Source organism: Gossypium hirsutum, chromosome D05, assembly GCF_007990345.1.
Source record: "Gossypium hirsutum isolate 1008001.06 chromosome D05, Gossypium_hirsutum_v2.1, whole genome shotgun sequence".
Taxonomy (NCBI): Eukaryota; Viridiplantae; Streptophyta; class Magnoliopsida; order Malvales; family Malvaceae; genus Gossypium; species Gossypium hirsutum.
In genome coordinates this window covers 8,195,801-8,339,979 of record NC_053441.1, presented here as the reverse complement: position 1 = coordinate 8,339,979, position 144,179 = coordinate 8,195,801, and the positions used below count along the sequence as shown (strand labels likewise).

The 144,179-nt window shown below is 34.0% G+C and overlaps 10 protein-coding genes, 1 long non-coding RNA gene, 1 other non-coding gene and 3 pseudogenes across 43 annotated transcripts; 9 read left to right on the top strand and 6 right to left on the bottom strand.

The window, feature by feature from the left end:
* The window catches only part of LOC107902733 (phototropin-1-like), a 5,985-nt pseudogene extending 4,329 nt beyond the window's left edge, over positions 1-1,656 (top strand).
* Positions 1,657-1,664: 8 nt separating this feature from the next.
* LOC121217671 (uncharacterized) lies at positions 1,665-2,403 on the top strand. The gene is made up of 2 exons (XR_005913832.1): positions 1,665-1,898; positions 2,011-2,403. It is a non-coding gene; the product is annotated as an uncharacterized lncRNA (long non-coding RNA).
* Positions 2,404-13,161: 10,758 nt separating this feature from the next.
* Positions 13,162-28,873, bottom strand: LOC107902732 (laccase-17-like; annotated as a pseudogene).
* Positions 28,874-55,700: 26,827 nt separating this feature from the next.
* LOC107903222 (WUSCHEL-related homeobox 3) lies at positions 55,701-57,627 on the top strand. The gene is made up of 2 exons (XM_016829263.2): positions 55,701-56,333; positions 56,979-57,627. The coding sequence occupies exons 1-2, from the start codon at positions 55,701-55,703 to the stop codon at positions 57,309-57,311; spliced, it is 966 nt and encodes a 321-aa protein (XP_016684752.2). The 3' UTR covers positions 57,312-57,627.
* Positions 57,628-58,775: 1,148 nt separating this feature from the next.
* On the top strand, positions 58,776-64,087 carry LOC107906182 (uncharacterized). Of its 10 annotated transcripts, none has more exons than XM_041093514.1 (4): positions 58,776-59,219; positions 59,378-60,322; positions 60,410-63,470; positions 63,762-64,087. In XM_041093514.1, the coding sequence occupies exons 2-4, from the start codon at positions 59,419-59,421 to the stop codon at positions 63,832-63,834; spliced, it is 4,038 nt and encodes a 1,345-aa protein (XP_040949448.1). In that variant the 5' UTR covers positions 58,776-59,219; positions 59,378-59,418; the 3' UTR covers positions 63,835-64,087. The 10 variants fall into 10 exon arrangements, with proteins under 10 accessions (XP_040949448.1, XP_016688580.2, XP_016688579.2 ...); XM_016833091.2 differs by having other exon boundaries at positions 59,312-60,307; XM_016833090.2 differs by having other exon boundaries at positions 59,312-60,322.
* Positions 64,088-64,641: 554 nt separating this feature from the next.
* LOC107906183 (kinesin-like protein KIN-5D) lies at positions 64,642-71,061 on the bottom strand. 4 transcript variants are annotated; one of them, XM_041093520.1, is made up of 24 exons: positions 70,660-71,041; positions 70,459-70,531; positions 70,173-70,388; positions 69,956-70,085; positions 69,696-69,851; positions 69,104-69,580; positions 68,882-68,979; positions 68,639-68,795; positions 68,388-68,457; positions 68,209-68,285; positions 68,052-68,105; positions 67,893-67,973; positions 67,688-67,799; positions 67,350-67,436; positions 67,090-67,265; positions 66,845-67,006; positions 66,655-66,762; positions 66,410-66,568; positions 66,241-66,324; positions 65,946-66,151; positions 65,725-65,826; positions 65,382-65,491; positions 65,145-65,296; positions 64,642-65,054 (listed from the first exon to the last, which is right to left on the bottom strand). In XM_041093520.1, the coding sequence occupies exons 3-24, from the start codon at positions 70,343-70,345 to the stop codon at positions 64,830-64,832; spliced, it is 3,156 nt and encodes a 1,051-aa protein (XP_040949454.1). In that variant the 5' UTR covers positions 70,346-70,388; positions 70,459-70,531; positions 70,660-71,041; the 3' UTR covers positions 64,642-64,829. The 4 variants fall into 4 exon arrangements, with proteins under 4 accessions (XP_040949454.1, XP_040949452.1, XP_040949453.1 ...); XM_041093518.1 differs by lacking the exon at positions 70,459-70,531 and having other exon boundaries at positions 70,814-71,061; XM_041093519.1 differs by lacking the exon at positions 70,459-70,531.
* A 6,374-nt stretch (positions 71,062-77,435) lies between these two features.
* LOC107906181 (laccase-17) lies at positions 77,436-79,971 on the top strand. The gene is made up of 6 exons (XM_016833085.2): positions 77,436-77,604; positions 77,689-77,840; positions 77,954-78,198; positions 78,286-78,414; positions 78,509-79,480; positions 79,574-79,971. Exons 1-6 carry the CDS (start codon positions 77,494-77,496, stop codon positions 79,702-79,704), a joined length of 1,740 nt encoding a protein of 579 aa, XP_016688574.2. The 5' UTR covers positions 77,436-77,493; the 3' UTR covers positions 79,705-79,971.
* Positions 79,972-96,263: 16,292 nt separating this feature from the next.
* Positions 96,264-98,220, top strand: LOC107906179 (zinc finger protein CONSTANS-LIKE 1). Of its 2 annotated transcripts, none has more exons than XM_016833083.2 (3): positions 96,264-96,747; positions 96,841-97,014; positions 97,829-98,220. In XM_016833083.2, exons 1-3 carry the CDS (start codon positions 96,373-96,375, stop codon positions 98,024-98,026), a joined length of 747 nt encoding a protein of 248 aa, XP_016688572.2. In that variant the 5' UTR covers positions 96,264-96,372; the 3' UTR covers positions 98,027-98,220. The 2 variants fall into 2 exon arrangements, with proteins under 2 accessions (XP_016688572.2, XP_016688573.2); XM_016833084.2 differs by having other exon boundaries at positions 96,298-96,747; positions 96,850-97,014.
* Positions 98,221-105,274: 7,054 nt separating this feature from the next.
* On the bottom strand, positions 105,275-108,386 carry LOC107906177 (protein GAMETOPHYTE DEFECTIVE 1). The gene is made up of 6 exons (XM_016833081.2): positions 107,952-108,386; positions 107,795-107,872; positions 107,628-107,708; positions 107,166-107,320; positions 105,716-107,076; positions 105,275-105,593 (listed from the first exon to the last, which is right to left on the bottom strand). Exons 1-6 carry the CDS (start codon positions 108,384-108,386, stop codon positions 105,460-105,462), a joined length of 2,244 nt encoding a protein of 747 aa, XP_016688570.2. The 3' UTR covers positions 105,275-105,459.
* A 385-nt stretch (positions 108,387-108,771) lies between these two features.
* LOC107906178 (histone H4) lies at positions 108,772-109,437 on the top strand. The gene has a single exon (XM_016833082.2). It carries the CDS (start codon positions 108,906-108,908, stop codon positions 109,215-109,217), a length of 312 nt encoding a protein of 103 aa, XP_016688571.2. The 5' UTR covers positions 108,772-108,905; the 3' UTR covers positions 109,218-109,437.
* A 3,595-nt stretch (positions 109,438-113,032) lies between these two features.
* On the top strand, positions 113,033-118,784 carry LOC107902729 (probable LRR receptor-like serine/threonine-protein kinase At1g05700; annotated as a pseudogene).
* A 2,863-nt stretch (positions 118,785-121,647) lies between these two features.
* LOC107906175 (probable NOT transcription complex subunit VIP2) lies at positions 121,648-127,374 on the top strand. Of its 17 annotated transcripts, none has more exons than XR_005913830.1 (15): positions 121,648-121,735; positions 122,801-122,904; positions 123,377-123,455; positions 123,560-123,738; positions 123,929-123,977; positions 124,092-124,310; positions 124,592-124,804; positions 124,896-124,991; positions 125,266-125,354; positions 125,548-125,655; positions 126,112-126,534; positions 126,636-126,688; positions 126,769-126,809; positions 126,893-127,037; positions 127,135-127,374. XR_005913830.1 is itself a non-coding variant. In XM_041093512.1 (14 exons), the coding sequence occupies exons 1-14, from the start codon at positions 122,887-122,889 to the stop codon at positions 127,192-127,194; spliced, it is 1,881 nt and encodes a 626-aa protein (XP_040949446.1). In that variant the 5' UTR covers positions 121,732-122,886; the 3' UTR covers positions 127,195-127,374. The 17 variants fall into 17 exon arrangements, 2 of the variants coding, with proteins under 2 accessions (XP_040949446.1, XP_040949445.1); XR_005913825.1 differs by having other exon boundaries at positions 125,548-125,730; XR_005913829.1 differs by having other exon boundaries at positions 123,377-123,485.
* On the bottom strand, positions 123,405-123,485 carry LOC121218063 (small nucleolar RNA snoR35). The gene has a single exon (XR_005914329.1). It is a non-coding gene; the product is annotated as a small nucleolar RNA snoR35 (small nucleolar RNA).
* Positions 127,375-131,460: 4,086 nt separating the features above from the next.
* Positions 131,461-138,730, bottom strand: LOC107906174 (E3 UFM1-protein ligase 1 homolog). Of its 2 annotated transcripts, XM_016833073.2 has the most exons (20): positions 138,446-138,729; positions 137,854-138,165; positions 137,502-137,768; positions 137,003-137,050; positions 136,447-136,512; positions 136,236-136,339; positions 135,943-136,036; positions 135,799-135,855; positions 134,675-135,113; positions 134,411-134,565; positions 134,187-134,252; positions 134,041-134,109; positions 133,849-133,941; positions 133,698-133,763; positions 133,443-133,489; positions 133,263-133,326; positions 132,766-132,843; positions 132,622-132,684; positions 132,053-132,145; positions 131,461-131,836 (listed from the first exon to the last, which is right to left on the bottom strand). In XM_016833073.2, exons 1-20 carry the CDS (start codon positions 138,617-138,619, stop codon positions 131,729-131,731), a joined length of 2,463 nt encoding a protein of 820 aa, XP_016688562.2. In that variant the 5' UTR covers positions 138,620-138,729; the 3' UTR covers positions 131,461-131,728. The 2 variants fall into 2 exon arrangements, with proteins under 2 accessions (XP_016688562.2, XP_016688563.2); XM_016833074.2 differs by lacking the exons at positions 131,461-131,836; positions 132,053-132,145 and adding an exon at positions 132,167-132,509 and having other exon boundaries at positions 138,446-138,730.
* A 943-nt stretch (positions 138,731-139,673) lies between these two features.
* On the bottom strand, positions 139,674-143,385 carry LOC107906173 (nudix hydrolase 9). 2 transcript variants are annotated; one of them, XM_041093508.1, is made up of 9 exons: positions 142,526-143,385; positions 142,353-142,427; positions 142,210-142,266; positions 141,893-141,975; positions 141,575-141,633; positions 141,143-141,291; positions 140,865-141,008; positions 140,214-140,372; positions 139,674-139,973 (listed from the first exon to the last, which is right to left on the bottom strand). In XM_041093508.1, the coding sequence occupies exons 1-9, from the start codon at positions 142,607-142,609 to the stop codon at positions 139,878-139,880; spliced, it is 906 nt and encodes a 301-aa protein (XP_040949442.1). In that variant the 5' UTR covers positions 142,610-143,385; the 3' UTR covers positions 139,674-139,877. The 2 variants fall into 2 exon arrangements, with proteins under 2 accessions (XP_040949442.1, XP_040949444.1); XM_041093510.1 differs by lacking the exon at positions 139,674-139,973 and having other exon boundaries at positions 140,288-140,340; positions 142,526-143,344.
* Positions 143,386-144,179: the final 794 nt, after the last annotated feature.

Below are 144,179 nucleotides of genomic sequence, written 5' to 3'. Positions count from 1 at the left end.
AAGGTTTAAGAGAAGAATTGGAAGAAACTGATATTTCAGTATCATTCTTTGTTTTAAACCTTTCTCTATGCTGAGTATTTAACTAAATATATATGTGATTTTTACATCTCATATATCTCTTGTAATCTGTAGATTCTTGACAGTGGAGAAAGGATAGGCCTAAAACATTTCAGGCCAGTAAAACCACTGGGATCAGGTGACACTGGCAGGTTGGGCTAATTATTCTCTCCTATTTTTACACTCATTTTTCCAGGGTAATAAATCTATGTTTTGTCATACAAATTTCTATATCCGCCATTGTTTTTTTTTATATTGGCAGTGTACATTTGGTGGAACTATGTGGGACTGGCCTGTACTTTGCAATGAAAGCTATGGATAAAAGCATTATGCTCAACCGGAACAAGGTATTTGATATTTTGCATCAATTATGAGTATTAAGCTTCAAAACCCAAAAAAAGATACTCAGATATTTACTTGTATGCTTATTAATGATAAGAACCTGCAGGAGAGGAGTTTCCTTTTGGCTCAAAAGTTTGATTTTTAGCTTGTCCGAATTTCCTATAATTTCATTTCCCTCCATGTTCCATGAACAATGCACAATCTTCATTTTTTGCTTAGCTGATGCCTTCCATTGCTGTAGGTGCATAGAGCTTGTGCAGAAAGAGAAATTCTTGACATGTTGGACCATCCTTTTCTTCCAGCACTGTATGCATCATTTCAGGTCAGTAAACTGACATGAGTTAGAATGCAGATTTGTTTTAACAGGATTAGCTAAATATTAGTTTGAAATGCTTTAATGTTTAATGAGAATTCAGAAGAAACTTACTTGCATGGCCTTTCTTCTTATAGTGAAGGTCATTGCAGATTCAATCCTCATTCTTTGACTTGCTTTCTTAATGTGAAGACATCAAAATTCTAACTGTCATGGTGCTTTGCTGACCAAAACACATATTTGTCTGATTACGGATTACTGTCCTGGCGGAGAACTTTTCATGTTTTTGGACAGACAACCGATGAAGGTCATGAATGAAGATGCTGTAAGGTAATTGATTATCTTCTAACCATAATTGAACTCTACCTTAACTTTGTTCGGAAAAATCTCTAATCATCTAATAACTCTTCAGACAAAATTTGTGGGGTTTTCAGATAAAATGTGGATTTTATGCTGCGGAGGTTGTTGTTGCATTGGAGTACCTTCACTGTCAAGGTAGGTTAAAGTCGATAACCAAAACTTGTTAATCAGTATGTAATTTAAGTGATGAATAAGTTATTGAGTTAATCTATTGATCTTCTCACAGGAATTATATACAGAGATTTAAAGCCTGAAAATGTTCTTCTCCAGGACAATGGACATGTTGCCTTGACCGATTTTGACTTATCTTGCCTGACATCTTGCAAACCCCAGGTAATCTAAAGCTTTATTTATAAATTGCTATTTTCTGACTTTGTTTAAGGAAGTTGTTCTTACTGTTCACCAGATTATTTGAAGTTTGGAAAATTGTTCTGATAAATTCTAGTGTTGTTTTATAGCTGTTGATTCCAGCAGCAGATGAAAAGATAAAACGCCAGAAAGGCTAGCCAAAACCAGTATTTATGGCAGAACCTATGCGTGCATCGAATTCTTTTGTGGGAACAGAAGAGTATATTGCCCCGGTTAGCTTTTTTATTAATTTTTAAATTGTTAAACAAGTTACTAAACCAGAATTTGGCTCGTAAATATTGAATAATAAAAATTTATGAGTTTATTTGCCAGATTTGGTGGTTTCAAATCACTGTTTCCAACATCACTAAAAATCGGGTTATTACAACTCTCCCCCCTTAAACAATTTTCGTCCTCGAAAATCTTACCAGTAAAGAGGTTTGGATATTGCTTCCTCATTGTTTCCTTCAGTTCCCAGGTAGCTTCTTCTATCCCGTGTCGTTGCCAGAGAACTTTCACTAGAGCTACATTTTTTATTTCTTAACTATTTCTTCTCTCGTGTTAGAATTCTAATTGGTTCCTCACTGTAGGTCATGTTAGGCTGGATCTCAACCTCTGTCGGGGAGATAACATGTGAAGGATTTGACCGATATCTTCGTAAAATAGACACGTGAAAGACATTGTGAATCCGATCAAGTTCTAGTGGTAGTGCCAATCGGTACGCAACAAGTTCAATTTTCTTAGTGATCTCATATGGCCCAATAAACCGTGGAGTCAATTTGCCTTTACGGCCGAACCGAAGAACTTTCTTCCAATGTGAAACTTTCAAGAATGCATTGTCACCCACTTGAAATTCTATTTCTTTTCTTTTAAGATTTATATAGGATTTCTGTCGATCAAAAGCTGCTTTTAAGCTATCTCGGATCACTTTCACCTTTTTTTCAGTTTCACAGATCAAATCAATTTCATGTATTTTTTTCCCACTGAGTTCGGTCTAATACAACGAAGTTCTACATTTACGACCTTACAGAGCTTCATAGGGTGCCATTTTAATACTTGACTGATAGCTATTATTATATACGAATTCAACTAATGGCAAATATTTTTTCCAATTGCTTTCAAATTCTAATATACAGCACCGAAGCATATATTCAAGAATCTGAATTGCACGTCTAGATTAACCATCTGTCTGAGGATAGAATGCAATATTGAAATGTAACTATGTACCCAGAGCTTCTTATAACTTTTCCCAGAATCAGGATGTAAATCGCGGATCTCTATCATAAATAATGGAGAATGACACTCCATGTAATCTGGCAAACTCAAAAATATACAACTCCGCTAATTTATCCAAATGACAATTACCCAAATGACATCTTTCTTTTTTGGAGATAGAGGTAATCCCGATACAAAGTCTACAGTAACTCTTTCCCATTTCCATTCTGGTATCGTCTCTGGCTGTAGCAAACCTGAAGTGTAATAGCCCGATTTTAGGCATAGTCGGAACAGTGGTTTCGGGACCACAAATCCGACGAAAAAAAAATGTAATGGCTTGAATTTTCAGAGGTGTCGGAACGGTGATTCGAGATCACTAAATTCGACAAATGGGTAGAAAATATTATTAATTTAGTAAGTATAAGTTAAATATGAAGTTAGGAAAATTTTTGAAATAGTGAATAGTGCACTAGAAATAAATATTAAAATAATTAGAATCGAAATGAGGTATCAAGACCTCGGGGATTTTAAACTGAGCCATAAATATTTTTATAAATATTTATGGAGTGTTAAAAAGTTAGTATTAAAGTTTCGTTAAGAAATTTTAAAGTTCCGATAATTAATTGAACAAAAAGGACTAAATTGTAACAAATGCAAAATTTTGGGAAATGATTAAATAGCTTAAATGATAAAAGGAAGAGGGCTTAAAAGGCAAATAGACCCAAGGTCTATTTGGGCTGGACGGCAGAGGCATGAAATCAGCAAGAAAGTAAGGAGAATTAAGGGCAAAATTGCAAAATTGCAAAATTTGCTTAATAAAGTTAGGACCCAAGTGGAATTATCTAGATTTCTCTTCATTTTTCTGAATTCTCATCAGCTAAAACACCATGGAAGGGCTTCTTCAAGCTGGTTCTTCATATTTTTATTACAAGTAAGTTCAATTCTTGACTATTTCTTGAAATTTTTGTATTTTTATGACTTTTACAACTAGGCCCACTTGTTAAATCCATTAGTTTTTGATTTTATGAAAGAATTTGAAAGTTGATATGAATATGTGCTGGAAGTATATGATGATTTAGCATGAAATTAGAGCTTTAAATTGTTCATATGCTGATTTTATTGAAAGAATTGAATAGAAAGTGAATGTTTGGGACCTAATAGTAAAAGAGTTTGAAGATAGAGTTATATGTGGAAATTCTGAATTTCAATAGTTGTGTAACAACTTATAATGTCTAGTAAAGTACTAATTGAGAAAATTAGATTAATTGAGGGGTTAATTGAGAAAGGACCGAATTGTATAAACTGTGAAATTTGGGGCAAAATGGAAATCAACATTTTGCACTAAAGCAGTTTTGGACAGCAGCAGTAGTGTAACTTTGAAAAATCACCAAAAATTGTAGAGATTGAATTAGAGGATGAATAAAATATGAAACTAAAGCTGATTGAGTCTAGTTTCTTATAAAAGAAATGATGTGAGCAATGGAATTGTAAATCATGAGATATAATAGATTTTGTGAGATAAGGTCAGAATGAATTCGGGTTCCCCTGTTCTGACTTTGGAAAATCATTAAAAATTGTAAAAAAATGATTATGAGTTATAGTTTATATGGTTAGAATCCTTAATGAGTCTATTTTTAGAAGAAACAAGCTAAAACATCATCCGAATTCTGTAAAATGAGATAATTAATTTTTAGTGAAGAGTGGTCGGAACTGTCAGACAGCGAAACAGGGGAAACTTTAAAGAATAAACTGTACTATTTGGCTGAACCAAAAATTATGAAAATTTTATGGTATGAAGATATGTGAGTCTAGTTTCAGGGAAAATTAACGGATCTTAATTTGGAGCTCTTTAGCTCCGGATAAAAATAATTTAGTGACTCTGACTCGGATAAACAGCTTTGAATATACATGTTAGTGAATATTGAAATTATGGTTAATGTTGTTTAAGTGTGTTATACACATTAAGGATGTGGAATGGAGAGGAGGAGGAGGAAAATTGGGAAATATATGAATGATTCGTGTATAAATGGTCATATGTTTGATTATAACTCATAAACGATGAAATATGAATGATGCTTATTTTTGTGCATTATTGGTCATGGTTTAAGCTCATGTGTGAAAATAAAGTTTCATAGTATGTGTGTATGGTATATTCAATATATGATTTGGCATGAAATAATACCATGAATGGTTTATGAATTAACACATGTTGGTAAGCCTGATATATGAATAAATGATCAAATTGAGCGGAACGCCGGATTTGAGTACTTCTGATCAAGTGACAAAGTGATAAGTGGTAGCTTTAGCTACACTTATCTGATCAAGTGACAAGTGGAAAGTGATAAGTAATAGCTTCGGCTATACTTATCTGATCAAGTGACAAAGTGATAAGTGATAGCTTCGGCTACACTTATCTGATCAAGTGACAAGTGAAAAGTGATAAGTGATAGCTTCGGCTATACTTATCTGATCAAGAGACAAAGTGATAAGTGATAGCTTTAGCTACACTTATCTGATCAAGAGACAAAGTGATAAGTGGCTACACTTATCTGATCAAGAAACAAAGTGATAAGTGGCTACACTTATCTGATCAAGAAACAAAGTGATAGGTGGCTACACTTATCTGATCAGGGACAAGTGATAAATGATCATACGTAAGACCATAGTTATACTATGGCAAAGTGAAAGTGAAGTACTCAATTTTCCGTGACCGTTCCGTAATTTGATTAAGGATGGTAAGTGACAAATGGGCCCAAAAGAATTAAAGTAAATGGATAAGTGGTAGTGTATTTATATCAGGACGATGTTATTCAAACTAAAGTGATATTTTCATTGCTAAATTGAGAATTTCATAAATGTGTTATTGAATGGTATAATCAATAAACATTGAGTTAAATGGTAAATACGTATTAGTTTTGAATTTGATGTCATTGAATTGTACGTGAATTAAATGGAAATTGCTAGTGATATGATTTAAATTATGAGCATGAGAAATTGCGAATTGAATGAAATGGAAATGAAGCATTAAATTGCATGAGTATGTATCGGGTCTCGCAGGCCCTAATTATTATGATTATAATATTTTGAGGATATATTGTGAAAAGTTATAGAAACATGTTAATTATTTTGAAAGTTTTAATTTTGATGAAATTTTATAACTCGGTTAAATACGTTTACAAGTGTATGTGTTTTGGTAATGCCTCGTACCCTATTCCGGTGTTGGATAAGGGTAAGGGGTGTTACATTTAGTGGTAACAGAGCTACGGTTTAGTCGGTTCTCGGACCAAACGTAGCATATGTGAGCCTAGCTATACATGCCACGTTATTACTCTTGATGATGTGATATCTCCGGGCTCTAACGAAATTGCTTTGTTAAGACAGAGATGATTTTCAATCGAGCTATTTTCGATAATGCTAAAAATGATATTGAGATAAATGAAATATGCTCACGTTATGTTGGAATTTGGAAAGGTAAGTATAAAAATTTGTGATATGGATGTGTTCATGTATGAAAAGAGATGACTATAAGTTAAAAAAAAAAGTTTATGTTGTGACAAGCTCATCTAAGTATGTTGGTGATTATATAATGCTATGTGCTCAACATATTTGATTAAGTGAATATGATAAGCAAATTTACTTAAATAGATGGAACGTGTGTATGTACATCTGCTTGAATAAGTGAAATTAGTATGTTCATATGATAGAATCTTATGTTTAATTGTTAAATTAAAGATAATAAGATATTTTGTTTTATGTCTAAACCATGAATATTATAATAGTATGAAAAATTGAATTCGAAGTCAAATTGAGTAGAACGCAGGAATGAGTACTTTCGTTCAGTGATATGTGATGAATTGACGGAAAAGACCATGGTTTGACCATGGCAACATGTGAACATGTGATTATGTGATTCCGTGTAAGACCATAGCTGGGCTATGGCATCGGTAAGTGATATGTGTGATATGTGATTCCGTGTAAGACCATAGCTGGGCTATGGCATCGGTAAGTGATATGTGATTTCGTGTAAGACCATAGTTGGGCTATGGCATCGGTATGTGATTTGTGATTACGTGTAAGACCATAGTTGGACTATGGCATCGAGAAAACGAAGTACTCAATTCCGTAAGACGTTCTCTAATTTGGCAAATGTCGGTAAGTAAAATAGAAGCCAAGTATTGGAATTTAATTAGATATTAACGTTGAGCTTGAGTAAGTAAATTCGTTGTGTGAAATTGTGAGTGACAGAAAACATTTGTAATAAATAGATGTGTTAATTTGCTTGGAATGAATTACGTGGTTATGATGGTATTACATTGATGATGAATACAAAATCATATATATATGTATCTATGAGAGCAAGTTGAAAGATTTATGACTTCACCATCACCCCCTTATCAGTATTGTTCTATGACGAAAATTATCTTGATGAGACAGATATGTTTTTCAACTGAGTTAATTCTAATAGTATAGAAATAAATACTAAAATGTTTGAGTGAAAATGTATTGATTATGAGTTGAAACTCATAAAGGTATGGATCAAAGAATAAAACATTTTTTTTATTGATGAATGTTATAATTATACAAGCATATGAGTTATGATATTTGGATTATGATGCTATATAGAAATTTTGATTGTGAATTAGTGATTTGAGTTAGAATTTTGTGTTGAGAACAAAAGTGATTAAAAGCAAATGTTTATTAAATGCTTTGAGAATGTGAACTTAGTAATGAATTGGCTATTTGTGATGGTATGTGTTATGCGCATTTATGTGTAAGATAAATTTGAGGCTTTACTACACTCACCCCCATATTAGTAAAATGTTACAATGAAATTTGTGAGATTTTGGTTGAATAAGCTTACGAGTGTAGTGTTACAGAAGTTCGTGTACGGGAGAATAATAATATGGTCGGAAAAGTGAATGAATTAGAAAATGAGGACAATATAAAAAGAGAGAAATATTTGATAGTTCTGAAAACTACTCAGGTTATCAAAATGGATATCATTCTATATGGATTGTAATTTTTCGATACTTTGTGTAGCTTCAGATGCTGAAATATCGCTATCCTGATTTTCTTATGAATCTATGTGATTATCTGTAAAAGATATGAAAATCCAAAATCATGTGTGAATTTGAAATATACTGTGGAAGTAAATCATTAACCTACCATCTGGTAAGATTTTCGGGGACGAAAATCCCTAAAGGGGGGAGAGTTGTAATAGCCCGATTTTAGGCATAGTCGGAACAGTGGTTTCGGGACCACAAATCCGACGAAAAAAAAATGTAATGGCTTGAATTTTCAGAGGTGTCGGAACGGTGATTCGAGATCACTAAATTCGACAAATGGGTAGAAAATATTATTAATTTAGTAAGTATAAGTTAAATATGAAGTTAGGAAAATTTTTGAAATAGTGAATAGTGCACTAGAAATAAATATTAAAATAATTAGAATCGAAATGAGGTATCAAGACCTCGGGGATTTTAAACTGAGCCATAAATATTTTTATAAATATTTATGGAGTGTTAAAAAGTTAGTATTAAAGTTTCGTTAAGAAATTTTAAAGTTCCGATAATTAATTGAACAAAAAGGACTAAATTGTAACAAATGCAAAATTTTGGGAAATGATTAAATAGCTTAAATGATAAAAGGAAGAGGGCTTAAAAGGCAAATAGACCCAAGGTCTATTTGGGCTGGACGGCAGAGGCATGAAATCAGCAAGAAAGTAAGGAGAATTAAGGGCAAAATTGCAAAATTGCAAAATTTGCTTAATAAAGTTAGGACCCAAGTGGAATTATCTAGATTTCTCTTCATTTTTCTGAATTCTCATCAGCTAAAACACCATGGAAGGGCTTCTTCAAGCTGGTTCTTCATATTTTTATTACAAGTAAGTTCAATTCTTGACTATTTCTTGAAATTTTTGTATTTTTATGACTTTTACAACTAGGCCCACTTGTTAAATCCATTAGTTTTTGATTTTATGAAAGAAGTTGAAAGTTGATATGAATATGTGCTGGAAGTATATGATGATTTAGCATGAAATTAGAGCTTTAAATTGTTCATATGCTGATTTTATTGAAAGAATTGAATAGAAAGTGAATGTTTGGGACCTAATAGTAAAAGAGTTTGAAGATAGAGTTATATGTGGAAATTCTGAATTTCAATAGTTGTGTAACAACTTATAATGTCTAGTAAAGTACTAATTGAGAAAATTAGATTAATTGAGGGGTTAATTGAGAAAGGACCGAATTGTATAAACTGTGAAATTTGGGGCAAAATGGAAATCAACATTTTGCACTAAAGCAGTTTTGGACAGCAGCAGTAGTGTAACTTTGAAAAATCACCAAAAATTGTAGAGATTGAATTAGAGGATGAATAAAATATGAAACTAAAGCTGATTGAGTCTAGTTTCTTATAAAAGAAATGATGTGAGCAATGGAATTGTAAATCATGAGATATAATAGATTTTGTGAGATAAGGTCAGAATGAATTCGGGTTCCCCTGTTCTGACTTTGGAAAATCATTAAAAATTGTAAAAAAATGATTATGAGTTATAGTTTATATGGTTAGAATCCTTAATGAGTCTATTTTTAGAAGAAACAAGCTAAAACATCATCCGAATTCTGTAAAATGAGATAATTAATTTTTAGTGAAGAGTGGTCGGAACTGTCAGACAGCGAAACAGGGGAAACTTTAAAGAATAAACTGTACTATTTGGCTGAACCAAAAATTATGAAAATTTTATGGTATGAAGATATGTGAGTCTAGTTTCAGGGAAAATTAACGGATCTTAATTTGGAGCTCTTTAGCTCCGGATAAAAATAATTTAGTGACTCTGACTCGGATAAACAGCTTTGAATATACATGTTAGTGAATATTGAAATTATGGTTAATGTTGTTTAAGTGTGTTATACACATTAAGGATGTGGAATGGAGAGGAGGAGGAGGAAAATTGGGAAATATATGAATGATTCGTGTATAAATGGTCATATGTTTGATTATAACTCATAAACGATGAAATATGAATGATGCTTATTTTTGTGCATTATTGGTCATGGTTTAAGCTCATGTGTGAAAATAAAGTTTCATAGTATGTGTGTATGGTATATTCAATATATGATTTGGCATGAAATAATACCATGAATGGTTTATGAATTAACACATGTTGGTAAGCCTGATATATGAATAAATGATCAAATTGAGCGGAACGCCGGATTTGAGTACTTCTGATCAAGTGACAAAGTGATAAGTGGTAGCTTTAGCTACACTTATCTGATCAAGTGACAAGTGGAAAGTGATAAGTAATAGCTTCGGCTATACTTATCTGATCAAGTGACAAAGTGATAAGTGATAGCTTCGGCTACACTTATCTGATCAAGTGACAAGTGAAAAGTGATAAGTGATAGCTTCGGCTATACTTATCTGATCAAGAGACAAAGTGATAAGTGATAGCTTTAGCTACACTTATCTGATCAAGAGACAAAGTGATAAGTGGCTACACTTATCTGATCAAGAAACAAAGTGATAAGTGGCTACACTTATCTGATCAAGAAACAAAGTGATAGGTGGCTACACTTATCTGATCAGGGACAAGTGATAAATGATCATACGTAAGACCATAGTTATACTATGGCAAAGTGAAAGTGAAGTACTCAATTTTCCGTGACCGTTCCGTAATTTGATTAAGGATGGTAAGTGACAAATGGGCCCAAAAGAATTAAAGTAAATGGATAAGTGGTAGTGTATTTATATCAGGACGATGTTATTCAAACTAAAGTGATATTTTCATTGCTAAATTGAGAATTTCATAAATGTGTTATTGAATGGTATAATCAATAAACATTGAGTTAAATGGTAAATACGTATTAGTTTTGAATTTGATGTCATTGAATTGTACGTGAATTAAATGGAAATTGCTAGTGATATGATTTAAATTATGAGCATGAGAAATTGCGAATTGAATGAAATGGAAATGAAGCATTAAATTGCATGAGTATGTATCGGGTCTCGCAGGCCCTAATTATTATGATTATAATATTTTGAGGATATATTGTGAAAAGTTATATAAACATGTTAATTATTTTGAAAGTTTTAATTTTGATGAAATTTTATAACTCGGTTAAATACGTTTACAAGTGTATGTGTTTTGGTAATGCCTCGTACCCTATTCCGGTGTTGGATACGGGTAAGGGGTGTTACATGAAGGTACTTGATACCCAGCTTTAACTTGTTGACATTAAATATCTGGATACGAATTCAAAATTATCACGTTTCATTCTCGGCCACCAGTATATCTTTTTCAGATTATTATACCTTTTGTTACTTCCCGGATGAATTGACATAGTACTATTATGAGCTTCATGCAAAATCTTCTGTATAAGCTCTGAATTCTTCGAGACACAGACTCTATCTCGGAATAACAGACAATCATCAGGTCCAATATGAAATTCTGAATCAGAAATTGATTCACACTGTACCCGTTTAGCTTGTAACTCATTATTATTTTTCTAAGCGTCGTAGATTTATTGTAGAAACATCTGTTTAACTTTTAACTCAGCTATGATTGAGCCATCATCAGACAATGACAATCGGGTATTCATTGCTTGCAAAGCAAACAGAGACTTCCTACTCAGAGCATCTACAACCACATTTGCCTTTCCCGGATGATAATCAATAACCAAATCATAGTCTTTCAACAATTCAAGCCACCTGAGCTGTCTCAGATTTAAATATTTCTGTAACATTAAATACTTTAAGTTTTTATGATTGATAAATATGTGACATTTTTCACCAAATAAGTAATGGCGCCAAATTTTTAGTGCAAACACAATAGCTGCTAATTCAAGATCATGTATCGGGTAATTTCTTTCATGTGGTTTAAGCTGTCTAGAGATATAGGCTATTACTTTACCTTCTTGCATCAAAATACAGCATAAACCATTCAATAATGCATCATTATAAATTACAAATTCCTTACCTGATTCAGGCTGAACTAGAATTGGTGCTTTAATCAACAAGACTTTCAATCGGTCAAAATTTTGCTGGCATTTATCAGTCCATTCAAATTTCACGTCTTTTTGGAACAACCGTGTCACCGGAGAAGCTATCATCGAGAATCTTTGTACAAATCTCCGATAATAACCGGCTAATCCCAGAAAACTTATGACTTCAGACACATTTTTCGGAGGTTTCCAGTTAACAATTGTTGAAATATTATTCGGATCCACTGTAATGCCTTCAGCCGACACTATATGTCCCAAAAAACCAACTTCTCGAAGCCAAAATTCACATTTACTGAATTTAGCATACATTTGTTTTTCATGTAGGGTTTGCAGTATAATTCTCAAATGATCAGCACGTTCATTTTCATCTCAAGAATATACCAAAATATCATCAATCAATACCACCACAAATCTATCCATATACGGTTTGAAAATTCTATTCATAAAATCCATGAACACTGCAAGTGCATTTGTCAAGCCAAACGGCATTACAAGAAATTCATAATGCTTGTACCTGGTTCTGAAGGCTATTTTCTGTACATCTAAGTCTTTCACTCGTAACTGATAGTAACCAGAACGAATATCAATCTTCGAAAACACTATAGCACATTTCAGCTGATCGAACAAGTCATCAATACGAGGCAGTGGATATTTATTCTTGATTGTAACCTTGTTCAACTGTCGATAATCTATACACAATCTCAACGATCCATCTTTCTTCTTTACAAACAGAATTGGTGCACCCCAAAGTAAAGAACTAGGTCGTGCAAAACTTCTGTCAGTTAATTCTTGCAACTATGCTTTGAACTCTTTCAATTCCGTTGGAACCATTCTATAGAAAATTCCAGGAACAAGATCTATAGAAAATTCCACTTCTCTATCCGGTGGTAACCCGGGTAATTCTTCCGGAAACATATCAGGATATTCACATACCACTGGCACTGATTTAATCTTCGATTCAGATACTTTAGTGTCCAACATATAAGCAAGGTAAACATTACACTCTTTCCTGACATATTTCAGTGCTGACATGACTAATATCACCTTAGTCAAACCATCCAATTTATCAAATTCAATACAGAGTAATTCATCGTCCTGACATTTCAATACAATATACTTTTGTTTACAATTTACCACGGTATCATGCTGAGTCAACCAATCTATACCCAGAATTACATCAAATCCATCAAATGACAATAACATTAAATCAACCAGAAAACAGTAACCCCGTATCATTAACAGACAATTCTTACAGATTTTATCCACCATTACATACTGACCCAGGGGGTTCGAGACTTTAACCACGAATTTAGTGGACTCAATAGATAAATTTTTATTATTCACTAAATTCGTGCAGATATATGAATGAGTTGAACCAGGATCAATTAAAGCAATTATATCAGTATTAAAAAGAGAAAAAGTACCAGTAATCACATCAAGCGCAGAGGCATCCTCACGTGCACGAATAGCATATGTTATTGTCGGTGCTTGTACTTCAGATTTGACAGTTGAATCTTTTACCGTACCTCAGCTACTATTCATAATACCGGGATCACAAGACGGTCTCTCTTTTGTAGCAGGATTACTTGGCTTCGACATTTGAATAATATCATTTTCAGGCTTTTTTAGGAAATTTCTGAGATGGTAGTCATAAGATTCACATCTAAAGCAGGCTCCGCTCTTTATATGACACTTACCAAAATAAAATTTATTACAGTGTTTACACCTGGGTTTGGGATTTCCAACACTGCCTACATTTGCTACAGTTGTATCCCGAGATCTCGGATTAGAACGTTGAATTCTTCTGTCTCTCCTAGAATATCCTGCAGAAGTAAAAGAACGATCATGATCTTTCTTTGACTTCTTTGAAGTTGACTGATATGACTTTTCAGTAAATCTTTTACTTAAAGTTCGGGCTTCAATCTCAGCTTGTCTTTTCTCTTTACTCAACTCTTCAACTTTATGAGCTCGATCGACCAGTATAACAAATTCTTTTAATTCTAGAATCCCAACTAATAACTTGATATCTTCATTTAAACCCTCTTCAAATCGCTTGCACATGACAATTTCAGTCGGAATACATTCTCTGACATATTTGCTTAATCGAACAAATTCTTTTTCATACTTAGATACAGTCATACGACCATGTTTAAGCTCTAGAAATTCCTTCTGTTTCTGATCAAGAAACCTCTGGTTGATATACTTTTTTCGGAATTCAGTTTGGAAGAATTCTCATTTAACCTGTTCTTTTGGTACAATAGAAATTAAGGTGTTCCACCACTGGTAGGCTGAATCTTTTAATAGAGACACAAAACATTTCAGACATTCGGCTGGTGTGCAAGATAATTTATCTAAGACTCTAATAGTGTTTTCTAACCAAAACTTAGCCCTTTCAGAATTATCTTCGGCTATTGCTCTGAATTCTTCTACTCCATATTTACGAATTTTATCTACAGAAGGCTTACCAGTTCTAACAAATTATGTACCTTGTGGTATGTCAGGAACCGGTTGAGAAGCAGGAAGGGGAGGTTGTTGTACAGCTGGATTTGTTCGTTTGTATTCTGTATACTACTCATTCATGATTTAAAAGAAGGCTTCTTTTTTTCTCCTCCTCGGCCCTCAGATATGGGCCTTCTACTACTGAATGCTTCTCTTTGAACTGAAGCTTGAGATTGGCTCTCAGCTTCATCGGATTCAACTCGGTTGGATGACATTACTATATGAAAAACATATTTGAAATGGTCAGAAGATATCACACTATCACAAGTTATATAATGGCATGTATAGCTAGACTCGTACATGCTACGTTAGTCCGAGAATCGGCTAAACTGTAGCTCTGGTACCAATAAATATAACACCCTTAACCCGTATCTGTCGCCGTAATAGAGTTATGGAGTATTACCAGAATAAACAGATTAAATACAGACATTTCATCTTATTATTTAACATTCATGTCGGATATTATTCATAAAGTCCCTTATGAGAGCCCTCGAGGCTCAAATTTCACTTTAGAATTTAATCGGGACTAAATTAGAAATTTAGATAATTTTTCCTGAAATTTCAAAATTTTCCAAGCTATATGGGACACACGCCCGTGTGGCCGTGTGGCTCACACGGCCAAGTGACACACCCGTGTCTTAGGCTGTGTGGTATTTGAAGTAAGGTCATTTCCAAGCCTTATTCTTCACCCAATTTCACCTTCCACCTATATAAACATTTAAACATATTCAAGAGTCAATTCAAGACATTTAAACCTAGCCAAATTAAAGTCTTATGCATGACATATTAATACCTATGATCAAATGTCCAACTTACCAAGATAGCCTAATACATATAAACATGTTTTACCAAATACACTATCATAAACTAATATCCAATATACTTATATGAGTTTCCTCATTCAACCCTTTAAACATACTTATCAAGCATATTAAGACTATTTACATATCAAAACATATCACTTAATAGTCATTCCAATGGCTAATTTCAACTAACATTACATTGCCATCAATGGTAACATTTAACCTATACATGTCATTATTACCAAAATTAGTTTACTATTTATATATATACCGAAAAGTCTGGGGATAGTATGATGTAGCTCCGACTAGCTTCCAACCTTTACGAGCCTCCGAGTACTATAAAATAGAGGAAATAAGACACAGTAAGCACTTAATGCTTAGTAAGTTCGTATAACGAGAAATTAACTTACCATTCATTTACTTATATAATAAACATGCATAATACATCCAAAGTAATTTGACAATTAGCCTAACACATATAACCTCAACAAATATGTTAGTCATGTATTTCATGTGAATAGCAAGAACAAGGATGAGCTCATCAGGTATCGAGTTTCCAAGTATTCATGCATATACAGATAATAGTTTCATTTTGATTTCATATGTTATCATGTCAGAATTTCACCCGTTGAATCATTTGAAATCTCGATGGGTACTTGGGTAGTACACCTGAAGTGTACAATACTATAAATCCGTCAATTCATATTCGGAAGTGCTTTTATGAGCACTTAAACAGAAAACCCTCTCTTAAGCACTATAATGGGAAGCTCATTGAGCCTTGTAATGGGAAGCTTATCCGGGAAATATAACGGGAAGCTCACAAAGAGCCTATAACGGGTAGCTCCGTAGAGCAATTAACGGGTAGCACCGGATAGCCATATAATGGGAAGTTCAAGCAAACACTAACAGGAAGCTCACAAAGAGCCTTTAATTGGGAAGCTCACGAAGAGTCATATAACGGGACGCTCATAAAACCTGCGGTGTGCCCACAACACATGTAAGGTCACAACCGATCGGGATGCTCCGAAGAGCATTTAACGAGAAGCTCGCAAGAACACTATAACGGGAATCTTGAGAGGGCTTGTAATGGGACGCTCTTTCGAGCTACGGTACGTCCGCAACATATGCAGGAACGCTACCATTTCAGGAAACAGAACCCTGTATCCATCGAATCTCATTATTCAAACGAGACTTATTTATTAGAGATTTTCAGTTATGAGATCAATTACATACACATATATGACATTTACACAATTTATATATTCAACACTCAATATAAATATATAAATATACACAATTAAGTTACACGAACTTACCTCGACAATTGTTTGTAACTTATAAACTACTAATTTGATACTTTTTCTTTTCCACGATCTAACTCCGTTTTTGATCTATTCGGATCTATATGAGTAAATTTAACATCAATTTAATACAATTTACATTCAATTCAATCCAAGTCACATCTTAGGCAAAATTATCGTTTTACCCCTATACTTTTAATTAATGATGATTTTGTTCCTAGTCTCGAAAAATGAAATTTATGCAATTTAATCCTTATCCCAAGCCTAGATATTTTCATATATATCAATAGCAGCCCATGAATTCCATGAAATTTTAAAATTTTCCATGAATTCAACAACTTTTCAATTTAATCCCTAAATCATGATTTCATCCAAAATCCTTTAATAGAATACCTTTAAGTATCCATCAACATCTCAATTTCATTATCTAATAACTAAAATCATATAAACTTATCAATAGTATCTTTCAAAACTTTCAATAAAATCAAAAACTAATGAAATGGTTAGTTGGACCTAATTGTAAAAGTCTCAAAACATAAAAAATTTAAGGAAAGTGCAATAATTAAACTTACATGAAGAAAATATTGAAAACCAGCTTAAACCCTCTTCAATGGCTGTTTTAAAACTGAAAAATGATGATGAAAATGTCTAGAATTTTACTTTCCTATTTATTTCACTTAAATTTGGCAAATTTTACAATTTTACCCTTATTTCAGATCAATTCCTTGAATTTTCTATGCTTATGCCGCCTCAACCATCCCATATGGGTCCAATTTCTCTTTTAGTCCTCCTTTATTTACTATTTATGCTATTTAATCACTATTTCTTTAATTAGCAAATTTTGTACATTTTTCAATTTAGTTCTTTTTAATTAATTAACTACCAAAACGTTAAATTTTTTTAACGAAACTTTACTACTACCTTAATGACACTCCTTAAATATTTATAAAAATATTTATGGCTCGGTTTATAGGACCGAGATCTCGATACCTCTTTTCTAAATCACTTGATCTAATAAAGCCTTATAAAACACAAATTACTAATTTAAAAATCTTTTAAAAACCAGATTTGGCTCGTAAATATTAAATGATAAAAATTTACGAGCTTAATTGCTAGATTTGGTGGTCTCGAACCACTGTTTTCGACATCACTAAAATTCAAGCTGTTACATAAACATTCCTTATTTGATATGTTATGGAACCTGCCTCTTGAATCTGAAATGAGCAAAAATATTCCCTCACCAATGTTTCTCTGCCTAGTGAATAAAGTCCAAGAGATTGATGATTGTTAACACATGGGAAGATCATTGGGGGTGGATTCAACTTCTGATTGGGTAGATCTCCATCCGACACAATCCAAGCCATCTTCAGGCCCCAACTTTGGTGGGCGTCAATGTGGCAATGCATGAACCATACCCCTGTCGTCAGTTATCACCAATAAGCAATTTAGGGTACAATATACATACACTAAAAATGAAGCTATTGCACTAAGGTGTTATTTCTCCTCACCTGGGTTGTCAGCTACGAAAAGAATAACTACCCAACCTCCTGCTGGCACACCAACAGTGTTCCTTTCAACAGTGTCAATGAGATTAAAGTTATTAGGGTCCTTTTGTGGATCAAAATTCCCAAAACCTTGGCCAACAACAAAGAAATTGTAGCCATGCAAATGAAGAGGGTGGCTTTCAGCTCCTAGTATGCTGGTGTCTTGCATGATTAGCTCCACATTTGTGTTAAAAGGAAGGACTAGTAGTTCTGTTCCATTATTTACCATAGTGTTATTGGGTGGAGTGCCCATATAATCAAACCGGATTTTAAGTTCTCTTGGAAAATCAGTTTTGTAAACCCCATGTGATTTTCCGAAGAAGTGTGCCTGGAGTAATGCTGTGGTTGGCATTGGGAAAGATACGTTATTGACTGCAGCTGCAAACTTGGTTCCATTAGGTCCCTGGCAGGTTCGGTTTTGCCAACATTGGCTAGTTCCAAGGCCAACTGTGAACAAAAACTGCTTATCTACGTTTTGAGGTACGCTGGCCGGGGAATGTACAGTAGCTAAGCCGTGCAACTTGTTCGCGAAATTTGCTATGAAGGAAGTGTTACTTAGAGCAGGTAAATTTGGTTTAAACGGGGAAAGGTTCTTAACTGAGATGCTTGAAGATAAGCTATTGGGTGATAATTCATATTCTAAAATGCCAGCAACTGTTGAATTATTAAATGTGGCTGACCCTGTCACATACGGTCGAGCGGCCATGAAGAATGAGGCATTTGGATATGTTGTTTGGTCTTAAGAAGCACATTCGTGGTCTGGCCAGAGGCGAGGAGGATTGCTTCGGTCTCAAATGGTTTAACGTAAACGGCATCAGCTTCAACCACTGTAAGGGTTGAAGAAGAGTTGATCGTTGAGAGCCGCATTGATAAGGTGGAGAAGGTATGTCTTGCCAGGCTTCACCTTCAGCTTGAAAGTATCTGTCATGAATGATAATAAGTTCTCCAGCTGAGTTAAATGACTCAATTAGCTCATCATATTGTAGTACTAGCCTTTTTGTACCTTTGGCAGAACAGTTGTAGAATGGTCCTGGATGTCCATTGATGGTGTAAGCATCAGAGACATTTGGTCCTGCACCTGTTTGAAGAGCTTGGCTAATAATTGCTTCTGTATCTGCATTGAACCATTCACCTGCAGTTTAATCATCATCCATGATGATTTATGTCAGCAAAAGTAAGGTCACTCGAAGAAACAAATAGATGGAACTTTATGTCCCTTGATTTAGAATTTATTACCAAAAATGATGGGAACTTCTTTGTAAGGCTTGGGAAATGGGTAAGGAACACCAAGCCCAGGAAGAATGATCAAGGGACCATAAACAGTTGCTCTTAACCATGATATATGGGCATGCCAGAAGAGAGTTCCCCTTTGGCCTACAATTCTGAATTTGTACACATAACTTTGGCCGTTTTGTATGGGACACTGAGTCACATATGCCGGTCCGTTCGCCCATCCAGTTCGAAGCTGTCGAACATCATGCCTAAAAGGGTAGTAACTTACAGTTGAGGGAACTTCCTAGACTACATAAACAATGTGTTTAAGTGAAGAACTTCCATACCAGTGAATGGTGATGTTGTTGGGCACATGGTTAACCACTTTTACTGAAAGCTGGTTGCCTTCCCTTACCATGACACAAGGACCAGGAAACTGCCCATTTACCGTTACGATGCTCTTGGCATGGCACAAACGAGCTACGTTTTGCAGCTTGATCTACAAAAATGAAAGTGACTTCTCTTTTATACTGTTCAATGACTTTAAAGTGGTCGATGGGAATGGGATACATACATCAAACTTGTAATGCCTGGTGATCCCAGCTACAGGCAGTGGAAAAAGACATAAAGTGACAAATGTGAAGACAAAGACACCCATAAATGCTGTTGATTTATAAACAGCAGCCATACTATTTATGTCTAAGAGACTTTAAAGCTTAAACTACAGCTTGAATACACGTATATGGATCAGAGATCAGGCGGCTTAGACTTGGACTTGGGGAAGTGCCGTCAAAGGTAAACAATTTATTCGGTCTCCTTTCTTTTTCAACTCACAACTTCGGCTTTGTGTAGAAACTAATAATCCTAACTTTCTGAGAGCAACTACTAAATATAGCAAACATCGCTACTTTTGGGCTTGAAACTAGCCGCCAAGCAGGCATACCTGGCCTTTGTTCCTTAAATAATACAATTCAAATCATTAACTTGCTTAAATTCCATGATCCTTTCTTTTCCGTTTTCTTTTTAACAGTTTCCAATATTTATGTCAATACATATTTAGAGTTTTAACCTTTCGAATAATACTTGGATCTTTAAGAAATTAAATATCTTTCTGTCAAACACATGTTTTTAGCCGACACTTATACTCCAATTCAAGTAGAATAAAATGGTATCATTAATTAGTACCAACTGAACAAGAAATTTCTATTATTTATCTTTGCGGCTGCTTCTCATCTTTAAACCCCATTCATAACCACAACCTCATGTAGAAAGTGTCAATTGATATATCAAAGTTAACAATGGTCGAAAGCTAAATTTTGATATAATTATGAGATATACACTCCAAGTATATGCTTTTGTGAATATTTCAAACATCAACGATTGTACTAAAGGCAACAAGTGTGAGATGCATAGTTTATACAAATATTTTTTAAAAATTATGGAACATGATACTTAGAGAAACCTCAATGGACGCAACATGCCTGAAGCAAAGATATCAGCATCAACAGACAAAGCTTGATTACAATACAGGAAATCAAACTTCCTTCTTGTACCAAGTTGCTAATTGATGGGTTCCAAATTTTGAAGAATATATCCTTTTTTAATATTTAAAATTGTTAGATTAAATCTCATCTCCAAAGGTCAAAAGAGTTGGTTTTTTTTTATTAGACTAATATTTATATTTATATAATTAATAAATAAATTCAACCCATTTTTAATTTAAAGTAAGAGCTAGAAAAGCCAAGAAGGATATGGGCCAACAACTCCTCAAACAAGTTGCTAAAAGAAGTTTAGAAGGCCCAAAACCCCTGTCTAAACCGCATTCAAATGGTCCTTTTGAACACATTCTGGCTGTATTAATTATATCTATCTATATCTCACCATATATGAAAGTTGACGTAGTAATATTAAATGGTATTTTACTTTTTTTATCTTTTATATAAAATTAGAAAAACACACAATATAATCTGACCTTAGAATATTAAAGTTTTTAACATATTTACTTCAGCATTTCAACTAATCACATTTAATTTTCATATAAATATTTTTATTACTCATTTTTTTAAATTAAATCAATGGTCGCCCCAATCAGGTCACCAGTTCGATTAATCTAACCAGTCCAATTAAAATATTATTAAATTTTTTTAATAAAATATTGTTTTAAAAAAAAATTGGTTCAATCAATTTGTACCAATTCTCGATCTAACCAGTTCAAAACTACTTTTCAAACTGGTCTCTCGGCTGGCCCGATTCAAACAACATTGTTTATTACATGATTATGTTTTTTTTATTCATAATCTAGTATCTAGTATTATATTTAAGAGTTTGACTGAGTTAGGGTCACCCATCAATCGGGTCTCAATTCAATTGCGAAATTACTAAAGATCCAATATTATTATAAAGTAACTAATATTATTTTGAGGGTATTTTTTGTTTTTTATATAAACTCTAGAAAATTATGTACATATATATAATAGAATTTAAACTCAATATATCAACCCTCATTTACCATTTCAACCAAGACTATACTTGTTTTGTATGTTAATATTTTTAAAAAAATTATTACATAAGAATTTTCATTTAAATAAATTATTACAATTACTAAACTAAAATACTAACTCACTATAACTAGAAAAAATCTAAAAGGAAACCCACACATCTTCAATCAAAATCTCAAAATTCTCAATACTTCAACCTTATTAAAAAATAGTTTATTCCACATTAAACATAAAAATACTTAAAACTAGCTAAAAAGACCAACATTCAGCACAAGATACTAAGATCCTAAAACCAATATAAATATTGATAATTTTACCTCGAAACAAACTAAGATGAAATGTGAAATGGATTCAAATAACAACTAACCCCTTATCACTTGACACTTAAATAATCCATTTCACTATTTATTTTAATTTTAATTTAATTATAAAATACATAAATATAATTTTCCTTATATTTAACCACGTCAACAGCATTAGCTTCAACTGTCGTAAGGGTATGCAGAAGAAAAGTTCATCGCTGGAAGCTGCATTGATTAAACTGCACAAGTATGTCCTGTCAGACTAATATATAAGTTAAGAGGCATTAAATTACATGTAATTCATGGTGACGACATCATATCATATCATTTCAAAACACCTTTTGGCAGAGCAGTTATATTTGAGGGTCCATTTATTGTGTAAGGCATCGCAGACATTTGGGCCTCCACTTGTCGGTACTTGAATCTCTCCTGCAATTTAATGTATCAATGTCTTATGTTTACCAAAGTATCCGCATTAACTAAACTTGTTGATTTTTCACTCTACTCATTCATTATTATTCATCGACAGATGACGGAAACTTCCTTGTCAAGCTTGGCAAATTGGCAGGTCACCCCAAAGTATGGTCCTTACGCCTAAAATGGTGAAGTAACATAGGCAGGGCAAAATCTGTACAGAAACTGGGTCTCACGTATATGTCCATCCAAGGCCAATCCCCACCGAAGCTGTCTGTTTCCATGGATACCCTCCGTTGTGAGGTCCCGGAAACTAGCCCAGTACTGGCATGCAATCCTGTTAGTGTGGCACAGGCGAGTAACATTTTGCAGCTCCATAACGTATATGTATTTCATATTTACTCTTAGTATTAGCCTGAATTTATGAGCATCCGTCGTAGTGACGCATACATCAAACTTGTAGGACCGATAGGCTCAGTATGGAGACAGAAGATCATAAATATCCGCAGAAATGCCCCTAAAACTGCCGTAGGGGATGAAGAGCAACACCAGAATGGTAAATTAACCTGCTATTTGCTAGTATTTGAGTTACGTATTTCATCAAAGCCAGTGGGATATAGCTTATATAATATATATATTAATTATTAATATATGTATATAGAGAGAGATTAATCAGTTTTAAGCATTAAAATGAAACATTAGCATTTAAAAATAAAATTGAGTACTGTAGCTTCTACAGCTACATTGAAATGACCTATGACCGGTTGTTAGAACAAGTTCAGACTACCGTCAAAGATGATAAATTTATTTCATATCGTCTAATTTTGTATAAATATTCTTCAGATTTGGATTTGTATTGGAAGCACTAATGATGAATAAATTCATATATTGTGAATTAATCAGATTAAAACACATAATTAATAAATTAAATTAAACATAATTATTATGTAACAAGTGGCATCTTAGTTTTTGACAATATATCAACGTATGATTGTATCATATATATATACGTATATTCTGAAAACTAAAGAACCTATATTGCTATATGTCATTTAAAGCGGTTTACAGTAGTCATTCCCAAGAAGAAGAAATTCTGATGCATGTTCGGTTTGATTCCTTAGCGGTAAAAATCAAAAAATGTTTTCAAAAATTTCGATCACATGCATGGAAAAGAAAAAACAGCTTCTGATATTTTATAAGGAGTATATATAAAGATGAAGCAAGATTAATATTGAATATGGTAATTTACAGGGAAACTACTGGAGATGCACAGTCAAAATGCAAACAATTTTAGATAGTTCGATTGATATATCTTTAAAGAAGCATTAAAAACTATTGCTCGAAAGCAGCCCTTTTTGCTCACCAGTCACCACTAGGTAATTAAAGCCTGAATCTTCATTAATTACACAGTACTATTTTCTTTTCCTGTTTCTCTCTTTATTATCTTCCTTGATTATCCATGGATAATTGCCTTCAAACGCAGCTCATTCCTTTGAAACAAAAAACTAGATTATGCTAAACTCAACTATGGAAAAAAAGATCTTTTCAATAAAAAATTTGTCAGAAAAAAAAATGCAACGTAGCAGCAGTAGCAGGCACGGAAAGAAATAAGGGGTTGCTGTTCTATTTCCAAAAAAGAAAGCGATGCTAAATAATGCAGTATAACGAACTCTCCATTAAACAAAAAGGAGAGTTTTAGGGTTTTCTGAGCCCCCTGAAACTCAGAAGAAGCTACCCTAACCAAAACTACTCATAATAGCAATTTTGTGTGTGTATTTGTCATTAACTTTGTTTAATCAACCGTGCTGTAATCAGTTCCACAGAACTTCTGTAAGAAAATTAATTTCTATCAGACAAAAAAGAAGATCATAACTCTGATTGATTGTGTTTCGTCATAAATTTTAAATTTTCTTCTCTTTTAATTTAATGATTGTGAAGGCTTTTCTTTGCGTTATGTCACGGTTAATTTCTTTTTCTTTAACGTTTTCTTTTTCATACATTATTAATTAATGTTTAGTTTAAGAGCTCACTTGTCATGCATTAACCTCTCTTTTTTTCTGTTACCCTAAATAATTATCTTGCTTGTTACATATAAAATTTTTAATTCATAAGCTAAATGCATAGTCCCGTCAATACCATGCATAAAATTGAATGATCATTGATGATATTTTTTTAAAAAATAAAAAATATTTTGATATATAAATTAATAAAATTAAAAATATTGTACATAACTATGCTCAGACTGAAATGGATATTTTGAGGAAGAAGCAACCTTTTACCCAAAACTACAGTAACTTCAAACCTCTTTCAAGTGATTAACTAATCACTACCATTTCTCTATATTCGTTACACTGTTCTTTTGGGGAGAATTCTTAGTCTTCCACACATTTATCAAACATAATATTTTCAAATATATATAAATAAAAATCAATAGTAGTAATTAGGACAGAACATTTACAATTAATAATCAATAAAAGGACCCATATTTTTAAAGTAAAACCTATCACTTAGCTACTTCCCACAAAAATGGATCTGCAGTTAAATAATTCATTATAAGAAAAATTAAATGGAAAAAAAAAACTTTAGCAGTAAAACCTTATTTTAATGTAAATATCATAATATGTATATATATATCTGTGTCTATATATTACTTTACGTTTAACTTATGACACATTATGTGTATGTACAAAATTATATAAAAATATTTTTTTAAAATTTACACGAAAATCAAATAAAACTTTAATTAAAATAGGAGAATTAAACGTTAAAAAAAAGCATGATGAGTTAAATTCATGTTTAATTATAGGTGAGTCTTTATTAATTTTATATAAATTTAATATGACTTATTTATAAAAATCATTTCTTAATTAAATTAATATTCAGATTAATTTATTATATAGTATAATTGTAACATATGCTAAAATGTTGATATAAATGTTGTTGAATTAAATTGTGGCTACTACAACAGAATAGTGGGTGACAATGACCTGACCCGAAATACCGGCATTGCTGATGTCGTAAATGACGATGATAAGACAACCTTATTTAATGTCTTACTATATTATTGATGTTTTACTCAATTAACCTTAAAAAAATAAATATTTACAATAATGACTCAATTTTAAAAACAATGATCGGAGTTACTTAAAATGAAGTGGAGGGCGGTGGTAGGCAACCAAGTCAATCATTCTCCCATCACTGTCTACTGATTGCTGGGAGTTTAAAAAATATATTTTTTGTTACGGCACTGTAATGGCCGACACCCATATATATTTTTCTCTCGTATTTTGTAAAATATAGGTATTCTCCGGTCCAAAAATAATAATTTTTTATTGGGTGGTCAATACTGCAAAAAATAATCAGTATTTTTTGGTGCCAACACTGTAATGGTAGACACCCATGTCACTAAAAAAATATTTTATCCCATGATTGTAGTGGCAGGCAACAGTAAAAATATTTTTTTTCTATTTTTTAGTGTCAACACTATGGTGGCCGACACCCATGGCAGTAAAAAATAATTTTTCTTGGTGCCGTGTTTGTAGTGGCCAACATCAATAGGCTATATATACCAGCCGTGGATGCACTTTGGATTCTAATAAAAAGGGAAGTGAGAAAAAAAATTGAGATTGGCCTGCTAAAGAAAAAAATGAAGAGAAAAAAAATGGGAAGAGAAAGAGAGATTGAAGTTTTTTTCATCTTTTTGGAGAGTGTAACATCAACTAGAGATTTCTATTATATATTGGTAGTTATGTGTTGACGAAGTTGAATTATATGCTGTCACGAGAACTACAAAAGTTATGATGTTAAGGGGTGAAGGTGCCAGTTACAGTTTACACGAGTAGGTGGCAGTTTTCATTGACCGAACCTTGTATCACGAGAACTTGAAACTTGGGGCACAAGATTCCCGATGGAGCCATTTAAATATCAGCTTAGCGTTGTTTGGTCGAAAGCTCAAATAATAGAAGTCGTTGCGATTTCAACACAATTAATAATAAAATTAAGCAACATATATGTATTTGATAGAAGGCGGTCGAACCTAATATTACTAAATGCAACGGTAGACTTGATTCAAACAGAAGATGAATTTGCTGAAAAAAATACTTTTCAAAATACATTAGCAAACTGTGTAGTTTGATTAATCCAAATTTAGTTAGTATTATTGCACCTAGAGATTTTTCATAAATTATGAAATTAGTTAGGCAAATTTTGTAAAACAATGACAATAGTAGAGGTAAATAAAATTTTGAGTAAATTTTAATGTAAATGTTAGTATGATAAAAACGGAAGGTGTTGTTTTTAAGTTATAAAAAAATATTTTTCATAAGTTCGTAAGTTTTACCAGTAGCAGAACTGATATAAAATTGAGAATAATAAAAGAAGTTGTGATATAATGTTTTTAAAAATATAAAAAATGGTTGAAAAACTAATAATATACAAAATGTTGTTATTTTTTATAAATACGAACTATAATACTAAACAAATATTCAAGTAACGGAAAAATCGTATTAAATAATGCTAAACAAATCTATTAATTGAAAAACCATATTAAATAATGCCACCTGACGCTAATTTGACCTAATGGCCCGATACTGTTCATCCAACTTCTTTTTTTCCCTTTCTTTCTCATTTTCTTTTTCTTTCTTCCCCACTATATATGTGTGTGCGCACGCACGTGCGCCAATGGTCCCCCACCCATCCACCATCAACTACCACCGATCGACCAACCACCCACCAGATTTTTTTTTTGCATTTTTTTCCGTGTATTAAAATTGAAGTTTTAAGGTAATTTAACATGTTGTTCATTTGAATGATTTGTTCAATTATTTGTTGTTATTTTGTATGATGATTGATAATTTAATTGCTATTTATACAGAAATCGATCGGAATGAGTTCTCTTATTCGAGCTACCAACCACACAACACTTAAGATAAATGAGCTGATAAATGTGGTCCAAGTCAATTTTAAATAAAACAATATAATTTATTTTTTTTAAATGTTTTTGAAGTTAGTATCTTTAAAAAACAATTATTCATTAATTATGAAATTTGGCATATGTACAGGACAGGTATTGGGTCCTGAGTCTTGAGGCCTTGACTCCATGCTCCAAGATATTTTCCCGACCATAGGATTATACCACACTTGAATGCCGCCGGGGAGATTTTTTACTTAAGGCAGTATTTAATATCTGCCATTGTGGAATGATGACGCCCAAAGACCCACGTATTCCATATTTCATGTGGGGAGTGCATGATAACGTTGGAAGACGTATCGGTTCAACAGGGACTCTCGGCTAATGGACCTGTGGTCATGGGGTATAGTAAATTGTCACGGGGCTAGAGTTTTCTCTTGCGATCCGTGCTGCCTTAGGCGATCCGTTCGTCCAAACTCGCCTAAGTCAGCCTTAACTCAAGTGAGGATTCCTTAAGAACTCCTCCAAGGCACCAAATTGAAGAGTAGAAGCGATTTATGCCAAAAGAAGCTAAACCAAAGAACAACAGAAAGCCACAGAAAAGAATGCACACAAGGTGTTTGAGTAAATACTCTTAGAATTCTATTACTCTTAAGAATTCAACATACAATGGAATGAGTACAAATGAGGGGGAGGCTCTCTATTTATAGTTGAGCTCCCCCAAAACTGACGGTCAAGATACATTTACATCGACGGACGAGATTAACCATATCCCTTTATTTTAGGGATTTACAAGATATGCCATATCAAATCTAATCTAATATTTACAAGATATGATTCATCTATCTTATAAGATTAGTTATCATATTAGCCTAAGTTGCCATGTCTTCATTATCGGGCCAACCAGGCTTCAATCTGATAGGCTTCCCCAATAGTTCTTTGAATCGGGCCAGCTCTCGTGGGCTAAATGTTCCTCATCTAATCGATAGACCTCCACGGGGCGCATCTTGTGCAACAGACACGGGCTTTGCACTTTGGCCCGTGACATTCTCCCCCACCCATTCTCGCAACGCCCTCGTTGCGACTTCCAAATGGCACTGACTTGATTCGCCTTTGAACCCTCTCGTTGCCTTGGCGTCTTCCTGACTTGCCTTGCAATCAGGTTGTCCCTTCCTTTGGAACCTTTGCCTCGGCTTCCGTCGCATCTTCACTTGAACCGTTGCACTCGTTGGTACATCTTGTTGGCAAGAAGTCTCCGCTCTAACTTGCCTCAACTTTGACTTGTTCTCTCTTGAATCATCTTGATTCTCACATCTTGGCTTCGTATTTCTCGCAGTCTCTTGCCCTCTTTGCTCACGAACTTTGAAAGGGCCTCTACGACCTTGCCAAGCCAACAAGTCAGAATTCAAAACACTATCAAAATGTTCGCAATGTACCTTACTCGTAGCATTTACTCGTCCCGACTGTTTTTGCATCGCTCCCTTTTTCTTGAAGCCCAATGCACAACCCACCTTTCCCAAAGGTGTCGGCCCCACAGTCGAATCTGCAAGCTTCATATCGAACTCTTGCGCCACTAACACTTCCAAAGGAGTTTTCGTAACTTTTCGTTCTATTGAGTCAATGTTCCCCCCATACGAAATATCCTCGACTAATTGGATTGACGACAACACCTTTGCCCTCACCTTCATATCTCGATGCACCGGCACAATAATTCTTGTTAACGGACCGGCTTGTGACAGTATAAAATTTAACTCCATTAACGCATGGCTTCCAATACAAAATAGAAATCTCCAATTGATGGTACACTCCCCTATTTTTTTTTTCTCTTCAGCACGACATTCATAATTTTTTTCTCACTTCCCGTTTTATCAGAACCCAAAGTGCATCCACGGTTGGTATATATAGCCTATTGGTGCCGACCACTAGAAACACAACAAAAAAAAATTGCCATGGATGCTGACCACCACAATGTTGGCATAAAAATATATAGAAAAAGGTTATTTTTTTACTGTTGTCGGCTGCTAAAATCACGAGATAATTTTTTTTTACTAACATGGGTGTCAGGCACCATAGTGCCCACACCAAAAAATACCGAAAATAATCAAATTTATTAAACCCCCCAACAATCAGCAGGCAATGAGGGGGAATGATTGACTTGAGTGTCAGAACTGCACTCCACTGTTCATTTTAGATTATTCCCGTAATTGTTTTTAAAGTTATGTCATTCTTGTATATATATGTATATTTTTATGTTAGTTAGGTAAAAATATCTATATTGTTATGTTGAGGTCTACTAGCCCTTTCCTTTTATTTTGCTTTCTTTCTGTAATGATGTTCCACGCATAAATGGCCAAAGTCGGCCAGCCGTATGTCAGTTTATCGAAGAAATTTACTTAAATCGATTAAATTTAATTATTAATTATTTACTCAAGTTTTTTTTAAGTGAGACTTGTCTTTAATTGATGTTATAAAAATAAATAAATAAAATATTAATTTAATTTTATGAATAATTTTTACTATTAGAATTTTTAAACTCAACAAATAGAGTTAAAATTCTAACAAGTGTCTCATAAAGTGTATTTGGACGAAGAATTTTAAAATTTTTAAAAATTTTAAAATTCTAACATTTTAGAATTCATCAATTTAAAACTAGGATTTGTAATTACTTTATTTGAGTAAATAATTGATGTAGAAAAAAATTAGGTTAAAAAATTTTACAAATTAAAAAAATTAATTATAAAAGAAGAATAATTATATTAAAATAAACAATATAAAAGATATTCAATATGGATATCATTATATTTGTAAGAATTTTTAATGAAATAATTTTAAATATATATTATATTTAAATAAAATAATTTTTGAAGTTTAAGTTTTTATATTATATAAAACAAATAAAATTATGAGGAGTTTTAAATAAGCACCTATTCAGGTGGAATTTAAGCTATTAAAAATTCCTCTTGAAATTACTCACAAGCTATGAAATTCTCTAATATATTTTACCTAAACAAGTAAATTCATTTTTAGAATTTTAAAACCTCAATACAATGAAATTCCACCTCGATAAATATTTTAAAAAATACACATTGTAATTTTTTAAAGTTGTCTGTAGAATAAAAAATAAGTATAATATAGTGTACTAAATATTAACCCTTAGGTTGATTTGTGAAGTTAAAAATTAAATGGGATGATAATAATTTATGTCATACCCCCTACCCGTATTCATCGCTGAAATATAGTATGAGGCATTACCTTACCGAATTTTTTTTTCAAGATAGATTTATCATATTCATAAGATAATTTCATCACATACCAAAACCAAAATTTGTTAGCCATACCAATGGCTAACCATAAATTCATTTCACATTAACATCTAATTTACTAGCTTATACATGCCATTGATTTCCAAAATAAAGTTCCTTTATGCACCGAGATCTCGAGATTGATAGTGTGATGTGTCTCTGACCAAATCCGACCTCTGAGCTCTTAACTCTCGACAATTGTTCGTAAACAAAAATCTACTAATCCCGAACTTTTTCTTTTCCTCGATCTTGCTTCGTATTTGAATTTTCTGGATCTAAATAAATAAATTTAATCATTAATCTAATACATTTCATGTTCATATGTAACTTTCTCTACAATTCCATTATTATTTATAGTGCATTCAAAGTTGCCTCACTGAGTCACAGTCACTAAATTATTTATATCTTGAGCTACAGAACTCCAAATTAAGATCCGTTAATTTTCCCTGAAACTAGACTCACATATCTCCTTACCATAAAAATTTCAGAATTTTTGGTTTAGCCAATAAGTACAGTTTATTCTTTAAAGTTTCCCCTATTTCACTGTATGACAGTTCTGACCCCTCTTCACTAAAAATTAATTATCTCACTGTACAGAATTAGGATGATGCTTCCCTTTATTTCCTCAGAAAATAGACTCATTAAGGATTCTAAGAATATAAATTATAACTCATAATAATTTTGTACAATTTTTAATGATTTTCCAAAGTCAGAACAGGGGAACCCGAATTCATTCTGACCTTGTCTCACAAAATCTATTATATCTCATGATTTACAATTCCATTGCTTACACCGTTTCTTTTATAAGAAACTAGACTCAATAAGCTTTAATTTCATATTTTATTCATCCTCTAATTCGATCTCTACAATTTTTTGTGATTTTTCAAAGTTAGAGTACTGCTGCTGTCCAAAACTGTTTTAGTGCATGGTGTTAATTACCATTTTTCCCCTAAACTTTCAACAATGATAATTTCGTCCCTGCTCAATTAACCTCTCAATTGAGCTGATTTTTCTCAATCAACACTTTATTATATCACTTTAAACTACCTTATAACCTTTGGAAATCAGAATTTCAGCACTAAACTTTAATTCCAAACTTTTTCACAATTAGGTCCTACAAATCAATTTCTATTGGAATTACCTAATAAAATCATCTCATAAACAAATTAAAGCATCAATTTCATCCTATTTCCTCATAAACTTCCAGCACATATTCATATCAACTTTCAATATCATTCATAAAATCAAAAACTAATGAATTAAGTAATAGGACCTAGTTGTAAAAGTCTTAGAAACGCAAAAATTACAAGAAAAAGGCAAGAATTAACTCACTTGGTGAAAAAATTATGAAAAACCAGCTTGAAGAAACCCTTAGGACGTTTTTGGCTGATGAGAGTGCATAAAATTAAAGAGAAATCTAGATAATTCCACTTTAGTCCTAACTTTTAAAGCAAATTTTGTAATATTCCAATGTTACCCTTATTTCTTCAATTCTCCTGATTTTTCTCTGCGTATGCCGCCTAAAATATCTCCTTTTGGGGTTATTTGCAATTTATGTCCCTCCCCATTTCACAATTGAGCTATTTAATCCCTCTAGTAACTTTTACATTTTTTTTCAATTTAGTCCTTTTCACTTAATTGACTACCCAAACATTAATATTTTCTACCGAAATTTTAATACCATATTACTAACACTTCATAAATATTTATAAAAATATTTTTGACTCGGTTTTACGAGATCGAAGTCTCGATATCTTATTTTTACCTAATTCCTTCAATAATTTCTTTTTCTAACTAACCACTTAATCAGTAAAATTTTTCTATCGATATTTTCATACGATTTTTCCTATCATATCAATATTCATGCAAAAATATTAAAATAAATTTCTCTTTAAATCGGATTTGTGGTTACGAAACCACTATTCCGATAATTTTGAATTTGGGCCATTACAATTTAAATCTAAATTCATTTCATTTAGCTTATTCGGTTTCACTGTTGTTTAGTTAGGCGTGGTTAAGGTTAATTGACATCTTTAATCCTTCCATTGTATTCGAACGACAGTCTTTTTTGAGGTAAAGAAATATATAAATAAATAGAAAGAATTTAAGCAATAATGTTACGTTTAGTAGGAGTATTTTTTTTTACATGTTTTAATGCATGAGTTAGTGATAAATTAATTACAATTGGTAATTTTTAGTCACTCACATGATTTGTTTACGGCAAAAAGAAGGATTTTTTTTGCCTATTTTGGAGAGGTATATTTTTTTACAAGGGTTTTACTCATCCTTCTGATTTGAAGTTTAAATTTGTACTATTTTTTCTTTATTTATACTATTTTAACACATGTATTAACTAATAAGTTTTTCCCATGTTATTATATTTGTAGCCAAGCATATCACAAGTATTTGATGCAATATAAAATACATTTTACTCTCAATAAGAAAACTTGGATTCAAATAGTAAGATCGGTATTATGAAGGGAGGCAACTACAAGCAACAAAACAAACTTTAAAAATAACAAAAGAAAAAGATAAAATTTATGCCATTGAAATGTATAAAAGCATATATATATAACGTGGGTATGAATGTACAACATATGAACAAATAACTTTAGTTTTAGTGAGGTGATATAATCTAATTTATATCCATTACACAAATATATAAAATATTGACTAAAGTTTTGTTCGGTTGAATATCTACAAGACTTGATGGTTAAAGGCACAAATTGAAGGAAAAAGAATAGTATGAAACTATTATTTTATGTCAAGTGTTTTTTTTTTCTTAAGGAAGATTATTTGGAAAAGTATCGAAAGGCGGGTGCGGTGGCATGATTGGAGATGATGAAGAGGGCGATTAAACTTTCAGAAAAAGGGTTAGTAAGTTGACAGTTATTCGTCTGCCGTTTTGGAATCTCGGGCTGCGGGAGATGATGATGATTTACCGTTACTGCATCCAGTACCCATTTTTGCTGATTTAATCATTGTTCCAATTACCCATTTTGATAAAATCAGAAAAATATATATACGCTTAAGTTTCATGTCATCATTGTTAAAAGTGATATCCAGTTTTAATCATTATTCCAACATTTAGAACTTTTTCCTTTTTAGAATATTTTCAAATACATTTTTTTCCATTATTTTGATGTGAAAAGGAAATGACATGTTTGAATTAATGTTTTTCGAGACAGTTTCCTTTCATTCAATTCTTATAACGTCCCCTGTCTACCTTACAGCTGTAATAACTTACTATATATACATTTTTTACTTTTTCATATTTATTTTACAATTTATATTTATTCTTCTTAATAATACTGTATCTAATATTTGAATTTCACTCTATTTTAAAGTATAATATGTCTTGCCACTACACTCAACACTTGATACTGAAAATTATATATATATTAATGTAAAAAATCATATTTATTAAAATACTTCAGTAAATTATAATATTTTCTTATAATAAAGAAGTTGTATCTTACATCACTTTTTTGAAGTTATAACTTACAATCATATCAATAATTATCATAAAAAATAAATCACAAATACTAAACCAAATAATTATTTTAATAATTAATTTAACTCAAATTGATCCGTCCAAACACAATTTTTATTAAGTAAGACTCAAATCTAAAACTTAGAATCTGAAAGCTTAAGTTTACCATTCTAATCAAAGTCTTGCTAGCAATTTTCCATCCTCTCTCAATCTTGTACATACAAACATATATTTTAGGATGGTTGAATGAATGGGTGTGATCCACCATGTTATTTGGATTTTTAGGTGATGAGAGTTTTGTGTCTGATAAAAATATTTTTGTTGACGTTGAGAATTTTTGCTCTCACAAGTCCTAACACAATGATTTATCACCATGCTTCAATCTTAACTTAAAACAAAGTTATCTTGCCACGAATTTGAGCCCAATCCAAAAAATTAGTAAAAAAAAAATTGATCAGCTAATCACAGTTTTATTTCACTCCCAAGTTTTATTGTTATTTCAAAGCAGTCTAATTTAAGCAAAGAAATAAGTCGCCAAAATTTATTGGACCTTAGAATTCACTATAAAATAACTTCAGAAACCGATACCCTATATTTTTCAGCAGAATGAAACCTTAAGTTTGGATATTGCACTTAGGAGCGTCAAAATTTTGTTATTCCAACATATATTATATAAATATTTTGCTGCTACAATATTATTATTGATAAAACAACCCTTTGGGGATTATATATAGTATAATAGAGGTGGCAAGATGATTCAGAAATTTCTTAACCTAATAATGATTTATATTTGTATATTGTTGACTACGGACAATAAAAATAGGAGTAAAAGCAAAAAAGGTAGGCAATAAGTTTAGAGTCTAACACGCTGATGGGTAAATTGAAAATGAAAAGAAAAACGACCATAATGAAGGAGAGCGGGCAATCTTAATGTGCTGAATACAATAGGGGATACAACTACTGGGACGTCTAATCAATAACTGTCCAGATTCCAGGCATGACGAAAGCAATCTAAGTTCATCATATGTAATAAAAAAATTAATGCTCCATCATGATTGCACGTATTTGCCCTCCGCATTTCAGACTATTTTTTTTTCCTCTATAATGTTTCGATTATTTATAAAAAAAATAAATATTAAAATTATACAACTTAATATATTAAGTTTGATTTAGGGTAATTATACACTTAAGATTTTGATTGTGATTTAAATATATATTTAAAAATTTTATTTTAATTCAATTATATATATTTAAAAAAGTATATATTATTTTAATTTTATATTAAATACATTTTTTGAGCATGTAATATGTAAATATAAAATGATTGAACCATTTATAAAAACTAATAATTTTCAAGTTATTTCAAAACATCCTAAATTTGTGAAACTCTTGGTTGACTTCATTCAGTAAGTAATTTTATTAAACTTTCTAGTTTAACTTTTTTTAGGAATGGTTATATTTTGTTTATATTTTATATTTTTGTGCAGTTTATATTGCGTCATTAATGTTATTCTTATTTTTTACATTAAATGTTGGACTTATTAATAATGTTATTGTATTTTATTTGAATACATGTTGGTGTGGAATTTTTTTGTTATATTTATGTATGTTTGAAAAATTGACATTATTGTTGTCATCATCTACGTGTCTAAGATATGTTAAGGTACATTTCTTCGAGATGTTTAGATATGATAATAATTAATTTTATTTAATGAAACATTAACCAGATGAAACGATAGAGATCTCTCGTGTAGCGCCTGTTGAGAGTTATCGAATTTGAGTATATTGCTAAAATTACACGTTTCGTCTTGAATATGTTATTATTATGTGTGTTGTTAGGGCAATGGAGACCAAAGATGTGCATGTTTAATTTACTGTACAATTATTCTAAAAGACGTTTTACTTTAGTTAGGAGTCTCAATTAATGGTGAATTAGTAGAATATTTTGACATGCGTACTTCTTATAGGTATTTTGGATATATTAGTATAATATTTAGAATAAAATAATTTTGAAATATAATGTATTAGTTCATCATGATTTTCTTGAATATAAGTTCATTAGTTATAATTTCACTGGTGGTTTAATTAATTCTAAAATTATATATTGAGTTTGTGTTATTTTTTTATTATTCGAGTTTAATATTCATGAGTCATGATAGAAAGATTTAAAGTGTGTTTGGTTGGATGCAAAAAGTGAAGAGGTGGAAGGAGAGAATTAAAAAGTGGAAAGAAGATAAATATTGATTGTGTTTGGTAGGGAAGAAAAGTGAGAGAAAATAAAATAGGTGAGATGATTAATTTTCCATCCTAATGCATAAAAATCTTTTCTTCCAAATTAGAATGAGAAGATGGGAGAAAATGAGATATTAGTTCAAAATTATGCATTTTTCAAATGTTTTATTTTTTTTCAATTCATTTTCGACTCTACTAAATAATGGTTGAAAAAAATTATTATTATTATTTTTCATCCTCCTTACCAAGATTGGTAAAAAAGATGGAAAGTATTTTAATAGGAAATATGAAAAATTTGAAATAAAAAATAAATTTCTTTTCCGCCACTTTTGAGTAGAGTTGAAAATTGAGAAGAAAGAAAATTAAACATTTGAAAAATGTATCATTTTGAACTAACATACACTTGCAATTTGAAATGAACATTTTTATGCATTAGGAATGAAAATTATCATCTTTCTTATTTTATTTCCTCTCGCTTTTATTCTCTATCAAGCACACTCAATATTTATTTCCTTCTTTCATCCTTCTAATTTTTCACCCAACCAGATACACTCTAATAATTCAAATTTAATATTCAGAAAATTTGAATTTATTAAGCTTAGAAACAAACTATTTCATCAAATGACATTGATTAGAATTTTATTGATATTGTATGTCATGTTGTATTTGCATTATTTTTCATGTGCAGAATACAAAATAATGTGTATAATATTTTATATATTAATAATTACATATTCATATTATTATTTTTATATAACATCTCAATACTTTCATAATTTGTTTAGTTTATTATATTAGATGAAGTTTAATTTTAAAATTATTTATGAATTACATCATCATATATCATATCTAAAATTATAGTAGATTCTGATATCCTATAATATTAGTCCCTTCCAATTATTAAATCCTAGAATTTACTTGTTTACCAATTTTGCAACTTGTTGGACCTATTTGTCTTTTCCGCTTGAATTGGTTGTCGCAATTGTTCAGATATAGAGATGTAACATATATAATTAAAGCAGACAAAAGCGTTGTACTACCTGTTGTTCCAATAGGGTCGGAAGCGTGTAAATTATTGTACTAAAAAAATCACACAAAGTTCAATTCCCAGGGAGGAGAGGTGGATCACATGGATCTCTTAAATACCAAGTCTTTCCTTAGACAGAATATCCCTTCTATAGTAATTTAATAGCACAATTAAATACTACTATTATACCCTCAAATATTGAAAGAAAAATAGGACAAGAAAGAACACAAGAGTTTTAACGAGGTTCGGTAAATTATACCTACGTCCTCGGGCACTAACACCAGATGATAACTTTACTATCTTCAAGATATTACAAACAAATAGAATTCCTTAAGAATTCTCAAATGAGAGAAGAGAGAAAACTAAGAGAGAAAGATTGGTTGGGATGAATTGAAATGAGAAATGAGAAGGCCTATTTATAGTTGAGGTTCAAGGACCAAACAATAAATAGCCCATTATCTCAAGGACCAAAAAAAAATTATCCCTTGCCACTTTTTCAAAGTTGGTGGTTGTCATTATTGATTGTCTCCCATTAATGTTAATGGCAACCATTATTAATTGTCTTCCATTAATGTTAACAATCTCCACCTTGAAGATTTGATTAGGATAATCACATCTTCGCACACTTCCTTCAACTCCCCAAATTCGAAAAGCTATCTTTTGTAGTGCCTACAAATGCGCTCTCGAGCGCCATACACCTGAAGGTGCTCAAATTCTCAGGATGTTAATCAAGTTCAAACAATGATTAAACTTGATTGTTGTTACCACCTTGGTCATCATATCTGCGGGATTATCTGCTGTCGGAATCTTCTGAAGTAGAATTTTTCCTTTTTCAAAGACTTCTCGCACAAAGTGATATCTTACGTCGATATGCTTGGTTCTTGAATGATAGACTTGATTTTTCGCTAAATGAATAGCGCTCTGACTGTCACAATATAAACTTATGTGACTTTGAACAACTCCTAAGTCTTTCAACAATCCATTAAGCCAAATAGCCTCCTTAATAGCTTCTGTAACTGCCATATATTCTGCCTCTGTAGTAGACACAGCTACTGTAGACTGTAAGGTAGACTTCCAACTCACTGGGGCTTTCGCAAGAGTAAACAGATACCCCGTAGTTGAACGACGTTTATCTAAATCACCAGCAAAGTCGGAATCAACATATCCAACTACAAACTGACCAAGTGCTTCATCCTGTTCAAAAATTAAACCAACATCTACGGTTTTTCGAAGATACCGTAGAATCCATTTCACAGCTTGCCAATGTCCTTTTCCAAGATCATGCATTACCTGCTCACAACTCCAACAGCTTGTGAAATGTCAGGCCTCGTATACACCATCGTATACATCAAACTCCCAACTGCATTAGCATATGGGACTTTCGCCATATATTCTCTTTCATCTTCAGTCTTCGGAGACAATTGAGCACTAAGTTTCAAATGAGAAGCAAGTGGGGTACTTACATATTTTGTGTTTTCATTTACACCAAAACATTGTAATAACTTTTTCAGATATTGCTTCTGATTTAAACAGAGCTTGCCTCTCGGTCTATCTCTACTTATCTCCATGCCGAGAATCTTCTTGGCCTCACCTAGATCTTTCATCTCGAACTCTTGATTCAACTGAGCCTTCAGCTTATCTATCTCATTTTGGCTCTTCGAAGCGATTAACATATCATCAACATACAAGAGTAGATAAATGAAAGATCCGTCATGCAGCTTCTGCAAATATACACAATTGTCATATTTGCTTCTTGTGTACTTCTGCCTTCTCATAAAGCTATCAAATCACTTGTACCACTGCCTCGGGGATTGCTTCAATCCATATAGCGATTTGTTAAGCTTACAAACCCAATTTCTACCACCAGCATCTGTGTATCCTTCTGGCTGAGTCATATAGATCTCCTCTTCTAACTCACCATGCAAGAAAGCCGTCTTAACATCAAGTTGGGCTAGCTCCAAATTCAACTGTGCTACCAAGGCCAACAAAATTCTAATGGAGGAATGCTTCACAACAGGGGAAAATACATCATTGTAGTCAATTCCCTCCTTCTGAGCGTAGCCTTTAGCTACCAATCTTGCCTTGTAGCGAATATCCTTCTTGCTAGGAGATCCATGTTTCTTTGCGAATACCCACTTGCATCCGATTTCCCTTTTACCTTTTAGTAATTGCGCCAACTCCCAAGTATTGTTCTTCCGGAGAGACTGCATTTCTTCATCCATGGCGCTTTTCCATTTATCACGTTCTAAGCTTTGCATCGCTTCTTGATAAGTGATAGGAATATCATCAACAACGGGAAGGGCGTAGGCCACCATATCAGTAAATCGAGCAGGTTTACGAATTTCTCTCCGTGGCCTTGCAACTGCAACTGGTTCTGGTGTACTCAGTGGTTCTTGGGTCAGAACCTCTTCAACCTCTAATTCCTCCATTGTGGCTGGAGAATTAGACTTATTAACTGGGCAAATCCCTATCTGCTCAAACTCCACCTGTTTTGGAGTACACTCCACCTGCTGTGGAGTATTACTCGTCTGAATATCTTTATCTGCTAGCTTTTCAATGTGGCAGATTCATCAAAGGTAACATCTCTGCTACAGATCATTTTCTTTGTGCTTAAGCACCAAAGACAAAATCCCTTCACTCCAGAAGTGATTCCCATAAAGAGAGCTTTCTTTGCCCTCGGATCTAACCTTGACTCCTTCACATGGTAATATGCAGTGGTTCCAAACACATGTAAGGAATCATAATCTGTAGCCGATTTTCCAGACCATACCTCCATAGGAGTTTTTCTTTCTAATGCAGATGATGGCAAACGATTAACAAGATGGCCAGCGTATATCACAGCCTCAGCCCAAAATTGCTTGCCCAACCCAGCATTGGACAACATACATCGAACTTTTTCCAGCAATGTTCGATTCATACGTTCTTGTAACACCCCTTACCCGTATCCAACACCGGAATAGGGTACGAGGCATTACCAAAAACACATACACTTGTAAACGTATTTAACCGAGTTATAAAATTTCATCAAAATTAAAACTTTCAAAAATAATTAACATGTTTCTATAACTTTTCACAATATATCCTCAAAATATTATAATCATAATAATTAGGGCCTGCGAGACCCGATACATACTCATGCAATTTAATGCTTCATTTCCATTTCATTCAATTCGCAATTTCTCATGCTCATAATTTAAATCATATCACTAGAAATTTCCATTTAATTCACGTACAATTCAATGACATCAAATTCAAAACTAATACGTATTTACCATTTAACTCAATGTTTATTGATTATACCATTCAATAACACATTTATGAAATTCTCAATTTAGCAATGAAAATATCACTTTAGTTTGAATAACAACATCGTCCTGATATAAATACACTACCACTTATCCATTTACTTTAATTCTTTTGGGCCCATTTGTCACTTACCATCCTTAATCAAATTAGGGAACGGTCACGGAAAATTGAGTACTTCACTTTCACTTTGCCATAGTATAACTATGGTCTTACGTATGATCACTTATCACTTGTCCCTTGATCAGATAAGTGTAGCCACTTATCACTTTGTTTCTTGATCAGATAAGTGTAGCCACTTATCACTTTGTCTCTTGATCAGATAAGTGTAGCTAAAGCTATCACTTATCACTTTGTCTCTTGATCAGATAAGTATAGCCGAAGCTATCACTTATCACTTTTCACTTGTCACTTGATCAGATAAGTGTAGCCGAAGCTATCACTTATCACTTTCCACTTGTCACTTGATCAGATAAGTGTAGCTGAAGCTATCACTTATCACTTTGTCACTTGATCAGATAAGTATAGCCGAAGCTATAACTTATCACTTTATCACTTGATCAGATAAGTATAGCCGAAGCTATTACTTATCACTTTCCACTTGTCACTTGATCAGATAAGTGTAGCTGAAGCTATCACTTATCACTTTGTCACTTGATCAGATAAGTATAGCCGAAGCTATAACTTATCACTTTATCACTTGATCAGATAAGTATAGCCGAAGCTATTACTTATCACTTTCCACTTGTCACTTGATCAGATAAGTGTAGCTAAAGCTACCACTTATCACTTTATCACTTGATCAGAAGTACTCAAATCCGGCGTTCCGCTCAATTTGATCATTTATTCATATATCATGCTTACCAACATGTGTTAATTCATAAACCATTCATGGTATTATTTCATGCCAAATCATATACTGAATATACCATACACACATACTATGAAACTTTATTTTCACACATGAGCTTAAACCATGACCAATAATGCACAAAAATAAGCATCATTCATATTTCATCGTTTATGAGTTATAATCAAACATATGACCATTTATACACGAATCATTCATATATTTCCCAATTTTCCTCCTCCTCCTCTCCATTCCACATCCTTAATGTGTATAACACACTTAAACAACATTAACCATAATTTCAATATTCACTAACATGTATATTCAAAGCTGTTTATCCGAGTCAAAGTCACTAAATTATTTTTATCCGGAGCTACAAAGCTCCAAATTAAGATCCGTTAATTTTCCCTGAAACTAGACTCACATATCTTCATACCATAAAATTTTCATAATTTTTTGTTCAGCCAAATAGTACAGTTTATTCTTTAAAGTTTCCCCTGTTTCGCTGTCTGACAGTTCCGACCACTCTTCACTAAAAATTAATTATCTCATTGTACAGAATTCGGATGATGTTTTAGCTTGTTTCTTCTAAAAATAGACTCATTAAGGATTCTAACCATATAAACTATAACTCATAATCATTTCTGTACAATTTTTAATGATTTTCCAAAGTCAGAACAGGGGAACCCGAATTCATTCTGACCTTGTCTCACAAAATCTATTATATCTCATGATTTACAATTCCATTGCTCACATCATTTCTTTTATAAGAAACTAGACTCAATAAGCTTTAATTTCATATTTTATTCATCCTCTAATTCAATCTCTACAATTTTTGGTGATTTTTCAAAGTTACACTACTGCTGCTGTCCAAAACTGCTTTAGTGCAAAATGTTGATTTCCATTTTGCCCCAAATTTCACAGTTTATACAATTCGGTCCTTTCTCAATTAACCCCTCAATTAATCTAATTTTCTCAATTAGTACTTTACTAGACATTATAAGTTGTTACACAACTATTGAAATTCAGAATTGCCACATATAACTCTATCTTCAAACTCTTTTACTATTAGGTCCCAAACATTCACTTTCTATTCAATTCTTTCAATAAAATCAGCATATGAACAATTTAAAGCTCTAATTTCATGCTAAATCATCATATACTTCCAGCACATATTCATATCAACTTTCAACTTCTTTCATAAAATCAAAAACTAATGAATTTAACAAGTGGGCCTAGTTGTAAAAGTCATAAAAATACAAAAATTTCAAGAAATAGTCAAGAATTGAACTTACTTGTAATAAAAATATGAAGAACCAGCTTGAAGAAGCCCTTCCATGGTGTTTTAGCTGATGAGAATTCAGAAAAATGAAGAGAAATCTAGATAATTCCACTTGGGTCCTAACTTTATTAAGCAAATTTTGCAATTTTCCAATTTTGCCCTTAATTCTCCTTACTTTCTTGCTGATTTCATGCCTCTGCTGTCCAGCCCAAATAGACCTTGGGTCTATTTGCTTTTAAGCCCTCTTCCTTTTATCATTTAAGCTATTTAATCATTTCCCAAAATTTTGCATTTGTTACAATTTAGTCCTTTTTGTTCAATTAATTATCGGAACTTTAAAATTTCTTAACGAAACTATAATACTAACTTTTTAACACTCCATAAATATTTATAAAAATATTTATGGCTCAGTTTAAAATCCCCGAGGTCTTGATACCTCATTTCGATTCTAATTATTTTAATATTTATTTCTAGTGCACTATTCACTATTTCAAAATTTTCCTAACTTCATATTTAACTTATACTTGCTAAATTAATAATATTTTCTACCCATTTGTCGAATTTAGTGATCTCGAATCACCGTTCCGACACCTCTGAAAATTCAAGCCATTACATTTTTTTTTTCGTCGGATTTGTGGTCCCGAAACCACTGTTCCGACTAAGCCTAAAATCGGGCTATTACAGTTCTACCAATCCATTTTGCTGTGGTGTATCCCTAACTGTGAAGTGTCGAACAATACCATACTCTTGGCACACATCGAAGAACGGATCACTTTTATATTCCCCTCCATTGTCCGTCCTAAGCCGCTTGATTTTCTTACCAGTCTGGTTTTCGAACATAGTTTTCCATTTAAGAAAAACTCTAAGCACTTCATCCTTAGTTCTCATGGTATACACCCAAACTCTTCTGGAAAAGTCATCAACAAAAGTAACAAAGTAGTGTTTTCCTCCCAATGAAGGTGTCTTGGAAGGCCCCCACACATCTGAGTGAACATAGTCCAAAATACCTTTTGTATTATGGATAGCAGTACCGAATTTCACTCTCTTTTGCTTTCCCAGAACACAATGCTCGCAAAATTTTAATTTGCAAGCCTTTGCACGTTTCATCAATCCTTGCTTTGCCAGAATTTGCAAGGATTTTTCGCTGGCATGTCCCAACTTCATATGCCACAACTGTATTGAGTCCAATTCTTTGTTGCCGGAAGCTGCAATATCACAAGTGCGCCAGATGTCACTTTCAAAACCCCATCTCTCATAGTAACAACTGAACCATTGGATTCCAAGGCTCCCAATGAGATGAGATTTTTCTTCAAACTGGGCACGTACCGAACATCAGTCAGAGCTCTGGTTGATCCATCTTTATTCTTTAATTGGATTGAACCTATCCCAACAGTTTTACAGGTATTGTCATTACCCATATAAACAACTCCTCCATTTAGTTCTACTAAATCAGAGAACCACTCCCGGTTAGGGGACATATGATAGGTACAACCCGAATCCAATATCCACTCATCTGAATGGAACGACGATGATGATGCAACCAGTGATAGTTCAGAGTCACTAGTATCATGCTTAGCAACACAAGCATCTACAGCAGCTTTTCCCTTATTCTTCAGCTTTGGACAATTTTTCTTCCAGTGGCCTTTCTCATGACAAAAAGCACATTCATCTTTCCCGAGTCTGGACTTTGACTTTGATCTCCCATTTTGAGTTTTCTTCCGAGTGTATGAACGACCTCGGACTACTAAAGCTTCTGTATCTCTGATTGAGTTTTTCTGTTTGTCCTTCTTTCTCTGTTCATAACTGTATAAGGCTGCACAGACTTCGCTCAGAGATATATCACTCCTGCCATGAAGTAGAGTAGTTTCTAAGAACTCAAACTCCTCAGGAAGTGACCCCAACAGCATCAAAGCCAAATCTTCATCTTTGAATGTCTCATCCATATTCAGCAAATCAGTGACTAACTGATTAAATTTGGTGATGTGATCATTCATTGTGGTACTTGGGACGTATGTGAAGCGAAACAGTCTTTTCTTCAAGTGGAGCTTATTTTGACTGTTTTTCTTCAAAATACTTTCTTCAAGTGCCACCCACAACTTATTTGCAGAAGTCTCCTTTGAAAAAGCATACCTCTGCTCTCGAGAAAGGCATGATCGAATTGTGCCACATGCCAACCGATTGATCGCCTTCCAATCTTTCTCCTGTACATCATCTGGTTTCTCTTCATCAATGGCAATGTCTAGACCCTGCTGAAAAAGGGCATCTAGAACCTCACTTTGCCACATACCAAAATGGTCCGTGCCATCAAAGATCTCCACGGCCAATCTTGTATTTGCAATTGTCGGTCTTATCCACATGGACGATGTTGAAGCTCCTACACCGACCATTTTCTCCATAATCTTTCAATATACCTAAGGAAATCTTTTCTGATGTGGAAGATCAGTTTAAACTGCAACCACAGAGCATACTACGATTAACCTTCGGCTCTGATACCACTTATTGTTCTAATAGGGTCGGAAGCGTGTAAATTATTGTACTAAAAATCACACAAAGTTCAATTCCCAGGGAAGAGAGGTGGATCACATGGATCTCTTAAATACCAAGTCTTTCCTTAGACAAAATATCCCTTCTATAGTAATTTAATAGCACAATTAAATACTACTATTATACCCTCAAATATTGAAAGAAAAATAGGACAAGAAAGAACACAAGAGTTTTAACGAGGTTCGGTAAATTATACCTACGTCCTCGGGCACTAACACCAGATGATAACTTTACTATCTTCAAGATATTACAAACAAATAGAATTCCTTAAGAATTCTCAAATGAGAGAAGAGAGAAAACTAAGAGAGAAAAATTGGTTGGGATGAATTGAAATGAGAAATGAGAAGGCCTATTTATAGTTGAGGTTTAAGGACCAAACAATAAATAGCCCATTATCTCAAGGACCAAAAAAAAATTATCCCTTGCCACTTTTCCAAAGTTGGTGGTTGTCATTATTGATTGTCTCCCATTAATGTTAATGGCAACCATTATTAATTGTCTTCCATTAATGTTAACACTACCAGTTTTATGAATGCTATACTATTTTACCCCGTCTATCTATCTATCGTAGTTACTTAGTAGTTAGGTTGGCCACAATAGGACATTTCTTATCAATTATCATGCATTGGGCATTTTTAGAAGGAAAAAAAAAGATTTTATGAAAAACCAGACTCAAAGAGTCGAACAACTGATGTTTTCTTCAGAAGGATGTTTGGAACTTGAAATAGTAAGCGAACCAATGACGGTTAATGAACGGCTGAGATTGAATTGGAATGTTAGCAGAGATAGATAAAGGCCATGTGATCCAGAAAGCAAAAAGACACTGCTTGCCTTGGACTTGGACTGCATGCATTGCATTTATGGGTTTGTCCACCGCTTATGTTTCCTATACTCTAAAACTAATTTGCTCAAGTTGAGGAAAGCCACCAGCAAAAATCAAACAAATGACAAGACCTTGGTGGACTGCCTGTCCGGGTTTTTTAGTACTAAATTTGATCACCATTTTATCAATAAAGGCTCATTTTTAATTTTATTTACGGAAATGGGTCAATTTTTTTATTATTTACCGGAAAGGACTGATTTTAGCAAAATGCGTCCATGTAAAAGCGTTTTTGGGGAAAATTTCAGCAAAACGCGTCATTGAGGGAGCGATTTTGCCATGTCAGCACAAAACGCGCTCACGTGGACGCACTTTGCTGACGTGGCAAAATCGCTCTCCCAGGGGCGCGTTTTGCCCCATATTTTTCTAGGGTTAGGGCTTTTTGCATGTTTAGTCCCCTAGGATTTTTTTGGTTTAGGGTTTTTATGGTTTTGTTAAAATAATTTAAGGTTTTTGGTAGGTTTAAGATTTTTTTAAAAAAAATTAATTAAATTAGGTTTTTGAGATTTTAAATAAATTAATTAAATTAGGGATTAGGGTTTTTAAGAAAATTAATTAAATTATGGGTTAGTTTTATTTAAATAATTTTGTGTTTAGGGTTTAGGAAAAATTATATTGACAATATAAAAACTTTTTTTTCTACAGTGGTTTATGAAAAGAATAATTTTGAAAAGACGGTTTTGAAAAGATAATGTAAAAAACACTTAAAGCAGGATGCACTGTCAGCAAAATTACTGGAAAAAGCTCCCACATGGACACTCTTTTTTTTACAGTAGTTCCTGAAATAATAATTTTGAGAAGACAGTTTTGAATAAATGGTCTCAAAAATGCTTCAAGCAGGATGGACTGTCAGTAAAATTGATGAAAAAGATCTCCCACGTGGACGCTATTTTTCTACAGTATTTCCTGTTTAGCCTTATACTATAAATGAGCCAAATTTTATTTTCAGGTTGCATAAGTTATAGCAAGAAAAATTAAGGAGGCTAAGTAGAATAGAAATTGAAGATGAGTGAACGTATTAGTGTTGTTATTTACTATGATGGTGAGGCCCGTGACACCTAGAACGACGTTTTTTTTATCGAAGAACATAGCACGACTGGTTTTTAACCAGAACATAGATTTGACAGAGCTTCATAAAAGAATTAGGCGTAAAATCTTCGGAACGACGCCAATGAGAGTTTCGTCAATTAAGTATCAATTTTGTGTTTCGGTTGATCCCGTGACATATGACTCATTTGAGGCGATAGTGGATCACCCTATCTTGAGTTATATGTACAATTTTTATCACCAAATGAAGTGTTTGTGACTTCAACATCTACTGCTGTTCGAGAGGAATACATGACTCCTACCCGACACTCCGTTAGTGGGAGGTAGAACACCGAAGCGCCCGTGTTTGGTAACAGTATAGAATATACAACCCCTGCATGACACTCGGTTAGTGGATGGGACATGCACCTCGGTAGGTCGATGTTCGATGCTGGAAATACGTACTAGGAAATGACATCAACTTCTAATGGTTGGCAATTCACATGTGATTGGGGACGTTATGAAACGTCTACAAGAAAGGATGATGTACTCCTTACGATGTCCACCGGTAAGGGGACCTCGTACGTTGCAGATGATCGTGGGTTGGATGATGAGTCCAATATGGATCCACCCGAGAGCCCGACCCCGATGATGCAAAAGTTGTATTATTTTTTAAACTGAAGCCTGTTCTAACCGAACCTGAAGATGTTAAAGGGGGTTCAGATGATGATGAAGATCTGCAATTTAGGGCGTACTCGCCTCTAGCCTACATGCATAATGTCGATCTATCGGCAGATGGTACGTTGGAGTTTTCAAATCTACCACACAGAAGGCATGATCGTATCATTGGATTCGGGTAAATTGGAAGTTGGTAAAGAGTTTTCCAGTAAAGATAATTTTCTTGGTGCATTGAAAGAACATAATATCATGAACGGGGTTAACTACAACGTGGTTAAATCCAAATTCGAGAAGTTCGAGGCCAAGTGTGTAGTTCAAGACGGTACATGTTCATGGAAAATCATGACTTCGGTTAGGAAAAAGACATGCTTGTGGGAGATAAAAAAGTACAAAGGTCCACATACATGTGTTACCGGTACAGTATCATTAGGTGTTTAAGGTTTTTGAATAATACTGTTATCACGTAATGTTGCATTATTTAACGTACTTCATTGACAGGTGTTTCAGAAAATCATCCCAAGATGGATTCAGATGTGTTAGCTAGCTTAATACTACTAACGGTGAAGGCAGATCCCAAGACTTCAGTGTTGGTCTTAATTGTCAATATTCTTAGCCAATTGAGGTACACGCGCTCTTACCGCAAGGCTTGGATAGCTAAGCAGAAGACGTTGGAAAAAATGTATAGTGGGTGGGACGCTTCATATAATGAGGTGTGGTAGTGGTATCAAGTGCTGGAGAGGTACGTCCTAGGTTACATAACAGACCTTGAAATGATACCTGCGTACTACAACAATCGATTACTCTGTGGATGCCAAGTGTTCAAATGTTTGTTCTGGAGCTTTAAGCAATGCCGTGACACATTTGTATACTGCAAGCCATTGGTACAAATTGACAGTACCTTTATGTATGGTAGATATACCTATCGACTATTGCTAGTTGTGGCACAAGATGACGGTGGGAGGATCCTTTCAATTGCGTTTGCAATAACACCGGGGAAGTTAGGTGATGACTGAGATTTCTTTCTTTTTAAGTTAAGGAGAATGTCTGCCTCCAACCTGATATTTGCGTTATATCGAATTGGGGCACTGGAATACTAGCCATAATTGAGTGACAGGGAAGCCTATATGATCGCACACACCATCGGTATTGTCTAAGGCACGTTACGTCCAACTACTACGGGCAATATCGGTCTACCACTGAACGACGACAAGTGACCAACATGGGTATTTAATCTCTATTAGTATAAATTCGCTTGTAATATTCAATTTATTCTGAATGAAAGAGTGGTATGTAATTTTTGCTATCAATTTATATTGGTAGGGTACGAGATCAATAAAGATCATTTTCATGAGATGTGGGCGATTTTGTGTTCAGTTAATGAACAATGCGCAGACTAACTCTGTAACATACTTATCGAACAGTAGACACAAGCATACGACGGTGGCCTATGATATGACTATATGACTTCAAATCTAGTTGAATGCATAAATTCTGTTCTAAATGGAATGCATCATTTGCCAATAACATCGGTTGTGCGAGAGACATATTTTCATTTAGCGACACTATTTCCAAAGCGAGTAGCGAGTTATAAAGGCCAAATGCAGGGAAGCTATGTATGGTGCCAAAATGTATTACAAGAAATTAACAAGACGAAGACGCGAGCTAACCCATGCACACAGTGTGTCACGACCGCGACAACTTATGGTTTCGTGTGACGGAGTTTGATAGACCAAACCAAGGTATTACAGGCGGGTAATATCGTGTACACTTGAGAAATAGGACTTGCGACTGTGGGACGTTTGACGCACTTCGTTATCCATGCGCTCATGCGGTTGCAGCTTGTCAGAATCTCCGTTTGGATCCCACGAGATATGTCGACGAAGTGTACAAAATAAATACATGTAAAATGTGTGGAGATACGTATTCCCATCAGTCCTATATGAATGTAAGTGGCAATATGTATTGTTTTCTCCGTTTAAGTTATTACTAGATAGAGAATTGCGTCGCAAACCAAAAGGTTGACCTTGCTCGAGTAGAATACGTAACAATATGGATATTCGAGAAAGAACAAACCAACTAAAGTTGTGCGAATAGTGTAGGAACCCAGGTCATACAATTCGATCATGTCCAAATTAAAATAGTTGATAGTTGCTGTAAAAAAACTATGTTGCGTTATTTCTATTTTATTAAAAATTTAAAAAAATATTAAAAATATTACCTTATTCAAAAGAACTTCTATTTTATTAAAAATATAAAAATAAATTACTATTAAAATATTAAAAATAAATTTTATTTTATTAAATGAAACAATATAAAAATAGTTTGTACAAATATTTTTAAAATGTAAAAATAAATTACTATTAAAATATTAAAAATAACTTTTATTTTATTAAATGAAACAATATAAAAATACTTCGTACAAATATATTTAAAAAAATCAATGTTGGTGCTAGTTGGAATTAGTGCCACATGGGGGTCGTCGACAGTTACGCGCTGGATTCCTCGTTGGTTCAGCTTCCGGCAAGGGTTGTGGTTGCTCCGAGGAGGGTTGTGGTTGTGAGTGTTGGGAGGATGACACACCTTGATAGAATAAAGAATACAGAGGTGTTTGCATCACCCACAACGGAGATGTTTGAATCCCATAAGGTGGTGGGGATTAGTAATAAAAGTAGCTCCCCGATGGCGCCTTGTGCTATCCCTCCTACGACGGCGGCCTATATATCGTCGGTTCAGTCAGAGTCATCGGGAAAGGAGATGGACCGGGCCATGCAATCCTACCTAGCATAGGACTAAGAAAAGGAAACATATAAGGGCTAGAATACGCACCTGGTATAATCTTAAGAGGCTGTGATGTGGGTGTTGTCGGTTGAGGCGTTAGGCGCGGTGATTGTGTGGGCTTTGTTGATGGGCCCGTGCCGTCATCCCTTCTCATTGGATTTAAATGGCCCTGTCATTCGCTTTCGACACGAATTTACCGATGCTTTTGCTCTTCCAACAGTTAATATGGCTTGCCTTGGATCCTAGGCCATGTCATGTAATTTGGCACGCACGACGATGATCGGTTCCCGAGTAGGTATATGATTATACCAGTTTTTTCACATTTCGAATATTCTAACCAGAATACTGGCCAATTCGTATTCGATTGTTGTAAGTCAATTTTGTGCTAATCATCGAGCAGCTTAGGTGCTACGAAAATCGATTTTTAAAATCTAAATTGCCGCACCAATCTATCTGTCTGGTGCATCTCCACGGTAGTATAGTTGACCAATGAGACATTCACATGCCAAATGTTCGGATTTTGAAAGAATTTATCCGGAATTACTGCTCGAATTTTTGGATCCTCGTATGGTGTCTATTAAAACTATATGAACATGATAAAAATATTAGTTATATACATAATACTAAATACTAAATATGAAACGACTATTTTATGTATATATTTTATTTAATACTTACTTGCGCTTCCAACCGTTGGTCTAATAAAAGTCGTATATCTTCAAAAGTGGTAGGTATTTCAACATAACTAGCTGAATGGTTCCACTTAATTAAATAAAACTTTCGCATACAATTATATTTTAAATCTATGTAATACTTGTAAAACCTAATACAAATTTTACCTTGTTATGAGTGGGAATGTATATGGGTGGTCTACTCGATGACGTAAAAATGGAAAGTGAAACTGAGCTCATGATTGTAGTAGTGATAGGCAACCTCCGATTTTGGCTTTAGTTGGTGGCGTCGCCTTACACATCTCCCGGTACAATGTTGCCAACACGGCAGACCCCAACTAAGTTCTCCAGTTGCTCTAAAATCAACGAGTTTTAGCAGCCACCTCAGATGTACGAGGTTTCGTGACAAGTCCGACATCAGATAACCTCCAATTATCTCAAGAATGTATGTTGGAGCATATCGTATTCTTTCTACTTCAGTCGAATCATTCCCTGGCTCCGGGAATGTGTCTCATAACCAGCTCATCTCGATCTCACCTCCGTAAATCTTATCCAGAATCGCACCTAAAAGATCGTAACATACGGCTCCCCAATCAATAGATTGAACAGACCCGGTGAGTGCAGACCCTTCCACCGGCAATCCCAATTGTAACTGGACGTCCTCCAAAATGATTGTACACTCTCCGCATGAAAGATGAAATGTGTGTGTCTCAAGTCTCTACCTCTCTATCAACGTGCTGATGAGTTTCGGGTTCAACTTGCACCCCGACCTATAGTGGCCACATGCCAAAAACTCACTTCCCGCAAGTAATTCTCTATCAACGGTGATGGAGGACTAGACATATTACGAATATAGCATTGGAACACCCGATCTACAAACTGTTATAAAAAAATATAAAATAAAAATGAATTAAAATTACATAAATGAAAAAATATTAAATAATATTGAAAAATTAAAATTAACCCTTACCATTCTCATTTGTTCGACGGAGATATGTTTATGATCGAGACGAATTAATTCCCTGGCCATTGCTAACACGATCAAATATTTTTAAATTATAAAAAAATACTAATTCAGAAAAAAAAAATTAAAGAGAGCTTTTTTGCCAAAATTAAAGTGAGCTTTGAGAAATTTGAAGAAATAATGTGTGAAAAAAATAGGAGGGGGTTTTATAGAGTTTTTTTTTTACCGTTGGACCCCCCATCGGTCAAAAATCAAATAGCCGTTGGGGAAAAAAACACGGGTTAAAAGGCGTCACTGGGGGAGCGATTTTGCCACGTCAGCAAAACGAGTCCACGTGGGCTCGTTTTGTGCTGACATGGCAAAATCGCTCCCCCAAAGACGCGTTTTGCTGAAATTTCCTCCAAAAAGCTCCTACGTGGACGCGTTTTGCTAAAACCGGCCGTTTCCGATAAATAATGAAAAAATTGGCCTATTTTCGTAAATAAAGTTGGAAATAGGCCTTTAATGGTAAGATGGTCAAATTTGATTGTGAGAGTTACTATTGGTCCGGCCAAATAATTAAGCACTGAAAGCATCTGTTTGGAATTAGAAAATTTTTTTGTCGAATTTAAATTGTATATTTTTACGATAGTAAAAATGTAATTTTATCATTTTAATAGTTTATATCTTTTTAATTTTTAAAGGGTTAAATCAAATTTATATCATTTTAAAAGATTAAAGTGTAATTTTATCGTTATTAATTTAAAATTTTATAAATTATAAAAATTTTAAATTAAAAATATACCATGAACCCAGTCTCTGCTAATTGCTCCTCTACTAACCATAAAATTAAAGAATGAACGAATGAGTAATGACAGAGACCACATCTTTTATGGAATGTCAAATATCGTCTTTTCTTTTCTGCCTTTTCCATTTAATTAGGCTCCGATTTCGTTTAATATAGCCATGCTTTCACATGACAACCAAACAATCGTTTTAATTTGGACTTCATTTAGAATTTTAGATTATAGTGATTTCTTTTTACTGATATAGATATTATTATTAAGGTCGTTAGTATTATATTGTTGGATGCATCGTTTTTTTATTCGTATATATTTTTACCAGCATGTTTTGATATTATTGTTTTAGAATATTTTTAAATATTCTTAATACATATATATATTTAGCTTTTTTTTTCCAAAAATATTCACTAAAATAAACTCATTGATTAATCATTCGCATTTTGCAAGTCTATTAAGGGAATAGATATTAGTTACAAGTTTTTATTTATAGTCTAATTTTTAATTTGTCAATATATATTTATAGTCTAATTTTTAGTTTCTTAATAAATTATATATTATTTTGACAAAAAATAAATTATATATTATATATAGATACAAATATATCAAAATAATATATAATTTACTTTCGACCTAAAAAAATATTATATGATTATGACCTAAAAAAATTATATATTCTTAACATAAAAATGTATAAATATAATATATGTAAATCCAAAAAAAAAATTATATTGATTATGACAAAAAAAGGTTTTTATGTCACCCTAGTAGTCGATCAAGAGAAAAATGATGATGATGATGATGATAAGATTGGGGAAAACTTGAAGAGGCTTTTCCTTTATTTCTAATTGTTGCTGCTGATTCAGACATATATTTTCTTGGAGCAGTCTGATTTAGACGTATTAGATACCTTAGTTCTCTATGTTTTAATAATGGAGTAAATTAAATTCCAGTGAGGTGAGAGGGGTGGAAAAATTGACAGTCTGCCTCAAAATGCTATTGCTAAACCATATCTAACAAATTTGGGACAATTACAAACGATGAAACTATGATCCTTTTGTAATAAAATATTATTATCTTTAATTAAATTCTCATTTGATTTTTATATAATTTTTTACCTAATAATTTTCACTAATATGTGGGCCATAATCAAGCAATTCAAATATACTATATCTTTTTTGTTTTTTTTTCCTGCTAAATGTACAGTATACTATTGTTTAAAATTCTGATGACGTCAATTTTTAATAAGGGATACCCTACTTGTAAGACATGTTTTTATATGGATAGCCCCACATATTGAAATAGAAGAATAAATATAAATAAATCAAAGAGTACGTGTATTAACTATGATGTCCCTAATCTAGGTACGAAGGAAGCTCTATCGACATAATTAATCAAAGTGAACACTATATTCATTGCAGCCGTGTATAAGTTGCTACTCCTAATATACTTTATATATGTATTTCAATGCTAGAATTTATTTTTGTTTTATTATTACTAGAATGGACGGTTGGGAAAAGGCCAAAAGGGGCTTTTTATATATATATATATATCTGTCAACATGGTTTAATATTTTATATATATATATATATAAAGTTTTTAAAATTGTTAGAAAATAAAATCAATTTTGGTCTTTTTTTGCTTTCTTTATATACTAAGTAATTTCTATCAATATTTATATCTATACCTATTTCAATGTCGTAGCTTAGATGAACCTTTTATATCAGAGATTTAAGTTCTGTTATTTTCTTAGACCTCTTTGCTAGAATAGTTGGTTGTTATAGAGATTAAGTGATGCACAACCTCATCATAATTTCATTCATAGTTTCATCTAAGCTAATAGACCTACAATTTAGAGAATAATATGAATAATCTCTTATAACATTTATCTATTCATCACAATTATAAAAATACCTCATCCAATCCTTTCAATAGCTGTCATCCTATTATGACAGATCTTTAAAACCCACGCCCAACTTCTCTTCCCCTATAAATATCCTCTCATCACTGAGATAAGAAAAAGAAAAACCAATAAATCTACATGGTACTTACTTTGCAAAAATTCTACCCAGTTTCCTCTATCAAAACCTCTAAATTTAGCAACTTTTTGCATGTGTGAACAACTTTTCTTCCAACAATATCAACTATGGCCATTAATCTCCTTCAACTTTTGCATTGAAACGAATTTCATAATTATAATATTAAACTTGAATTCGAAAATTTTAGAATGGGTTATTATAAAGAAAAGAATGCTACAAAATATGTAGGCAATAGCCGCAGCACTTGCAGGCTGCAATTATGGTGGGTCGAATTAGCTCATGTAAGCAAAGGCAGTTGCTTAATTCAGTGGATCTATATTGAAGTTTATTTGATGGTATTGTGTTGTCTCCGACCAAAATCATTAAAAGTTTTGCAACGCTAAGGTGTGCCTACTTCATCATTATGAATAATAGTATATCGGCATAATCATTGAAGTTTCTCTCGCATTGTAAATGCTATTTTATGGTTTTTTGTTTTTGTTTATTATTTTGACCATAACAATAAATACGATGATACATTCGTGATCTAATTTAGTTAAAAATAATATTTGATTTAGAGTTAATATAATGCATCATTAATAATTAAAAAACCATAAAATATTATAATTAATGTTTAAATAAATTTATCAAAATTTATTTATAAATTCTCCATTTAATTACACTATTTTTAAGCTCAGCTGTGCATTATATTGAAAACCAACCAACACTTGAATGCCCCTAGCAGGAAAACATCAGCATGACATCCTGCGCTTGTACTTTTGCCACTCTATTAACCGCTCTTTCTTTTCCTGTCTCCTTCTCTCCCTCTCTCTCCATGGATCCTTACTGTCTGTCTTACTTTAATTCTCTAACATTGTGTGTGCACTGCTTGTCACTCCCTTCTCTTTGCATCTTTGTCTATTTATACATGTTTTTTGAGAACCCTTTTTCTCAAACCACAAAACTCTCTAATAGAGGGGAAAAGAAAAGACAGATTTGGGAGGATAGGTTCTTGTTTTGTCTCTCTATAATGGCTCCAGCAGGATCTTCTAGGTGGTGTCCAACAACCCAACAACTTATGATGTTAGAAGAGATGTATAGGAGTGGGATTAGAACCCCAAATGCCAACCAAATCCAACAAATCACTTCTCAGCTCTCTTTGTATGGCAAGATTGAAGGCAAGAATGTTTTTTATTGGTTTCAAAACCATAAGGCAAGAGAAAGACTGAGGCTTCGAAAGAAACTTACCAAGCAACTTCAACAACAACAGCAGCTTTATCATCAACTTCAACATAACCCCCATTTTCTTCACTACTTAGACTCTCCCGCCTCTCCTGCTTTTCAACATCTTTCTTGTTATAACCCTGCCTCCGCCAATCTTTTATTTCAGGTAAAAAAAAAAGGAGAATAACATGAAAAAAATAGAATATTTATTTTAATATTTTATTTTGTTTCCAATAATGGTTAAATTAGAAGATCGAACAAAGCAATAGTACATTTTTTCCTATGAAAACCATCTTTCAAATTTTTGGAATAGTTAACTGTCGTATATAGCTGCTTTTCATCTTCAGAATTGTCCATGAAGAATATTGTCTTATTAGTTTGGTCGTCCTTTCATTTTATACGATAAACGAATCTCCGACAATACTAAGTTTTTAAAATGTATTTTTACTACTATAAAATGAAACTAATGAGAACTATACTGTTTCATGCAGGAAGATATGAAATTAGTAACTGAAGAAAGATCTTGCAATTAAACTTTAAAAGATTAAACTTAGGGGTTCATTTAACAGGCAGAAATATTAATATCCAAAGTTCAGATATATCTCCACACGAGGTTCTATATTATATATATATACACGCATGTACTTGTTTTGAATGACAAATTTATGTATATATATATTTTAAAATGAACTCTTATTTCAATAAATATAACTGGTCTGGTCCCCTTTGTTTCTTGACTCTCTTCTCCGGTGCTTATTAATATTTGGTATGGCCAAAACGGCTAAGTTTTCAGCTTTTATTTTTGTTGCAGGCAGGGATTCATGATGGAGGAGGAAAGCAAGTGACGAACTATACGTGGAATATTGATATCCCAGAAAACGTGGACAAGAACAAGGCCATAATGAGAATGTATGGCAGCGATTGGTTGATGATGGTTGATGTGGGACTACCTTTATCGTCATTACCATGCTACTCCATGATCTCCAGGCCGCCCCTTAAAACCCTTGAACTTTTCCCAGTCACTGCTTCAAATCTCAAGGAGGAGTGCAACAACATCAACAACAACAACAGCAACTCTTCCAATTCTCTTTCTTCAGTTTCTTGTAACATCACTCCAGCTAAAGTACCCGTAAGCCTCCCTTAACCCCACCCTCCCGAAAATAAATAAATAAATAAAAACCCTCTGCTACCTAGGTTGCAACTTGTAACTAGGATTTAGCTTTTTCTAAAAAAAAAAAGAAAAAAAAGAAATTTGGGTCTAATTTTGTTTGTTTTAGTTTTAGTTTTAGTTTTATTGGGTTTTTTTGCATGTGTTGTAATGTAATTTTTAGGCTCTTAGCACGAAAAGGATCTGAATTGTCTGGGGAGTAATGTTACATCTAGTACTGCTCCTTTCTTACTGCTATATAATACTAGTTCTATTACTTATTGATAATAATCAGCAGTGAGTATTTTGCCCATTTTCCAGTTCCAATTCCAAATCATTATCACAATTCTAGAAAAAGGTGTTTGTTTCTCTCATTCTCTTTCACCTTATCTAATGTAGATCTTAAAACTGGCATGCGTGAGATGAAAGCACAATATCAGTGCTTGATGGACATCTAATCACATGGAAAGCAGCTTTTTTTAAAATGTGGACTTGGATCTTTCAGACAAGTCAATACAGTGAATATTTAATTTTAAAACTCTTTCTTTTTTTGAACTTTTCAAACACAGAAAATTTTCTTCATCACTTGTTCTGAGCAGTCAATCTACATTATTATTATTATTATTATATTTTTGGAGTTGAAACAATCTACATTATTTTACAGCTTTAATAAACTATATATGTATCCAGACCAAAATAGGCTATATATTGTATACGTTAAGATCAGGTAAAATAATAATTCAACCTATTAAGTTTAAATGAGTTTGATAAGAAAAAAAATGTTTTTATACTTATTTACAAATATAATTCATGTTAAACCTAAAAGATATAATATATATTTTAATCAGAAAAGATAAGATATATATTATTATCCAAAACACGTAAAAGAATAACTACTCATTTGGACGTAAGAAAAAGAAGAGAGAGAGAAATGGAGGCAATTCAATAAAGCTTGAAAAGAGCAAAACAGTTAATGGAATATTTCCACTTTTAGGGACAAAAGGAAATAACTTCAGCCGATATAATTTTATTACTATATAAGAGGCAAGCAAGCAAGCAAGCAACACTGCATGCATTCATGAAAGAAAAGAAGAAAAAAGCAACCCCTCGCCTACAATGCATTAAAATCTCACGCCAAGATTTATAAATTTCAACAGCAGTGTCGTTTATAAATTAAAGCTGCATTTGTAATTATGAGAATTTTTAACATCATTTTTTGATTGAAAGTATATTTTTCAATATTCAGTAACATAAAGAAAAAGCCACCTACTATTATTTAATGGATATTAACTGATTATTTTTCTGTTCCAACAATGGTGATATTAATAATTATCATGGGTTGATTTTTCAATCTATTACTCATTCAGTATTTTCCTAATAAAATTACTCAATTACTTTTATTGGATTAGAAGCATTAATACGACGTCGAAGAGGGTAGTAGCGCAAAAAGATGAAGAGGGCGGGGGGGCGGGGGGGAGGGGCAGATCCAACGGCCGGAAACCTCCTAAATCATGGGGCACTATCTTCTGTCTTCCTTTGGCACGAACTCATCTCAACTCACTGAGTTGATGATTACAGTCGAGTCACACCCTCTTTCCTTTCCACTCACTTTCTTTCTTTCTTTCTTCCTCTACCTCCCCGCCCCTTCTGCCCTTTTTCGTCATTTCCTCTCTAATCCCCATCCGACGTCTCCCATCCTTCCACGTCACCACCGTCTTCTTCATCCTCCCTTCCCTTGCCCCATCTCTTTCTATTTTTATTTACCCCCCTTTAGGGTTTCTCAGATTTAACCAAATTCTCTGTTTTCCCCCATCCTTATTTTTCTCAAATTATAAAAGAACAAACCTTCAAATCTCCAATTCCTTGACTCTCTCAATTTTTGCAGCATATATTCTTCCTACCGAGGTTTTTTTCTTATTTATTTATTGTATTCGTTTTCAATTCTGTTTTTTAGTTTCAATATTTGTGAATTTCTTTTATTTATTTGTTTCTGTTAGGGTTTCGATGAATTGGCGCTCTATTCCGTAATGCGGAAAATAAAAATTTCAATTTAAATTTTGTAGAATTGAGGATTAGAATTTTCGTTCGTTTGGTGGTTTATGTTATGATGGCGATTGAGAAGAATAACTTCAAAGTTTCACGGTTTGATTCGGAGTTCTCGTATGGTAGTAGAGAGACGACTGTGTCGAGTGATGAGGATGAGCTTCAACGTCAAAGCTCAGCTGTTGATTGTGATGGCGATGATGATGATGATGATGAATTTGATGATGCTGATTCAGGAGCAGGTTCGGATGACTTTGATTTATTGGAATTAGGAGAAACGGGGGCTGAATTCTGCCAAGTTGGGAACTTGACTTGTTCTGTTCCTTTGGAGTTGTACGATCTTCCTGGATTGGAAGATATTTTGTCTCTTGATGTGTGGAATGAGTGTTTAAGTGATGAGGAGCGGTTTAGCCTTACTAAATTTTTGCCCGATATGGATCAGGATACATTTATGCGGACTTTGAATGACCTTCTTAAGGGTGATAATTTTCATTTTGGGAGTCCTATAAAGAAGTTGTTTAATATGTTGAAAGGAGGCTTATGTGAGCCAAGGGTCGCACTTTATCGGGAGGGTTTGAATTTCTTTCAGAAGCGACAGCATTACCATCATTTGAGGAAGCATCAGAATAATATGGTTGCCAATCTTTGTCAAATAAGGGATGCTTGGCTTAAGTGTAGGGGATACGGTATCGAGGAGCGGCTTCGTGTTTTGAACATTATGAGAAGTCAGAAGAGTTTGGTGTATGAAAAATTAGAAGATGAGGATTCTGAATCCTCCAAAAGAGAGGATTTGGATGATGGATTGTGGAGCAAAAAGGTGAAGGACAGGAAAGCTTCACAGAAAAAGGCACACTACTCGGGCTATGGGGTTGAACCGAATTTAGAATTCATTTCCCGAGGACAGCTGATGGCTTTGGAACCATCAAAATATGGGAAGCAGAATCCAAAAGGTATGCTTAAGACAGGTGGGTCAAATTTTCCTTTTACAAAAGATTATGGGACCTGCTTTTACCCTAGTTTGAATATGAACTCTGAGCCATATGGTTTTCCAGGAACTCTTCCTCGACAGAAATATGAGTCAGGGGCTGTACTCAGGTCTAGGGATTGGATGAGGTTAGATGATGATGCCAAAGACCCAATGTTTGGAGCAGGTATTCAAAGAGACCGAAATGTTGTGCGTGATAGCATCATGGGAAAATCTGGTTCATTGAGAGCAGGGAAAAAGTATGAAAGACTGGAAGAATTTGCTGGTGATAGTTCTGCGGCTTTGCCTTTGTCTTCAAAGCATGACTTGCAGGCCCATGGTAGGAACAGGAATATGAATAAATTGTCTGAGGCAAAAATGTATACTTCAAAGCCACCTAACAGGAGATCTGATGATTTGCCCAAGAAGGTCAAGTATTCTGAAAACCATCTGCAATTTGCTGTTGGAAAACAAATTAAGTCTTCGAAGGGCCGAACTCCTCCATTTCCATTGAAAGGGAGTCGAGTTGACTTATCTGAATGTGCTGAAATGTTTTGTCAAAATAAGAACCATGGAGAAGATATCTCTGTGGATTCTTCAGTTAGATCTGATGATTGGAATGTTAGGAGCAAGAAATGGAAAACAGGACGAGATTCTCCAGATGTCAGTTTTAAATCTTATAAAGTTTCTTCACCACTGATGAATGATCGATTCTTGCAGTCTGACAGTAGAATAAAACCTTCGCAGGAGAAGATCAGAGGGAACTATGTGCAAAAGAGAGGCCCTGTTTCCAAAGGCAATAGAGCATTTATTAGAAAAGAAAAAACAGAATCCGACTCATCTGAGCAATTTGATAATGACGAGGATAGCAATCCTCTAATGAGAAGCAAATTGGCATACCCTACTGGTATCATAAAAGATTCTCAGTTGTCTTCATTGAAGTCTGGTGTAGATTCTAAAAGGACCAAATCTTTTAAGAAAAATTCTATGGAGGATGGATGGACTGTTGATGGAATCACTCGCTTCTCCAAGAAGAGCTTTAGGGAAGATGTGCATGTGCCAGGACTAGAAAACTACTATTTTGAAGGAAAACAGAAGGGCAAGATGAGTAAAAGCCCCTTGCTTAACTCTACTTCTAGTGTAATGGACGAGGTTGATAGGAAACAAGTTTACAAGTTGGGTAAAAGTGCCCAGTTACGAGGGGAACCTGGTAACAGGTTACACAAGTCCTCATCGAGGGTCTACCCTACTGACAAAAGGCAGAAAGGTGAACTTGCCTATGATCATTCTACGTCTCAGTCAAATTATCTGCGTGATTATCTTGTTGATGAGGAGGATGCTTTACCTGTGACACTCTTGTTAGCTGATGAAAATAACCCGGGTAGAAATAGGAAGAAAGGCCAGAGCATTGAAGCATATGATCGCTGTGAAAAATCTGAAGCTTCATTACTAGGGTGCAACAAAGGGACAAAGAAGAGGAAGGGGAAGGAGTATGTGGCACATGTTGATAGAAGGGGCAAAGATGGTAACCTGCAGTCTAACCTTGAGCAGCAAATCGATGATTCCCTTTTCTTGAAGAAAAAGGGAAAACGAAAACTGGAGGCTGATATTGGTACTTCTGATATGGAAGCTTCTGAACCACATGGTGCAGAATTAGGAACCATAGACGTGGAGATAGAAACCAAACCACAGAAAAAGCCATTTACTTTGATCACCCCCACAGTTCATACTGGTTTCTCGTTCTCAATTATACATCTTCTTTCTGCAGTTCGCTTGGCAATGATTACACCACTTCCAGAAAATTCCTTAGAGGTTAGCAAGCCTAGAGAAGAGCAAAATGGAAAGCAGGAAGGTGGTGCGAATGGGGTTCTTTCTTGTGAAAATGCAGTTAGCAATGATTTGGACCATCCTGTGCAAGCAAGTGCTCTTTCTCTAACTGTTCATGAGATTGTTAGTCGGGTGGCGGCGAACCCTGGGGATCCATGTATCCTTGAGACACAAGAGCCGCTTCAAGATTTAGTTCGGGGAGTTCTGAAAATTTTCTCATCAAAAACAGCACCTTTGGGAGCGAAAGGCTGGAAGGCACTTGTTGCCTATGAGAAGTCCACAAAAGGTTGGTCTTGGGTTGGTCCTGTTATGCATAGCTCAAATGATCATGAGACTATTGAGGAGTTAACATCACCCGAAGCCTGGGGTCTGCCCCCGAAAATGCTTGTCAAGTTAGTTGATTCATTTGCAAATTGGCTAAAAAATGGTCAGGAGACTCTCCAGCTATTAGGGAGTCTTCCTGCACCACCGCTTGAATTGATGCAAGCCAATTTAGATGAGAAAGAAAGGTTCAGAGACCTAAGAGCTCAGAAGAGCCTTAGCACCATTAGTCCAAGTTCTGAAGAAGTGAAAGCTTATTTCCGTAGGGAGGAGCTTCTTAGGTATTCTATTCCTGACAGGGCCTTCTCTTACACGGCTGCTGATGGCAAAAAATCTATAGTTGCTCCCTTGCGAAGGTGTGGAGGTAAACCAACTTCAAAGGCTCGAGATCATTTTATGCTGAAACGTGACCGGCCACCACATGTTACAATTCTTTGTATTGTGAGAGATGCAGCTGCCAGATTGCCTGGAAGTATCGGCACCCGGGCAGATGTTTGTACTTTGATAAGAGACTCTCAGTACATTGTTGAAGAAGTTTCTGATGCACAAGTTAACCAGGTTGTTAGTGGGGCCTTAGACCGTTTGCATTATGAACGTGATCCTTGTGTACAGTTTGATGGAGAGAGGAAATTGTGGGTTTATTTGCATAGAGAAAGAGAAGAAGAGGATTTTGAGGATGATGGTACTTCATCTACTAAGAAATGGAAGAGGCAGAAAAAAGATACTGCTGAGCAACCTGATCAAGGAGCCGTAACTGTGGCTTTTCATGGGACTGGGGATCAATCAGGATTTGATTTGGTCTCTGATCTTAATGTCGAGTCTCCATGCTGTGATAAAAAGATGGAGACAGATTCCCATAATAGACAAAACGTGGAGGATAATGCTGACACCAGTCATGGGTCTGAGCAAGGTAACACCCAACAACATGGTCATCCTATGCAAGAAAGCAAATTGCTATGTCAAGAAAATTCCACTAATGAAGATTTTGATCAACATTTCAGGTAGTTTTTTATGAAGTGCATAAACTTTTTGTTTGTTAGTTGTTTGAACTTATAAATCTCTTTAACCAGATGATGCTTCAGAGGGTAACAATGTTCCTGTTCTCACCATTTTCACCTCTGTGAATATTTTATTATTTTTAGTATATGAACATTTGTGATTATGAATTTTGTAGACATTTTAGAGGGCTGCACTGCACCCTGTTAATAATAGTTACGGGATTCTCTTCTGTGCTGTCTTTTTTCCTGTACTTGTATAATTTTTGACAAAGGGAAACACCGGCAGTTTTGCAGGTCAGAGTCCACCGAGAGGGTAGAAGGTGGTGCGGTTGCCGATCCCATTCAAGGTTTTTGTGTCATACGTTGAAAGGTTTACATGTATAGTGATTTCTAGTCCAAAGTGTAGATTAGAAAGTGATCTTCTGAGATATGCCCAAAGAACGGTGCTTCAATACATACAGGTGGATGTTCCATGATTTTTGCACTTCATAAATATTTTTTGATATCTTATTTTGGTAATTTCAAATATAGCTTATATTCACTGAGCTGATAAAAACATGCTAATTTGGTTCTTGTAATATGCCATATTATGCATTCCCTAGAATTTGATAGAATTATTACATGCTTTATGTGCTTATTTTTACATATACTTTCCTGCTTCTCCGAAATTCCCTTTTCTTCCCCTTTTTTGTTGAAAAGAAGGACACATGGGTTTTATTATCTGATGGACTAGGAAAGTGTGTGGATGAAAAGTAAGAAAATTGAAAAAGAAAATAAATAAAAAAATTCACAAAAACAAAGAATAAGACAGATTCCAATCCTCCTCGTCTTCTTCTTCGTCTTCTTCTTCTTTTTAATTTATAAAAAATTATAATGCTAAAATATTACATTATAATCATAAAATATTAAAATCATATTATATTTTTAACGTTATTGATGAATGTCCGAAACCTTTTTCATCATCCAATTTTGTATCTATAGAATTTCTATCTGCCTACCATACAAAGCTTTAATCCTGGTTTTGTTTCTTCTAGATTTTCTATGTTATCTGAATCAGTATTGAGCATATTCAATTTTTTAACGGCATTTTTTAAAAAACTTTTTCATATCTCATATACATGCTTGAATACATGTCCAGAAAAACACAGATAAACGACAAAAGAGAGAAAAGAAGAGAAGAAAATCTGATTTAGTATGTATATGTGATAATTTGCTGAATCCAACAAGCAAACAAACAATTAATGAAATACAAGAAAGAAAAAAAGAGTGGAATGGTTCTGAATCTGTACACACCTTTTGTTCTTAACACTATACTAAGCCTTTGTTTTCTTAAATATGTTTGTTCCTTTCCATCTCTCACTTTTAGTTAATAGCAGTGAGTGGAACTCTGGAGTCTTTCAAGGCCTGGGCTGCTTCATATGCTGCCAGCATGTGTTTTACATCTCCATTCGCTAGTTTTGCAGATTTTGCTTCCCAAAACAACTTCAATAACTCGTCGAATGGAGGAGTTCTGAGTTCGTCAATGGATGAAACACTTGGAAGGTTGAATGACCTCTTCCTTGGAGTCGAACAAGACGGCTTGTCCACCTATGGTTTACAAGATAATAACGTTTTAGTAAGGAATTGTCTGATTTTTCTAACCATAATCGAGTGGGGACGAGGTTTTAGAGTCTTTACCATGTATTCATCCTCGAGGCATTGTGAAGCATTCTCTGTAATTTCTACAATCTTGTCGTAGTGACCACTTTTCAGGCCTCTCAAATCGTCACAACAAGGAGATATCATAGAATTCAAGTTCCCACAAGCATCACGGTCAAGTTGTAATGAATCTGCAAGGATTTTTGTTTGATCAGTTTAAGGAAATTCCTAGAAATATCTGATTTTCATTTGTGTTGGACAAATCTAGATAGTTACGATCGATGGATGTTAGGCAACTGTTGTTTGCTGTGTCTACGTCTTCAAGAGCAGTGGATACAGCAGAAGAGAATTGATCACGGAATATCCGATTGGCTTCCATCCCTCCACTGGTTGAATAAAAAGGAAGAAGAATATCAGTGATCTAGATGTGAAAATTTTGAGGTTATGTTACTCAGACATGAGTTAAGTCTGATACGAGGTATGTTACTTTCTAAGTTTTCCTATATAGTTAAAGGATCCTTCCCAGCACACATGTCAGAGATATGGATGTCAAATACTGGGCTTTGAAGAAAAATAAACAGTTGAAATAACAGTTTTGACTTTTGAGGTGGTAGCATACCTAACGATGGAATCCACAGAATCGACATTTCTCTTTTCTAGGCTAAGAAGGGATTCCTGAGCATTCCTCCACTGCTGAGCACTCATTTTTGCTTGCTTCAAACTGCACAGCAATTTCGTAGAGTGGTCAGTAAAAAAAAAAAACAAAACACATTAAAAGCAGAGATCTGATGCCAGGGAAAAATGTATCTAATATGTCATCATCACAAAAACAACCGGTACCAGTTTTGAAGAACATCTTCCATGTCTTTCTTTCCACATTCTACAGCAGAAGTATCTTCAACATAGTGGGATCCTGTGCTTTCCATGTGAATATTCCATTCTGTTTTGACAACAGAAGTGGACTCTTGCATGGTAGACAATTCTTTCTGTAGCTCACTGGTTTTGCTCGATGCATTTTCCCGCAGATCATGGACCGCCATTTGGACCTAAAGCAGATAGAAAAAAGGAACTTATTCCCCCCAAAACGGTTTTCAATTATCAACAACACACTCCTACGATATATATAAGTCGGTACCAGTTTTTTCTTCCTAGCACTTGAACCTGCTAGCAGCTCTGCAACCTTTTGTAGCAACTGCTTCTCTTCATAAGCAGCACATTCCTACAATATAATACAATGTATTAAATTTAACTGCAACAGGCTTTAGTAAAATGCATATAATATCGAACTAAGAACAATAACCAACCTCAAACTGCTTTTCAAATTCAGACAGCTTGTTGTCATTTACGGCTTGTGCTTCTTCCACGATTTTGGTCAGCTTGGATGCATGCATGTCTAAAGTCGCAAAGAAATTCACTGCTATTTTAGAAATTGCCCTTGCATTATCTACGGCCCTGGAATGTGCCTGTATATTGCATAGAAATAAGTGAATCTACACTCAACAGCTCTCAGTTACAGGTCAGCTGAGACACGAAGCAATAATTTACAAACCTCACGCTGCTGTTGTGCAAATGCAGTTAGCTTCTCTTCTTGCTTGTAAAGACTACTTTGAAGGTCATTAAGTAATGCATCAGCTTCGGAAGCAATTCCTTTGAAGAGCTGAACCATTAGAAAATAACTTCATAAGCAGAAGTACAAAAAGAAGGTTCACTTAAAAACTAGCCATCTTAAGATTACTTACGTCTTCCAGGTCATGTGAGTGCTTGGAAACTTCAGAGTTTAGATCACCAAAAGTTGACTTGGAGTTCCCATCAAGCTTTAAAGCTATATTGTCCAATGCTTTGATTCCCGAACCATATGTGCTCTTCAACTTCCCCAACCTTCCTTGAAGTTCTTCCATAGCCTTCAGTTATAGACAGGTAAAGCCATTAGAGAACTATCAATCAAGTCATAGAATATGTTCAAAGGTGATGTTTGGAACCATACCTCTGATTTTGTTGATACAAAGGACTGCATATCTTCCTCCATGTCTTTCAGTTGCTGCTCTTGTTGAGTCACAGAAGCTGCCACCGTCTTATGCAAAATTTCAAGCTGCTGGGTCAACTGGGACTGGAACTTCTGGATAAGTGCTTTATTTCCATCCTCAATTTTATCCTTCCTTTCTGAAAACAAACAGAATTTGAAAAGAAACCATTAGTTCATAGAACAACCATGCCAAAACAATGTGCACTCTGAAAGATACCAACCGATCTTGGCAAACAAATCTGAGACGTCTGAAGCAGCATTTTCAAGCTCTTCTCGGAGTTCAAAAGCACGCTCAACAAGTGCTTTCTCTGAAAAATTAGCAATGGGCATATTAGTATCAGAAACTTTATATTAGTATCAGAAACTTTCACATAGGCTGGCATGAGTTCAAACTAGAGAAAGACAATTGAGTGAAGATATTATATCATATTTATCATCAGAAAGAACACATTTACATCTCATGAAGACCTTACCTTGTGAAAAGACAACCATTGAGTGAAGAAAATGAAAGAGAAATAAAGTGCCCAAGAATAAAGAAGCAGGTCATATTTCAACTCACCAGATTTAAGGAGATTAGATATTAAAAATTCCTTCTCTTTAATAGTTGCATTTGCTTGTCTATGTTTATCTTCAAGATCAAACAACGCATTTTCAGTTTCCTCCAGTTTTTTCTGAAAAAGTAGGCAAGTTCAGTTCTGTCACAATATGGGAGAAGAAAAGAGCTAGTATGACATTTGTAAGTTGATCATGCAAAACTGTAATACCTCTGTCTTTCCAAGTTTCTCACTTAAATCTGCAGTCAACATCTGCTGTGAATTGTAGAGTTCCAGAAGCTCAGTAATTTGCTGCACAAAAGTAGAGAAATAAGCTTTGACCTCTAAACCATAGTCAGAAATAAAAGAAATGATTTTGATGAAATGTACCTTCTCCTTAGATTCTGACACAAGTTCCATGCGCTCTATTTTTTCAGCCATAGCCTAAGGTAAAAGTTAACATTTGTTAGTAATGCTAATAAATCTAATGCACCATGAAATCGGGACAAATAATTCTACCACTCAATCGTATTGTCAGAAATCCAACCTTCTTTTCTGCTTCGTCATGGAGATAGCGATCTCGTGGAATATAAATCCCATTTTTTTCTCTTGCAGCGTACACCTCTGATTAAGCATAAAAAGGGCAGCAAAAATTCATCACATATAAGAACCAATGGATGGGGAAATTAAGTATTCTTGACAAAAAATTTAGGAGCAGTCAACTACCTTGCCTTAGCCGATCAATTTCAGAATATAGATCTTTTATTAAAGCAGATTTCATCATCTTCTGGTTAATCTGTAATAATAACAATTCAATTAATTTCAGCATGTTGCCATTAGGAAAAAAAGTAACTTGCTTTTTTTTTTTAAAGCAATAACTTGCTAGAAAAGAGAAATGGGACAAATTCAGCTTTATAATGCGAAAAAATTTAGGAACAAAAAGCTCAAAAGGTGATCCTGGTGACTAGGACACTGACCTCTGGTTTGTTCTTGATATTCTTGGCACGATGAGCATAATCTAGAGTGCTGAGTGTTTCTTCCAGACAATGGATGGATGGTGAGACTGTGGCAATTATACATGTTTTGGTTTTCCCTCCCAATGAATCCCTCAGCAGTCTTGTTAGTTTGCTATCTCTGCCATTTGCAAATTTATTTTATAGATCTTATCTAAAACACGAGCAACTGCATATGAGAAATTTTTACCTATTGATAATTCATACCTATATGGAACATGACCTGAGTGCTCAACGAGAGCATTGATAACACGACCAAGAGTGAGCAAGCTTTTATTAATCTCTCCAGCTTCCCTTGCTCTGCCCTGTAAGAGTTAACTTTTTTGAGATCGACACTTGAAAGCTCTAAATATTCTAACACAGTTAATATCAAATTACAATCTCTGAAAAGAAAGAAAATTATATACAATAAGGGTGGTGCTGCAATACCTCTCGCGCCCCAGATCGTGAAATATTCTCAGAACCAGCAAGGTCGACAAGATTTAGCTTTCCACATTTAATCATCTCTTCCCCCTCTGGAGTGCACTCCTTTATGTGGATTGTAATAGAAAATATAGAATGAGATCGACTACTTTGTTTGTTAAGTAGAGTCTCAGCCGTACGCCGTTTAGCAGAACCTTTTTCCAAGATTTTGTAAATTTCATTAGCAGTAGTTACTAGTTCTTCTTCCAAGCCTCTGACAAAAACTCCCCCTTTTCCATCTTCCATAAGGGCAATGGGTTTCTTAGATTTATCATCAATGAATTTTGTAGTTTCCTCTGGTGCCAAAAGATCTGTTATTTCCTCATTGTAAAGCTCTAGAAATGTAACTTTCATACTATATTCAGCACTTTGAGCTTCTAATATATCAAAAATTTGTTTAACAGCTCTGGGAATAACACCAGCGTCACTTGGAAATTCCCCGTTCTGCATAAATCAGAAGTTTCACTTAGAATTGTAGAATTGAAAGCTAGCCAAAAAAAAATGAAATTCATATATGAATTAGGAAAATTAGGATTAAAATAGAACACAAAAAGTGAACCTTTTTCCTTGCCCCTCCTTCCATTGTGTACGTCTTTCCAGTTCCCGTCTGACCATATGCAAAGATAGTGCAATTATAACCCTCGAGAACTTCATTCACAATTGGAGAGACAGCCAATTCAAATAACTCCTTTTGCTGAGACGATGGACCAAAGACCTAAAAGAAACAATCCTCCAACATTATAAATCGTCACTCGATATCAAATTCTTCTCTAACTTCAAATAAAACAAACAAAAAAAGAAAAAAAAAAGAAATGGAACCTTGTCAAAAAGAAAGGTCCTGTCAATTTGCTTATTAGCAATATTCTGTACAGCACAAACTTCTCGTCTACTTTCATTACACGATATCACCACTGGTGTATGTATTCTCATTTCTTCTGCACTCAACGGCCTATGGAAAAAAAAATCAAAATTGTATTGATATCATTAATCTTATTCAAATTAAAGAACTAATTAAAAATCATGGGGAAAAACTGACCTGCAACGTAAAATGACCTGAACATTAACGCCCTTATCCTTATCATGTTTGGAGCTTGAATTGGAATCACTCGATCGCAGATCTCGCACCGGTTTATTGTTTGAACGTGGCGTTTGTGATGGAGATAGCGACACAAATCCTCCTCCTCTCCTTTGATGCTGTGAAGATTCCATTGCTGAGAGCTTTAACGATTGTGCGATTCAAAGCACTTTGTAACTACACTGAGCCAACTCGGATTCAGTGAAAATGACGTAGTATTACTTCAAGATATAAATGCATTTATTACATTTCTTTTAATGAATCTGAAAGCCTTTCAGTACACCGTGATCGAAGAAAAGCTGAAACTCATTGAGTTGACACTGATGAATCAATTATTCAGCTATATAAGATCATCACTTTGATAAATATAGAAAGAAAAAAATTATTAATAAAAAGAGCAACAAAAATGTTAATGTTTTACATTAGAATTGAAAGAAGAAACAATTACCTTATCCAGATTAAAAAAGAAGAAGAAGGAAAATCAACAAAATGTGATTGAAATTTATGTATAGATTCGGATCGGAATTAACAGATTCGGAGTTTTTTCCTTTCATAAAAAGAACAGGAGAATCGGCGACGAAAATTCTTCAGTGAACACTTACAATGTTTAGAAATGCCGGCGAGTTGAATGGACAATCAAATGGCAACGAATTTAGATAGAGAAAAAGATTTGTTTTATTCCTCTTTTTAAAATAAGCATGAAAGAGCTTGAGAATGAAGAGAGGGAGCCTCAAGCCTGGAGCTTTTTGACGGCGTTAGTATGGTTTGACTGTGATGGGACGGCAATAAGTTCGGAGAAATGTTGAGGTTAACGGCGTTAAAAGGATAATTTCTGACCGTTATAAATGGAAAAACAAAAGCGAAAAGGGAATAATAAAGGCATTTTGAAAATTTTCGAAAAAAGAAAAACGGATATCGGAGCTTCGGGAAATTGCCTCCCACTTTTCCATATATTACGAGATTACCACTTTTCTAAATCTGAGAGGAAGTTAGTTAAGTATGCAATTAATTAAAGTTTTGCTTTGAAGATATTGATTGCTATTGGGGCCTGGGAGCCGCTAAGAACCGATGGACCCATTACAAGCTTTTTGTCAGTTTAATTAATTTTGAATTTTAATACCTAATTTTGTCTTGTATTAAATCTTTTTTATTTGAATGGAAGAAATTTTGATTTTTGAAAAAATATAAGTAAAATTTTTCATGTGAATATGGTGGGCTATGTAAGAAACATTTGTTGAAAATGCCAAAACTAAATCAATTAATATGCTTTATTTTTTTCCAAAACTTTTTGAAATTGAAATATGTCCATTTAAATCACAATCTCTTAAAAAGTTTAGCAACTTGGGAAAATATTTAACATCGATTTAATGTGGTAATGAAATTTAGAAATGAATAAATCATATTTAGATCCAATATTTGAATATATTCCAATCATCAAATTATGTTTTATAATAATTATTTAGATGTACTTGTAATTATAAATCACTTGTAATTTTCTTCCTATTTAAGGAGGAATATGAAAAAACTTTAGGTTTTATACAAAAAAAAAGATGGTAATGTTTTTATGAATAAAATAAAATCACTATTTCCTTTTGTTTGTGTTGTTTCCCTTTCTTGGGATAATTAGGTAACTACTTTTGTTAGCATTTCAAAAGGAAATATAAGATTTCTTACCTAAATTTCACTCGTTACGCCTTCTTCATGCATGAGACGAAAGCACCAATCAATAACTGCTATGGAGGGTGAGTGTATTATTTATTTATTAAAGTCGTTTTGGTTTAAAATTGATGGTTTGTTTGTTTGCTTGTTTTTAAACCATTTCATCATTAAATTTTAAAAAATTATAAAATTATCATTAAATTATTTAAAAATTTTTATTTAAATTATTGGTCAAGTAAAATTGTTATTGCTCTTATCTGCACCAATCGAAAACCCTCATTTTCCTTATTTTTTATTGTTTAGTTTTTTTCATGAACTAATATTAAACATTATAAAATTGCGAACCAAAATCAAAACAATCGAAAACCGATTGTTGAATCGTCACTTCGAGCTGACTAATCGAACTTTAAAACAGAAAACTTAACCACCCAATAACTTAAAATAAAAACTTTCAAATAGTTTATTAATTTAAATAAAAAATTTCAAATAGTTCAATGAGTATTTTATAAGATTTTAAAGCTAAATAATTAAAATGTAATATTACTAATAATTTTTTAATGCAGTTTACTCATAATCGTATTTCTTTATTTGTGTTTTTTTCAAGGATTGCTTGCCTTTGCCTAGACGAAGTATTTGTTTTGTAGTATTAAACAAGTTAGCAACATGTTCTTAGCTTCTTTTTTTGAGAAAATGAAGGAAAAATCTAAGAATTGAAAGAATAAGTGAACCAAACACCAATTTAAAAAGATTAAGACACTTACCCTAAAAGGATCAACGGTTAGAATGCAAATTAAGTGTCTCTAGCAAACTATTTAACTTCAAACAAGCATAATTAACTTAATTAATTAGCAACCTACAAGATTTAAATTGGAGAATAATTTTTCTTGCTAAATCAGGAGGTTCTAATTTGGGATTTGGGAAAATCTCGAAAAATGGTTTGGAATTTGGGATAAACTAAAAAGAAAAAAAAATGGTGATAATAATGGAAAAAGGAAAGCAAAGTGGGGTTTGAATGTGGTGGCAAAGACGCCCCCACATGATAAAGAGTGATGTGAGGAGGCACATGCCTATTGCTTCCTTCTATATACTTTCTCCACTCAATAATATAAATTCTAATGCCTTCTTAATTAGAAGAATATATATATATACACACATTGTATTATATTCAAGTGGAAATTATCACGGTAATAAAAAGTAAAATAAAAATTAGAAGTGAAAATCTTAAATTATAAATAATAAAGAATATAGAGTTAGTAGAACACTGATCTAATGCTGATTAGCTAGTTGCTTTGCTGCAGTGAAATTGAAGGCATTATAGACTTGGCATTTGGTATATATTATTATTATTTTTGGTGTATTATATCGTGTTCGTTTTTGCGTGATGTGTTATATTATATCCGAACTAATACAATATAATTCTTTGACTCCTTTATCGAAATCAGATCCATGCACGTGCAAGGATTAATTCCATATTAACATGTAAGTTACCTTCACCTAATCTTCAGAAAGGATTGTCCATTTACATATTAAAAGCTCGCTAATGACACAATTAAGTACAAATTTTGTTTCAATAAGTTACAAGATTTCTTGTGATGGTGCCTCCAAAACATGAAAATTCAGAGCAAAGTAATTAGCTTACGATCTGTCATTTAACTGCTCCAAACTTTGGACAGGATAACTGTATCTCACATGGCTATGGGGTATAAGGAATATGGCAAAGCTTAATTTATCCCTTTTTCTCTGCAAAAGTAGAGAAATGCAGCAGCATGCAATAGATGTTACCTGTCATTCTGTAAGGTAGAACAACTGTTTAGTTACTTGGAACATGCTCTCTGTATGTATTTATTTGCTTCTTATGCTTTACTTCACTGCTTCTTCTTAACCAACCTTTTTCCCTCTTTTTTTCTCTCTAAGATATGCATTTCAAACCCAGTATTTTCCACCGTGAACAATATATTATCCTTTAGCAAAAGTAATTTGATGGATGATTGCTGCTGTTTAAATTATCCAAATTCATACGAGTATTTTACATAAATTTAATTGATAAAAGCTGTAAGTTTGGTGAGATGCAATCCCATGTTTGGGGTTTTGATGGGTGCCTTGAGATTTTTATTGGTTAAAGAGGAAGCAGCTGAAAGACAAACCAAATACCAATGGAATCCAAGTAGAAATAATATGAGAAAACTTATCCCAGCAGGTTAATTTATATATAACAAGTTTGCAATTCGAGATATTTAGCCCTACTACGATGCAGATTTTAGTGTACAATATTTGATGTGTAGTTTCTCGAAATGGAATCTTTGAGTCGGCCAAGTACTTGTGGTTGAAGCGACAGAGCGAAGATTTCTAAGCAGTAAGAGACTTGAGTAAGTGGGACCATTACCAAGTAAACACGAAGTAGTAATTAAGTAACATACATAGTTTTCAGCTGAGGCTTGAGAGTTCACGGTCCTATGCTACATAATTGGGCAGCACGTGTAAATGGTTGAACTGGATCCATTAAGCTGGATTTCATGGGTCAGATTAGCTCAAACCAACTGCGCTTATAAATATACTACTTATACTCTCTTTTTTCTCAATTTTTCTGAAAACATTAGTTTAACATGATAAAAGTATTTATGTGGAAAGAAAAGAAAAGAAATATTATAAACATGGAAGGAACATGTTTGCTTACCTCACAAAGCATGGCCAAACAGTGAGAAAAATTTCAAACAAAAGATGAGTAAGGTTAGGTGATAGTGTTATTATTATGGGTTTACAACTTATCTCGATTAATCATAATTTGTAATTGTAATTGCTTGGAAGGGAAATGAGAAATGGTCCCCATGGTGAGCGATGAGTATTGATATAAGAAATCATCAGGGTCCATAGCTTTTCGACAGTCCAGCGAAGTAAATGATGGCAGCCCCATGTTGAAAGTTGCTGCTGCATCGGAACATCAGTTGTTTGTTTGGTAAATGGAGGAGAAAATGGAGATATCATAAGACACATATTGTGTAAACTAATTCCAATTCTAGGATGTCGATTGTTGGCTAGCTTTGGAGAGTAGTGGTGGTCGAGAACTAGGCCCTGGCGATGGATATTTTCGAAGCCGAGACAATTTTTCTATGATATTAATGTCTATTTTGGTAGGGATAGGAACATAATATTAAAATTCAGGAGACAATGCGAATCACAACCATTCACCACTGGCATCATCACGCAACAGTGGTAACAAAAAGTTAGGAGGAAAATTACAAACACAACTAAAATGCATTAAAACTAGAGTAGATAGAAAATAAAACATCCAAGGAAAGTGAAGTATGAAAATATTTCTTAACCTAATTAGAGTATCAGCACATCGGCTTCCTCTATAGAATACATGCCTGAGCATATGTTAGTGTTATATTTGTATGCATACATAAAAGAAAAACCTTTAGAGAATTATATCACTATATTTTAGAATAATATTTTCTAGCACATTTGTTCAGTATCCATGAAACTTAGTCGCAGCGGTACAATTTCACATGTTTTTTCAGTTCCCTTGATTCTAAAAATCAGTCAAATAGGACGCAATGAGAAGCAAATGCTAACATTTTTTTTAACGTAAAAACAGAATTTGTTTTTTTTTCCCCTCAAAGAGAGAGAGATTGCAGAAGAAGAGGATGCAAACAGCCAAACACGGTATGCTTGCTAATAACAATGATCGGCCATATCAAAATAGCACCAAAAAAGAGACTCAAGCATTGGTCTGAAAAGTGAAAAACACAAAACTCTGAAGCTGGAAGACGAAAAGAGCAGGAGCCAATCAAGTTTCGTAAGCCAAAGGGATCCAAAGCTCAAACCAGAGCAAGCCAAGTTCCAGCAACACACCACTTTTTATTGCCTGCAATACTCTTGACACTTCATACAGATATGTTCCATTATGGGTGGACTTGATGGGCCATTTACCCAAAAGGGCTGGCTCTCGTGGCAATGACAGTTTACTTAAGTTTGTATTGGGCCGTACCAATATCATAATATAAGGGTAATAAAAAGATTTTGAAAACATTTGTCCTTTATGAGAAGCAGAAAAACATGTTGCCTCTTTGGACTGTGTTAAGGTCCAACATGAAACTAGATCCAATAGGCCCATCAGACTATTACCCTATGTTTGCAAGCCTTCAAATTTCATGTTAGAATTAAGTAGAGGAGACTGGAGCGTGCCGGAGGAAGCCCCTTCTTTCCATCAGGCAACCATCAATCACCCCAAAAATCATCAACAGACTTCATGACAAACTAAGCTTAAAAATCTGTTCAAAATAATCCATATGGAAGTTGCAGCTTTGAAATCTTCTTTTATACTTAATAATCCTTCTTTTTTCCTTCTTCCTGATCTTACTCCTCTGTTAAAGAGGAGAAAATTTTCATATGAGACTGCTTTAAACTGCAAGAGCACGACAAGTTTCTAATATGAAATAAATGCAAAATTTTAGGCAATAATACTCAAGAATGTTTGACATGAATGTCTCTACGTAAAAATACTAATATGCCATGATAATCCTTAATAAACAATTAATGCTGGAGAGAAAAAGAAAAAGACTTTCAACTGCTTTCTTTTTAAGCCATAAAACTGTAAAAGACATACTTGAAAGCTTGCATGATCTTTGCTTTTTTGGGGGGAGAAAGAGAGAGTGGTTGGCATGTAAAAGTCCAATTCAGTAATTGATACAATATAACAGTACGATATCATATTCCATATGTTTTAATCAAGCTAATCTCCAGTCCAGTTTATATATATATCCCTTTAAACAGAAGCTTAACTTCTGCAGATTTAAGTCTGTTTTTGCTTGTACAACAGTTGCTTCAATGGGGGTTCTCTCCTTATTTCTCCATGACCTGTTCTTAATTAAAATGGAAAAAGAATAGCATGGCATCTAACTCTGAAATGACTGCTTGATGTAAACCCTGAAATTTGCTTTGCCACAAAGCATAACGGTTGAGGCTTCTGGATAATGTCAATCCACGATTTAGGTTTTCAATCCATCATTTATAACCATATAAACTCTTCAGGTTAAAAACCCATTGTGGTGAATCCAAAACTAGACCCGAGTTTAGATTCGAATCTCAACATTGACATAATCGGTTTGTCCAAATATTGAAATTCACACTTTTTTTCATTCTGAAAAGTTTGCCTTGATTAGCCTCTTTTTACTACTGACATGTTTGGGGCTAATAATAATGTTACAGAATTTCTTCGTTGGTTCCAAGTTTCACCCATGAAGACAATGTGGGTTTTTACTACTAACATAGAAAATTGCTCAAAATCACGTACATTATGGGAAATAGCAGAACATTCATGTAATATAGAATTCTTTGTTAAAATATAAAGATTTGACTTATCTTTGACACCACTCTAAAGTTGTTCTAACAACTGATTCCGGATCATACTGAAGTCTACATTGAAGCTACGGGGTTTTTTTTTTTTTTTTTTTCAATTTAAACAGAGAGAGAGTTTCCATCACCTAATCAACAAAAGTACACACCAAACAACCTTTTCATTTACTATATATATACTTTATTGTATGCTTCAATGAATACATATACTCAAGGAGTAGTTCAAAGTTCACCCGAAAAGGAAGAGAAATCAGACCAAGAAAAAGAAATGGCAGTTCCTCTTATTTCATCACCACCATTTCTGGTTTTCTTCTCATTTTTCACACTCTGTCTACTTGCTGACCCCGTACTTGGGATCACCAGGCACTACAAGTTTGATGTATGTTTTAATTTGGTATGATTATCAATCAGAGATATGTTTGCTTAGGACTTCTAAATTTGGTGAACCTTGACCATTTTGTAGATCAAGTTGTATAATGTGACACGTTTGTGCCGTACAAGGAGCATTGTTTCAGTGAATCGACAATTTCCAGGGCCACGCATTGTAGCAAGGGAGGGTGATCAGCTTCTAATAAAAGTGGTTAACCATGTGCCTAACAATATTTCTATTCACTGGTATTGAAGTTTACTTTGAAAATGATATTCTGCAGATATTACAAGTTAAATAAATGATCTCGTATGGTTAATGAGGGAAGGTCTAAACTGCATGTCGTGGTGGTGTTAAACAGGCATGGCATTCGACAGCTTCGAAGTGGGTGGGCAGATGGGCCAGCATATGTGACTCAATGTCCCATACAAACTGGTCAAAGCTACGTTTACAACTTCACAATTGTAGGCCAAAGAGGGACTCTCTTCTGGCACGCCCATATATCGTGGTTAAGAGCCACTCTTTATGGTCCCATTATCATTCTTCCCAAGCGTGGCGTTCCTTACCCTTTTGCTAAGCCGTACAAGGAAGTTCCCATCATTTTCGGTAATGAAATCATCAATGAACTGATCAATTAAGATTCTACATTTATTTTTGCGAACTCAAATCAAACCCCTTTATGATAAATTGTAGGAGAGTGGTTCAATACAGACCCTGAGGCTGTAATTACCCAGGCACTCCAGACTGGTGGAGGCCCGAATGTCTCTGATGCTTATACCATCAACGGTCTTCCTGGACCACTTTATAACTGCTCTGCCAAAGGTACAAAATAGCTAAAACTTTGTATTAAACTAAATATACACCCACATAAATTACAGAGCTATGGGATTTACGCGGGGGCTAATAATTTTGATAGATACATTCAAGCTTAAGGTGAAACCTGGCAAGACTTACCTTCTGCGTTTAATCAATGCGGCACTCAACGATGAGCTCTTCTTCAGCATAGCAAATCACACACTAACTGTTGTAGATGTTGATGCCATTTATGTTAAACCATTTGAGACTGAAACACTTCTCATTGCCCCTGGTCAAACCACAAATGTGATCCTTAAGACTAAACCAAGATATCCAAATGCCACATTCTTCATGACTGCTAGACCATATGTGACAGGCCAAGGAACATTTGATAATTCGACTGTTGCCGGCATCTTAGAATACGAGTCACTGCCCAATAGCCTTCATTCAAGCCTCTCAATTAAAATGCTCCCCTTGTTTAAACCAAATCTACCTGCTTTAAATGACACTTCCTTTGCTACAAATTTCGTGAATAAACTCCGTAGCCTGGCCAGTGCAGAATATCCAGCCAACGTGCCCCAAAAGGTTGATAAGCATTTTTTCTTCACAGTGGGTCTTGGAACCAGCCTATGCCAGCATAACCAAACCTGCCAAGGACCTAATGGAACCAAGTTTGCAGCTTCAGTCAATAACGTATCATTTGCAATGCCAACTACAGCACTACTCCAGGCTCATTTCTTCGGCCAATCAAACGGGGTTTACGTCCCTGATTTTCCTAGCAGTCCTATAATTCCATTTAACTATACAGGCACACCACCTAACAATACTATGGTAAGCAACGGAACAAAGGTAGTAGTGCTTCCTTTTAACACTTCTGTGGAGCTAGTTATGCAGGACACGAGCATCCTTGGAGCGGAAAGCCACCCTCTTCATCTACATGGCTTCAATTTCTTCGTTGTCGGTCGGGGTTTTGGTAACTTTGATCCAAATAAGGACCCTGCAAAGTTCAACCTGATTGACCCTAATGAAAGGAACACTGTTGGTGTGCCATCAGGTGGTTGGGTTGCCATTCGTTTTCTAGCAGACAATCCAGGTAAGTGACATGTTGAACATAAATTAGATGCATCAAATTCTTGCTTAGATTTGATGATAATGACCAATGACAACAAGAACCACATGCTTGCAGGGGTATGGTTCATGCATTGCCATCTAGAAGTACACACCAGCTGGGGCTTGAGGATGGCTTGGATTGTCTTGGATGGTGAACTTCCTAATCAGAAATTGCTGCCTCCACCAGCAGATCTTCCTAAATGTTGATCAATATGACTCATTTCTCGGGTCCAGTTTGACCAAAAACATACCCCTCAAATCTTTTTCTACTATTTTGATTTATTGACCCTTTCTTTTTGGCTTCTGACATTGGCCTATCAGTGGTCCAAAGTTGTTTTCTTGTTTCGTGTGGAGTTAAGATCTAAGTGAGGAATTTATTTTGTAACGACATTTGCAAATGTCAATAAAAGAGGTCTCAATAATATATTGGCATCCTTTTGTTCATTCAATTTTAGCCTCTGAAGCATATCTATACGATTTGCAACTACTTCATAGTATATTTATTGCTTTTATTTTTCATGACATTACCATTGCCCTGATTGATCAGCTCAACCTGAATGATACCAACACAGCTAGTTAGCTATAATAATCTTTCATAAATCTTGATAAATATATATGATCTAGTCTAATAAAAAAATTCACTTTATTATAGAAATTGCCAATACATTGTTACACGTTTCCTAGTTATCTCTCATATTGATTGCGTTAAAATTTTGTTGGAACTGAGAATGCAAAAATGAGGGATGCAAGCAGTTTCTTGAGCTTAAAGGCTCGATACTTGCTGAGCAAACAATACAGAATCAAACTTGAAAGACAAAAGAAAAGCAAGAAGAGAGAGTTTGATGATGAATCTTTTGATAAATTTTTCATTAACATAAAAATGGCATAATGCCAATACATATACCAGACATAAGCTGGTCAAAGTGAAGCAAAATGATTACCTAAACACTACCTACTACCACTAAGTACATTGAAACTTGTTAAACTTAACTTGTACACTTTACAAAGCTGATTTATCAGCTCAAACATTACCCAATTATATCAAGTACATTGACAACTTAGTTCAAATCAAACTAAGTAACAAAACAAACATTTGAAGTAACCAAAATGAATCAGCAGCATGAGCTTCTGTTGCATCTGCATGGCTCGATAGCTTGGTCTGCTCCTTGTGCAGCATGGAAGCCAGCTTCAACAAATTTACTAGTGTTCAGTAAAGCATTCAGCTAAGTTGAAAACATGTAGGATCCATGGCTCCTTTGATTAATTTTTAAAACATATTTAATCACCATTCTTCTTCACATAAGAGCAGCAAGAATCATCAATGTAGTCCAAACAAGACCGGTCAGCTAGCTTTAGGGTAAAATTGATCATTTTCAAGGATGTTCCATGATTAGAAGCCTAACCAACTAAAACAAGAGTGAGGTGATGAAGTTGACCATATCAGTGGATATATTATCATCCATATATGTAACTGACTGCCTAAGCTAGGGATCAATTATGAAGTTGTATAAAATCATTTTCCTAACTTAGAATGAAAATATCCACATGACAAGGACTATAATTCTGGCTGTACCTTATCCTCAAAAGGTCAAAATATTAGCCACTTCTTTTCTCCATTACAGTATTCATCAACCTCCCAATTAGTCCCACCAACAAATCTTCTTTGAAGATAGAACAATGAACGCGACAAACTTTAATTGCTTATGTTATTGGGAAATGACCCTTGATGTAGGAAACTCTCCACAAGGTTATACATATATGACCCTTTGATGTAGGAAACTCTCCACCGTATGTATTTTTCATAATTCTGCAAGACTTTTGTTGAGTTTATGGAGGGTAACATCGAAGTCTTTTTTTCCTCATTTTAATTATGTGGGATTGGGATTGCTCAACTTTCAAAGTCAAAAATCTAAGGCACCAAACTTTCAGTTTAGATAGTTTGACATTCACTTTTCTCCTGCCAGTAAGAAAGATAAGAACTAACATAATGGTTAGGTCTCTGTCTATCACCAGATTTTTTTCTTTCTTTCTTTGATGTTAATCATAAAACACAAGCACTTTTTGGCTAAATCATCCCACGCTCTATTTTTCTTTTAGCTTCATAAAAGTTTTGACTGACAAGTTAGTAAGTGCAGCAAAAATGACATGTTCCTACTTTGAAACAAAAAATCACCCCCCACCCCACAATTTTACCTCATATGGAAATGGGAAATAACTTTGAAACATCATCACAATGCTCCCTTCCATTGCTTTCAATGACACTTGTGGAAAAAGTTCCACCGCACTGCATGTAAAATTCTTCTAGTGAGGATTTCCTTTTTCCACTTATAGGTTTATAAAAGGTAAGTATATTATATAATATAAATTTCATCACTATAGAAAATAAAATATAGTTCAAATCTTATTATATAAAGTTTGTTTTTCTATATAATAATATTTTTTATTCTAATATTATTTCACCGCTATTCAGTTAATTAATTAAATTTATTAATTTTTAATATTTGAAATTGAAAGTTAATTTAGTCCATTCTTGTACTATTCAATCACTTAACTTACATGATTAAATCTTTCAAAGTATTACAACAACAATGACATCAGCTGAACTAAAACTCAATCAATCATATTTTTTTGACTTTATGAATTTTAATTTTAATTATTTTTTAAATAATGAATTAATTTATATATTATAATCAAAATGCTGATCTCCACGAGCCTCTTATAATATCACTCATTGTAGTGGGTGAACTGTTTAGCACTGTTGACCCCATCTCTTCACATTCCTTACAGAGAGCTTATTATTTTTACAGCCATCCTTTTTATTATCTTTACATCATAACTTCTCCGAAAATCCCCACAATCTATTTTCTTTCCCCCTCTTTTTGGCCCCACGTTGCTCACAATAAATAAAGCCTATCAAATGGAGTTTAGGCATTGATTAATTTCTATAGCCTGGCTAAAATATCGAAAATAACATGAACTAGTACTCGAAATTTGTGGGAAGTCCTACTTTGAGATTAGACCGTAATTCAGCTTTCGATTCTCTATCATTGGAACTGAAATTTTTGTTTTTATGAATTCTAAAAAAGACATGATATTGACGTTCAAAATAGTTGAGAGTATAAGTTGAAATCATTTCAAAGCTTAAGGTTACAGAGCTGAGACATGGGTGCATCAAGCCAGCAGTACCTGCTGCAAAGTGGATGGAAATGGTTATTTGTTAAAGAAAATAGCGAAGGGGTTTCTTCGTTGTCTTCCGAATAGTGTACTCTTTGTTATTGTGGACCAACCAACGATCGAAACGTCGAGTAATCTTTATTTACTTGGAAGCTCCAGTACGTTGCATAAAAGTAGTTAGTCTCCATGGCTATCAATTCCCAGTCCCAGATCCAGTGGATGTTTTTCTCCATTTTTTACTACTTATATATATATATAGAGAGAGAGAGAGAGAGATCATTCCGGTGGACCTACTACCGTGAGAAGAGGATAATCCACTATTGTGTTGTGTCCCTTCTTTCATTGTGATTCTTATGGATTCTCACTTAATTTCCACAAGTTATTTTCAATGTTTTCATCATCGTCTAAGGTTTTAGCCAAACATTAGGATTCATCCTTTTACATTAATTTTCATTTGTTTTCCTCCATTCGAATTTCGTGTTCATGAGTTGAAGAATTTAAATTAAAAAATTTAAAAAATATTTTATAAAAAATTAATTATATATAATTATTAATATAAAAATAATTTTAATATACCGACACTAATTTTGCGATAAATTTACGTAAATTTCAAGTTGATTGATATGAAATATTCTATTCAATCTTTGTGTTTGTAAATCCTTTTCATCATTTTCCTAATGTAAATTTGATGGGATTTAAATTATAAAAAACAAACCAGAAGTGAATGAAATTTAAGTTTGAGTATGAGAAAAAGTTATTGCACCAAGTCATGACCTGACTCGGCTAACTAAGGTGATGAATAAGTCAATTGTGCATGTAGATGACTTTATTTGGTTCTTAAGGACATGGTTTGTCCATGGCAACATTACCCAAAGCTTACTTTCTTCCAGGACATGGAGTTCCTACTTCATGGGGTGTTTCTAAGTTCTAACAGCATCTCCACTAACTATGAGAATATGAGACAACCATATATAAAACCCATGGCCTTCATTATATTTTAAATGCATGTGTAGATTAATTCATCTACTTGTATAGAGTTATATCCTGTTTAAAATTGTTATATATATCTAAGCTTTCTATAACTTGTATCATATCTTTGATTTTTGGATTTTAACACATTAATAATGTAATGACCCAAAATTCACGGGCATCGGAAAAGTATAATATCGGGCCTCCGTCTTAGTAAATTGAGTCATAAATAATTATTAGAAGTAGTTATGAGTTTAGTTAAGTGCTTAATTAGATATTAATTAAGTGAATTTAGCCTAATTTAAAGTAATTAGGAAAAAGGATCAAATTGAATAAAGAATGAAAGCCTAATTATAGATTAAAAGAAAGTAAAAAGGGTTAAAATGACAATTAAGCCATTTATATGAAATGAGCGGCATATATTATGCATTAAAATCTAAGATTTTATTTAAGTTATACATAAATATTATATATATAATTATTATAATTATTAACCATTATTATGGTCTTATATTATTAATATTATTAATATTATTATTATTATTATTAAATAAAGTAAATGGTAGACAATTATATCGTAATAAAATATACATGTGTAAAAATTTTATTTGTACATTTGTAAACTAAACACCTAAATTACTTATAATTTAAGTATTAAGATATTTTATAATTATTAATTGAATTAATATTATTATGAGGTTTTTATATAATAAATAAATTAAAGACATGACAAGTGTATGATGATGATAAGGTACAAATGTAATAATATTTATGTGTATAATTGTAATAAATGTAAATGATATTAAAATAAATATTTACTAATTATTATTATTAAGTTAAAGATATTTATTAAATTAAATAATTAAACTATGAGATTTTTATTTGATAAACAAATTAAATAATGACAATTGTAATAAAATTATTGGTACAAATGTAGAAATATAGGTGTGACCAAATGTAAAATAAATATTGTTATTAAAATAGATATTTATTATAATCATTATATTATGTTAATAAAATAAATAAAATATAAAAAGAAACAAAAACAAAGAATAGAAACAGAATTGAGACGAGAAGCAGGGGAGAAAAAGCGAAAGAAAAAGGGAAAGAAAAATAAAAGAGAAAATTAGGGATTTGAAGCTTGAAACTTTAATTGGTAAGTTTAATCAAGTCATTTTCTTATAAATTTGATGTTTTTGGAATCCAAGAGTGAAATCTCTTGGATTTACGTTGAAATTTTGGAAGTTAATAGATTTTTGAGTAGGGTTTATGTTGAATAAATGATGGAATTGAGGGTTTATTTGATACAAATTTTGATTGGAATTGAATAAAGGATTGAATTGTAAACTAAGCTATAAGTTTTGAGTTTTAGGGACTAAATTTAGAGAATGTCGAAATTAGGAAAATATGCTGAAATTTTAATAGTTAAATTTGAGTTTGGATGAAATTTGAATAGAAATAGAGTGTGAATTGAATTAGGACAGTAAGTGAACTTAGTTAGGATCAAATGGAGAGTAAAGAAGAAATTGAATAGAAATTCAATTATTTATCATAATTAGTGCTGTAATTAATAGTGTAAATTATTATTATTTTTCGTAGCTAACAAAAAACCCGAGGCATCGGCATCAAAAGGAAAGGAGAAAGCTATCGAGGACTAAAACGGGAGATTTACGGTTTGTATTACTATAATTTAAATTTATTTATTTATTTTCAATTGTTAAATTTCAATTAAAGTATTTGGTGAGTGAAATTGAGGTAAGTATTAAAATATTGCATTGAATAAAGGTGAATGAAATTATGAATATGTGTGAATATATGATTTGTATATTAATTGGAAAAGTGAATCGAAATGAATTGAATCGAAGTGAAATTATCTGAATTGTGTATTGATTGAAAAGTGAAAAGTGAAATTGAATTGAATTGTGATTGAATCAAAAGTGAATTTGAAATAGAAAAATGATTTGAATACCCTATTAACTAGTCGGGCTGAGTCGGATGTAGTTGCCATGCCATAGGATTGAAAGAGTTCAGGGATACTTCGACCTCGAGTCGATGAGACACTGGGTGTAATACTCAATTTTGCCCCAGGCCCTATTTACAACCCAAATAGCCCAATCACAGAGACCCAAACCCATATTCAAAAAAACCCTAGCCTAGGTAGCAACAAGCTTCAGTCACATGACCGCCTCATGCTCCTCACGCACACCTGCGTCGCCGCCGTCGGAGTCTCCACTGATTGACTTGCAAACAACACAAAAAAAGAAACAAGTAGCAAAAAACGGAATATCAACAACAATTACAGCAAATAATGAAAACATAATAGGAAAGTAGATTTTTTTTTTGTTATTTTCCTGTTATTTGGTTAGAAAAAGCCATCAGAAATCGGAAAAAAGGGGGAAGACGAAAAATAGATGGAAGGACCGAGAGAAATACAAAGGCAAATAGAAAATTTTCTTTTTGAATACAAAGGTCTTTTCTCTCTATATTACCTTGAGGATCATCGTTCTTTTATTTTTCATTTATACATAAATATATATTTTTTTGTAGTTTCTTTATTTCTTTATTTATTTTTGCTTAAAATATAAAGAAAGGAGGAAAGGGCTTACTTCTCATGTCGGAATCTCCAGATTAGTGCTGTCTCCGTCGTAATCGGAGCATCGGCAAGAGTGAACGGCGGCATCAGGGGGCTGGGGTTAAAAACCCTAGCAGAGAGCCTTTGTTTTTTTTTTGTTTTCTTTTTTTTCTTATGCTGCAAACAATGGTTTTTTTAAAAAAAAATGTTTTAAATCATGCTAGCGAAACGGCACCGTTTAGAAGGCCAGACCCGCGCGTCGACCCGACCCGCAATCAGGGTCCGCGAGGTCTGGCTTGGATGGGAAATTTGCGCATATGGTCCCTCCGAGTTTTCAAGCATTTTAATTTATTTTTTTTACTTTTTTAAATTGAGCCTTAAAATTTTGGCGGGCTTCCGATTTGATCCCGATAAAGCGGTGCGTTTCAGAGGGTAGGGATACTTTCCCATTCGGTCCCTCTGAGTTATCCACGCCTTAAAATTGGGTCCTTTATTTATTTTATTTACGTTTGGTCCTCTAATTTTGTTTCAGGTTCATTTTAATCCTTACTAGTTTAGTTTAAGATTTTTATTTTTTTAAATTATTTATAAAACATATATATACTTTTTATATCTTAGTTCCAAAAACCCTTTTTGTGCTTTTATAAATGTGTATACACATATATTTATATATATATATATTTTACATGTATATTATTCTTCATATTTTCTACAGACAAATACATATATATATTCATACACTATTTTAAATTATCGTAGATATATTTTCCACATTTTTTATAGTATATGTATATATTTTAAACTTTTATAAATACCTGTAAATACGTTTTATCTTTATTTCCTAATTTTTATATACATATATTTTTACATTTTATAATACATATGTTTTTTTGAAAATGCTTAAATACATGCTTATGTCTTTAACACGTATTTTATAATTTATATATACATATTTTTTTATTATTTTTTTAATACGTTATGACTTTTGTATATATAAGTTTTATAATCCAAAATTTTATTTGTAAATCATATGTATTTTTTTTAAAATTTCTGTGTATATTATATACCTTCTTTTCTTTATTTATTTTGCTTACTTTCTTCATTCGCTATTTAATTGTATTTACATTTATATTTCATTTATTTAATATTTTACATGTCATGGAATATTGTTTTTTTATATTCATTTCGTTTATTTATTTGTTTATACTATTTCTATGTCATTGTTGTATTTGTTATTATGACATTTATACATACATCTAATATAACATTACATTTTTCACTCAAATTTAAAAATAAAAAAATTTTCAAAATTAAGATAATGCTTGTATTTAGGATTTTCAAGGAGATTGAGCCCTAATGTATTGGGTTCCGATTTTCTTCGTTAAATCTAACAATCGAGCATTTCTCTTTAATCAAAAAATAAGAACTCATTATTGGGAATTCAACACGTTGTGTCCTAACGTATTAGATGTGACGCATTGATTTCTCGAAATGAAGATTTTTTCTAAAAAATAATAAAGGAAATATGCCAAGTTTGGGATTTTGGAGGAATTGTGCCCTAACGTATTGGGCCGCGATTTCTTAAATCTTGAATAAATGGATATTCTTTTAAATTTTTATTACACGAGTATTCTGGCCTAATTCATTTTTGAGGAAATTAGAATGTTATGCCCTAACGCATTGGGTGTGACATTTTCTTTCTCTGAAATGATAAGGGTATTAATACGTAACGTTTTAAGTTTTTGCTAAGGATTATATATTTTCAAATTTTCTACATTAAGACATTAATTAATTAACAAGGTACCAATTTTTGGGTGTTATGAGGGTGCTAATCCTTCCTCATATGTAGCCAACTCCCGGACTCGTTTTTCTAAAATTCGTAGACCAAAGTCGTTTTTAGGTGACTCAATCACACCTTAATAAAAGATTGGTGGCGACTCCCAATTTTCATTTTTTAAAGTCGACAACCTAAAATTTTTGTTTTTCAAAAAAATAGTTTCGACACTGGGTGTCACTATATTTCTTCGGATAGATTCGATGAGGTACTGAGTACCAACTTACTTCGGCTTGGGCGATGAGACACTGGGTGTCAATTTTGCTTCGAACTATTCGATGAGGCACTGGGTGCCATTCTGGTGTGTTTGGTTGGATTCGTGTATCCGCCAAAGTCCGAGTCTTGTTAATAGGGGCAAATGAATGGAATAGCAAAATTCGAATGAAAATGATCGACTTTATTCATGAAATGGAAAGTGAATTGGAATTGAGAAATGAGAATGAAAAGAATGAATCAAAGATTCACGAAGAGATTTATGTTCAAAAGAAATGTTATATGATATTAAATTGATGAATAGCCAAATTGAGTAGTTATTGTTGAGAAATGAAAATTAAGAATAAATTAGTTTATTTATGAATTAATTAATTATTATATAATTTGACATGTTTATTTGTTATTTTACTTAGATAATTTAAATTATGGTAATACCACTGAGTATGAAATACTCAGCATACGGTTGTTTCTGTGCGCAGGTTGATAGAAGTCAAAGATTCTGGCTCAGCATCTAGATCAATCCCGACTTCAACAAGATGTATTTTTCCTTTGGTACATATGGCATGTACTTCGGTTTTGTTAAGGAGTCTTGTAAGTTTTGGTTGTAAAGAATTGTCCTATAATGTCTGAATGATAAATGAAATGTTAAGTTATAAAATGGTAAGTTGGTACTAAACTGAAATAGAATGAATAAAGTTTATTTATTTAAACAGTATATGCAAATATTTATTTATTTAGTAAATTAATATGTTAATGTTTAAGATATTATCTGAATATAAAATTGTATGGATTGTGAATTGGTTACGGTTGAAATTTGCAGGGGGTTTTATGTAAAAATAAACAGAAATGTTGTCGATTTTTTTTTTAAAAATAAAATAAAATAAATGAAGCCAATTGGTAATCAAACATATGAATTTACGATTATATTTTAATTTGTTTGTTATTTATTTAAGAATTATTTGTAAATTATTCGATATGTCCGGTAATGTTTCGTAACCCTGTTTCGGCGATAGTTTGGGGTTAGGGGGTGTTACAAATAAAGTTGGAGAAATATTCAGTGTATGCTGTTGTTTTGATTTTCTTGTAGCTCTCTTGTATCTTAAATCAGTAATAATGCATATTTTTATTTCTTCAATAAGAACATCAATGTTGTGACGAAGCAATTTAACAAATTTGAAAGAGAAAAGCATGGTCAGCCTCGTCCAATCTTTCCAAAATTGAAAGGGTACTTCTATGACATTCTAATGATATGTCTATTGATGAACAAAATCATAATTACTATTTACTATAATCTACCCTAGCTAGCCTATAATAAAGTAATTAATTAACAAGTTGTCTAACTATGTGCTTGTCACATGGGAGTTTGCCTTGTAAAATACTTAAGTCCATTTGTCTTCAAGTGGGTGTGGGGTATTCCTCCTTTCCCCTTTTTCTTTAAGTCCATTTCTCTTCAAGTTGGTCATGATTTTTCATAGGCAATCTTATTATTATTATAAAAATTGTTGTCAAAGAAATAATTGGCATTACGGTGTTTGGCTCAATTTTATAATATCTGCCAACTTTATTCGAGAAATTCACCATTTTTATTTGAAAAATGCAATGAATAAAGGGAAAGTTATAAAACAATTAATAATTAAACAAATCCTCATATTTTATTGTTTCGGTGGTTTGATAACTTTTACGAGTCACTTTAAACTCTATACCTATAGGGTTTTATCAAAGCATTAAAGTGTAATGATTTTTTTTTGGGGAACAAATATAGTGTAATGACTTATTGTCTGTGTAGGGTGATAGGTAAGGTCTTAAAATAACCGTCCCATTAAATGAAAGAAAAATAACTTTTGTGATATGATCAAATATTATTAATATCTTGAAATTTATCAGATATACTATTAATATATTTTTATAAAAAAAAGTGTTAATATTTAAAATTATATTTTTAAATAATGATTTTTTTTAGTTTTAATATTGAAATACAATATTATTTTGTAAATATTAGAAGTTAGTTTTTTTGATTTTTTAATTTAAAATTAAATTAATCGAATATGTAAATATTGAAAGATTAAGTTTTAATAAATTATTTTAAATATTAAAACGCAAAAGATACATTAATGATATTTTTACATTAACAAAAATGCAAATTTTGTAAAGTCCAAAAGGGGGGAAGGGTTAGAAAGCTGTAATAATTAGCTGGTATTTTTATTCATGCAAAAGAGTAGTACAGTCGGGCACTAATTAAGTAAAACTAGACAATTCATGCCTGATAATTAAATGATAGCAGGGTATTTGGTCCGTTAATTATTTTCCTGGCTATAATAGGAGATAATAAATAAACGATTATTGTGTGTTTAATATATTTAAGAAACTTAGCGTACTATATTTTATTTAAATAAGTATTTATAATTTTTTAATTAAATAAGTTTCTAAACTTCTATTTTTATTGTAGAGATTTTTTTAATATTAAAGTAAAAACATTTTAAAATTTTAAATTAATATCTATTCAATAGGATGAAGTTAGAAAATTTTTTTTAGGGGCTGAAATTAAATTTTAATTTTTAATAGATTATATCTTTATAAATTTTAAAATATTAAATCAATATTTTATTATTTTTAAGAGGGCCAAAGTGTACTTTTATATTTATTAATTAAAAATTTTAAAATTTTAAAGAATTTAAATGGATAATTTTTTATTTTAGGGGGCATCAGTGCCCTTACCAACCCACCTAAATACGCCACTGCATTCAATGATGGTGTGAATTTGATTAAAATAGTTTATTAAATAAAAAATAAAATAACACTTTTTGAAAATAAAATTAAATAATATTTTAAATATTTTTAAAGTGCTAACATACATAGCACATTTAATTTCTCTTTTGAAAATTTTTATTAGTCTCTTAAAATTTATGTTGATGTTAAGTTGTAGATAATTTCTATTGCATCAATAAGAAATTAAGATAAAAGTCTAAAATTTAAAATAACTTACTTTAATATTAAAATCAAGAGCTTTTATAGGTAAAAATCATAAGCTAAGGCCTTATTTAACTACAAATATAATTTAAGGGTTTGTTTAAATAAAGTATAATAGTTTAAGTGTTTTTTAGTATATTAGCCTTTTTTTTAGTTGTAATTAATAAATTGGGCTTAAATTATTCAAATTTTCATATTGATCTTTAAAGTTTTTTTCATTTGAAATGATATGTAAATTATCAATTTTATCTCATTTTACCCAAAAAAATGTATGGCATTCAATAAAAAAATGCCACATGTTATGTTCTTCTCATTGATATCATTTTGGAGTAAACTGGGACAAGAGTGATAATTAGGTTGTAACACCCCTATACTCGGTTCGACTCAAGGAACCTAGTATAGGGATATTACATTTGGTGCCAAAGTGATTTTGACTAATCACTAATATATTTGAACATAAAAAAAATAAAATTTTCATAACTTATATTTTTGTCTCTACTACTTGAAACACACTTGATCTTCCTAAGTGCATGCCATTCTATTCAAAATTTTGAAACATACCATCTTGGCACTTGGAGATGTGATGAAATGTATGCTCACAACCTCAATTACAACTTTTCAAAATCACTGTACCTAATCTGTGCACGGAAAATAAAACTGTACGCTGAGTAAAACTCAGTGGTATTTCTATAATCCGAATATTTAAAGACATGATAATATAATATGCATATTTTAATTATAAACACATTTGAATATTTAAGACCACATTTATTCAAATAATGTCATTAGCCATTCAATATTCAATTCATAAATACATCATTTCATACCATTCTCAAATCTCATCACTTGCTATATAATAAGTTTTCACAATTTAATATATATATTATTTATACAATAATATTATTCAATCCATATTCAATTCATGAATATGTAATTCATGTGTCTCATTTTCATGTTTCAATTCACTATCCCATTTTCATTTCAGATACAATATCATTTCAATATCAATTATAGAACTTTATTATTTATTTACCCCTATTAACATGACTCGGACTCGGACGAATACATGGATCCAACTAACACACCAGTTTGGTACCCAATGCCTCATCAAATAATTCGAAGTAATAAATTGACACTGAATGTCTCATCGAATAAATCCGAAAAAGTAAATTGACACCCAATGTCTCATCAGTTAAACCGAAGTAAATTGGCACCTAGTATCTCATCGACTTGAAGTCGAAGAAATCCCTGAACTCTTCCAATCCTATGGCATGCCATCTATATTCGACTCAGTCCGATACAGTTAATAGGGTTTCAATTTACTGTCCAAATACAATCAATATTCAATTATCATATTTGCACATATATATATATTCATTTCAATTCAAAGAATCAATATATTCATAATATATATATCAATTCAATCCATTCAATCAACTTTTAATTCAATTCAATGTCAAAGTGCCAAATACTCACGTCAATACTCATCATATGCATTAAATAAAAAAATAACAATTAATAACTAGTTTCGGATTATATAAATACAAACCAAGAATTCCGAGCTATTCCACGTCAACTTTTTCTTTTCCCTTTTTAGTCGAAGGTTCAGGTACGACGTTAGCTACGTAATTAAAACAATTAAAATTCATCAATATAACACAATTCAATTTCATATTGAATATTTCAATTTTTGACTCAAAATTTGCCTAATTTTCAATTTAGTCCCTAAATCGAGACTAACTTTATTTCTTTACAATTAATCTTATATTTTTATACAAATTTCACTTTAAACTAAATTTAAATCCCTATTTTCACTTAAATCCCTAAGTTTCAAAATTTTCACAATTTAGTCCCTATTACTCAAAATTTACAATTTATTCTACAATTTAATCCTTTTTCATTCCTAACTTAAAAATCTATCAATTTAGTCCCTAATACTAAAATTATTCAACATTAAAAACATTTAAAAGCTCAATAATTGCTAAAATTTCAACATAGGTTGGGTAGTATTTAACATCGGGATTCCAAAAACATAAAAATTACAAGAAAAATAAACTAAATTGACTAACTAATTTAACTTGGAAACTTTGAAACCCTAGCCTTATCTTTCTCCTTTCTTTCTTTTTTCTTTTCTTTTCTTTCTTTCTTTCCTTTCTGTTTCGTTTTGTTTGTTTGTTTCTTTCTTTATTCATTTACTTATTTGTTTTGTTTTATTATATTTACTTTATTATAATATATATTTTAACTTAAAATTTTATAATAATTTCAACTTATGCCGCCTCATTTATAAACTGTGGCAAAATTGCTTCTTTAGTCCTTTTGATTTTTTTCTTTAATCTATGATTCAACTTTCACCCGTTATGCAATTTAGTCTTTATACCTAATTACTCTTAATTCATGGAAATTCACCAAACCAAAACCTAATTAACTACACAACTAACTTGGTAAATATTTTTAATAAATATTTACAAGTCCGATTTACGGTAATGGAGTCTCAGAGATGTACTTTCTAACACCCGTAATTATCGGGTCGTTACATAGGTATCATTATGATAATAAAAAAACCTTTAAGAACCAACTTGAAAAATAAAGTGAAGTTTAGGTGTCAATTTACTTTATTTTAAAAGAGCATAACTCAGTCAAAATAATTAAATAAAACTAAATTATGGCACAACCAAAATAAGAGTGGAAAAAATTATGTACCAAATATATTTATTAGAAATTAATATCATAAATAAACGAGACTTAGGTGGAATGATAAAGTTAGGCTAGAACATTGTAAATTATTGTGTTTTGAGTTTGAATCCTATCAAGTGCATTTAAATGATTTAAAATGATAAAAATATCTTTAAAATAATATTTACTTCTTTATAAAAAAAATAAGAAGTTTTTGGTAACTTCGTAAGTACAACCTGATTATAGTGACACCAAACTCAATTAAGCTCTTTATAATTAGTATAGATATCAATTAATGATAATGACGATTTCTTACTTTTACTCGTAGAATTAAAAAAATTATTACACCATTATCAAAGGCTTAATTCACAAGTTAGTTCATTTAGTATCTAAATTTTTTTTCACCTATTATGGTATTTAAAGTTTTATTTTATTAAAGATTTTTTAATGTTGTTTTTTTAATAAAAAGAAAGTGGGTGTCAATTTAAGCGGTTTATTCAATGAACATATATTCTTTTAGCATTTCAATATATCAATCTTTGAACAAGGGACTGAGAAAGCTCCAGACCCTGATGGCTACGTAGCTTATTTCTTCAAATCAGTATGGAGCATTGTTGGTTCTAATATGTGAGAATCCAAGCCACATCAAGGAGTTTAGGCTTATCTATTGTTGTAGCACTGTCTATACCTATTTGATTTAATCTTTAAAAGTCAAAGTACATCCATCAAGGGTAGAAACATAATTGACAACACTCTCTTGGCTTATAAGTTAATGAGGAGTTATAGTAGAAAGCACATTTCTCCTAAACGTGCTCTCAAGGTGGATTTACAAAAAGCTTTTGACTTATTGAGTTGAAATATTGTCATTTCTATTTTGAAAGCCATGGAATTCCTTGAACAACTTGTTAAGTGGATTGCTGTTTGCAAAACCACCCCTAAGTTTTCCATATCCCTTAATGGAGGACTTATTGGTTTCTTTAGAGGGGAAGGAGAATAAGGCAGGGACACCCTCTTTCTCCCTACCTCTTTGTTGTAGTATTGAATGTATTGTCCAAGCTTTTAGAGGTGGCAAGTAAGCATGGAATTTTTAAGTATTACCCTAAGTTCCTTGGAGTACAACTTTTATATTTTTCCTTTACAGATGACATTATATTTTTAAAGGGTGCTAATGATTCTATTGTGGGCAGTTGGTGTATAATAAAGGAGCTTTATTGGTTTTCTGGTTTGCACCTCAATGCTTTTAAGAATGAGAGAAGCATCACTAGTTTCAACATTAGTAAATTGCCCTTGAGGTATTTGAGAGTGCCCCTTGTGTGGAAGCTAACTTATTCAAACTGTGGACCTTTGATTGGCAAAATTTTGGCTAAAGTTAATTGTTGATCTACTAGGTATCTGAATTATGCTAGTTGGCTTTAGCTCATTGAAGTTATGATTTTCAGTATTCGGGCCAGAAGTTTAGATTAAAAAGATTTCTCAAATTTGCACTAGATTCTTTTCAAAAGGAAGGGATTATGTTGCATATGGAGTCAGGGTTTGTTGGCAATTGATATGCTCACCTAAACGAGAAGGTGGATTGGGATTGAGGAATCTAGAAGAATGGAACAAGGCTTGTATCTTGCCGCAAGTTGGAAGAGTTCTTGCACAAAAAGATTCTATATGGATAGCTTGGATCAAAGAGTATGTTATGAAGGGGAAAAGCTTTTGGGATGTTGCTCCTTATTTTGCAAGTAACTGGAATTGGAGAAGAATGCTCAAATTGAGGGAGTTAGTTGCTTATAATGTTTAAAGGATTCCTATATATATATAGCAAGATTGCTACTTCAAGATTGTGGGAGGAAATTAGAATGAAGGGTAGAAAAGTGTGTTGGCATGGGTTATTGTGGTTTCCTTTGCATGTTCATAAGCACTCTATTGTTGCCTAGATGACAGTGCTGAATAGGCTCTCCATTGGAGATCAATTCTATTTGATTTAATGTTGAAATTTTGCCTTAAGGTTAAAATTCTAAAAATATAAGAGAATAAGAATGATTCAATTAAAAAATATGAATTAAATCTATAATTTTATGAATAGGACAAGAATAACAATCAATCAAATAGACTTAATTGCTACCATTTGAATCGGAATTGAAATTTTAAAATTTGAAAAGTATAAAGACTAAATTTAACCAATTCGTAAAATATAAAAACTAAAATTACCAATCAAAGTTTACTGAGTATATACTATACAGGGACTAATAGAAGAATTTGACCATCCTAAAATAAATATATTATTTTTCTAATAAACAAAGTCAACGCCGAACGCATATAAGCTGACGTCATCTTCCATGTCCATCTGTCTTGGCTCGTTATAAATAACAGCTTTGGAGCCTCTGCTCTCTCCTCCAGTCCACTCCTTTCTTCATTTCTTTAGGCTTTAAAAAGAAAAAGCACTCAATTTAGTCAATCTGAATCCTTCCCGTGTCCACGCGCTATGTTTGGATACCCAACATTCCCACGCTCCTCCTCGGAGTTTCTGAGAGACTCCCTGACGTCTCCCGACGTCATGACATCGCCGTTAAACTTCCCATTATGTCCGCTAAATCAACTCACAGTGGCCGAGTCATACGACTTGGTAAGCGAGGCGATTCACAGCAGCGGCAGCAGCAGCAGTAGCGGGAGTTACAACTCGCCGAGTTCGCAATTGAGTTGCTGCACCCAGAAACAGGGTTTCTTGCAGAGGAGCGTCAGTAGCCATTCCCTTCAAAACAAAGGGTTTCCTTGTTACTTTACCTCAAGCCTTAGCGAGTTTGTTGACTCTGGTTCCGGTCCGGTTAGGAGAGCTTTTAGCACCGGTGATTTGGAGCAGGTAATTAGTTTATGTTATAGCCAGCCTGAAGGCGCAAATTAACCCTTCAAAAACATATTGATTAACTTTACTTGGTTTAATGGGTGGGGATAGGGGCGGCAGAGTGGCGGTCGGCGGTCGGAGAGTCCATTGTCGAATGAGAGCAGTGCGACTGACATAATTGAAGGAATGAACAGAACGTACCGCTACAGTCCTGAGGAAAAGAAAGAAAGGATTGAAAGATACCGATCCAAAAGAAACCTCAGGAACTTCACCAAGAAAATCAAGGTCTGTCTTTATGCTTAATCTTAATTATAACTTTATAATAATATAGTTAACAAATCAAAATGTGTAGCATTCCATTCTAGTTAGTTGTGTACGAATGTCCAAGTTTCTAGAGTCAATTGAATTGGAGTTTTATTATGTTAAGTTTCTAGCATGCATGTTGAATGAGTCCTTTTTGCTAGCATATTCAAAATAACATAGAGGTGTATAAATATGTATATATGATAATCTAAAACTCTCTCTATTATTGGTATTCTCTGAATAAAATCTAATCCCAATGTTGCTCGCAACTTAACTAAAGTACTTCAATAATAAAAATACTATCACCCCCTCCCCCCCAGCCCCCTCTAGAAAAGCAAAAATCTACTGTGTAATATTAATTAATATATTAAAATCATGATGGCTATGTTCCTCCTGGTTATATGATGCCTTTTGATGTCTGCCACATTCAATTTTGTGAAAGAACAAAAAAGAAAAAACACTTTTTTGTTTCTGGTTCCATCCATACAAAAAGAAGTCAAGAATCCCCTATGTAAATTATATATAAATAATTGTTCCATTGATTTTGTAAAACTAATTTATGTAAGTATGCAAATCCAGCATCTGTTATTTTTCTTCTCTATCTCGAAATTATCTCATATATATCATCAAACGAAGTAAACATAATGAATATATGTTTATGCCTACATGCATGCATTTTCACGTACGGTCTTTGTAAGATTAATACAAAGATATGATCATGTAATAATGTTAGATATACTGCTTGACTCAGCAGTCATTTGCTGATGAATATCTTTCTTTCTTTTTTTTTTGGCAGTATACATGTAGGAAAACATTGGCAGACAGCAGGCCAAGAATCCGAGGACGGTTTGCAAGGAATGAAGAAATTGAAAAGAATGTTGCTCAAGTTGAATGGAGCCACCACATCCACATTGGTGGACATCATGAAGAAGATGATGATGAGAATTGGGTCAATTTTCTGGATTCACTCTCTGCAAATCTTATTAATCCTTAATTGTTTTAAAAAGGATCATCAGTTGATCCTGATTTGTTCTATATATTTTAGTGTGGAAAATTTTAGAACTTTTTCTTCTTTTGCTTTATATATATATTTGATGCAATATTAGAAGTCTCTTTCAGCTTCAAATAGGTGTTTGTAAATATGATTGATCACATTATTTATTGTATGGAATTCCAAGGCTTATCCAAGAGTGAACTTTATAAATGGCAACTAACCATCTCAAACTTCTCAACTCATTTGTAATATAGTGTCAACTATATTACCTTTATTCAATCTTGATAGAGGAAGAATTAGAAACAAACAAATGATTTTCAAATCCAAATTCAGTTACACTACGTGGCTAAAATATTCCCAGGTTGTTAGCATCCATAGTACACTGTTATTACCATTTACCGTCTGTTTTACCACCTCTCCTACAGTATTATAAATAATTGTCTCTGTAAACGTTGTAGAATGGGGTTTTTTTCTTCAATAATATTTCAATGCATTCTTCTTGTTTCCTTAGCTTAACAGCTTGATAGTTCACTGCTTGGTTATCATGGTATCAGTAGCCACTGCCTAGCAGCACCTCCGGTCCTCTTTTACCCTTCGCACTATGTCTGACTCCGACAATGAGGACTCTATCCTCGCTCCCACCCCTCGCCCAGCCAACCCACCTCAACCCTTCTCCAACAAACGGATTAACATCCGCCTCGATGACTCCAACTTCCTTTTATGGAAGCAACAAGTTCTTTTAACCCTTCGCAGTCATGACTTGGAGGATTTTCTTGACAGTACCATTCCTCCTCCACCAAAGTTTTTAACCCTTGCCTCTGGTGAACAAACTCGTAACCCCGCATATAAACACTACCTTCAGTAGGACTCTGGCCTTGCTTCTTGGCTTCTGTCCAACGTCGGCCCTGATGTTCTCCCTCGTCTTGTCGGGGCAGACACAGCCTGCGCCATCTGGGACTGTCTCCTCCGGTTATTCTCCAAGCTCTCCACCACCAAGATGATGCACTTGCACTGCAAACTCTGTGCTATGAAAAAGAATCACCTTTCAATGGCCCAATACCTTGCCCAGATAAAAGATATTACCGACACTCTTGCGGCGTGTGGCAACCCAGTCTCCGAACTTGAGCACATCGCCACCATCTTGAACGGCCTACCCACAAAATTTGATTCTTTTATTGCTGTCATCACCGCCAGCCAGCAACCGTACACTCTTGATAGTGTTGTTTCCGTTCTCACCGACGCTGATACTCGCCTTAGAGATCCCATTCGATTCCCTATCTCCATCAACACAACTCAGTATCACCCTTTTCTTCCCCAAACCCTATCACCCACACAGACCCAGTTATCTCAGCCTCACTTTTCAATTCCCAAGCTCAAATCTACCCTCAATCCACTACAGCCCATATTACATCACCTGTCTCCTCACACTCAGCCCATTATTCACCAAACCCAACCTTTCCCAATCAACAATCCTATCCCTCGACTACTTTCTCCCCGGCTCCTCCTCGCCCATCTAACCCGTCCTCTTCAACTCGCGGCCGTCGCGATGGTTATTCCAACCCTAACAATCGGCCACAGTGTCAATTGTGTGGGAAAAGAGGTCACTTGGCCGATCGTTGCTGGGATCGATATAATGACTCACCCTCGTACCAACCTCGACCGAATCGTCCTCTCCTCCGAATCCCATCTGCCAACTACACCATTCTCTATGATAGCGACGGCAATATGTACTCCTCCGAAGGGTACACTCCTTATGCTCACTCTAGGTCGTCTGTTACGGCTGCTGTTCAGCCCTCCGGTATGTCGCAGACTTCTTTACCTGCTCAAGCCAACACTATTACAGCCCCCACCTTGAATCTCTCCTCTCAGGCTTGGTACCCCGATTCAGGCGCAACGCATCACATAACAAATGACCTCTCCAATCTTTCTCTTGGGAATTCCTCTCCTGGCTCGGGTAAGGTTTCTGTTGCCAATGGGAATACATTACCTATTACTTATGTGGGAAAGAACTCAGTGCACACTGCCTCCAAAGTATTATTACTTGATCAATTACTGCATGTTCCTCATATTACTAAGAACCTAGTCTCTGTGTCTAAGCTCTGCCGTGATAATGATATTTTCTTTGAATTTCATTCTGCTCACTGTGTTGTTAAGGATGAGCACACAGGAGCCACTTTACTCCATGGCATTGAGCAAGATGGCCTGTACAGATTTCTTGAACCAACTTCAAAGGTGTTCCCAGTCTCTGCTGCGACCTTTCAGTCCGAAGTTGCTGATCACGATACCACTTACTGGCTATGGCACCGTAGACTAGGACACCCTGCACCTGAATCACTTGCTACTGCTATGCGAGTTTGTAATAAACCAGTACCTAGACTAAAGAAAAACTTACTCTGTGTTGCTTGTCAGCTGGGTAAAAATCGTAGGCTTCCATTTCAACCATCTACCACTGTTTATACCAAACCATTAGAACTTGTTGAAATTGATCTGTGGGGCCCAGCACCTGTTCAGTCTAATGGCTTTCTTTATTATATGTCCTGTATAGATGCATACAGCAGAAATTGTTGGCTATACTTGTTGAAATCTAAAGATGAAGCTCTTACTGCATTCCAGTTGTTTAAGACACTTGCTGAAAAACAACTTAACACCAACCTTCTTGCTGTACAAACTGATTGGGGTGGGGAGTTCAGACCCTTCCTCCAACTCCTTGCTCAACATGGCATACAACATCGAATCACCTGTCCACATACTTCTCAGCAGAATGGAATAGTTGAAAGGAAACACAGGCACATAGTAGACTTTGGACTTACCTTACTTGCTCAAGCCTCCATGCCTATAAAGTTTTGGCCAGAAGCCTTCCAGACTGCCGTATATTTGATTAACAGACTTCCCACCAAAGTTCTTCAAGGGGATACTCCACACTCTACACTTTACTCTACATCTCCGGACTATGATTTCCTCAAAGTCTTTGGCTGCCAATGCTTTCCATATTTGCGGCCTTATCACAATCATAAGCTGAGTTTCAGAACTGAGCCATGTACCTTCATTGGCTACAGCCCAAACCATCTTGGTTATAGATGCCTCTCTCCATCTGGTAGAATCTACATCAGCAGACATGTCAAGTTCAATGAACATGTCTTTCCTTTCTCTGCTGCCCCAGCATCTACTACTCAACCCACAACTGACACATATCTATCTCCTGCATTACCTGTTTTTGGGTCCTTTAAGCCACCTGTACCTCCTACATCACTCGATCACAGGCAGCCCACTCAACCCGCAACTGTCCCTCTGCCCTCTCCCACTCCGCCTACTATTTATCCCTCTGAGCATCCTACCATTACTACTACTGCTCATCCTGCACCAACTAACCTTAATACTTACGGCATGACCACCCGAAGCAAGTCAGGTATCTTCAAACCTAGAATCCTTACAGTTGCTAGTTGTGATCAAGAACCATCTGATATTTATGCTGCCATGAATACTCCTCACTGGAAAGAAGCAGTTTTAGCTGAATATAATGCTCTACTTCACAATGACACATGGTCTCTTGTTCATCTACCAAGCAATAGGAAAGCTATTGGATGCAAATGGCTATTCAAAACCAAGAGACACCCTGATGGCTCAATTTCCAGATACAAAGCTCGCATTGTAGCTAAAGGCTACTCTCAAGTTCCAGGATTTGATTTTCTGGAAACTTATAGTCCAGTTGTCAAGACCCCTACCATTAACATCTTCATATCTCTTGTTGTCTCCAATTCGTGGCCTCTCCGACAAGTAGACATAAATAATGCTTTTTTAAAGGGGGAACTTCATAAAGATGTGTATATGTCTCAGCCACTTGGTTTCGAAAAACTGGCAGCAAATGGAACAACCTTAGTATGCAAACTTAACAAGGCCTTGTATGGGTTAAGGCAGGCACCAAGAAACTGGTTCTATAAACTCAAACAATTTCTGACCTCTATTCAGTTCACCTCGTCAAAGGCAGACTCATCCTTATTTTTGCACAAACATGCTGGTGTTACAACCTTACTCATTGTCTATGTGGATGATATTCTCATTACAGGAGGTTCACCTGCCTTCATAGACTTTGTGGTCTCTCAACTTCATGCAAAGTTCTCTCTTAAGGATCTCGGAGAGTTAAAACTCTTCTTTGGTATAGAAGTTCACAGGTCCACCACAAGTCTTCTTCTTAATCAGAAGAAATACATTCTGGATGTTCTTGGCAGGGCTGGTATGCATGAAGCTAACACTGCAAGTACTCCAATGGCAGCATATCCCAAACTCTCCAAAGCTGAAGGAAATCTTTTTTTTGATCCAGCTCTCTACAGGAGTGTGATTGGTGCACTACAGTATATATGTCACACTCGTCCTGATATTAATTTCAGTGTCAACAAGGCCGCTCAGTATATGCAACAACCCAGAGACACCCACTGGACCGCAGTTAAAAGAATCTTAAGATACTTGCGAGGTACTCTTGACTATGGACTGTGGTTTACAGTAGACAAATCCATGAATCTCACCATGTACTCAGATGCAGACTGGGAAAGCGATGCAGATGACAGACGATCTACCTCAGGCTATTGCCTCTTTTTAGGCGCAAATATCATCTCCTGGAGTTCCAAGAAGCAAAGGGCAGTCTCCAGGTCAACTGCAGAAGCAGAATATAGATCCCTCGCTGATGCTGCTTCTGAACTCATGTGGGTCCAAGCAATTCTGGCTGATCTTGATGTGCATACAGCCAATGTGTCAAAAATCTGGTGTGACAACACTAGCACTGTTGCTATGGCTGCAAATCCGGTTCTTCATTCCAAAACAAAACATGTGGATCTGGACCTTCATTTTGTAAGAGAAAAAGTTATGGCAGGCAAATTCCAAGTCAACTATGTGCCAGCAAATCGTCAAATAGCAGATGCACTTACAAAACCTCTGCTGCTATCTGCCTTCTGCAGTCAACGCTCGAAACTACATGTGCTTCCTTCAACTACAGCTGCCACTTTCGCAAAGAAGGAAGGAAAAGAAGCAGGGTGAATGATAGAGGAAGAATTAGAAACAAACAAATGATTTTCAAATCCAAATTCAGTTACACTACGTGGCTAAAATATTCCCTAAGTTGTTAGCATCCATAGTACACTGTTATTACCATTTACCGTCTGTTTTACCACCTCTCCTACAGTATTATAAATAATTGTCTCTGTAAACGTTGTAGAATGGGGTTTTTTTCTTCAATAATATTTCAATGCATTCTTCTTGTTTCCTTAGCTTAACAGCTTGATAGTTCACTGCTTGGTTATCAAATCTCAAGTAGTCTCCAATGGTAATAAAAATGCAGGATAAATAATAAAAGGGGAATGAATTGAAACTTCCACTCTTGTGAATCACAAGATATAGTACGAAGGATAGAGACAATTTCAGGTGGATGAAAACAGTTCGTCAATTTAAAGAAAGAACCAACTCAAGACAAATGCAGCTTACATATTGGTCCCATTGAGAATAACTATTAACTCCATCACCATGACAGACTAGACTGTAAACATAAAGAAGAAAAAAAAAAGGATCTTTATACAAGATTTTTCTTACTTTCACGATCCCCTAGTAATCATTTAACTCACCAATTTTTTCCGAGTCTTTTTCCAGGCTTCTCTAGAGTGTTGTTTCTTTTAGCTTTTTCAAACCTTACCAATATTGGGATGTAATCAGAAAGCAGGAAAAGAAAAAGAAGTAATATAAATTACCATCTGTGTTTTGCTTATCATATTCACAGCTGGTGTTAGTTGATAATGACGAGGTTGATGTTTTATGAGAATTTGAACCAAGATGTTGCTTTAGTTACAGGCTATTAACCCCTAGAGATGGGAAGGGCGGCGATGTTTAGTTTTTGTCGGGCCCTGGAAGCGGCTGTGGTTTGCGCACTAAGTTTATGTATGACCTTTGCATTAGGAAAAGACGTTGAAAATATTAAGTTATTAAGAATCCAAGGTTCCCATTATCCAAATTATAATAAACAATTAAGCAAGTACTATGAAACTCCGACCTTTTTTTTTTTTTTCTTTAGATTCATCATTGTCTCCAAAGTTTTCTTCTTTGAATATACTACGCAAATGGACAATAATCTTAGTAATAAAGAATGATAAAAAGGGGGAAACATCAGAGTTTTTGGGATTGCAAATTGGGGGAAAAAGTGATGTGGGATGTTGTCTTTTTAGTGTTTTTTTTAAAATAAAAGAGTTGTTTATTTTCCTGATCAAAGTTTTTTTAAAGTTATTTAAAACCTAGTTCCTCACATACAATAAAATTTTAAATTGCACTTTAATTGATTCATATCATAATATTAAAAATGGCATTAATTAGATTCATGAATCCCATCAAATTACAAGAAAAAGAAACACCAAAGTTGCAATTTTAAAAAATAAACAGGGTCCAGGAAGATGCCAAGAACATGAGCCGAATACAGTGAAACCCCATACTCTTTGGAAGAAGCTAGCCACCTCAATAATGATGGTAGGAATTGATTTAGAGTCTAAGCAGTAACGATTAGCCGCTTTTTGGGCATAATTTAGCTGCTATTTTCACAAATTGATGTTAACCTTTTACATTTTTCACAGTTTAAAATAATCATAAATTAAAAATATTAAAATTCAAACCATAAGATGAAATTCGAATCAATTCGTTTTAAATAAAGCGGATATTTTTATTTCAAAAGTGGATGTAAAGTGAGGCAAAACAGATTTTTTTTTTGGATAGCGAGTATGGAACGGTTATTGTAAATATTTGTCCCGCCCTAACCCACTCTACTATGTAAAATTACTATTGTATCATTGTATATATAAATTATTAAAAGGTAAAAATATAATAACAAGAAAAAATCATATATTTTATGTTTAAATATTTTTTTAAAGAATTATTTTAAATATTTTTAAAAGAATTATTTTAAATATTTTTAAATTGAGTGAGATGAGACAGGAACAAATGCATGATGCATCCATTTTCAAAATTAAACATTCATAAAAATTAAACATTCATAATGGAGTGGGACACGTTATGAAGCAAAATGTGCCAATTATGGAGTAATAATAAATTTAATAATATCCCTAATTGCCATATCTGCACCTTGAATTGAGTAGCAGTATTTAGGTGCCTTATTTATTTTAAGGTTGGAGACTCGTTGGCTCAATGCAAATTGGGTTACCTTTCATCACCACGGAATGTTTTAACAATATGATGGGCCGAAGTATAAAACATAATTAGGAATGCAGTAGAAAAGCACTGGTTAAGATTAATACCCAAAAAATTAACATCCAAATCCATATTCTTAAAATTAACTGGATTTAACTCAGGCCCCATCCACAGAGCACTAGATTAGAAGTTTTTCCGTAAAAGAAAGAAAAAATAGTATTCAATAATGCAAAGGGTTAAAGCATGCACACTCATATTAATTAAAGTTCTTCCATCTTCACACTGCGCTCTGATTTCCGAGCTGCTTTCCTCTTGAAAGATACAGGATACAGGCTGCGCCGTAAAGGAAACAAGGGCGCGTGATGATGATTCCTATGTCTTCTTCTTGACTTTCCTGGCATTTTATAGGCAACTTGAAGTCAGATAAGGAGAAGCAAAGTCTGTTGATTGGGAGAAAATAATCAAGCAAACACAGAAAACTAAAACCATCTGACTTTGATACATTGATACTAGTACCTGATATTCGCTGACCTAAAGTAGGATCATTAGTTTTGTTATCATCTTCTCCATGCCTTTTCAATTCCATTGCCACCTCTCGGATCTCATTAGTCATGGTCGACGAGGGGACTTTCAATTTCATCTTTGGATTGGACTCTGGAAATGGATTCTTTAGTATTGTGGTTGGTTCTTTCTTGATGACAGTTTCATGCAAAGGTTCATTACTTAGGACTGAGCCAAGATCATTCATACTGCTATCAGCTTCAGCAAGCTTTTGCTCTTCCATTAACAACACTTGGTTTTCATGGTTTGGCACTAAGGAGTCATCTTTAACTCTCATCTCATCATCCGATTGCTGGAGTGAAATTTGATCAGCAATAACTGCATCATCTTCAGAAGTCCTCAATGACATTCTTTCTGAAATATTTTCAAGCAAAGACATATTATTCAAGGACGAAGCCGTAGTTTCCTGGCGTTCCTTATCCATGTCAACTGCTATATCATCCACCTTAATAGTCTCCACACCTGAAAATACACAAGAACCTTTAGAACTCTTAGACTCCCTGCCCTGAGTAGGAGGTAAACTACTACACTCAGATGGAGGAGAAATCTCTAAAGCAGCTGCATCCAGTTCAATGTCCATGGCAGATGTCTGATGAGATATCACATCCTCATTCAGCATTACAGCATTTAGACCATCATTCACATTCTCATTTAGTAACACAAAATTTTGTTCATAGCACTTTTTGGATTGCAGACCCTGGTTTCCAGCTTCAACAGAGCCAAATGCTGCATCTGAGGCACTACGAGTCTCCAATTCTTTCTCAGTCATGACCGTATCAGTTACCACTTCTTCAGAACCAGTTGAAGTTTTTGTATCATAACTTGCCAGGTCTAACTTTTGAGGATCCCCAAATGCAGAGGTCAGAGGTTCCGAACATGTATTTTCTAATGTAGCATCATCTGTTTCAGGAAAAAGCCCATGCTTGATGGAATTTTCAGACGCCTGATTAGTTCTAACAGATAACTCAATTGGCTGAGGAGTAGACAAAAAGCTTTTTACTTCCGTCTGTGACTGGAAGGAAGCCTCACTTCCAGATATCAAATCCTTAACTTGGAAGCCATGTGATGGCATCTTGTCAATAATAGAATCAAAATCAATGGCTTTCACAGTTTTTGATGCATTAGTGGAGGCACAAAAGGATTTCGCCATGTCATCCAGCTGTAAATCACCTTCACCACTAGAGATGGGATCCCACTTAAGCCAGTCCGCATACAAAGGTATTTCAGAGTCAGATTGCCGACTGGTGGACGCTGCTTCAACTCTGATAACCTCCTTGAAAAAGTGCTTTCTTCTCAAAGCATTGGTCAAAAGGCTCCTGAAAGATGAAACAAAAGGAGATCCACACAGAATAAGACATTAACTACGGCCCGTGCAAAAACTACAAAGTTCTGTGAATTAGCATACCTACAATTTTTGGAAATAGCTGCTTTAGCTCGTTCCGTAGAGAGACCAAGCAAAGATGCTAAGTTTGCAACATCATTAGGCCCTCTAACTTCACATACAGAAGGTGCAGCACTAGAAAGCATGACATTTTTTCCTCGAGTCCAATCCAGCAGCAACTGGAGCAGTATGCTACAGATAATTAGTTCACATTGACAGCATCCACTACTATCTAGACCAACCAAAATTGCATCTTATAAAGCAACTAAAAAATCATAACTGAATCTCTCAATTCTTGCTACTCACCAATTGTTCATATCCTAGTTCATCACCATTTCATCAGCTATAAATTTATATTTTAATGCGCTAAAAAACATGAATTATTAGAACACAGCAAAAAAGAAGAAGAAGAAGAAGAAGAAGAAGAAGAAGAAGAAGAAAGAAACAACCGTTCAAAAACAATGCAACAAGCTATGGATTCCTCACCTTAGCATTGGATATGATTTGCCTCCTTTGATGAACATCCACAATAAGATCAGAATATGTTATTTCAAAATATATCCCACGCTGCGAGACCCCAAGATGAAATTATCCATTAAAACAAATCAAAATTTCAATTTTCAATGAGTATAGAAATCAAGTCAATAACAAACCTTAATAGCAGCTTTAACCATAGGCAATTTCAATCGAAACGGCAACTTGTCTGAGAAATCAATTGAAATTATATCCACCTAAATCACAAAAAAGAAATAAAAGTTAAAACCTATATCTTTAAAATTTTCTCCATTGAAATTTGAATCAATTAATGACCTCGGCTTTTTCGCAAGCGTGATCAAATGCATTTTGGTTCAACGGCCTAACGGCAACAATGTCGTACGTCTTCAATATCGGGTTTCCCGAATTTAAAGCTTGTGACTGCGACGCGGTATCAATGCAGACGGTGAGGCGCGTGTACTGGCGGAAAGGAGAGGAGCGAGGGACCCCGAGGAGGTCTCGGTGGAAGTTTACGGAAGAGGAGAGAAAGGGGGCGACATTGAGGAGAGAGGAGAGACCAAGAAGAGGAATCGAGCACCGGTCGCGATCAGACATGACGCCCCTGATCGTACGGTTGTAGGCGATCCCCGTGTAGCCCAGCTCCATCGCTTTGATCACAATTTTAATGCGGGTGGATTTGGCGACGGTGGAATTCGCCTTGCTTTGCGGCGTGGAATCCGTGTATGGAATGTTAAGGTCGAAGAACCCCATAGGAGATTAGAGGTAAGGGTTTTTGGTGGGAGTTAATCGTGTAGGGTTTGAAGATGAAGACGATGAGGAGGAGGGCTTTGCCGCTTTGGGTTTTTTATGAAGAAAACCAAAACGATGGCGTACAAACTTGCTAATTACACTTGGATCATGTAATATATCTTGGCCCAAAGCTATTAAAAGGACTTTCTTATTGGGCCAACAATTAAAAATGGCTCCCTGGTTTACGCTTAAAGAACTGTTTCTCGACTTTTCAATCTACGAAAGAAACACAAAAACCGTAATGTGCGCTTCAAAATAACCGCTAAAACAGTCCACGTCAGTGATCCGCGTCGATGCTTCTCCTCATCTCAACCCTCCATTTTAACTCATCAATGGCAACAATTCATAGTTAAGACACATCACGGATCACTATCCCTACCAACTTTTCCTATAAATAAAAGATCCTTTTTTTTGAATTCCGTGTAACAAATCAAACCTCAAAAAACAGCGTAGGCTACAATCCAAGTTCAAGATTCGAAGATGTCGGGAAGAGGAAAGGGAGGCAAGGGACTGGGCAAGGGAGGAGCAAAGCGCCATCGTAAGGTTCTCCGTGATAATATCCAGGGTATCACAAAACCGGCAATTCGGCGTTTGGCTCGTAGAGGAGGCGTCAAACGTATCAGCGGTTTAATCTACGAGGAAACCCGTGGGGTTTTGAAGATCTTCTTGGAGAACGTGATTCGTGATGCAGTAACCTACACCGAACATGCGAGGAGGAAGACTGTGACTGCTATGGATGTGGTTTATGCACTGAAGAGGCAGGGCAGGACTTTGTATGGGTTTGGTGGTTAAATGATTTAGGGAATAGATCTTTTAGCGATGTTGGCGGATCTGGACTTGTTGTCATGCTAGCAAGAATGTTTGAGTTTAGGATTAGGGATAGGGCTTGTAATTAAGGGGTGCTATTGGGATTACTGGAAATTATAATTTGGTCGTGTAGTTTTCTTTGGTGATTTGTAATTCGTGCCATGAATTGCAGATTTTAATGAAATTTGGAATTTAATTTCGCTAATTTTGTTGCATTTTTTCCAAGTTTGTGTAGGTTTTAAGTAGAAATGCCAATTGTTACAACATCTGTTCTAGTCGCTTTCAAAGTTGTGTTTTTATGCGAACCGCTTTTATTAGAGATTAGCTAGAAGGATTTCTTTGAGTTCAATTCAGAAATCGGTATGCTATTGGTAAAATCCTAAATTAAGATTGAAAAGGAATATATTTAAAATTTTGTAATTAAAAAGTAATTTGGTGTTATTGGGAACTGCATGGTTGTTTATTTCCAGAATATACCTTCCAATAGAATGGAATTAGGGAAAGAAAAGAGCAGGAAAATTTACTTTCGATTTTGCCCTAGTCTAGAATTTATGGATAAATGAAGTGAGAAGAAGAGCAAGTGAACGTCTATGAAAATTGTATGTAAATGTTGGTTAAATTCAGAATAATCACTCAGTTTTCTGCGTTGATGTTTTAGTAGGAGCAGAATAGCGCAATCCAGATGTATATCCGCCTACGAATTTGAGAACCTCGTCGATTAGAATGAGAACCGCTATAAGGAGCCATTCGTTTAGGCTGAGGGGAAAATACCAAATACTCGAGCAAGGAATGGCATGTAGAGTATCAAGAAGTGTAGGCCAAATGACACTGACATGGCTAAAAGGAGCCATGGAGGCTTTGTCAATAAGCTTCCATCTTCAGAGAGGGCATTAAGTGAGTTGAACATTTCAATGGTTTTGATTTTTCCTGACCGAAAGTAATCGCATGGGTCTCTACCGAATTTAAACTGTTGGGAACCAGCGGCGAATGGTGACTGAAATTTTTCCAGGAACCACATTGATCCCAGTTGGCAATTTGGTAACGAGACTATGGCAATCGCCACTCAGATCAATGCCCATGAAGGAGTGGTGTGCGTACCATATGATGAATACCCCGACTGTAGCTTTCCCGACATACATCCCTATCACCTGCACCAGTGAAGGAATTAAGTAGGCTCACATCTTTGGTAAACTCAAGGACCAGAAGAAATGAGTTTCCTACTGCCTTCAGTTCAACAAATCGAAAAACAAAGATATTTTAGCAAGTAGAGGAATAAGATCCAAGCAGTGAGCGTCTGTACCACAAGAGTATTGCTTTCCTGACGAAGCTATACTGCCGAGTTTCGCCATATATAGGGCTGCACTTCACCGAGTTTCATGTAACCAGTTGAATGATCATACGAGAGGGTTTAGAGCGAGAGTACGCCAGTAATCTATGAAATTTCTTAGACATCTTTTATAGTTTTTTTTTTTTGGGAAATATGACACATTGGTACAAGTTAGAATATCTTGAATTCACTTGAATTGCGCTCAATGGAATCTAGAAATGTTAGTCAACTCCATTAATACTCTATATAGAAAATTACCTGAAAGACATAACTGCAAAACCCATCTTTCTCACAGGTTCCATGTATTTCAATTTTCATTAGCAGTTATGAAATTGGTATGAATGGGATATCGGCATATTGCATATTTACCCTTTCACTTTCTTTTGACAAACCCTTTCAGTTTCATACTTGGAAGAACTAATTCGTCAAATTGTATTTCATATTGAGCAATGCCAAATTGCCAATCCCATTAGGCAGCCATATCCCCGGTGGGGACAAAACTGAAATCATATTGGTTGGGATTTGTGTTGTTGATGGGGTAGTGGAAACTTTGTCCGTAAATAAGGTGAGGCCGAAGCAATTTTCTCTATGGGCTCTTTGTCCATTCGTGGACTTTAGCTAATTCTATATCCCTTTGTTCATGAGTTTATGGTGTTGGGTTAACCCCACAAAAGCACGGATGAATTGACGTTTCCTTTTCTCTCCTTTTTCAGCTCATATATTTAATTTCTACCTCTAAATTGCTTTCTCAACAACAATATGTTGAACCATTCATTTGTTTGAGTAAATTATTGGAAAGAAAAAAAAACATTCATTTATTTGAGTAAATTATTGGAAAGAAAAAAAAAGATTTTTTTCTAAGTTAACAGGAGTAATAACGATGACATATATAACTTTTAGAAAAGAGTAAAACAAATGAAAACAATTGATCAATTATTGGTTAAAAAAACCATCACAGTAAAAAAATTGTTGAGTGGGCGATAGTTGGGCCAATAACTATCGGCTAATGGCTAAGATTAGATGTTAAACTAAGGTATAGTTAAGCAAACTCCCTCGTGAGTAGTACTAGAGTGAGGAGCACAAGCCCATCATCAAATTTGACTCATGAATCTTTTGGTAAGAGGCCCAAATTATTAAAGGGAAAATTGTTAAAACTAGACTAATGTAATTGTGCATCATGACCCGTGAGACTTTAGTATTTATACAATACATTTTTAGGTACGATATAAGTACAAGCATATGTCCAATTAATTATAATGAAGAATCAATTAGTATAAAGTACAACATACGTAGAACTAACAATAATCGAACAAATCTCATACACTGTATCGGATTGGAGATTCACACATGCGTAAAACACGAATTTAAGTATTCAAAACTTAAAAGACTCAACCTCTTCCTTGGCTATTTTTCTTTTTGAATGTTCAATATTTAGTATTTTACATATTAATATTTTGCATTATATAGATTTTTGTTGTTTGTGTAGTCGTATCTACTTGAAATATGAATACCAATTGCAATATCAATTTTCAGGCACCTCTTTGCAAAAAAAAAATTTGAATAAGAAAGAATTTTTATTCGTAAAAAAAATAATGCTACTACAAGAAAAAGCTTAATCAGTTACAAACTTAATTCCCTCAGTCTCTTGTCAAACAGTCGGTAACACTCATCGCAATTGGAGGAAATATGTCGATACAGCATTTTTAATATTCAGAAGTTGCTGCTAGTCAACATTCAATTTATTGTGGACTTTGCTTTCATGTTCGCAGTGTAATTGCCTTAGAAATCAACATATATATAAAACCCAAGCTGGAAGTTGCCCAAGAAGCAACGATACAAGCAGAGTCATAGCAACTTGTCCTTTTGCTATCCTTTACCTACTAATAATGGAGGGAATCAACGCCTCTTTTCTACATTTACAACCCAACTTCGAGGCATTGACTTGCTATCATAAACTCTTCCAAAGTCAATGCTTAATGTATAAACTCTTATAAATTCAATCCCTAATTTCCAGTGATTACTTCACGCGTCAAAACATATTTTAATTTAATTTATTCATAGTAATCTTTAAATGTGTATGAAGTTGAATGGATTATAAGAAAAAAATAACGGCAATAATAATAAGAATAATAATTACACTCAACTAATTGAATTAAATTCTGAGTTCTTAACCTACGTCTAATTTTCAGTACACTATTGAAACAAAACACAATCAAGTGCATAGACTTAATTCGGATAATATAATGATGGATGGAAGGAATTCCACCGAATCCAAAACCAAACCATGCGCTGGCACAAGCAATCGCTTATGTTTACCGGTCTAATGACAATCTCACGAACTTATTTTTATTTTATTCTTTTGGAATATTTTAGCCTTATGACCCGGTCGTAGTCAACCTATACTAAACATTCACTACTCTTATTTAATGGCCATTAACCCCTTAATTTTGCATGTCAACTCTCAACTCTAGACATGGCTACCTATCTCTTACTTCTCATCATAGCAGCTTCAGCATTTTCCACACTTAATGCTGATGGTGAGTTGTTTTCTTATAATGTTTCACTTTATTAATTTTCATGATAACAAAAATCAACTATATATATATACATATACATATGTAATGGTGTTATTGGTTTTTGTGTGGTTGTTTTTGTTGATATTAGAATTAATGTTTACATGTGTGAATTGTAGTAAGCATCGATTGCGGATCATCTGAATCTTACGGTGATGACTATTCTATTGGTTGGGTTGGAGACGACCTCTACATTCAACATGGTGAATCTGTAGAGTTGCAATCTAGCAAACCCATATATCAACCGATGGCCACTCTAAGGGTATTCACTGACAGGAAGAAAAATTGTTACAATATTGATTCCGAAAAGGGATCTAAAGTTCTTGTCTGAGCCTATTTCTTTTATGGAAACTATGACGGGAAATCATCTCCTCCAAAATTTGATCTACATTTTGATGGGAATCACTGGATTACGGTGGAGACTTCAGCTGACCAACTTGTTTCCTATGAGGCTATTTATGTCACGAAGACGGATACCATTAGCGTATGCGTAGCTCAGACATTTCCTAACATGTTCCCCTTTATATCCGCCATTGAAGTTCGGGACTTGGACTCCAAAATGTATGGGTATTCAGATTCGAATCGTGCTTTGATGTTAAGGAGGAGGGTTGCTTATGGTACCGAAGTAATTGTTAGGTACGTTAATGTTTTTGCCCTTTTTACTTATGTGATTGTCGGATTTTCTTTCACCTTGCATAATTAACAAATCTCATGATGTATGTTCTTGTGTTGTTAGGTCTACCGATGATTTTTACGATAGAATATGGGTTCCAGCCGTCAAGGGAGACGATTTCACAGTTCTTACAAGTGATGAAACATTCATTGAAGTTAGTTTAGACGATAGCCCTCCTAGAGCCTTGTTTCAAAATGCATTTGCCACTGACAACACTTCTACATCCATACAATTAGGGACTAATCTTCCACAACTAAAGTTCCGGTTTACATGAACATATATTATTCGGAAGCTTCAGTACTTGATTCAACCCAGAAAAGATCGCTCCAGCTCCTCGTAGATGGAAAGATTAACTCCAAACCCTTTATCCCAATCTATGGAACAGCAGGAGAAATCACCCTGTACAACTTGACTGCCAATTCCGACACCACCTTCTCTTTGGCAGCCTCACCCGATTCAACACTGCCCCCTCTTATCAATGCCCTGGAAGTTTTTACAGTCAGTGATGAACTAACAGATGGAACCAACAGTGATGATGGTTGGTACCTAAGGCATAAACTCACTTGATAACTTTCTCATTTCCAGACAAGAAAATTTGAAACTTTTTAATTCACATGCTTTATATTCCAGTGGAAGGACTGGCCTCACTGTAATGGCCCAAATTTGAGGTTATCGGAACAGTGGTTTCGGGACCACAAATCCGATGATAAAAATTTTATTTTTCTTATATTTTTATGGTCTACAATTTCACAAAATGATTTTGTGAAAATTTCGTTCGAAAATTTCGACGTTTGGGCACTCAATTTAGTCAAAAGGACTAAATTGTAAAAAGTGCAAAAGTTGAGTTCTACATGTTAGAGGTGTCCAATTGTTATGAAACTTTAAATTGGAGGTCCTTATATGGTAATTATACCATTGGTAACTTGGTAGACAAAAATGGACATGAGATAAGTGAAATAGAAAATTTTTAAGTTAGGGCCAATTTGGTAATCTAGTAATTAAAATGAATTAAAAGGGAAAAAGATGGCAAAAATCATCATCTTCTTCATTAGGACGAAATCAGCAAGGGGGGAAGCCATAGTTAGGGTTTTCAAGCTTCCAAGCTCCATAGTAAGTGATCCCAAGTCCCGTTTTTAATGTTTTTTACGTTTTTGGAGTCCCGGTAGCTTAATTTAGCTTATTCTAGCAATAATTTAACCTAGGGTTTATATTTGGAAAAATACCCATAGGTGAAAAGTGTTTATTTTGATGTTTTATGATAGAATATGAAGCTAGAAATTATGTTAAACAACTTTTGCTAAGCGATTTTAAGTGAAAACGAGTAAAACGACATAATCGGTAAAAATACCTAATGTTCATAAGTACATGTTAGAGTGGGAATTTGATGTTGCCATAGAAGGGAAAAATGTTCAGAATGTTATAAAACATAAGAATAAGAGATGAAGTTTAATTTTCGAGCCTTGGGGAAAAAATGTAATTATGTAAAAGTTTAGGGGCAAAATTGTAATTTTGAAAAAGTTAGAGTCGAGGGCTGTTTTGATGAATGTGATTATTAAATAAGTTAAATTTACTATTTTAGATCAAGAAGTACGAAACTCGAGGTTAGACAAAGGGAAGAATAAAGTTGAAGACTAAGTTGGTGAATTTGGCTATAATTGGTACCGAGGTAAGTTTACGGTAAATAAATGCAATATTTCAATATTTATTATCAATGCTGTTATTTTCCAGCAACTATGAATTTATTTTATGAATTTATTTGATGATGATCTAAGCATGAAATGATAGAGAATTAAAATTAAAAAGTCCCGTTGATACATAAGGATGGTACTGGATACGAATGTCATGACATTTGGGTAAAGAGGTCCCATGTAAGACCATGTCTGGGACATGGCATTGGCACCGAGATGAGAGGTCCCATGTAAGACCATGTCTGGGACATGGCGTTGGCACCGAGATGAGAGGTCCCCTATAAGACCATATCTGGGACATGGCATGGGCACCAACATGAGAACATCCCATGTAAGACCATGTCTGGGACATGGCATGGGCACCAACATGAGAACATCCCATGTAAGACCATGTCTGGGACATGGCTTTGGCATGTTATTATCAGAAGAGACCCGAGTATCCTTATTATTCCAATGTAGCTCAACGGGCTTGTAAATGAATCGTGTTCATGAAAGTTCAGTTTAAAGCATAAATGGCAAGCTCAGGTAAGTTGTGAGACTTAAGAACTTATTATACTATCAATTGATGTTCAACGATGCAGCAAGGATTGAGTAAGTTATGCACACAAGTATTCTAAGTAAACAAGTAAGAGAACTAGTATGAGATTAACTAAAGAGTAAACTAGAGATATAGACATTGAGTTTAATTATTTAAGTTAAATATTGTTATTTATTTGCTAGTAAACTTACTAAGCTTTATGCTTACTTCTTTTATTTCTCTTTCTCTTATAGTATTACAAAGCTACTTCAAGGATCCTAAAGAAGTCGGAGATCGTCCACACTATCAACTACAACTGCTCGGTATTTTATAGCGAAACACGTTTGAGTTATGGCATGTATAGGGATTTAGTTATTTTGTATGTTTGTAATGATGATTTTGCTAATGAGTGATGTGTAAGTATTTGATGATGTATGGTCATTAAAATGGTTAAGGATGAAGGTGTTTGTTGTTATGAAAGATTAGGTGATAAATTATGCATGGAAATCATGAAAGGATAAAATTTTGCAAAGAAACAGAATTCAGGCAGCACAGGGACGTGAATTTGAAAAATCACCCAAGATAGTATAAAATGAATTAGAGGGTGAATGATATATGGAATTAAATCTTGTTGAGTCTATTTTCATGGAAAAATAACGGTGTAGAAAAGGAAATTTATATTTTAAGATATGTGAATTTTAGTAAGATAGGGTCAGAACTGTTTTTGGAGTCCCCTGTTCTGAGTTTAGAAAATAATTACAAATTGTACAAAAATGGTTATGAGTTGAAATTTACATGCTTAGATTCCTTAATGAGTCTATTTTCTGTAGAAACAAGTAATAACTTCATATGAAAATCCTACAGTGAGAAAACTTATTTTTAGTAACAAGAGGTCAGAATAGTCGAATGGTGAAACAGGGGAGACTTTAACTAATAAACTGTACTAATTGGCTGAACCAAAAATTCTAAAAATTTTATGGTGAGTAGATATATGAGTCTAGTTTCAGGGAAAATTTACGGAATTAAATTTTGAGTTCTGTAGCTCAAGTTATAATTAATTTAGTAACTGCTGCGCGATTGGACAGATTTGCTGTAAATAGTGAAATAAATTTTCAAACCTAGTTTTTATGCTCCGAATTGGTAAGATAAGCTAAGTAATGCCTCGTGCTCGACTCCGGAAACGGTCTCGGGTAAGGGGTGTTACACTCACTGCAGGATGAATTTAACGTACTGAAAGACTGGGGTGGCGACCCTTGTCTTCCTTCACCATATTCATGGGACTGGATCAATTGCACTTCTGGTTCCACACCCAGAGTAACAGCATTGTGAGTTCATTAAATTTTAACCCAAAAATAGCTTTCCATGAAAGATTGATGGTCAATGATATCATTTGGTTTGTTTAAATAATTTTCAGGTATCTCGGTAGCTTTGGGTTATCTGGTTTTCTTCCTGATTTTAGTTCGATGACAAGCCTCGAGATAATGTAAGTTGTATATATGGCACCAAGTTTATTATTTAATTTTTTGGATTCCAATTTGTTTAATCTGGTTTTTAAGATTTTATTTTCTTTTGATTGCAGAGATTTGCACAATAACAGCCTAATCGGGTCTATCCCAGAATTCCTTGGCACCTTGCCTAATCTAAAACAATTGTGAGTTTTGTCGACACTCATTTTATCAAAATTTCCATTTTTGTAATTTCTCGAAGCTCGACTGAAAACGTTCTTCCTCCTTCAGGAACTTGGCTGGTAATGATTTGAGTGGAACAATTCTTTCCTCGATATCAAAGAATAAAAAGTTAAAATTAACGTAAGTAAACAAATTTTGCTTATAAAATCATACCAGAAAACTGCTTTGTTTGTCCAGTGATTCACAATATTTTTTCATTGTCTGAATTTCAGTGTGACAGACAATCCAAATTTGTGTGTCTCCGGTAAGTCATGTAAAACAGCGAGTGTAGATACATCTGGATCTGGCGGTTCCTCAAGCAGCGGCGGTAGGAAAAAGAGCAAGTTACCAGTAATCCTTGGAACCACAATTCCAATTTTTGTGCTTGTCTGGGTTATTGGTGGTGTTTGTGCCGTGCTTCATCACAAGAGAAAATCAGAAGCCATTGCTGCCGGTAATGTAGGTTAGTATAATCACCAACTTATTCTAAAAAGCAACTTATTGACCCAGCAACCCTTTGCAACTGGAATTCCTCGAATCATGAGGATAAACATTCAAATGGAAAATTAAAAAAAAAAAAACTATTGCCTCGAGTTCTCTTCCTGGAAAACGAAGGAAATTTTACAGGCCAAACAAACGAATGTATAGGTTTTTTTTTTTTTAAAGCCCCGAGATACTGTATATCTTTCACGAGCTGACTTTAACATTTGACTTTGACTTTAACATTTGACTTTCTTTTTTTACTATATTCATGCGATTTCTGACCCTGTTTATGTATAATGGTATTTAGGGCAAGCAGGAGGAGCTAACAAGCCTAGTGGCAATCCACAGGCAGCTCAAATGCAGATGGCAGCTAATAATATGGCTCAAAACGTAGTCAATGACTTCATAATGAACGTCCATGAGCAGCAATCGGCTCCAGAGCCTGGTTACAACGACGATCAACAAAATCATCTCGAAGAAGGGAATTAAGTTAATTGTTAGATCACCATGATCTTAAACATCTCAAGTTGTATGTTAGATTGAATTTATTTTTTTCTGAAAGTGTGTTTTTGTGCAAAATATTTGTAAACGAACAAAACCGTTTGAAATAAAAGTTAAAAGTTTGGAGAAAATATAAAAGCTTTCGTCGTAAACTAAAGAGTAAAGAGGATCAATGGCTACCCTTTCGCTGGCCTTTGAGCAAACATGGAGCGTTGAAACTTCGGACAAATATATATGATTTGAGTGAGATTTAAAAAAAAAAGATTTCTTTTTTAGAAAAAAAGATAAATTAGATTTTTTTTTTTATTTTTAATTAGATCCCTAATATAAGGCTCGCAAAATTAAAAACTTTTGCTACTATATTTATTTTTACTTGTAATTCATCTTCGACTTTTAAGTATTAAAATATCGTTTAAGCGCGTATAAAATCATATTTTTGAATGTAAATTATCTTATTTGTTGTAATCATAATATAAATTGAGTTAAAAGTTAAATTTACAATTTTCAATAATTTTTAAATATTAAATTAATAAAAATTACAATAACTCAAGAGACTATTAAAAGTGTTCATGGTCAAGCAGCTCGCCCAATTCAATTAACTTATTTTTTAATTTTGATCTAGTTCTTGCCCAACCCATTTTACTATATAGAAATAATATAAAATTTTTATATTATTATTTATATATTTTAGTAGTTGAATTTTTTTAAGTTATTATTTTTGAATAATAAAACCAATCATTTAGGTAGGTTTAAACTGAACCTAATTTTTTTTTAAATCCAACTTCAGCTCAGCCCAACTTAATTAATGAACACTCTACTATAATAATGAAAAAGAAATTCTATTGCATCAACTTTTCCTTTAAAAAATATTCTTTAAAATTTGGTGATTTCTTTTGAAATCATGGATACTTGAAATTTAAGATTTAAGATTTATATTTTATAAAAAATTAAGTATATGTATTTTTTATATTAATATATATAATATATTAAATTAATTTTTAAAAGTTTATTAATAATAAATCATATAAATTAGGGTAATTTTTGCTATTAATTCTTGTATTATGTATAAGTTGTTGATTGAGTCCTTATACTAACCAAAAAATAAATATTAAATTCATTAAGGGTGTGTTTGATAAATTATTGAAAATGAAAAATTTTAACATTTAATATTTTAGATGTGTTTGATAAACATTTTAAATTTTTTACTTAATATAAAATTTTCAACAAAAAAATATTGAACAAGATAAGTAGGTAGATAGCTACTTTTCACTTAACTAGAAAATATTAAGTTGGATTTTATTTTATTAAAAAATTGAAATAATTATCATTTTTAAATGAGATAATTAAATTGCCATATTTATCTTTTATCCAAAACTATCCAAAATCATATAAAATATTATATTAAAAAGATTAAAATTTTAAAAATTAAGATTTACTTTAATCAAACACATAATCATATTCGGTACTTATATTTACTATTTTACCAAACAATTTTCTAATATAAATCTAACGCTTATAAAATACATAATTTTTCAACACTTAATTTTTAAATTCATTATATACACCCTAAGTTAAGTTTTGTTATTTTTGAAATCTGATTTAACAAACATATTATCACTTGTGTAGTGTCGTGCCAACTTACTATTTTCACATATCACTAAAAAAATGTCAGTTAATGAATTTGATGACTATTATTTTTCATGAATATTAAAAATTTGAAATTTAAAAAGTATAAATACAAAGAATAATATGATTGGAGAATATAAACTAAATTTATAACTCTACGTGTAGTACAATACTAGTAACAAAATTTAACTAAACAAATTGAATTGCTACCATTTGGACCAATAATGAGATTTTAAAATTCAAAAATTATAAAATTAAATTTGATCAATTTGATAAGTATAAAGACAAATTTTAGTCAAAACTAACGCAAAATGAAAGGACTCATAGCAGAATTTTACTCTTAAACTATAATGAAAGGGCATTATATTTACCATAGTAATTTATATTTTGTTGTTTCATCGGAAATAATGGACCGTTAGCTAATATATATTATGGGTAAACTACAAATTGGTCACTAAACATTCATAAGTTTTTATTTTGGACATAAAAGAAAATGCAAATTGAGCATAGCTGTTAACAATCCTTTTCATCTTAATTAGCCAAATTTAATAAGCTTTTGTTTTGATCACTGTTGTTAATTCAATATTATTTTATACTCATTTTAGTCACTCAACTTTAATAAGTTTTTGTTTTGGTCACTCATTTTGTTTTTTTTTTAAAATTAAATTTATCTTTTCAAAAAAAACCTAGATTTTACAAGAAATTGAATTATTTAACTGTGGAGATGAAACCCATTTTTTCTAACTCAATTCTTTGTAAAAAAACTAGGTTTTCCTCTAAAAACTAGGTTTTTCCTTAAAGTTGAAAAAACTAAAAATAAAAAAGGTAAAATGGTTTTTTTGGGTGACCCAAGTATATTTTCACAAAACCCTAGATTTTTCTCTTTTACCGGGAAAAAACTAAAAATAATTCTAAAAAGGAAAAAGATAAAGGAAATTAAAAAGATAAATGGGGTTATTACCTATAATAATCCAGATAATTTCGTATAAAATCTCATTTTTCCCCTTTTATAGTAAAACTAAAATAATTCTAAAAGGAAAAAAAAACAAATTAAAAAGATAAAATGGCTTTCCTTGTAATGATCCAAGATATTCCCATAAAAACCCAAGTTTTTTATATAAAACCCCAGGTTTTCCTTTTACTGAAAATATATTAAAATTAATTCTAAAAAAAAGGAAAAATAAAATAAAAAGTTAAAAGTTAAACCAAAATTAAAACTTATTAAAGTTGGGTGACCAAAATGAAAACCGTTGTTAATGACAGTGCTCAATTTGAAAATTTTTAATTTTTGTGCCCAAAATGAAAACTTATGAAAGTTGGTGACCAACTGTGTATTTATCCATTTTCCATCCTGGGCTCATTCGATTTAGGGCAGAAAATAAAAATTAAAAGATAAAACCGGACCCAGAACAAAAACGCAAAACCTCGATCGTTGATCTACCTTGCAGGTGTCGCTCACTCTCTTCTCACTCGATCTTGAGCCTTCTGAGTTTGATCTCCAAGGCTAATTTTTCTTTCGTATAAATGTTTTGTTTGTTTTCTTAGTGAAGATTATTGGTTTTTTGAATTCCGATTTTTAATTTCTCTTACCGAATTTTTTTTATTAGTTTCTGTGAGTTCCGATTTTTATTTTTACTGAATCTTGAGTTTAATGGACCGTAGAGACTGTTTTTAAGCTACTGTTTGGCTGCTAAGAAACAGTAAAAAAATGTGAAAGAGCAGCCTTACGATGCTGAACTGAACTAACCGGAGAGTACTGTAGGGTCTTTTTATTCATTTATTTGGGAAAAAAGCATCTTTGAGGATTTATTTCTTTGAATCATGATATTGATGTTATTTGAAAAACTGATATCTATATCAACAAATATGTTCGGTTTTTAGTTTTCTTCTTCTTCTTCTTCTTCTTCTTCTTCTTCTTCTTCTTCTTTTTATCGTTTTTGGATTTATTCGTTTAATTTAAAAACAGTGGATTAGTTTAAGATGAAGCAATCAATTACGCTGACTTATTTCCTTTCAACTTAAAATGGTTTAAGATGAAACAATGGATCAGTAGTGCTGCTATAAATTTAGGTTTCGTTTTGTGGATGTTCTTTGGATGATTTGTTTAGTGATTCTTTCTTTTGTGGCCATGCAAAATTTCCTTAATTTCAATACAGAAAAAAAATTATGCAAGCCAAAAGGTTTCAAATGCATCGTATATAGGTTCTTTTCTTTAAAAAACCTTTTTTTTAATGATCATGTACTGTCATTGGGAAGTGGAAAGTTGTAAAAGTGGGTGGTTTTAAGCCAAATGTGATGTTGTGAACCATAGCTGGACATATTTTCTAGGTGCCAATGTCATAGCCTAAGTAGCGGGAAAGAGTTTAGATTGTTGTTTTACTTCTACATATCTGTAGTATTTTGGGTGTGTATTGTTGGTATCAGGTTTGGCTCAGCATTGGCTTGATGTTTGCTTTTCACCTCCTTTTTATTGTTCTGGGGTTAGTTTCTTACAATTATGTTTTCCTTTTCAGGCTATAACCCCTACGATACTGAAGATATTGAAGGGCTCTTTCTCAACAGCGAATGATTTTATGCATGTTTCATTGACACTTGTGCAATGTCGGGGTTACTTAATGTATTATTACTGTAACTGAACAGTTTATTTAGAGTTGCAATCTTTTAGGAACGTTAATCTCATTTGTGTGGTTTCTGTAGGTGAACTTAATTCTTTGAGAAGAAGATGATTAGATTGTTCTTTTTAGTTTGTAGATGCAACATATTGGATTCTGTTGCTTCCTTATGTCTATGTATATGTGCGTGTACTTGATGATAAATATTTTCTGGCATACTGATTTCTAAACTTAGAGAGTATAAATATTTTGGTTATAGGTCTTCGGTGGTTTGAAATGTTAGAATTCCTTTCAAAATCATAAATGATATAATGTATAGGAATCTTCTTCCTTTCATGGTCTATTTTCTTTTTAATTGAAAGTTAAAATCAAGTTTGCATGTGATTCCTTTCTCTTGCCTGTATCCTTCTTGCTTGTATTTTTTATAATAGTAGGTTCATCTATTAACTGGAAACTATAACGTGCATATCATTGCAGTCTTCTATTAATGGATCAGCTTCAAATCTTCCAGACAGTAGCGGACGTTCTTTTGGAACATCTTTCTCAAGTCAGTCCGGTGCGGCTTCCCCTGTTTTCCATCACACTGGTGGGTAGATTTTACCAGAACTCAATCTTCTTTGTTCTTCTGAACTCATGCAATTGTGTTGTTATTTTTTGCAGGTACTATTCAAGGCCTGCACAATATTCATGGTAGCTTTAATATTCCCAACATGCCTGGTACCCTCACATCTAGAAACTCAACATTAAGTAATGTTCCAACTGGTGGGGTTCAACAACCTACTGGGAGCCTTTCTGGTGGCAGATTTGCATCAAATAATCTCCCTATTGCTCTTTCTCAGGTACTTTTAATATTCCCACCATACCATGATCTGACTTTTTGCGTTTCAGCAATAGAAATGATTATATTTTTTCTCTACACTTCTCACATGTGGTCAGGAAACACACATGAAATTGAAAAATAATAGGAAGAAAATGACATCTAACTTTCTTGTATCATGTACTCTATTTCTCATTGATACCATTTTGCAGTTATCTCATGGCGGCTCCCATGGACATTCAGGAGTGACAAATAGAGGAGGTATTAGTGTTGTAGGAAACCCTGGATTTAGTAGTAACACAAATGGAGTTGGTGGTTCTATACCTGGGATTCTACCAACCTCTGCTGCAATTGGTAACCGTAATGCTGTTCCAGGATTGGGAGTATCCCCAATTTTGGGAAATGCAGGTCCTAGGATCTCGAGTTCTATGGGAAACATGGTTGGTGGAGGCAACATCGGGAGGAGTATGAGCTCTGGTGGAGGATTATCTGTACCTGGTCTTGCATCTCGTCTAAATTTAAGTGCCAATAGTGGATCAGGAAGTTTAAGTTTGCAGGGACAGAATCGGTTGATGAGCAGTATGCTTCCTCAAGGTATGTTACTGTGAAAAATTGTTGGTCACTTGTAAGAAAGATTTGCATTTGGTTATGGTACTGGCTATAATTGCCAATGGCCAGAATTTAGATTCCTATTCCTCACTCTTTTTTATTGGTATTCTGATTTCTTTTCTTGCATTCTAATTCTTAGTTGATCCTGAATACATGTTTCAGTTTTATATTTTTGGGATTATTACTTTTATATGACCGAATGTGTGTTTTGTGGATTTACTAGTTTAGCCATAATTGTTCATGGGAATGACACTTCCTGGATTCAGGATCTCCTCAGGTAATTTCAATGTTAGGCAATTCTTATCCTAGTGCTGGGGGTCCACTTTCCCAGGGCCATGTTCAAGCTGTGAACAATCTTAGCTCTCTGGGAATGTTGAATGATGTGAACTCAAATGAAAATTCCCCTTTTGACATAACTAATGATTTCCCTCAGTTGACAAGTCGTCCTAACTCTTCTGGAGGGCCTCAAGGACAATTGGGTAAGTGAAGAAGATGCTTTCTGATTCTTTCTTTTGGCTTTTTTTCCTGTTGCTGAGTTATAGCAATTTAAGTTAAAAAAATTTATAACAGGTTCATTACGAAAACAAGGTCTTACTCCCATTGTTCAACAGAACCAAGAGTTCAGCATTCAAAATGAAGATTTCCCTGCTTTACCAGGCTTTAAAGGTGCACAGATATTCTGTGACGTGGTTCTGCTTTAATTTTACATTCTGGTTGACAGTAATAAATGCTGTATTTCTTTATCACTTTTCGTTCTGTAGAATCCAGCTTTAAGTTATATCAGTTCTTAATATTGCAGTTAGTCTACTATATTGACCATCTACTGAGTTTTTATAGCTGTTCTATTGGTGCCTTTAATAGCTTACCTTTCGTTCTTGTGATGCTATATTATTTTTTTAAAACCATTATGTTCTTGACCATATTATTAGATATTATACAGGTGGAAATGCTGATTATGCAATGGATTTGCACCAGAAGGAGCAACTTCATGACAATACCATTTCAATGATGCAATCTCAGCAATTCTCTGTGAGTCTCTTCTTATAAAACTGAAAATTGGACTATTTTCTTTTTCATTTCTGGAATTATTGCTTGCTGTACGTATTATATGAGTTATTTGTTTCAATTTCTTCTTCATTTGCTGAAAAAGAAGTATATCTTTTCTTCTTCATGCTGTATGTATTATGAGATTTTCTCTAATTCTTGTGTGTGAATTGCTCAGATGGGGAGATCTGGAGCATTTAATTTGGGTGGATCCTATTCATCTCATCGCCCACAGCAGCAGCAACATGCTCCATCAGCCAGTAGTAGTGGTGTCTCCTTTCCATCTGTAAACAACCAAGATCCTCTTCATTTACATGGCTCTGATATTTTCCCATCTTCGCATTCGGGCTACCACACACAGGTGTGGTATTCCTTGCAAATGTAACTAAGGGTTTATTAGGGGGGGGGGTAATAGGAAATGAATATTTTTTTGGTCTGTATCCTTCTCTGATAGGAAATCAAAGTAGAGGTTCGTTTTGAATTGAAACATCATATTTGAAGAGTGTTTCAGTAGGTGGGTTGGGTTGAGATTCATTGTTGGTCAAATAGGAATGCTGTGAAATTGGCCCCTTTTTTTTTTCTCTTATACAGAAGGATTCTTGAAAGTTCAAGAAATGGGTTTGACATTCTTACGATAGACATCTTTCATATGTGCATTTGATTTGTACATCAATTTCATTTTCTTTTTTGTATAGGATAATAAAATTGCTCCTAACATCCCCTTTTTTCATTTTTGGTTCAGAACAGTGGGCCACCTGGGATTGGGCTAAGACCTCTAAATTCCTCAAATACGGTTTCTGGTATGGGTTATGATCAGCTCATCCAGCAATATCAGCAACATCAAAACCAGTCCCCGTTTCGTCTGCAACAGATGTCAGCTGTCAATCAGTCATTTAGGGAACCAGGCTTGAAATCAACACAGGCTGCGCAATCTGATTCTGACCCTTTTGGTTTACTTGGTTTGCAAAGTGTAATAAAGATGACTAATCCTGATCTGACTTCCCTTGCTCTTGGAATTGATCTGACAACTCTTGGCTTAAATCTGAATTCATCAGAAAATCTTCACAAGACTTTTGGTTCTGCATGGTCAGATGAACCTGCTAAGGGTGATCCAGAGTTCACCGTGCCACAATGTTATTATGCTAAGCAACCACCTGCTTTGCATGTAAACTATTTTTCATTTTGTAATTCGGTAACATGCTTTTTGTTACTGTGTGAATTACTGAATTTCTTCTGTAGTTCTGATTTCTTTTTGTGTCCATGCAGCAAGGCTATTTCTCGAAGTTTACAGTGGATGCGTTGTTCTATATATTTTACAGGTGTGTTTTTATTTATTGCTTCTCTTGTATATTTTAAGATCTTATTCTTAGCTATCTTTACTTTTCTGTTTCTAATGCAGCATGCCAAAGACGAAGCCCAATTATATGCTGCAAATGAACTGTATGCTCTCTACTGAATGAAGTGTTTTGAAATCTTTATGCACATTCTTTTGCCAACTGTCACTTGACACCTCTTATTGACAGTTATAATAGAGGCTGGTTTTACCACAAGGAGTTCCGATTCTGGTTCATGAGGGTCCCCAATGTGGAGCCACTAGTTAAGACAAACACATACGAGAGAGGTTCATACCACTATTTTGATCCCAACTCATTTGAAATAATCCGCAAGGTTGGAACTATTACATTCCTACTACATTGTTTATGTTGATTTTTACTGTTATTGGTGACTCTAGTTGAGGAATATTGACTGTATATTTCAACTGCAGGATAATTTTGTTGTCCATTACGAGTTGTTGGAAAAGAGACCGTCGCTACCTCAACATTAATATTCTTCCCCCTCATTTACACTGTAAAGCACAAGCATGTAATTCATTCCTTATAACATCAGTTTGCAGCGTTTGTGTTTTTGCAAATTTTAGCGATTTTAAGCATTTCTGTTTATCTTTTTCCCAATGAGTAGCCATTGTAGCTTCTTTACAAATCTAATGCATACCAACATTTCCATCTATGACATTCCACCGAGTCACTGAAGACTTGCTTTAACCTGTTGTCTAGGTTATTTGAACTTTTCATTTGTTTTCTTTTTTAAAAAGATTCCGTGTCTAGCATTGATGTCCGTCACATGTTCGAGCATATAAATTAAAAATGAAGATTTGGGGTTGACCTCGTCGATCATTTGTATGGTAGTTGGATAATGATGATTAATGCTTCCAGCATTAGCACCCATTGACATTTCTTCTGCTGTTGGCATGGCTCCAATGCCCTCATTTGTATGTATGCGCCATATATCTGGATTGGTACCTAACCATCTCCGTTTGACATTCAAGAATTATTATATTCAATGGCTAGTGATGGCCTAATCAATGCGTCTGTGCTCATTGCGGAGTAAACAACCCCTTCTTAGGACTGTCCAGTGGTGGTTACTCGATTACCGCCCAACTCCACTGCTGTGACTTGTACTTGAGTTGATGTTTTCTGTTTCCGAACTAAGAGGAAAACAAGGGCAAGTATAAATAAGAAGAATATAGGTAATCCCACAGCCAATACGATTATCAAAGCCAATCTTTTGCTCTCCGATTGATTTTTGCTCGAACCTATCCTGCAAACAATGATAAATATGAGCAATAAAAAAGTAGGTTTGATTCAGAGATATTTCCATGGCTGGAATTGAACTAGTGTCAATTTTGGTCCTGGCAGGCAGCTTACATGTATTTTATTTGGTTGTTACTGGTTATACTTTACGGAACACCACCCGCAAAATTGTTATCCCGGAGGTCACTGAGAAAGATAAAATTTTATTCAGCAGAGAGAGAGAGTGACGAGCCTTGTTGCTTGCTCGTATATGTACATATACCCATGCAACTTGACTCACAGTAGCGTTAGATTAAGCAGCTTTCCAAGAACATCTGGAATTGGACCATCAAGGTGGTTGTTCCGCAGATCTCTGCACCAAGAAGGAAGCAGAACAGTACAATACTTTAGGCATGTAATGTACGAATACCGATAAGACTGCGTTTATCATAAAATAGTAACAGTTTCACGTTTTCTTGAGGGTGTGGCTTTTGATGCTAAAAAGCAATTCTTACATGGCTTCCAGGGCATCATCCATTTGGCTAAAATCTGGAAGTGGATCATCAAGATCATATCCGGAGAGATATCTGCAAAACCAAGTGAAACAAATCAAAGCAATCGGATGCTAGCATGTCAAAATAGCTAAAACAAAAAAGAAAAGATACATTGAGGTTACTCTAGGGGGGTTATCACCCATGCAATTCAACCATTGCCAGACGGTATCATTAGGAATACACTGTTCCCTACTCCACCCTTGTAGCTGTTGGAACGCGCTTATCAACACTTCTAGTCCATTCACTGCTTAACCATACATATGAGCCCCTCAAGTTAACCCCCAAATGAAAAAAGTCTCAACATATCTATGAGAGAAGGGAAATGACACTCACAGTCAACTTTTAACGTATATACACCGACAAGAGGATCACTGGCAGTGTATACTTCGATGGCGCTTATTAGAGGAGGCAGTGTGTAACCGTCGATTGGAAGTTGGAACTAGCTCGATATTCAAAGTTCGAACAGAGATGGCATTTATCCATACGCCACCACACTTCTGATATACAAGGCTGATTGCATATACAAACTCATTGTTGACATTTATGTTGAATGATCAGGTTGCGGTCGTCTACAAAGGTTCAGTGCAGCAGTGAAGTACAGTTCCACATGGTCAAGCCGGTTCGTTTTGCTAAATGTAAAAGACAATTCAAGGTTCTGTTTTGGACTTAAAGCTTCAACTGCTTCGATTACAGCCATAACTGGAGGGTAATTAACATTTGTTTCAACAAGTGAGCCAAATGTTGCGTTTATCGCCTTCGAACCAGACGGAATCATCATAGGTTCCCATACACGGTTGTATCACCACCAGCATACCTGACAGATTATAAACTCGAGGAGTCATTTTAAAACCGAAAAAAATGTTCCCCTATAGTCAATCTTACCCAAGAATCCAGTCGTTGGGACCGGCTCTGTAGTTGTGTCGGTAGCCATTGAACCATGATCTATCATTTATCATGTAATATCCCTTACCTGAATTGAACGCATATCTTAGGTAAAGAATATTACATTAAAATACGATGAACGCCTAACTTGAATATTAATTTAAAACACTTCATTTTAACATATTTAAGTTTATTTGAAGATATTCAAGTCATTTCTAGTCTTCCTTTAAAGTTTGGTTACAAATAAGGATCATTCGGAATCTTTTCGGGTCTAAACAAGGTTAATGTCGTGACGTTAAAATTGAGTGTTGCAATACTGAGGACAAAATACTCCAATGACTCCAATGTCGCGACAAAGCCAATTTGCAACGTTGAATGTTGGATGTAACGACATAGGCCAATGTTGCAACACTGAATATTGGATGTCGCAACACCGGGGATAAATTGTCCAAAACATGACTTAAACACCTAAAATTAAGTCAAAACTATCTCTAATCATTCCACAACATTTCTAAACATTTTTAGAATTTAAAATATATCAAAATATCAATCAAAAACCACTTATAACACATGCATATATCCACTTAAGAAAGATTATCCCAAGGTACAAAATGATTTTAAACATGCATGACATAGTTTTGGAACCACTTAGCTAATTTTCTACAAATGTTCTCATGGTTCTAATCCTATGTACGTGCCACTCAATTATCAAAATTCAAGTTCCATACACTTCAATCCTTACTTGATGATAAGATGAGGATGAAGATGACCACTTCAAAAGATGTCTTCAAACCAATCTTTACCTATGTGTTCAAAATAATGCTTTAGCATTTCATAGTAATTAAATTTATGACATTAACATTAAGTTAATTTATTATTTTCAAAAATCTAATTAGGTAAGAAAAAATTCCAAGTACTTACTAATCTTGATTAGGTTATGCTTTCTTCAAACTTTATCTACCTGTTTTCCTTTGTCTACACTCCTTCCATCTCCTTCTTTATCTTGCTCTTCATTTCATAGTAATTCCATAAAACAAAAGAAATCAATTTATTTATTTCATAATATTTTCATGCTCAAATAATTGCAATAAATATAATACTGCTACTAAATCATAAAGACTTACCTTAAAACCTTAGTTTTTCGCATGATCTAAATTTTCTCTCTCTTCAAACATGAACATTTCATTTTTAGTTTGAAAACTAAGCTTGCTAGGTTGTGAGCAACTTGTGTCTACTATAGATTTCCATGAAAACTTGATAGTTTTTGGCTTGGAGGGGTCTTTATTGATGATAAGGACCAAATTGCAAGAAAAAAACTTTTCTTCTCCAACAATGGTAGGTGGCTTGAGAAAGATGATGAAAAGAAATATAAAATCTCTGATTTTTCCCATCATAATATCTATGTTAATAATAATATAATACATTACAAATAATATATGAAAAAAATTTGGAGGTTTATATTAAAAAAAAAGTTAAGGATACAAGACGATATTTTTTGAAATTGCTGAAGGCTAAATTTATTAAAAATTTTAGAATTAGAATTAAAATAACAAATGAGGGTTAAATTTTTTTTTTAAAATTCAAGATCAAATTGATAGAATATGTAAACAAAAAAAGTAAAATTTATTATTAGACCCATAAAGAAAACCCACTCAACTTTTCGTCACTTATTAATAAAAATTAAGGAGAGAACGAATAAAATGTTAAATTTTAAAAATAAAGTCAATTGATTTAGAAAACATTAAAAATGATATGATATGAAGTCAAAACAATATATGTTGCCTACCGGCAAAATATTATATTCCACGGCCTACTAAATGAAGCGAAATAGAACACTGCGTTACAACATCGCCTAGTAAAAGCTCTGCGATTTGGAGATTATTATTTCCTTGTATTTAATTTTATTTCCCATTAGAACTTATATGCATGCCAATTTCAAGCCACGACTACTTGTAATCATGCATTAACGTTTTGGGTACCAAAACCATTGCATCAATTAAACCTGTTTTGACACAATTATTACAATTATGCTTGAAATTTGGTATGAATTTATTTAGGGACACATAAAGGCAACGGAGAAAAATGGGAAAGAAATTCACATATAGTCGCTATAATTCAATACTCAAGGGAGCTTGAAATAAGAAACGTATACGGAAGTTGGCACATCCCATTTCTCTAGATTCCATGTCACATTTTCTTTTCTTTTTTTTCCTGAGAACATAACTTTCAGTCCAGCTAGTATGCTTGATTTGAGGAGAAAATGGAAGGAGGTGGGGGGCACTAATGTCTATAACAACAGAGTGAGTCAGTTATCAATGAAACCATAACCAAGTGATGGTCCTCTTGAGTTCTGTCAAGCTTGAGAGCCAGAGGAGCCTAAAACCAAAGCTTTTAGCGCCGGCACTTGGCCCTCCAAAAGCTCCTTTTTACTCAAAATTCTATCAGATGAACAGTCTGCTTCCTGCCACAACCAAAAAACATAACAATGATGGTTGAGACATAATTCAGAAGTAAACTCGGAACGCATAATCAAGACCTAAATATATTTCAACATGAAAACAGCCTTGCAACCTAATGAACACCAAAATGAGAAAATTTGTGCTCATTGCCAAAGTATGAATGGCACTCTGATTAAAAACCAACATTATAACAACAATAATCATATAACTTCACTTACATCACCAGCTGCAGCAGAAATAAGTGCTAAAAGTGTCACTGTTGCAGTTTGGAAATCTGTCAAGATCTTGTATGCTGAATCATCTAGTTTATTCTAAAATAAGAGACAGCAAAGCATTACATAAAAATATTTTTGGTTGAACTATTTAAAGTAGAGCCCAAGAAGGTTAAAGAGCACAATTTATGCAACAAGTTCACGTGTAGCCTTGGCTAAAATGAATGATCTAAGTGCTATTTTGTGTCCAATGCATGTCTTAGAGATGAAGAGACATTGTACTTGCTGTTAGTCACACTGATATTTAAATTGTCACAACAACCTTTTAATTTGCCATCATCAAATACAAAAGAGATTGGGCACTTTGGGCCCAATACACAAGTTTGTTGTATACTGAATCAACAATATCCCAACACAAAGTTTCAGATTTTACCATTGACTTCAAATATCTGGACTGTTCAAGCTGATGGAGAAAAGCATATTTGAAAACAAAAACGGACATAAATACCGCAAAAATGCTTTTAGATGTCTCAAGGAAAATACAGTGAAAAGAATACACGTTTATGGCACCATACCTTCAATCGAGTTACAGCAACAGAAATTGCCCGTCCAGGAGCTTGAAGAGCTCTACTGTGAACCTATGAATCGCAGACAATTGGATTTAGCAAAACAATGATGATTAGACATTGAGATATATAGGAGGTGTTCTATCTAGCCACCTGTATATAAAGTAGGGAAACAACTTTCGGCAGAAGAGAAACTGGGTCAGTTTCAGCAGATACTTGAGAAGTCAAATCCTGAAAACAACAAACAATGACATCACATGAGAAGCTCCATCATATAACCTTCTTGAGTTTTCTACTGGCTTCTACATTCACCATATACAAGGAGGAAAGATTTGCATCTCACAACCTTGGCCATAATATGCTATGCCAGAACCCCCAAGATTAGAACAAACGTAAACATATTTACAAATTAAATCATGCTATGAGCTAACAGATAAGCAACTGAGTCCAAGTGTAATCTTGAATTTTGATAGCAATGGAAGATACTTGTGGATAACTAGCCTTGGCATGCCACCTGAGGCCCACCCTTTATTTAATATTGCTGCAAAGCTTTAACAACATAAAGGTCTTGCAACCATAAGGAGGCGGTTTACACGCGCGCGTGTGTGTTGTGTTTTACAAATCAATATAATCAAGTAGGGTATGCATGCCTTGCGATATGAATGCAAGAGAGTTCTTTCCAATTTTTTGTCAAGCTTTTTCAGGAATAACCCACTGCAAAAATGGAACATAAAACATCATGATCAATGTAAGTGCTAACTTCAGGTAAAAATAAAAAAACCCAAAGCCCACAAAAGACACCATGGACAATTAAACAGAAAGGACATAACCTCTCCTCAGCCAAGTCTCTCAGTGCAGTCATGAATGTCTCCACCCGCTGATGCATACAAAATCCCAAGTTACAATTCAAGTATATCTAAAAAAATATATATAGTAATAAGCAATACATGGAAAGTATCTGCTCTCTTTAACAGAATCAGAGATGAAATAAGTTAAGAGAAGCAAGAATATGAGGCTTTTGGTAGTGATTATTATCAGAGACAGGTAAATCCTCGTATTTCATGTTTTAATAAACAAGAACTGACCTTCCCTTCCAAAGCTTCAACCACTGCCAGGGCTCGTTTTGACTGAGATTCAGGAAGGCTCTTAGCCTGAACAAGCAAAAGGTATCAAAACTAATAACAACACAGCATTATCCATGTCAGAACGTTAAATGGGTTAGGAATCATTTCATACTATAGCAGTTCTTTCACCGGGGCTAAGTGAAATGCTTTCTGAATTTGGAGAATCTTCAACTTGAGTCCAATTTTTTAACTTGTTGTGCAAGTCCTGTAAAGGATGGATCATGAACCATTAGACATACTTTCACATCATTAGAGTAGGACCATAGCAAGTCAAATGAAAACAAAACTTGTACTTAAGTCCTACCAGGTTATGGAAAAGCATATCAGCTATCGACGTGGCAACAGTTCTAAGCAAGTGCCTGTGCAAAGTAACCTATAAAACAGAAAAAACTCAAAATAAGCCCTTTCAAAGTAATCTCTTTCAAATAAACGACTGTAAGAAGAACTTACAGAGGTTGACTGGTCATCTTCAAACAAATCTAATGCCTTCTCATAAAGCTGCATATTTAAGAAAGACTGCCAACGAAAAACAAGATTGATAAAGAGAGAAGAAATATTAGTTAACTTAAGGAGCACAATAGAGAAGTTAACATTTCCAAGAGAAATGGATACATAATACTAGATAAAAGAACCAAAACCTAAACAAAAATGAAAGTTACAGCAACCAAGCAGACCTCATCAAGTTTCCTTTGCAAATTATCAAGTAAAACTTTCATTTTCTCCACATTTTCTGTGAACAATGCCTTTCTCCTCTCCTTCAAATAATTTGCTAGCATAGGTCTTAAATAGTCAGCCAAATATTTAAGAATTGTTTGAGGATCATCAACACCTGACACAGACATGATCAAATATATCAAAAGTCAGATAGAAAAGCCAAAACTAATTTGCTAATAGATAGAGAATAATAATAACATCAATATCAATAAAAACTTATAGACCTTGTTCTTCGAAATCAGGAAGCAGGGCCTCAAGCTTTTGCATTAACCATTCATCTGAAGGCACATTTTCCTCCTGTGCTTTAATTGAGTCCTTCTTTGCTACTTTTCTCAAGTCTGCAACCTGAGAGGAAGATGTATCCTTGCCTTTCTTCTGGTTTTTCTTAGATTTGGTGGGGATGTAATCCTCGTTTTCTGAATCACCTTCAGCTGACACTGTTCTTGCACCCGAAGATTTTCCCTTTTTCTTCTTTGATCCTTTCTCAGTACCACGTTTTTTGTTGCCACTCTCAGTAACAGTTTCAACTGGCTCTGAAGACTTGCTTAAATCTTTTCCGGCTTTAGCTTCCTTAACCATGTGTGATTCATCACTCAGAATGATAGTGGAAGACCCACTATGGCTAAGGGTTTCCAACTCTTTCTCTATACGATCATAGACATCCTAACCAACAAGAAGAAGAACTTGTGGGCTCCTAATTTTATGAGAATCAAAGAGGGTATAATATAAACGCAGACTGACTTCAATTAGTATTCTAGTATCCAAACCTATAAGGTTACTGCAAATACATGCATAGGGAAGTAAAAATGTTAGGCATACGATGTTGAGTGTTAAATCTGGGTAAGAAAAGTTAGCCAGAAAAAGGGGGCAAATTAAAATTTAAACCCCCAAAATTGCAGAGGGTAAAGATTTTAAGAAGTTAAGCTTGAAGACTAAGTGAACAAGTCAGCATCCCAGTACTTATGAACCCTTGGAAAAAGACATTTTTCTATCGTCAGATTCAAATGATAAAACTATTTTCTTCTTCCACCACAAATTTGCAACAAACCAGCTGGACTGCTATTAAGATTCAGCTGCCATGCAAGACACCACAGCTAAAACTATTAATGACCAAAACTAACATCTCTGACTCCTCATTACATTGCTTTTCAATTGAAACCATAGGTGGCAAATTGCATCAATCTGACCAAATATGCCAGTCCCACTCAGACACTACTTGTTGGGAATAAATAATGGTAGACTTACGTGGTAGGCAGATATAGATACTTTTTGATATTAGGCGTGCTTGTAAAGATTAATTTCTTTAACTAATTTGAAATACTTACACAAATCAACTCAAAAGTCCTACCTTCACAAAGCTGCTGCTAAATAAATAGGAATCCCCTACGATGAGTGCCTTATTAGCCTGAAATAAACATGAAATAAATCTATATGAAATACACATATAATAAAAAGGAAGTATATGATCAACACACAAGGGGTAACACGTTACCTTGAGTGCTGACTGAACAGAAGGGGAAAGGGACAAAATCTTAGATGCATCTTGGGCTCCAAAAGATGTGGGCAATAAAGAAAGAGAATCAAGCCTGCAGTATCCAATTCAATTAGACCAGGGATAGAGAAATCAAAAAGAAAAAGGACCTTGACACACAAAATACAATAAGATCATGTTGAAACACTTTACAAACATTCTTTATGCAAATCTAAATGTCATCCTCAGATGCATATTCCTGAACATACAAATTACATGGTCACAAATTATGAACACTTATTTGTAGATCTTACCAGCTACCACGTTCAATTGCATCCTCAATAGCAGCATCCAACATCTCAATCATTGAAGGGTGAACAAATGCTGTAACTAGTGGTATGCCTTCAGGAAATCTGGGCTAAATTGGAGCATACAACCATGTTTTAATTAAATAAAAACCATAGTAAATCAACAAATGTGGCGTAATCACTACACAATCTGCTTATCGTGTATGCAATACATTACCTGCAAGTACTGAATAGGCTGGGAAATTCCAAGTTTATGCAGAGTGTCATAGCTGATAAAAGAGTTCTGTAAGAAAAAGGGAACAATGAGGAACATAACACATCAATGTTTATCTAACATGCAAAGAGAACATAATTAGTGATAAAACTCAGTGACACTTTTAAATATGATAGACCACAGATTATGTACAGTTACACTTGATAATCTGGAACTGTAAATGAAACTTCGAATGAAATGCTCGTGATGTAACATTGATAGATTTATTTTTTATTTAAATGACCTAGGATGCAAAAGTCTAGTGAACTACCAAGGACTAAACATTTGTTTGACTACAGGCTACAGCCTTCTTGGATACAGCTGTAGAACCATACATCACAAAAATAACAGGCTTCAGGGGAAGAGGGGTAGAATTAATATGAAGAACCAGAACCATCACAAAAGTACATCAACAGACAGCCTTAGGAGACACACCATATGAGATGCATGCAATACCTCAGTATATGCATCTAAATATCAAATAAAATTAAAAATAAATCCAAAGAGTAAGGAAACAGACCTGTGAGAAGAAAGAATCAACACACTCCTTTTGAGCAATAGCGAAAACCTGTTACATGATCACACTTAAGTATTAAAAGCTTGTAAAAGAAAATGTTTAATATGCTTGGATTTCTTCAGAAGATAAACTTGCACTCTCAGCAAATTCCCCTATTTCTGCAATCCTATAACCCTATTTCTTTGGTGAGTTTTCAGAGTTTACTAGGATAGAAAATAAAATAAAAGAATTGAAGCAGCTTTACATGTTGACTAGTAGCACTCCTTAACATGAGCAAGGAAAATATTCATTAAAAAGTAATCATCTTGCAGTTTAAATCAATCAATTCTTAAATTTCCAAACTGGTGCCTTTGAGGAAACTGCAAAGAAGCTACCTTTCAGTTAAGAAGTCACAACTAGGCTAGAAATTAGCATCAACAGAGGACTTTGTAAGCCATTAGAATTTGTTTATTATACAATGTAAATCCAGACAAACATCAAAGAAAAAGCTCATATTACATACAGTTGGAGTCCAATGAATTCCTGCACGAAGTGTACCAAGAACCTCGCCTTCTTTAACCAGCCCATTAAAAAGGGATTGGAAGAATGAACCTTCAACTGCTAAACCAGTGGCTCCTTCCATTTCTTGTAACAGCTGCTGCAAAGAGCTCCACAGAACAGACAAATTCGTTGGTACTGTGATACCCCTGGAAGCACCACGAACCATGGCACTGACACGAGCTATATATGCAGGTGTGTACAATTGCCCACCTTCAAGCCTACCTTTCACCTAGCAGACCAAGTAGGAAAAAAAAAACTATCAAGAAAGTTCTTCCTCCAGTTTCCCAAAAGTATTTACAAGGAAAGTAAGCTACCAAAGTCCCTAGGCGAGGCTCCAAGACAGATGCCACCAACTCAGAGCCAACATGTAACTGTGCAGCCAGCTCAGCTAAAGCAATTTGACTGCATTCCTGCAGTCTCTCATTGATTTCTTCAGCTACAGAATCCCAATAAGATTGTGATATAATTTCCCCCTGAATCAACATGAGCCCTGGATCCTCCGATACTACATGCTGAGCTTGCTTCTCAACATGATATAAATCCACCCCAGTAGTATCCGCAAGATCAATCAATGAAACACGTCCTAATTTCTTCACCTCCCCAGCAATTTCATGTCTCAATTGCTCCTACAAAACAATAGATCATGACGATCAGAAAATTCAAAATAACCCGCTTGTAATAAATCAAATATACATGCATAACAACAAAAAGATACTAAAATTTTACACAACAATCCAGAAGGAATCACGTGCATTTTCTAACATCATTTCCATGGGAACCAAACAACCGTTAAAATTCATAATACAATCCAGAAGTAATCATCACTACCTAAAAAAGTGTTTTCTTATTTATTGTGTCCATACTTTTCTTCCTAACCAAACATGAGATAAAGACAGAGAGTATTACGGGAGTGATATATTCTTTGCCAGAAACTGTATGGAGAAGTTCGAAATCAATGATACGAAGCTCGTGGAGCTTTTGGACCAATTCAACGACGTTCCGTTCCGATAATCGGATGCTCGATTTGGCCTGCTGTGCAAACTCGAATTGCCTCTGCAATTCCAGTAATTCATCATCCATTCTTCCTATTCCAAATTCCACTCAACTGAAGAAGATCAGCTTTTCTTAGGGTTTTATTATGAGTTTTTACAAAAATCTTAAAGATCTGAAACGGAAGCAGAAGTTAATTACAAAGAGGATTTTGTTCTGTTTTGTTTTGTTTTCTGCTAAAGCTTTTGGGCCTAAAAGGCCATAAAACAAAACATTCCTGGATCTCATTTGCTTGATTTAGGCTTCGATGGAGGCCCATTTTAATCTTCCCATTTAGTTCATAACATTTTTGCTTTACCCTTTTATTGAATTGGAGTAACGAAGAAAAGAAAAACATTTTCTAGATTCTCTTAAAAATTATTTCATACATTCTTACTGGACTTCAAGCAAAATTGAGAGGTGACATGCAAATGGAGGTATAGTAAAAAAAAATTTTAATATATAAAAAAATTTCTCCATATTATTCTTCTAATTCTGTTTGTGAAATTTAAAAAATTCATCCCAATATTAAGAATAATTACTTTTTTTTGTAATTCAAGTAAGATAACATAATGGAAATTAAATATTTTTATTTATCCCAATTTAAAATTCTTTTTAACATGTAAAATTTCTTTTTTATCATCACCTTTTGTACATTTTTTTATGAAAAAGTTGAGCTTTTTAACTGCTAAAGATGGTTAAAATTATTTACTTTCATTTTATTTGATAATTTTAACCATCCAAGTGAAATAATATTTAGTTATTTACTTACCTTAACCTTCTACTCTTTTAGTTTCCTTTCATCTTTTCTTTTACTACTGTTATTCTTTTATTGCATAATGATTATAATTATATTCACTCACCCGTAACTTTGTCATCTGAAGTAGTTCATCAAAAACTTAATCAAGACAGATTTCCTTTTTGGTCATGAAATTGAATGAAGTTGCGATTCAAACCCCGAACCTGCTTGTTCAAGATAAGATATTGTTTGTTAAATACAAGATGCTTGAATTGGCCCCTAAACCTTCTTTCTGTTAAACCTGCAAGACTTTCAAATTACATGTAAGTTGGAATGAAAATGTCCAACAGAAAGAAATCCCCACAATACAATAAATAACTCCTCTTATTTTCTATACAACATATCACACTGCTTACAATTAGCCTGGAATTTCCTTGAAAGCAATTAAAATGATGTTATAGTTACATCAAATTTTGTGAACTCGATGTTATTGCTTTGAAATCTAAGATGGAAACATATATAGAAGAGTAGAAATTTGAAATCGAAGAGAGCAGCAGCAATGAACTATCATCAGTTCTTCTTCAATGCTTCAACCATTAGCTTATAGAGAGCAAATCCACCTTGATGACAGCCAGGCATTTTTGATGTCATATGCTCTACTTCAATCTGATCATCAAAACGCAGTATTCAACATTTGAGGGGAAAAAAATGGGTCTGTATTTGTGTTATATAAACTTTGACATGTTCATGTAATTGTGTTGTATTCACTAGCTATATGTCGTTTTTTAGTTATTCTTCACATGTCATGTTAGTTTTGTGTCTAGGTAGAGGGGAAGAAAGCAATCCAATCAACTTCCAGTCCTACCAAAATTTACCAGAAGAAAAAGCAAGAAGGAAAAGACTTACCATTGAGACTGTATAAAGTTGAGTGGATTCATAGCCATCTTGTGCCTTAGAATACAGTTGATGGATTTCTTTTGATTCAAGACTGCATTTAATAAAGAAAAAGATAGCTGGTCTAACATTCAAGACCCTGCGAGATATGCCGATAAAAAGAGGATCTGACTGCAAGCAAAAGAAGAAACTGGAATGAAAGCATCTGGAAATAACAAAGTTGTTTGTCAACTATCTCAAGATGAATTTATAACGGGATTTTTTGAAAAAATGTCATTATTGTTTATGTTATCCGGATTCTTCATGTTCCCTAGAGTAACCAAATCCGTATATGGGTATAGGGTATAAATTATAACTGAAAATTTAAAACTTGTGTAATACACATCCTCATATCCAACACTTACCTCAAATCTGGGTAACAAAATGTATATCATCTAAAAGAAGGGTCTCATACCAAGGACCAGATAATAAATCGCCTATTCCGAATCTCAGACCTAAAGAGTTATGAGGTTTAAATATTTATTTTCTTCGACCTGTGTCCTTTATCAAAAAAATGATTAACAGAGCTCTGTATTCTAGTTATTATGGACAATTCAAACTACCCCCAATTTCACAACCATTAACAAAAGGAAGCAGCACCAACAACAAAGTGACTGCGCTTACCAAGGATGTAGCTGGTACTCCAATTTCCTCAACAACTTCACGGATGATGCTTTCGAACATCTCCTGAGAAACCTTTTTATTAACAAGCTCAGAATCTTTCGAGCACTTGCAGTACTCGTGGGTTTCTATGCCAACTTCTTGTGGCTGTAAAAGCAAAAGTACAAAGATACACCAATTAATGCAGATAAAACATGGTAGTTTAAATTAATCTGAGAAAGAAAAGCAGGGTCTTAGGATCAAAAAGTAAGATCTATTGTGTACCCTTCATTATGTATTACCTCAGGGTGGCCTCCTGGGAAAACAAAATGCCCAGGAAATTCGCCAACATTATTACTTCTTTGCAGCAGCACTATTTTTTGGTCAGATGTCTCCACAATTGCACCATTACCTAGAGGGCTCGAGGTGTGTCGACACTGTGTTGGGTCATCTGCAGAAAAATACTGATAATGGTCAAGAGATTCAGAATCTCGCATGTATAAACAATCAGAAGGTTGCAACCGTGTTTGAAAGATTAAAGTCAAAACTTCAGCCAAGTGTTGTAAAGGGCACTGAGCGAACTCTTAAGAGCTAAAACTGTTATATTGTTTTAGGCATAATGGGGCAAATAAAAGTATTTGCCAGCTATAGTATATATAAATTTGTGTTAACTGCTAACAAGAAGGAGAAAGAATCTCATCTGCAGATGATATCGTAAATTCGCATTGAGATACCTTCTGATGCAACCAAGAATTTTTCCCATGAAGGATTCAAGTTTGTCCCCACAAAAGTTCTGGTAACATGTAGAGGTGTTGAATCATTATTACATAAAAAAAAACATCAATAAGATATGATAAAGTAAATGTTCTTTTATCATTATTATTTTTATTTGGGTTCTCCTATATTTATGGCAATTGATCATGATAACATCCATAACCGTGATAAATGCTACACAAGCAACATGGCAAAAAATGCTATATTGGTTGCAATTTAAATCCAGAAGGTATGTTGGGCAAAAATGCATGCATAAACAAATAGAGTGAGAGAGAGACCTATAATCTGTCAACCCAAGGTGGAGGCATACATAAGACTCTTTCTTTGATCCATCTCCACTCTTCTGACTATAGCCTCCATACTGTAAAAATTATCAGTAGTGACAACAATAATGAATGCTAATTTGAACAAAATTCATTCAAATGAAATAACTTGGCAAATGTTGAAGCATCCTCATCTTGGGTTTTTTCCCATCAATACAAAAATGGGGTCAAGTTTTCTTTTGCTGCATCTCAAAAGTGTGCACCTAAAAGTTTATGTGGGGGGGGGGCACAAATTTAAGAGAAAAACAAGATTAAATTAGATCAGATCATACCCTAAATTTCTTGCCATTGAATAAAGATCCATTTTTCTGAACCCTCTGATCCCATATCTAAGCAAACCAAAAACATATTTAAGGTTAAAAAAAAAACTTTGAACAACTCGACTTCCAAAAAACTTGAAAACTTCAAAGTTTACCTGAGAAGTGGAATTCTCCAAATTCGAGTCTGAATGAGGAATTCTATCGTATGATTCATCGAAAACTGCGGACAGCTTCATCCACCCAAACAAACAAATAAAGGCATAATAAATGAAACATTAAAGCAAATGTAAATGCATAAAAAGAGAATAAACTAGAGAAAGTTAAAAACCTGTGGCTGAGACAGACCGAAAGGGCATGAGAATAAAAGCTTGTAAGCAAGAGAAGAACACCCGTTGCCGACTTCCTTCTCCATTTTTTGAGATATCTTAATGAAAATTCACGATTTGACCTATGGTCAAGGTAGCCTCGGAGTTGATTTTTCTTCTTTTTCACGTATAATCCCAAATGCAACACGAAAGTTAATTGATTTTAAAGGTGCAAATGTAATGATACCATATCATATTTTTTCTGAAGAAAACAACACATTTTGAAAACCTAGGCACACGTTTATTCCCGTGTCGTTCATGTTATTTCTTTCTGTCTTTTGTTTTTTTTTTTTTCTGTTCTTTCGGCCCGTCTTCTGTCCTTTTTTATGTTTAACAAAGGTTGCATCCAATTCCCATGGCATGGGATCCATGGAAAGGTAGTCTCAATCACACACAACCCACAAATACAATCAATCTCATAACAACACTGATGAGCGTTAAGAATAGGTACAAAATGGGCGCTCAGTATCAATACTTCTTTAATAGAATGATCAGATCCTTGCCCAATATATTGGGCTATAATTAAGGTCTGAAAACTAGCAAAGTGACTGACATGTAAAAAACTAAACAGCCCAAAACTTAGTTGGATATAGTCAGATCATCACAGAGGAAGTAACTCTTTAGAAGGTTTATTAACACAATTAATAAGATACCATTACCATACGATGTTGATAAAAAAATACAATACAATAAAACATGATGAACACAATGTGTATAACTTAGATATCATATTCGTATTTAAAAATCTAATATATTTAATAATTTACGTTATGTTATATTTTATGATGGTCACGAGAAAAAAGAACACACACAAAAGATATAATACACAATTGGGACATGAGTTATTAAATATGCATGTAAAATAGTACCTGGTGTGGTTTAATTTTGGAGCAGCTTTTTAGACTTATCATCAACCAAAAAAGTAAAAATGGAACTGACCTTCAAGTTAAGCTAAGAACCAAGATCGCACGTTAAGGGAAAGGCAAGGGAACATGCATGCTCATGAGACCCTACATTAATTGTATGCCCATCCACATTGAAGGCCAATAAATTTGAGTTTGCTTTATGTCCAAAACTTCCGTACAGCTAATTAAACAAGCAAGACATTTTCACATGAGAATCTAAAGCAGTCCTGGCTAACAAAAGTAGAGGGTTTTTCTTTTCATAAATTTGATCTCATATTGTCTGTCTGAGGAAATATTTTATTGCCAGAAACAACCACAACAAAAGGCAAGGCAAAGGCCATCAAATTATATCCATTATTTCATCTGTTTTCCCTTGTAGATAGAAACAGAGAGATAAAGGGTTCAACCTTTATGTCTCACTTGAAACATGGGAAGCGAGTGAGTGACCAAAAAGGGCGGATGACCAATGTGAAACCCATGAAGGGTTTTTCTGGTAATGTGTCAGTTTAGGGGAAAAGGTGATTCGTATGGACCACTATGAGTTGATCAACACCAAACCAATGTTTTATTAATGTCATTAAGAAACTTTAAATTTCTTGGCTTCTTGCAGCGGTCAGATTATTTCTTCTTAATATGGGAATACGGTGGCCATATAAAAACCTTTCAAATTAAAAATGATTCGAAGAGTGGATTTTACTTTTAATTTGGGATA

Excerpts from the sequence above, each read along its gene's own strand:
- LOC107906174 (XM_016833073.2), bottom strand. The coding sequence starts at position 138,619 with ATGGATGATGAATTACTGGAATTGCAGAGGCAATTCGAGTTTGCACAG. Across the intron at positions 137,051-137,501 it reads GAATTCATTGGACTCCAACT|GTTTTCGCTATTGCTCAAAA; the intron begins GTATGTAATATG and ends ATCATGTAACAG. Across the intron at positions 134,253-134,410 it reads TGCAAAGGAAACTTGATGAG|TCTTTCTTAAATATGCAGCT; the intron begins GTCTGCTTGGTT and ends TTTCGTTGGCAG.
- LOC107903222 (XM_016829263.2), top strand. The coding sequence starts at position 55,701 with ATGACATCCTGCGCTTGTACTTTTGCCACTCTATTAACCGCTCTTTCT. Across the intron at positions 56,334-56,978 it reads CCGCCAATCTTTTATTTCAG|GCAGGGATTCATGATGGAGG; the intron begins GTAAAAAAAAAA and ends TTTTTGTTGCAG.
- LOC107906175 (XM_041093511.1), top strand. Across the intron at positions 124,805-124,895 it reads AGGGCCTCAAGGACAATTGG|GTTCATTACGAAAACAAGGT; the intron begins GTAAGTGAAGAA and ends AATTTATAACAG. Across the intron at positions 124,992-125,265 it reads TGCTTTACCAGGCTTTAAAG|GTGGAAATGCTGATTATGCA; the intron begins GTGCACAGATAT and ends GATATTATACAG.
- LOC107906181 (XM_016833085.2), top strand. The coding sequence starts at position 77,494 with ATGGCAGTTCCTCTTATTTCATCACCACCATTTCTGGTTTTCTTCTCA. Across the intron at positions 77,605-77,688 it reads CCAGGCACTACAAGTTTGAT|ATCAAGTTGTATAATGTGAC; the intron begins GTATGTTTTAAT and ends ACCATTTTGTAG. Across the intron at positions 77,841-77,953 it reads AACAATATTTCTATTCACTG|GCATGGCATTCGACAGCTTC; the intron begins GTATTGAAGTTT and ends GGTGTTAAACAG.
- LOC107906183 (XM_041093518.1), bottom strand. The coding sequence starts at position 70,345 with ATGGAATCTTCACAGCATCAAAGGAGAGGAGGAGGATTTGTGTCGCTA. Across the intron at positions 68,796-68,881 it reads TCAGGTCATGTTCCATATAG|AGATAGCAAACTAACAAGAC; the intron begins GTATGAATTATC and ends TGCAAATGGCAG. Across the intron at positions 66,325-66,409 it reads AATTTGAAAAGCAGTTTGAG|GAATGTGCTGCTTATGAAGA; the intron begins GTTGGTTATTGT and ends ATTATATTGTAG.
- LOC107906177 (XM_016833081.2), bottom strand. The coding sequence starts at position 108,386 with ATGGGGTTCTTCGACCTTAACATTCCATACACGGATTCCACGCCGCAA. Across the intron at positions 107,321-107,627 it reads AAATCATATCCAATGCTAAG|TTGCTGCTGGATTGGACTCG; the intron begins GTGAGGAATCCA and ends ATACTGCTCCAG. Across the intron at positions 107,077-107,165 it reads GCTATTTCCAAAAATTGTAG|GAGCCTTTTGACCAATGCTT; the intron begins GTATGCTAATTC and ends TTCATCTTTCAG.
- LOC107906173 (XM_041093508.1), bottom strand. The coding sequence starts at position 142,609 with ATGGAGAAGGAAGTCGGCAACGGGTGTTCTTCTCTTGCTTACAAGCTT. Across the intron at positions 142,428-142,525 it reads TCGGTCTGTCTCAGCCACAG|CTGTCCGCAGTTTTCGATGA; the intron begins GTTTTTAACTTT and ends GGGTGGATGAAG. Across the intron at positions 141,292-141,574 it reads ATTCTTGGTTGCATCAGAAG|ATGACCCAACACAGTGTCGA; the intron begins GTATCTCAATGC and ends ATTTTTCTGCAG.
- LOC107906178 (XM_016833082.2), top strand. The coding sequence starts at position 108,906 with ATGTCGGGAAGAGGAAAGGGAGGCAAGGGACTGGGCAAGGGAGGAGCA.
- LOC107906179 (XM_016833083.2), top strand. The coding sequence starts at position 96,373 with ATGTTTGGATACCCAACATTCCCACGCTCCTCCTCGGAGTTTCTGAGA. Across the intron at positions 96,748-96,840 it reads GCACCGGTGATTTGGAGCAG|GGGCGGCAGAGTGGCGGTCG; the intron begins GTAATTAGTTTA and ends GGGTGGGGATAG. Across the intron at positions 97,015-97,828 it reads ACTTCACCAAGAAAATCAAG|TATACATGTAGGAAAACATT; the intron begins GTCTGTCTTTAT and ends TTTTTTTGGCAG.
- LOC107906182 (XM_016833087.2), top strand. The coding sequence starts at position 59,419 with ATGATGGCGATTGAGAAGAATAACTTCAAAGTTTCACGGTTTGATTCG. Across the intron at positions 63,471-63,761 it reads GATTTTGATCAACATTTCAG|GTCAGAGTCCACCGAGAGGG; the intron begins GTAGTTTTTTAT and ends GCAGTTTTGCAG.